This window comes from Zootoca vivipara, chromosome 1, assembly GCF_965207765.1.
Source record: "Zootoca vivipara chromosome 1, rZooViv2.hap1.1, whole genome shotgun sequence".
Classification (NCBI taxonomy): domain Eukaryota; kingdom Metazoa; phylum Chordata; class Lepidosauria; order Squamata; family Lacertidae; genus Zootoca; species Zootoca vivipara.
The window spans coordinates 58,054,854-58,176,749 of NC_142582.1; the positions used below are offsets into that span (position 1 = coordinate 58,054,854).

General features: G+C 42.5%; 3 protein-coding genes and 1 non-coding gene across 9 annotated transcripts in view; 1 reads left to right on the forward strand and 3 right to left on the reverse strand.

Moving 5' to 3' along the window:
- LOC118089537 (synaptotagmin-6-like) overlaps positions 1 to 4,440 on the reverse strand; it is a 12,604-nt gene extending 8,164 nt beyond the window's left edge. Inside the window, exons 1-4 of one of the 2 annotated variants that reach the window (XM_088665702.1) lie at positions 4,309 to 4,440; positions 2,694 to 2,860; positions 1,659 to 1,774; positions 18 to 413 (exon numbers count right to left, since the gene is read on the reverse strand). In XM_088665702.1, coding sequence (XP_088521828.1) covers positions 18 to 413; positions 1,659 to 1,774; positions 2,694 to 2,847 — 666 coding nt within the window. In that variant the 5' untranslated portion in view covers positions 2,848 to 2,860; positions 4,309 to 4,440. The remainder of the gene's footprint in view (positions 1 to 17; positions 414 to 1,658; positions 1,775 to 2,693; positions 2,861 to 4,308) is intronic. The other variant, XM_088665707.1, reaches the window with a different exon arrangement.
- A 5,812-nt stretch (positions 4,441 to 10,252) lies between these two features.
- On the reverse strand, positions 10,253 to 27,444 carry RNH1 (ribonuclease/angiogenin inhibitor 1). Of its 3 annotated transcripts, none has more exons than XM_088665717.1 (11): positions 27,375 to 27,444; positions 23,138 to 23,186; positions 19,973 to 20,072; positions 18,952 to 19,122; positions 17,375 to 17,545; positions 16,534 to 16,704; positions 15,585 to 15,755; positions 14,113 to 14,283; positions 12,286 to 12,456; positions 11,466 to 11,636; positions 10,253 to 10,893 (listed from the first exon to the last, which is right to left on the reverse strand). In XM_088665717.1, the coding sequence occupies exons 3-11, from the start codon at positions 20,056 to 20,058 to the stop codon at positions 10,806 to 10,808; spliced, it is 1,371 nt and encodes a 456-aa protein (XP_088521843.1). In that variant the 5' UTR covers positions 20,059 to 20,072; positions 23,138 to 23,186; positions 27,375 to 27,444; the 3' UTR covers positions 10,253 to 10,805. The 3 variants fall into 3 exon arrangements, with proteins under 3 accessions (XP_088521843.1, XP_088521838.1, XP_034978403.1); XM_088665712.1 differs by having other exon boundaries at positions 22,981 to 23,186; XM_035122512.3 differs by lacking the exon at positions 23,138 to 23,186.
- Positions 27,445 to 36,642: 9,198 nt separating this feature from the next.
- Positions 36,643 to 36,715, reverse strand: TRNAA-AGC (transfer RNA alanine (anticodon AGC)). Its single transcript has one exon. It is a non-coding gene; the product is annotated as a tRNA-Ala (tRNA).
- A 316-nt stretch (positions 36,716 to 37,031) lies between these two features.
- On the forward strand, positions 37,032 to 120,956 carry LOC118088609 (uncharacterized). Of its 3 annotated transcripts, none has more exons than XM_035122462.3 (15): positions 37,032 to 37,297; positions 95,223 to 95,524; positions 97,252 to 97,325; positions 98,126 to 98,211; positions 99,177 to 99,216; positions 100,309 to 100,389; positions 103,796 to 103,903; positions 105,913 to 106,022; positions 106,983 to 107,031; positions 109,034 to 109,154; positions 110,207 to 110,301; positions 110,839 to 110,904; positions 111,310 to 111,409; positions 113,873 to 114,025; positions 115,492 to 120,956. In XM_035122462.3, exons 3-15 carry the CDS (start codon positions 97,260 to 97,262, stop codon positions 117,177 to 117,179), a joined length of 2,763 nt encoding a protein of 920 aa, XP_034978353.3. In that variant the 5' UTR covers positions 37,032 to 37,297; positions 95,223 to 95,524; positions 97,252 to 97,259; the 3' UTR covers positions 117,180 to 120,956. The 3 variants fall into 3 exon arrangements, with proteins under 3 accessions (XP_034978353.3, XP_034978379.3, XP_034978370.3); XM_035122488.3 differs by lacking the exon at positions 37,032 to 37,297 and adding an exon at positions 37,319 to 37,442; XM_035122479.3 differs by lacking the exon at positions 37,032 to 37,297 and adding an exon at positions 37,899 to 38,107.
- The last annotated feature ends 940 nt before the right edge of the window (positions 120,957 to 121,896 follow it).

Sequence of the window (121,896 nt, forward strand, 5' to 3'; positions counted from 1 at the left end):
CCCACTATCGCTCTCACCTGTAACTTGATGCTGCTCCTTGTCAGTTCGGCCTCCTGCAGGGTACAAGTAAACTGATCCCCAAAGTCTGGGCTGCTGGAGTTCTTTGCCACGTGGGTCTGCCATTCGTGGACAATATACTGGAGATCAGGAGACTGGGAGGGGGCCCCGCTCAGCAGCCTAACCTTGACAAAGGTGTTGGTGCACCCTTGGGTGGGTAGGCCCAGGGCTCCTGTGACGGTCAAGAGGAGCTCCAGCTGCTCTTTGTTGTAGAGAAGTGAGAACTTCAGTTTGCCTGGATACTCATCAGAAACAACTGCGTCACTACTCATGTTGCCCATTTCGTGGCTATTTTCTGAAGCTGTTGGCGAAAAGCAGATCCCAAGTTTCTTGAGCTCCTTTTGGATTCTTTGGATCTGGACAAAATGAGAAAGGTGTGCTCTTAAAGGTGACTGACTTCTGAGTAAACAAACATTGGGTTGAACTGTTATAGGCGTATTTATTTATTCATAAAAAAATACTTGTATACCACCATTTTAAAAGGATCAAATGGTGGTTTACAACAACACAATTAAAAAACACAGATCACTAGCTATTACAGAAAATATTTTTCTTAATTGTCTGTATAGGCCTGGCAGCATAGAAAAGTCTTCGGCAAATGTTTGAAGGTTAATGCAGAAGATGCCTACTAAATCTGTATTCGACAGGGCTGGGCCAATGAAAGGCTCAGTTTCATGTGGATGTCCATGGAGTTTCACCAGCTTGTGGGACAACCAGTGGCACTCCTATAGATGTTCACAGTGATCAAGCAGGGAAAGAAGTGTTTAGGCAGTCCCTAAGGTATCTTGAACCTAAGATAAATTAATACAAAGACCCGGAACCTGGCTCAGTAGTGGATGGGCAGCCACTGCAGATGTTATAACGGTGGTGTCACATGTCGACAGCCATGTGTCCCCATCAGCAGTCTGGCCGCCACTTTCTGCAGCAGCTGGAGCTCCCAAAGAACAGACACCCATAGAGCACATTGCAGTAAACCAGCCCCAGTGCATGAACTACAGTGGCCAGGCTATTCCTCTCCAGGAAAGGCTGTAGCTGACCAACCACACTTTGGCTTCTAGTGACAGGAATGTACCCAGGAGTACCTAAGCTTACATAACTGCACTTCCAGAGGAAGTGCGACCCTGTCCAGAATGGGTAACTTGCCTACCTCCCAGACATGGGAGCCACCCTCTCAAAGAGCTTCCGTTTTTCCAGGATTCAAACAGTTTATTGGCCCCCATCTAATCCAGCACTGCATTCAGACACCAGACCAGAGCTTGCATAACCACTCCTGATTCAAATGTTATGGAGAAGTAGAGCTGCGTGTCATCAGCATACCACTGACACTTAGCTCCAGGACTCCTAACGAGTGTTCCCAATAGCTTCATATAGATGTTAAATTAATTATATAGGTTCAGTTGATTAAAATAACATAAAACCCAAAAACCCATTGAAAAGAGTTGCAAAACTCTTCAAGGATTGGAGGGTGGGGTTCTGATGTTACCAACACCAGCCAATCACTGCTATGCACAGCTGCACAATGGCACAACCAATTAACCCCAAACTCAATCCCAGGCAGGGAATTCCACGTCTGGTTGCAACCGGGAAATTAGTATACTTGCCTTGACCTCATGAAAATACTCTCGAGCGATGCCGAGAAGAGGTGTTTGCAATCTTTCCCCCTCGAAGGCATGCTCTTCTGGTATCCTTCTCTGGACTTCATTGGCAAATTTTCTTTCTGCAAGAACAAACATAGCTGAGAAGACAATTGAGAGACAAGTGGGACCATACATGAATATAAGAAGGGAAGGAGCAAATATTTTTCAAAAAGGATCTTTGATAGGTTGGAGCAGGAATAGTTGATATCCATTGGCCCTGGTTGGGTAGAAGGCAGAAAGGGCAATAAGCAGAGCTAGGGTCAATGATAGGCAGAGCCAACTAATACCAGTTTCATCCCCACCCTCCTCCCTTCTGAGTTATGTAGCACTGAGACTAAGAAGGAGGCTGAATTGGAGGTACGAAAGCAGGTAGGTGCGGGCTGGCTAAGAACTGACCAAGGTTGGTGGGCAGTGTCCCATTCTCCTGGATGGACCAGCCTCTGCTTGATTGGAGGAACCCATAGAAACTTTTCATTACAAAGTAATGAGGTCATAAGGAAATGATACCTCCTACCAAGTTTTGCATCAGAGTACCGTACAATAAAATGAAAAGCTGCTCACATAGGTATCATGCAGCACCTGAGCCACATGTTTGTCATCATGCACCTAGATATAATGCCCTCTTTGTGTTTTCATGCACCTGTGCAACTTCCATGCTTGCAATTCCCCCCATTCAGATCAATGGAGGGAGAGGGGATGTGGAAAGGGGATCCACTCACAGAGCTATGCCTCCATTAACATGAATGGGGAAACTCTTCTAGAGAACAGTTGCACCTCTTGCATTGCCTTCAGTTCTTTCCTAGTTAGGCTGCAAGTGTTCCTGACAAGAGTAAGAAGCAAGCCCAGGAGAGCGAGGCTTATTCAAGTCACACTCCAACAAGCTTTGTCTCTTTGTGATAGGTCATCGTGATTTTCCGCCTAATTTGGCTTAGTCCTTGATATAATTGTTCAACCCAAAGGAACACTTGCTTCTTATCCATAATGTTCTCTGTAACGTACCTTCCCAAAATCTGCTGGATTTCCGGCATCTGCTCAGTTGGCAGGTCAGAATGATTAATGCCACCAGCAGCAGGAGAACAGACAGTGCCAACATGCCATATTTCCAGATATCGGGGAAGGGCAGCTGAAGTAGGCTGGGCTTTGGTTGGGTCATAGCTCACTCCCTGCTGGAAACAAAACGGATGCCCTTCAAAACTACTAGCAGTCACATCATGTTCAATCTGTACCATGGAAATGGAAAAACATGGAGCAATGTCCTCCAGTTGTTGGTCTCCCAATCCTCATCATTCCTGGTCAGTATGGCCAATGCACATCTGGAGGGTACCACATTGGTAATCCCTGGCCTGAAACCAGGTTGGCAAGCCTGCAGTCCAGATCCAGCCAGGCAATGGATTTGATGTTGCTCCCAACTCCCTACTTTCCCCCCACTGAAGGCTGGTCTCTACCATGAATGGAGAACCACAGCTTTGTACTAGGGAGGAAAATCCCCTGTCCCTAGATTAGAAATCACCCATCACTCAGAAGAGAGGTTTCAACTTTTAAATACATAAAAAGCCAAATCAAATGGGGAAATGTTGCAAAATGCCTGAATATGTATCTGCAGGTGAAATAACGCCATATCTACATGGCCAGAATTTTGTTTTCAATGAGGCTTATTGCCTTTTCCTTCAAGCTGCATTCCCAAGCTATCCAGCTTGTGAAGGCCAGGCCGGTGACCTGTATGAGCCTTATATTGTCCACTGGAACCTCTATGTTATGGGGCCATCTTTTTAGCAGCTCACTTATTGATAAAAATAAGCAGTGCAGATAAATACAGTTCTTCAAGCCAACATGCAGACATGTCATCACTGCGAAAGCAGAGTTTAGACAAGATCCAAAGAAGCCAACAAAGGTGAACAGTGACGGGGAAAAGGGGGTTGCCTGAGTCACAGTCCTGAATTATGGGATCTGCTTGGCTTGAGCACAGAGTGCCCAGACCAGAAATATACAGTGGGAGGAAGCAGCTCAGCAATTGTACTGTGCAAAATATTAACAGGTGTTGTTTTCAAAATATTTTACGCACATATATTTAACCATTATTTTCCAGAGATCCAGAGAACTTTAAAAACCAAAACAAAGATGAGTCCGTCATGCCTTGTTATTCATGCTTACTTGACTCTCCCTGTTGTGGCTTCTGCTGCTGCTATATAATTTGGGGGGGGAGGGATCTCAGGTATGCTGATTCAGTACACCCAATTCCCAGAAGCTATGCTGCTTAGCCCATGTGAAGGGATGGGCAATCTGCAGATTTGCCAGATGCAGACAATCTCAGACGGTGCACAGGATGTTCAGTCATTGTTAGATGAGGAACTCAGGAGGAGATGCTAATGCTGGTGAGGGGCAGCCACATGCCACACCGTGCCTCCTCTTTGCAAGCACCTCTTTCCACAATTCTGATTGTCCTCTAGAGTAGAAAGGCATATTCCATGTTATCATCTCAAGTCCCAATAGGAATCCATGGGAGAGCCAGCCTGTTTATGATTATCCTACAAGTGTCTCAAGCTCCTGCCACGCTGTAAACCTCCACCTGCCACAACACGCCCGCCCGCCCACGAGCCACAATTTTGAATCGTACCTTTTCAGACGCCTGCTTGAGAAGGGAGATCCTGGTGCTTGCTGCAAAAAAGTAGCGTAGGACTTCCAGTGCAGAAAGAACTGGCACGCTTCACCAGAAAAACGAGTTCTGCCTCATACAGCAAGAAAACTGGGATACAACTGATCTGGATTCATTCTGCAGAGCTGAAAAATAAGATCTTTATCTCCTTTTCCTAGAACAAAGTGCATTTGCCCATTTGCCCAGATCTCTTTTAAGGTTCAGGATCAGCATCTGGGGCTGCTTTCAGATGACACCAAATCTATTAGCCACCTTCTTGCTAAACATGGAGCATCTGCACTCCCCTGATTTATGTTCCCCCAAAGCATTTTGTACTTGGCCAACACGGAACCAACTTCCTAGAGCTATTGCACAGTAGATTTTAATAGGTGTGCTCAGTCACCATGAAACCAGCACATGTTTAGGGCAAGAGTAACTAACCTGGGATGGCTTTGTGTTTCCCTAAACGTAAGTTTGCTCCAGAATTCTGATTAGAAATATAGAATTCCTTGGAAATTTGGATGCAAGTGTCCTAACAGAGGCCAAATGGGCAATGTGTGCTCAGAGAGCCATGCGCACACCATCATTTCTATAGGTAAGAGAGTTTTTCAGCATAGCTAGATTGAATTGCTATAGTCCCACTTTCCAGGATGCAACAGAATATTATTAAGTTCCATTCTCCCATATCTAACTTAGCTCTCTACACACTGGACCAAAGTGTATCAGAAGGAATCTTTCACACATGCAAAGTCTGCAGCTGCACTGATGGGCATGTGCTTGTTTTAGGCCTTCTGAATTCAGAAATACTTGCAGAATGTTATGGCAAATTATCACAAATGCCAGAATTCGGATGCTATTAATGCTGGCATGGTGTGCCAACTGCACCTCTTTTTAGACTAGCAAGGAAAATGAAGAAAAATTCAGCCGACATTTTTAAAAAGCAGGTGCTCTAGTTTGCTTATTATATTCCAGTATTGTGTCTATCCACATAGAGTTCCCTGTTGCACAGCATCTTCTGCAGCATAGCTGATCCCTTATAAAGTAGACTGCCAGTTCCAGTCACTCACCTGTTAAAAAGCCAACTGATATTTTGCAGAGGGTTTGGCACAAGAGCAAAGGAAAAAAAATTCAAATAGAATGGAACAATAGAAATAGCATGTAAAGAGGGCTTGCAAAGTACAGCAGTATTTTGTAGCCCTAAGTAGGGGGAAAGGTATTCCCATATAAACCAAGAGGGCACCCCAGATTTCTCCTGCAACAGAGGGATCCGGGGTGCATGGGCTTCCTGGCCATACCAAGAACAGTGCAACAGCTGGGCTCATGTGGGAGGGCAGCCCTTGAATTCTGAAACACATCACATTGTCTAGCTTACTAACCTCAGGTGTAGTGGAGGATGCTACGTTGTCACCAGTTTTGAATAAGTTTCAATTGCTAGTCCAATCACCTTCAGAATGTGAAATGGGGATGCCATCCTGACCTTTGCCTCAGAAGGCAAAATGCTTCTCGTCAGCCCTCTAGTTACCACAATTACACATCTTCTGAGATGCTCAAGGAAGCATATGTTGTTCCCCACTCAGCTCGGTTTATCCTCACAACCACCCTGTGAAGTAGGTTAGTCTGACTGGCCCAATGTCACCCAGTAAGCTTCATGGCAGAGCAGGGATTTGAACCCGGTTTCCCACATTGTAGTCCCATACTTTTAACCACTGCACCACACTGACTCTTACCCATCTAAGGCATTTGCTAGAGGAAAACTACACATCATTAGAGGTGTTCCCTTCACTTACATGTGATCACCTCATGCTCGACCGCAAAAATGTGTGGCACTGGGAAATAACTAAATAATTCAATTCATACCTGGAAATGGCAGGAAAGAGCTTGAGAGTCCCTTGCGGCTCATGAGAAGACCTTCCCCAGAGCCCAAAGAGGACATCAGTGAGGGTGGGGAAGAGACTGGAGGCATGGCAGGACTCTGTTTAGGCTGCTCAGCCTCCCCGCCTAACAGCTGGTGTGTCTGGCAGCGCAGCAGTAGCAGCCATTTCCCAAGCGTCCTCCAGCCAGAAGCAGAGCTTCACTTCTTCTTGTGGATATTTTTGGATACAGTATTTTTGGTATGGATCAAAGAGAAAGTGGTAGAAAGGGCATTTAAAGGGTGACCCCCACTTTACACAATTTCGCTTATGCACTCAGGGGCCCTGAACACAACCCCCACATACATGGGGGACACACACATCTGTATTTAATCTGCTTGGGAAATTTGCTTGCCCATTTGCTATGAGTTTGGGGATACGTCTTAAGGTATCATTACCAAATTTTGCGCAATGTTTCCTCATATCAAGGAACAGGCTTTCATCTATGTTTGAATATACAACTGGATGCCATTTTGAATCAAGATGGTGCACTGAACCTTTCAAAACTGCACTGATTTAAACCACCAATTGCAACACTTAACTGATTTGGGAATTTTGAGCTACGCCGGGTACAAGACTCCTATTGGAGAATAAGTATGATGCAGAGTAATCCTTGTTGTGCTACATTGCATTGCACTATATAGGCAGCAGGTGGCACTGTGGTCTAAACCACTGAGCCTCTTGGGCTTGCCGATTGGAAGGTCAGCAGTTCGAATCCCTGTGATGGAGTGAGCTCCCGTTGTTCTGTCCCAGCTCCTGCCAACCTAGTAGTTCGAAAGCACACCAGTGCAAGTACAGTCATACCTCGGTTTAAGTACGCTTCGGTTTGAGTACTTTAAGTACTCCACGGACCCGTCTGGAACGGATTAATCCACTTTCCATTACTTTCAATGGGAAAGTTTGCTTGAGGTTAAGTACGCTTCAGGTTAAGTACAGATTTCTGGAACCAATTAAGTACTTAACCCGAGGTACCACTGTAGATAAATAGGTACTGCTGTGGCGGGAAGGTAAACGCTCTGGCTTCCATCACAGTGTCCTGTTACACAGAAGTGGTTTAGTCATGCTGGCCACATGACCCAGAAAGCTGTCTGTGGACAAACGCTGGCTCCCTTGGCCTGAAAGTGAGATGAGCACCACAACCCCATAGTCTCCTTTGACTGGTTTTAACCATCCAGGGATCCTTTACCTTTACCTTTTTTACCTATATAGGCAGCCAAGTCAACTAGCACTCCCTATTATTCTGGAGTGGACTTAGTGAAATTATTCCCTCATTATCAATTGTAACCACAAAGGCAAATGAGTAAGGAGCAGCCTTCCCATCAGGTTATTCTGCACTACTGAACACAAAGCTCCTATGCCTTCAGGCTGGCCATATCCCAGAACAAATACTGAGCACAAGAAGATTCCTGCCAGGAATGCCAAAAGACATTTCAAGGGTCAGAGAACAAGGTGTGTGGGGCCAGAGCATTCCTTTGTCATGGAAGCCTAGCCTGTATTGAGAGGAGGAGTGCTGGCACTTGTCCCCTTGTTGAGACTACGGCAGCATGAGAGCATTGAAAGCTTTGATACCACGTCATCTAACTTCCCAGCAAACAAATCAGAATGAATGCTCAACAAAAAGGCTGCATGGAGGAACCCTAAGTCTCAAACATATTGTGGAGCCCAGCCTAGACATAACATGGTTGCATGTATCCAGGCCAGTTTGCTTTTACCAGAGGAAAAAATGACCCAGACAGTCTGCAGATGTAGCAACCTAGCTTCCTACCCATGTTAAAACCACCAAAGACTTGCCAGAACTCAAGATCCTGTTTGGAAGTGTTGCAATAATATTTGAACTGTGTTTGCTTGTTTACTCTTTGTGGACATCCAAGAAAGTTTTAAACAACCTGTTTTTCCTTGGATTTATGTGTTTTAGTATGATAGCCTGTGTTATGTTCTGGGTGTAACACAGGCTTCAGGTAAAAGTTTACAGATGTCTTACCGGTAGTTATATATCACACTTCCATTAAAGATAAATTCTCATGGTAGTATATAGCTAGGGTGGCTGTGTTTCCACTTTACAGAGCAGGGTCCCTCTCTTTAAAGAGCTGTATGGTCTAGATCAGCATGAAAGATAAAGTACCCTAAGAAAAGAGTGTTGCTGCCTGTCCAGACACAGTCTTCCCCACTATGATGAGATGCATTGCCATACATTCACAAACACACACACACACATGAGAACATATGCAAGTCTATGTACTCTTATGGACTGCCCTCCAAAAGTGGCCATCCCATTTACACTAGCAAAGCAAATCACCAGGCAGAATATGAAACATTTCAGCAGAAATAAACAAAACAGCTGGAAGCAAACATTAAACAGAATTTCAGAAGCCAAGGTTATACAGAGGCTTTAAACAAAGCAGCTAATGGCATGGGGAAATGTAACCATTGGTTTCCATCTTGATTCTGGGCATGAAGTTTTAAGGTGTCATACCGACACCTAGTGGTTGGTTCCAGTTATCCACAAAAGGTAGCTCAGTCAGACAAAAAACCAAACATTAGCACCTCTTCACATTCTATTATCCGTTGGAAGCTGAATTAAAACAATGAGTGCTTCCAGGCATGTGTTCATTATAGGATCAGTGCCGCACATGCTAGCCCGTATCACTCCATTTCACCTACCCATTTAATGCAGATTTACCCTTTCCAGGGAAAATCTGATGGTGTGTTAGGGGTGGGGGTGGGAGGGAGTTGCTGGCAATGCCTCTTTTTGCAAATTAACCCCTCATCCAGAAAAACGGGATCATTTTGCCTGACTCCAAACAGAGCATAATTTTCTCCTGAAAACCTACAATGCTCACCCATACTGCAAAAAAAAGGAAATGATGCAAATTTCTGAAGATTATGTAGGGGAGATGCACTTCCTGAGTAAATATTTTAAGATTATTAGAACCGCACATATCTACTCCAACATCCTACCAACAGACCAGGATAAACTGGGGGGGGGGGGCATACCTCAGTGTTAGAGCATCTGTGTTGCGTGCAAGAAGGTCCCAGATTCAACTTCCGTCGCCTCTAGTAGGGCTGGGAATGTCCCACCTGAGACCCTGTAGAGCTGGGCTGCCAGTCAGAACAGGCAATGCTGAGTTAGATGGACTAATGGCCTGACACTATTTAAGGCAGCTTCCTATATTCCTTTGATCTAAGACCTTGCTGTTATATTCCTCCTTGCCAGCAATGGAGCTGCTCCAGTCCTCTGGGGTAGCAGAGCCATCCTTTTTCTTCCTCATCATTGTTCTCCCCCCCTTGAGATGCTTCTCCACTTTGTCCACCTTGCTATATGGAGTCTTGCCTTTCCAGGCCCTTCCCCACTCATAGACTCTCTGCAAAGGAGAGCAAAATCTCACTGAGTGATTAATTTTTCTTCTTCTCCTCCAGAGCCTCAGGCTTGGCTCCTTTTTTTGCTCCTGTCCAGCCCAAGGCTTTGAAGAGCACATGGTGAAGTGGTTAGAGTGCTGAGCTGAGAGCAGGGTTCGAATCCCCCTATCAGTTATGAAGCCCACTGGGTGACCTTGGACTTGTCACCATGATTCAGCCTAACCCACTCACAAGGTTATGGTAAGGATAAAATTGGGACAAGGAAGAATGCTGTAGGCTGCATAGGAATTAAGGCACATTAACCATTTATTCAGGTGAACTGTCATCTTTAGTATCTCAAGACAGTTACTGAACAATGAGAATGAACAACACCCAGAGCACCAACCTTCATGTAAACCTAGTATTACCTTAGTACAAGTCCAGCTACACTAAGGATATATCACGATTAATTACAATCAGCCAAGAAGAAGAAAAATGGTATACCACTGGTGTTGTGCATAGGCAATATTTTCTTTTTAATTTGGCTGTGTATATGGGCTTTAAATGTTACTTCAGGTCTGAGCTTCTGAATATCCAAAGGGACCAAGATGTGAGCTTTTGGTGTTCTTCACCATCAAAACCATAAAGCCATAAACCAAAACCATAAATCAGAAAGATAGTCTCTTTGCAATCAAACTTTATTTTATATTCCTACAGGGCTAGATTTGTTGATCAAGATACAAAAAATTCACTCCTTGCATTATTAGCAGAAAATATTAATATCAGAGATACTTAAGGGGAGGGGCAATGTTGCATCCTAATTTTTTGCAATTAAAAAATGGGCATTATTCCCCAATTTGTCTAAAAGTCTCCAATATAGTTCTTCCCAAGGGAAGAGTTTCAAGTCATCTGCAAGTAACCATTATTGCTTTATGGCAGCTGGCAGGAGACATATTCTACTTTGTGCTGATCTTAGTATTTTCCAAGAGGCAGAAAACCCACCAGCATATGCATGCTGGACTCAGCAGATAATTCCAGAACTTTCCCCATGCTGCCTCACCACTGAGGTACCAACACATTCCTAAGCTTTGAATGTGGTTTCTAGGCATATCACAGCTCCATGAAATCTGGAATCATAAAAGTCCATCATCATATGGTCTGGTGACTTGGTTTACAAAAAGAATCCCGACAGAAGAAAAGGCAGTCGAAGTGGTCACGGCAATGTTGCACCACTCATGTAACAACTTTAAATCCAGGCTTTGATTCTTCCAGGGCCTTCAGTTCATTATCCACATCAGTAGTCCAGTAAGTGTCATACAAACTGCAAGAGAATTCAGATGAGAGTTCAGACATTAATAGTACTAAGAAGTCATGCAAAGCAGGTAACCTCCCTTATCTGTAAGAAAGCAGCAGCACACACAACACTCTATTTCCCCAAGGTGAAAGGGCTTCCGATTGTTAACTTCCATTTTCACAGAGACAAGTAGTCTGGCTACTATGCCTGCCACCAATGGAAGTAAACCTTCCTTCAATAATAAAACTAGACAGAGGCTGTTCCTGATGAACAGACCCATGTTTCCAAATAAGGAAGTCTAGGATCCGTATTTTAGTTCAGGGGTACAGAACCTGTGTGCTTCCAGGTGTTGCTGAACTGCTCCATCTCCCATTAGCCCCAGACAGCGCAGCCAATGTAAGGGGTTGTAGTTATGGATGTCGGAGGAATCGACTGAAAATGGGTCATCATGCAGGTTTCATTCCATCTGCTCTTGTTAGGGGTTCAGATGCCGTTTTAATTGGGGCGCACTTATAGACTTTGCAATCAGACCCACATCTCTGAAACGCCTCCCTCAACCTCATCCCCAATGCCTATCACAGCACGAAAGAGTCACTTACATCAGGTACTTCAGGTTACAGTTGGGACTTCTCACTGCTTCGCAGAGCTTACGCACACCCTCGTCTCCTATATGGCTGTAGCTTACATCCAGTTCTTGTAGGGAGGGTTTTCCAACGATGACTTCGGCAAGCTTATCGCAGCAAACCTCTGTGAGTTCCGATTGTCCCAGCCTAAGAAGAAGGGCAGAATAAGCACCAGACATATCCACAAGGGAGGAATATCCTTGAAAATGTCTCCTCTGCTGAACCCACAAGCACAAACAAATTTCACACTGCTGCCTTTCAAGCAGGCATTTAGCTAATGCGAAGAGGAACAAGTCTCGGCCTAGGAAAAAAGTATTTCACCCTTTAGTTTGCCCAAGTGTTCCAGCATTAAAACGTGTTACAAACTGGTAAATTTATTTTTATTAATTGTAAAACTTGTAATTGGGTATTTCACTTCACATGCCCCTCTTTTCAAGTATGGCAGGCAGTCACCATAGAGGAAACACAGCCACGGAAGAGATCTGCTGCCAAGCCTTAAGGCAGGGTTCCTCAACCTCGGCCCTCCAGATGTTTTAAGACTACAATTCCCATCATCCCTGACCACTGGTTCTGCTAGCTAGGGATCATGGGAGTTGTAGGCCAAAAAACATCTGGAGGGCCGATGTTGAGGAAGCCTGCCTTAAGGCAAAACAAAGAGGCACCGGAATGCCAAACAGGGCAGCCCCCTCCCTTCCATATTTACAGCACTGACACAAGAGTTCTAAGCTCAGTAACGTTTTAGAAAAACCTTAACACATTGTTTTCAAGAGAGCAACAAATGTCTAAGGCGACTTACCAGAGGGATTGCAGGTTACAGCTGGGGCTCAGAACTCCTTCACAGAGATCAGTCACCCCTGCATCACACAGATTATTTCCACCGATATGCAGCTCTTTCAAAGTCCCGTTCACGCTGAGAGCAGAGCCAAGGCTCTTGCAACAGGCTGAAGTCAAACCACATTCTCTTAGCCTATGGTAGACAAATAAGAATATCTCTGACAAGCCTGACAACTCTGCAGTGCAATAGGCCATCTAGGGTTACTTTTCCTTTCTGTGGAGTCAATCCTATCTGACCAAACCAATATGAGAAACAGACTCAATACACATCCATTATAACTTTTGAAAATGGTGTCTCTTAAGACAACTTGTAACCATAAGCAGATGGTAGATCAACATCAGGCAGATCGCTCCAACAGAGAAATTAACTGACTGACTGAAGAAGGCAGGAGGATGGGCTGACAATTTTAGAATGGAATTATTTATAGTGTTACCTCGGTTTAAGTACACAATTGGTTCCAGGGAGCTATTCGCTCCCCGAAAAGTACTTAAACGGAGCGGTGATTGCACGTGTGTGTGAAGCGCTAATAGAGTGCTTCTGTGCATGTGTGTGCTGCGCAGATCACTTCTGTGCATGCACGCGCCGCAGAACCCAGAAGTAAACACTTCCGGGTCCACGGAGTACTCAAACCAAAAGTATTCAAACCGCAGTGGACTTAAACCGAGGCATGACTGTAGTTCCTTCTCCTTTGGTAATGGAGCAGATTCTTCAACAGGGCCACCCCTGACTTATGGCTCCCTCTGAAGGGACACTAAGCTAAATCAGCTGGGAATTATATCAAGCAGTCTTGGATCTAAAAGACAAGGCACAAGGGCAGCCCCATATAGACAGCATTGCAAGAGTCAAGTCTTGAGGTTACCAACTTTTATTAAAAATATTTGTTTATATATATTTTAAAACTCATGCATCAGTTCTCCATGGTGGTTCTTCAGCAGGGGCTATATTTTGAATTGAACAAAAGGCTGAAGGGTCAGCAACATTTGCCCCACTCAATTGCTCCCACATGGGCCTAGATGACAAATCACTTTCTCCTCCTCTTAGGAAGAGCCCAACTTTTCATATGTATCATTCACTTATTATACCCGTATGGCACAAGTTAAGCCTTCTCACACCTGACATCCTCCAGCTGTTTCAGACTACAACTCCCACCATCCTGACCTTTGGTCCTGCTGGCTGGGGCTGGTGGGAGTTGCAAGTCCAAGAAGTGGAGGGCCAGAGGTGAGAGTTGGCTGGCCAAGGTCGTAAACTGTGTGGTGTGGGAGATGCTGTCCTGTCAGACTGCTGACCAGCAGTGAGGAGTCTGGGAGCAGGCAAAAGGCTATCCAATCCATCTGCTCAGGCATTTCCTAGCAGCCCAGATAACCTGGGCACTTTCCTTGCCTTGGGCTGACCTCGCAGGAGAACTCAAACAAACTTTGGCCAACTTGAAACACCTGACTCATAGACTTATTTGAAGACTGTTGTTGCTGCACTCACCCCCTTAGTAAAAGGAGTTTAATATTTTACAGGTTCCCCCTCCCCCTTCTCTATTTGGTTTTTGTCTGATGATTTTCTCATGAAAGACAGCTGTTATTGTTCACTGCAACTTGACTTGGTGGAGAAAAGTTGTATAAAGGGATCCTTATGATCAGAAGCTGCAATACTGTGTCATGTTGAAAATCCTCGGAACCGGACTGAGCCTCTTGATAAATATCCTCAACAGTCACAGGCCCATCCTGTTTACTCATGACTTCCCTGTTACACCTGCAAAAAAAGCCACAGCAGAAAAATAAGCCACCAGCTCCTTACCACAATGACTCAAGTTTAGATTTTGGGTCCTTCAGTCCTTGGCATAAGAACTCCATCCCTGCATCTTTTAGATCATTTCCGATCAGGCTCATCTCCTTGAGAGTCTCTTTGGTACCAATGACATTGGAGAGGTCCTTGCAGCCAGGAGCTGAGATATTGCATTCCCATAACCTGAAATAATAATCAAGTCACTGCCTTTAGTCACTGGCAAGATCTGAAGAGCGTGTTATAGAAACCTCAAGCTGTGTGTGCCATTTGAAACCTCTGGCGTCCACATGAGCATGGCCGTTTGCTGTATTAAGACAAATCCTCATACACAAGGTTTCCCTCCTGCATTAAGCAAGAGCAACAGACATCTCCAACCAAATGCATGTGCAGCCTACTATGGAAACCCCATGTCAGCCAAACAGACACATACCAGAAGCAAAGTCCATTTACCAATGTGTCTAAGCCTGAAAGGTCCAATAACTCCTTAGGGCAGGGGTGGCTAACCTGCCGTCCAGCTACTGTTGGACTTCAATGGCCATCAGTCCCAGCCAGGACGGTCACTGGTCAGGGTTGTGGTCCAACAATATTGGAGAGCCACAGGCTCCCTGCCCTTGATTATGTCAATAACTGTGTGTGTGATTTGGATATATGACCCTTATTCACACATTTTCTCCCCTGGAAAATTCACCAGTGAAGGAAGCAGCCAATGCTGCACATGCAGAGTTCCACTGATGCAACAGGTAATACCTGTCCTCCAACCCTCTAGAACAGATTTTGAGTGTTTGCAGAAGGCTGCAGAGGAGGTAAGTTCTGTTGCACAAGTCTACTGCACTAGCAAGAACAGCAACACTGGATATGAAACATTTAGAGTTCCATCTGCAAAACTTGTTTGGCAAACATTTACTTGAAGTCCTAGGAATGCACATTGGTGAAAAAAAAATCATTTAGGATAGAACCTTTACCATTGATTCTCATTCGCACTGCAAAAGATTTAAAAAACATGTTTTCCAGGGCTGGGAAATGTACAGGCTTGTAGGAATGAAGTTTACAAGACTGAATTCTGCACATTTTGTAACATGAGAAGCTTTCAGGATCAGACATGTAGTTAAACAGACTTGGCTCATACAACATACAATTCAGTATCCACCAGCACAACACAACCCACTATATAGTGCATTGCAAAAGGGTACGTATTTAGAAAAAAGTAGAAAAGGAGTTAAAAAAATTACAAGGGGCTTATAAAGATATTACCAAAAAGGTACATGGGAAAATATTTGAATTACACAGAAATTATTTAAATGGCATAGGAATTCTTTAAAAGGTGCATAGTAAAAAGACACATTAACACTCATATAAGGACACCAAAATACTGCAACCGCAGTGACACTATTTGAAAACCAAGAAAGATTAGAGAGAGAAAATAGCCCACTCTTGTGACAGCCTACAGTTGACAAGCTACACCTGCTCTAGATAAAGCCACTTACCACAGCTTGCGTATTTTGCAGTTGGGATTCAAGGCCCCCTGGCACAAGAGGGCTACACCTGCGTTACCAATCTTGTTCTCCCCTATGCAGAGCTCAGTCAAGGATGGCTTTGAACTTAGCACAGCGCTGAGGTCCCGACAGCTGGCAGGTGTGATGTCACAGCTCTCCAGTCTGCAGCAAAACAAGAAGCCAAACCACCAATTACGTTCTGTGAGCAACCCTGCCCACAGCTGCCACACACTAGCAGATGCACACAATATTTCAATTTTGCCAAAAATGCAGTTTTGTTGGCCAGTGGTGAAACTCCTTAGAGCAGGCATCCCCAAACTGCATCCTGCATCCTGCAGTCAATCAGAAGCCATGGAAGCCGAGCTGGACGTCCAGCTTCTGAGGCAAAGTTTGCAAACTAGAACACCTACTTCCGGGTTTGCAGCGTTCGAGTTCCAAGTTGTTCGTGAACTAAGCTGTTCAAAAACCAAGGTACAATTGTAACATGCCACACACACTGCCAAGACTTCTGCTTTAAGAGTCACGATTAGAGAGGTTGCAGGAAGCAGCCATTGTTACACCCCACCCAAACCAATCTCTCCCCCCATGTTACCCAGGTGCCAGCTGAGCAGTTACAGAGAGGGGGCTGCTCCTTCTGTGATTGTTGCTTCAAAGCCCTCCAAATGCATTGTGGGGGGGGAGCTCCCATTGAAGCTGCCTTCACTCGGCAGATAACCAGACTTTTCTTCTTAACTCCGAAGGCTTCCCATCTCTGGCAAAAAATGCAGGAAGCACTGACAGAACCAAAGAGGAGAGCGCTTCCAGAGCAGCCATGGAAGGTGCAGAAGAGACCATGGCTGTTGGTGAAGGATTTGTGGCAGGTGCAGTGAAGCGGGTGCAGCCTAAGCAAGAGGGGCTGAGCCTGGGGAGAGAGCCAGGGGTTGGAAATAAGAGGCCTTACTGCAGCGATTGCAGGTTACAGTTGTCGTCCAGCACACCCTGGCAAAGCTGCTTCACTGCGGCATCCCCTAGTTTGTTGTTGCTCAGGTTGAGTTCCTTCAGAGATGGCTTGGTGCGCAGGGCAGAGCTGAGAGCCTCCACGTTCTCTGCTGAGAGCTCACAGTACTCCAGCCTATAGAGGAACAGAAAGAACCCCCCCAAAAAATAGATAAGGAGGCGGCTCAACCAGTCTGGCATGTTCAAGCAGAAACTTCCTCCTTCTGAACACACATCTGGACCAGCCCTCCCCAACCTGGTGCCTCCAGAAGTTTTGGGGAGCTCCGTTGTCCATCATTCCCACCCAGTATGGTCAATAACCAGGGATGATGGGACCTGTAGTCCAAAAAGCAACTGGAGACTCCCAGGTTGGGGAAAGCTGATCTAGACACAATGATTGCTCATGGAATTGTTTTATTGCATAGTTTATATTTTAATGTTTGTGTTATTAGTTTTTATACCTGTTGATTAAGAAGCTTATTTTGGCATTAAGCAGTATATTAATTATTATTAATAGTAATTTTTTTCACCCATACCCACTCTCATCTCTCTCTCTCTCAAGGATATTATCAGAAAGTGTGTGTAAATCTGAGAAAAGACACTGTACAAAACACACTTTGTATGACTTTTTACAAGCAATTGGGGGTGGGGGTGAATTGCCATCAGCCTCAGCTGTTTTCATCCAACTCCTTGAGGGTAACCCACAACCATAGCAAGAAGCATCTGAGTTTGAAAAGAGATACTTTCTAACTTGAGAAATCTTCTCAGCCAAGAGATCTTTGCTAACGAATCTCGTAGTCACTTACTGAAGCTTCTCCAGCTGGCAGTTGGAATCCAAAAGTCCCTGGCACAATATCTTAACTCCAGCTGTGCCCAAACTGTTGTCCCCCAGGTGAAGCTCAGTCAGGGATGGCTTGCTGCTGAGCACAGCACGGAGACTCTCGCAGCAGCCTTTGGTGAGGTTGCAGTTCTGCAGCCTGGAAGAACAAGGCAGAGTTAAGTCAGCCTCATTAGAACTCCATATTTACTTTTACCTTGACGCCTAGGTAATTAAAATATTATTTGAAATATACTGTACAATTCTGTGCTTGCATAAGACTATATTCTGAGCTTACATCTATAAAATCTCTGCAATGATACTGATGTCCATGGGGAACCAAATATTAATTAACGCTGCTGTCTTTTGAGTAGGCAAAGGCCATGTATGTCCTTTAAGAGTTATCTCAAGGGCACAAAGACAGACAAAGCTTCGTCCACCACAGCTCTTTTGTGCTATAGCCCCTCTGCCCCCCTTGATTTTTGCACAGTGTGTTTCAACAGTACCAGCCCAGCAGGTATGTAGAAAAAATGCTGCCTAGCAAGCCATACCACTTAACTGAGTTTTCAAGAGGAAAAACAGAGGAGCCAACCCTCTGCACTCCTCTTCTCAGTCATGTAACTAGAGACACCATCCCCTCCACAGTGATATTTTCTATATATTCAAGCCATGTGTTGCAACTGCAAACCATGGTAGGAGAAAACAGCCTACAAGATCAGAGACTGCACTGCACTAGTGCAGCCCAGACTGACTGGGGTCATTTAAGTCATGAAGCCATAAAGGCAAATGATCAGGAAGGCCGTAATTGCCATTTGAAGAGCGGCAACTCCAGCCACATTTTACTAGAAGCCACTTTCCAGACTGCTCTCTGGGGTGCTGGCGCTAAAACCGAAGCACATTGTTTCAGTTGCCAGATGAGCTAATGAACACAAAGCGCTCTTGACACTTGATGTGTTCTTTGATCTGGTCTTGGCCAGGGAGGGTGGGGTATAAATAAAATTGATTATTATTATTATTATTATTAGGACAGATCCTGAAGCTGAGGCTCCAATACTTCCTTGTCCCATATGAAGCCAATAAGCACATGTGAGCATTGGAAGGCGTGACAGCTGGAAGAACTCAGCATCTAACCCCAAATAGGCAGACAGGCAGACAGGAGCCCAAGTCCTGCAACCTAACCTACTGGATCACTGTGAAGGTGAATCAAGGTGTGGCAGCCTTTTAAGAGCATGCAAAACAGCACCACTACTTCTGGGCAATGTTGGGGAAACAGCATACAGCCTAAGCAAATGGTTTGATTATAGGTGAGCAGAGGTCCCTCAGTCCAGCTGCTCCAGGAAAAGCCCATACGGTAGTAACTTGATGGGAAGAATATAAGAACCAGAGCACAGTTCAACAATAGCAAAAATCAGATTGATAGTTTACTATAAGCCCGAAAGGATTTATGAGCCACTTGCTTAGCCAGAAGGGAATTTATCACCGACAACCTTGCTACTGTGGACATTTCCATCTGTGGAGACCTTCGGCTAATGAAACTTAAGCCAACACAGATTGTAGGGGATTTACCATAGTTTCTGAAGGTTACAGTTTGGACTCAGCAATCCTTTGCACAGCAACTCTACAGCAGCATCTCCCAGTTCATTGTTGTTCAATTTCAGTTCAGCCAATGTTTGCTTTGTGCTCAGAAAGGCGCAGAGATCTTTACAATGACTAGCTGATAGACTACAGTCATCCAACCTGAGAATGAAAGGGAAGAGGATTCAGGTGTTAGCTCTAACAAACCAGCTGAGAGAAACATTTCTCCTCTACAGAATTCTTTTTTTCCTTCCAACCTGATTTGGAAGACTTCCAGAATATTTGAACAACAAGAGGTGAAATCCAACATTGTCTATCAGCAAAATGGAACCCTTATTATAGCAGATTCCCCATATACCCTTAAGCAGTGCTTTTTTTGTTTGTTTAGGGGTACTCTCATTTTGACTCAAGAAAATCACCATTTTATAGTTCAAATTGGGAAAAATAAATACAGTAAACGGACAAAAGTACAAAGATTCACAAAATGTTTAGCGGTATGCGTACCTCTGCGTCCCGCCCCCCCCCCGAAAAAAGCACTGCCCTTAAGCCTCCCATACACTCACAAACTAAATCCGCAACAATAAAATAATTCAACAAGCAATATGATATTCAAATGAAACAAGAGCAGACAAAAACGACTGCTGGTTTGAAACAATTAAGTTAGACTTTGCTTTCATTCGCATGCAGCACTATGCTAAACCATGGCTTACAGGAACAAGCCAAAATCATATCTGACTTGTTCCTTCCCATCTGTGTACTGCTGCTGCCACAGTGAACTTGGGCTTGTCTCTCCCAGACAACCATGAGCTGTTAACCAAGAACAAAACTTGGTAACTGATAAATGACAATGTGAAATCTGGTTGTGAGGAGCATCTCTAGGTATTTTGGGGGTCAGGACAATGTTTTCAAGCAAGAATTACACCAGCTCAAGTTCCATCAGAATGGAGCCCTTGCAGTTGTGAGACTTTAGGCGCACCTTAACACACATGGGTTTCGCTGACATTTTACTTACCTGATGGTTTTGTACTGGCTCAGGGTTGGAAGAAGTTCCTTCCAGCTGGACCCACTGAGCTCTTTGGATTGGATGTCGAGGTCCATTTTTGATGCAACAGCTGGAGAGAAGGGGGAGAGAAAGGCGTTATTTCCTTACAACAAGGGTCAGGGGGGAGGCTATTGTTCCCATTCAAACTACAGCATTTTTGTTTGCTTGTCTATAGCAGGAGAAGCCATGATGATGAACTCCAACTCCCACCAGCCTCTGCCACCAAAAATGATGAGTGCTGGCAACCCAACAGTAGCTGGAGGCCTCACTGCTGGCTATCCCTGGTCTACAGCATTTGCAGCTATCTCAGTTGCAAGCAAGAATTTCTCAAAAGACTCTTGCACTTGCTCAAGAACTGTGGCCGGTTGCAACTTAACCCAAAGAGCTGATGCAACAGCCCGAAAGCACACACATGAATCATGCAACGCTTTTGTCTCTCTGCCGACAGCTGGTCTTAACCACATTTACTAGAAGTGGAACCTCTGAAGGGCAATGTTTCAACATTTGTAAACTTTAGCCCCATTCTGAAGGTGACTACATTCCTGATCTGCACAGCCTATATTTGTAGCGAATATGCGAGTTTAGAGAGGGGCCTTTGTTAAATGGAGCTGGCCCTACGTGTACTCTGCAACTCCGGTATTTGGTACAGTGGTACCTTGGTTTACGAACTTAATCCGTTTCGGAAGTCCATTCTTAAACAAAAGCGTTCGTAAACCAAGGCATGTTTTCCCATAGCAGCGGGGGACTCAATTTACAAATGGAACACACTCAAGAGGAAGTGGAACATGTTCTGCTTCCAAGGCAAAGTTCACAAACCACAACACCTACTTCCGGGCAGTGGCGTAGCATGGGTTGTCAGCACCCGGGGCAAGGCGAGTAATTTGCGCCCCCTAACCCGTGGATTTTAGCACTCGAGTCTCTTCCACTAGATTAGTTAAAGAAACCCTTATCCCCCCAAGCACATGTATTGTTTGTTATGAAAATACTGGTGTAATTAAAGTAAAATGCATCTAAATACAAGTTTATTTTCAAACACTTTATTGAGTGCGAACATGCATTACACATTCTCCACATTTTCAGCAGGTCTATGAATACAAATCTACAAACCTAGCATGGGCCATGCTATTATATGTCTTCTCACAACCATCGTAAACGACAAAAAATATCAAGAACAAAAACTAAACATCAAAATGGAACCATACCCTGGAGATGATCCAAGACTGGGCTAGATGGGCTAAAATTAATCCAAAGTAATCCAAACAGGCATGGGGGGGGGGGTTGGTTTATCACGAAGGACATCACAAGCGCTACCCAATAGGTTGCTCCTCCATCTCATTGTCCATGTCTTGGAGTCGGGGGGGGGGGGGGAAGAGACACATTTTCCCAGCAATGCCCACACAATAGATGCGCTTCTTTGGGGAATGACAGCTAGACCTCCCACAATGCATGAGGAAAATGCTACATGTTTCTTTATGAGCAGAGCTGCCAACTTTTTGTTTTACGTAACACGGCACGTTGGTGCTTCCGAGCATATGCAGAGGGCGCCCGTCCCCAAGGTGTTCATATTTCGAAAGAAAAGTGCCATTTGGACAGGCGCCAAGAAGCAATGATCTGAGCGTGTGGACAGATGTGTTGGATTTGTACTGGAGAGGCGCGTTTTCCAGATCCCCAATGTGGGGGGGGGGAATGATGCCCACTGGGTGGCCTTGGGCAAAGGCACTCTTTCTTATCTGAACCTAGGGTTGCCATATTTCAAAAAAGTAAAAAACCAGGACACACTGACGCTGTTCTGAATGCTTAAGATGACCAGCTCCTTGGAGAAAGGGCGGTGGGTGAATGATGTCAAACATAAACAAGAGAAGCAGCTTTGTTTAGCATCTGGTTGGCAGCCGAAGAAACAAATAATCTGGATAGAGACATCTGGGCCAGATGATCTGGGGTGGGTGGGTTTGGCTATGAAGGAGGGGGGCAGACACCAAGATACCCCAGAGGTGCAGAAGGAAGGGGACCAGGGCAAAGGGGCTAGATTTACGGCAGCTAACAAAGACCCTGCTCAGAAAGTGGTTTCCCCTGAATCCTAACGTGCGGTGGGGATTGCTAGCTCCAAATCTCCCTCTGGGCATCTTCCCTCCGCACAACTGGCGTGTGAATTCCTCCATGGAGCCTCGCGCGCTCCCAGCAAGCAGCTGCAACCTCCGCCCCCAAACCTATTCATTTGTGCACGCGTTTCCCAGCTCAGCTGCTAACGCCATTTGCAGGGGGCTGAGCTTCGGGAGGAGGGATGAAGAGGAGCGCATTCCTCGTGCCTCGCCAGGCCTCCCCCTCGAAACCTGGACGGCAGGCGCTCGGCCAGCCCTTCCCTCCCTCCCGTTGAGCCGTGATGGTACAACCCTCTCTCCACCTCCACCCCCATGTATTTTTCCATTACGCCATATGGGCCTCTTTTGTTTCCTTGCAGAAGGCAGCCAGATCAAGCCTCCGCTGCTGGAAAATAACCCTGTCACGCCCCACCCCACGGGCCGGGGTGCGACTCCAGGTTTCTTGCTGGGGTGACTGTTGAGAGCGTGGGAGAGGGAAAAGGGGGTGGGAAGCTCCACAGCACTGCAGTGAGAGAGAGTGAGCCAGGCAGGGGCAGAGAGCTGCGAGTGCGAGCGAGCGCCCCCCCCCAGATGTTGCGCCCGGTGCGGCTGGCCCCCCTGGCACCCCCCACGCTATGCCACTGCTTCCGGGTTTGCAGCATTCTTAATCCAAATTGTTCATAAACTAAACTGTTCTTAAACCAAGGGACCATTGTACTGTTAATCTGGGCTGTGCTAGGCCTGCAAGCACCAGCAACTACACTGGGTTTAACACACACAGCACAGCAGCCACAATGGATCAAATCGGATATGCCATTTATATGGTAATTCATGATCTACATCTTATGTAGCTCTGCCCGTATGAGCAATAAAATGAATACAAAAGACGGAAAATCCCACCTTCTGTTCCAATTCTCAATAGATATAAAAGGTGTATTGAGAACCATACTGTGATGTCTGTTGGTTCATTCTGAAAGTGTTTTTTTTTTCAGAGTGAGTGTGTTTTCTTCTTCTTTCCTTTCCTGATACTTGCTCTGCTTCATGTTCTTTCTCTCACCTGGTGGGCATAAGATCCTGGCCTGCTGTAAGTATGACTCCCTATATTCCTTGGGAGGGATGGAGTTAAAAAAAAGAAAAAAAAACTTCATGAGATCTTCTCATAAACCTCCCACATCACACTTGGCTTGGTCCCAAGGTTAGGCCAGGATTTCTGATATCACTTTGCAAAGCGATATAACTATTCTATCATTCTCTCCAAGGGGTACACTTACAATCAGCTTAATACCATCCAAACCACTCCCCTGAATTCCAGGCACTTGGTACCCTTGGGGTTCCCCCCCCTTTTGAAATTACCAAGTGAAATTTGATATAAGGTTAATCAGTGTTTTTTATATATAGAAAAAAGGTGCTGGTACTCACAATGAAGTTGTTACAGTAAGTGCCACACTTTTAGCCGTTTGGGGGGAAATGGTGCTGGGACTATGTACCTTTCAGTACCTCCATGGGAAAAAAAGCACTGAGCTTAATTATTCTGGGTTGAAGTGCTGTTACGAGACATTTCTGAAAGCTGATTCACCAGTGAGCTGGCAGAGAAAGCACATTTCATAAGCTCCTGAAAACCCAACCCAAATGCCCAACCTAATGATTGGATCTTCACAATATCTTTCCCTGGAAACAACACATAAACAGACTCTCTGAATACATGTCAAGCAGGTCACCTGGTATTAATATTGCTGTGCCTCAGAACCTAGAAACATTAAACAGTTTTAACGAAGCACTCTCCCATGTGCAACTCTCTCTCACCTCCCTTTTCATAGTACAAAGCAGACACTGGATACTGCAGCCAGGAATGGAAGTAGGACAGGTGACCAAATGGTGCTTAACCCTTTCCATACCCTGTCATTTGTCCACTCAAAATTACTTTCCACCAGCTTTGGATAGAAAAACAGCTAGGAAAGATATGTGGTGTGGAGCCTATATCTTTCTCCCAAATGGGCATGGGATGATTTTGAGTGGAAATAGCAGAAGGAGACAGGGTTACCTACCTACGACACTTTTTCTGTGCCTGATCACAGATTCTGAAACTGTCTGGGGGCAAAAAAAAAATCTAAGTAATACCGTAGTTCACAAATTATCTTCCTGGTTTGGTCATCAAAGGGCATCCATTCATAGATACAGGGTTCATTCATAGGTATAGGTATATATAGATGATATAGTTGATATAAATATAGATATAGGTATAAGATATAGAGATATAGATATTGGTGTATCTCAACCTGTGCTGAAAACTCTTTTACTCTATTAAGCACAATAATTAGAATATTCTTTTTGTAGGCTTACAAACTGGACAGAAAGACTCTCAAGTCTTGGGGAGGTATTTGGCCATGATATTCACTTCCAAGTAGTTCCACTAAAAAAGCTTGAGTAACCAGTTAACTACTGACCAGCTTTAAAGTAACAGACCACATTGTCAGCAGGTTGCTGGGCATATCAAAGAAGGAAGTGTTCCCTAGAGACCCCCAACTGTGCGCATACAATGCTTCCAGCTTGCAAATTCCAATAATGTCACTAGAAATGGACAGTTCCTTCCATTCATAGAGCTGCAAGGGACCAGGGGGTCATCTAGTCCAACCCCCTGCAATGCAGGAATCTTCCACCCAACATGGGGCTCAAACCCACGGCCCTGAGGTTCAGAGCCTCAGGTTCTACTGACTGAGCTTTCAAGTCACATCATATCCTCCCACTTTGCACAGCTGAACTTTTGCCTCTCTCCAGGTAACTTTGTACCTCAATTTGTAGACTTTGTTGTTTCATCTGTCAAAACATGGCAATGTGTATAAAGCTCTGCTGGCTTCAGCTAGAAAAGGGAAAGGGAACAGATCTGCAGATTCGCAGAACTCGGGGCACAGATTCAATGCTTCTTCAATGTTACCGTTTTATTGCCTTCTGGAGGGACACTCTTGCACTATAGCATGATGAAAGCATGCGCTCACACATGGAGCATTTGAGGTGTGCAAAGTAGCAGGATTTCAGGAAGAAGCACCAGTTGAAAATGAAGCAGTATGCCTACCCAGAAATCTCAGCAGGCACAAACCATAATGAAAATGGGGTCATGTATCATCAGCCCTATACATGATGCATAATGAATGCACAATAAAAAGGACACCTGAAGCCTATTGTCTTTTCTACCCCCTATTGCGATGGCTGGAAGAGACCACTAGTTTCTAGACACCAGCTATTTACAGATGAACACACCCATCTGGATAATTAGGCATCTAGGGATTTTCCATCCTTGCAACTCTATTCCCTTTCCTGTTTACATCTTGCATGCAAATACAACATATGCAATGCCTGCCAACTCCCAGTCGTTAAGAAGGAAAATGTACCACGTTGATAGGCTTCACTCAAAGGAAGCTGCTGGTTTTTGACAGCCATTATTTTACAATGGCACAAATGATGGTCCTTCACCTGTACCATGGATGGGCAATGTGTGGGTATCCTTCTCTTTGGCTGCTGGCTACCTCCCACCATCCTTAACCATTGGCAATGCTGATTGGGACTGATGGGAATTGGCATCTGGGGAGCCATAGGTTCCTCATCTCTAACTTATACTACAAAGAGCTGGATTATATGGTCATATCTAATATGATACAATCATAGAGGTTTATCATATAATTGTAGAGTTGGGAGGGACCATGAGGGTCATCTAGTCCAATCTCCTGCAATGCAGGAATCTTTTTGCCCAATGTGGGGCTCGAACCCATGACCCTGAGATTAAGAGTTGCCAGAGACCTACTTGTGAAAGCCATCGGCTAATACTTTATGCCTCTCAACTGAACAGTCAAGAGCCCCAGCTTGCGGGGTGGGGAGAGAAGCCAAAGCAAGCATTGGGAGGATGGTTGTAAATTGCCTAGTAGTTGTGAGTTGTTTTTATCTAGATGCCATGAACAATTAAAAGGAAATTCAGCGAGTTTGATTCCTGTGTTAGAGCATGAGCAACAGCTGACAATAGGCAATGCGGGGGAATGCCAACCACATGCTTTTCAAAACTGAAGAGCACTGCAAAACACACAAAAACCCAAGCACAAAACAGCCTGATGCCAGCAGTTGAGCTAAGCTAGCTAATGAAACATAAAATGCTGTTCACAGAGAAAACTGACAACAGTCTTTTGGAACCATATAAGTACCAGATTCATAGAGCTTGGGCAAGGGCCTTGCAAAGCCACCGAGCCTAGCCCTCTGCTCTATGCAGAAAACCCAGAGCGGGAGCATCCCCAAACAGATCTGGGAGTCTGGCCTCTGCGTGAAAGAGACAGACCCGGTCTTCCCTCAGACCAGCCTTTGCTAACCTGGTGCCCTCTGCATCATGTTACTGGAATACAGCTCCTTTCAGCCCCAGCCAGGCTAGCTCACCTAACCAAGACCTGACATCCTCCAACTTCAGCTCCTCAGCTCTGTCCACAGGTTTCCATGACAATTTCCAAACACACAGATCACTGCTGCCATTTTTCCTCGCAAAGGATGAGAGCGGAAAAGCAACAAAACCCATCTATTTCTTACTGTATTGATACTTTGAAATGCCACCTTTGCAAATTGGGGGGGGGGGAGATCTTCCATATAGCTACCCAAGTGTGAGTTCTTCCAGCACAAAGCTTCTAAAATACGTATTATATATTAGTTACAGGTAGGTAGCCGTGTTGGTCTGAGTCGAAGCAAAATAAAAAAATTCCTTCAGTAGCACCTTAAAGACCAACTAAGTTTATATTTTGGTATGAGCTTTCGTGTGCATGCACACTTCTTCAGTATTATATATTGTTATTAAGAAACTGAGCCACCGCTGCACACTTTTTATGTCCTAGTAAAGGGGCAGAACTTCCGGGGAAATTAGCTGACGGCTCATTAAAGTCATGCAATTTTAAATCGGGGTGGGCGGCTACTACAGCATATAAATGACAGTGAATTGAGTTTATTTCACAGAAGCCCGAGAGCTAGGAACCATTTTTCCAGCCCCGATCGGTCACTTTCTGCAGTGTCAGGCTCAACAAGGAAGAGGCTGGAGTGCCCCCCCTTTCCTTGCGATACAAACGCGTCAGAAGCGGGTTAATTAAAAACAGGAGCTCAAAACCAGCCTTGCTTTCCAACCCCGCTGCCTAAACTAGAAATCTATTTTTGCGCGCATCTCAGGCACCTATGATACCCGGTTTTTAAAAAACCAAAAACCAAAACACACACAACCCGACCACGCAGTACTTGTTGGCCAACCCTAACAGCTTGAAAAGACTGCGCTTACTTACCCGATCTTCGGCCTGCGCGGAGAACCAACCCAAAAAAAAACAGCTCTGCTGAAGCCGAACGCCAGCGCCGCCGCCCGAAACGCAATAAATAGCTTCTCTGCCGACCCGCCCTTAATGGGAAGCGCTGGAACTAATCTGCCTAGCCGCGCCTCCTTCTGAACGGCAAAGGGAGAGGTTGGACTACGGGGATCGCTCGCCTACGGAGCCGGCTGCAGTAGGTAATTAGATGGGCTCTGTTTTCCCCGAAACCAAGACGGAGCCGATTCTGTTTGGGCAAGCTCGACTTCCAGGTCGCCACGTGAGGCTTTCCCAGGCGCGCGGTGACGCATCAGTCTCCCCTTGGGATTGAGTCACCGCAGCAGCCGGGGTTGTAAATTAAAGGCACAGGCGGAAGGGAGTCCTGCTGGTTTTCTACGAGTCCCCTTGTTTTTACAATACCAGAGGTGCGAACGCCTTTGCTAAGAAGATCTGGGATAGCACTTTTGCTCTGACTTGCCCAGAGTCTGTAAATCTACCTCTCGATTAGGTTGTCAATGAATGTCACATCCTTGCTTTCGACTAGTAGTGTGACATTCAAGAGGTGCGGATTCCCCAATGTCTGCATTGCCACACTGGGAGAAGAAGTTGTGCCTGTTGGCTGTCTGGACACCCCCCCAGAGCAAAAAGCAGGAATCCTATCCTAGGTTGCCAAATTGCCAAAATTCAAAACTTATAAATTTGTCACACACACCCTGAATTATTATTTTTTTAAAAAAGAAGTCCAAGCAAACAAGGTTCATGTTTTAAGAACATGATGCTGGAAGGCTGACCTTTTCACAATTTTCTCCACAGGTTACTTTTGAAAGCGTGTCTTTATGCTTTTCTGCAAACAGCTGAACGTGCGCAATAAGCAAACTTTTGCCCACCATCTTTCACCCACAACACTGCAATATATCCCATCTGTACAAAATAGGTCCAGTGATAAGCTTCTGCACTGAGGAGGAGGGGGCCATGCTGTACACCAGTGTGGTGTAGTGGTTAACAGCGGCGGACTCGTAATCTAGTGAACCCGGTTTGCTTCCCCGCTCCTCCACATGCAGCTGCTGGGTGACCTTGGGCTAGTCACACTTCTCTGAAGTCTCTCAGCCCCACTCACCTCACAGGGTGTCTGTTGTGGGGGAGGAAGGGAAAGGAGATTGTTAGCTGCTTTGAGACTCCTTCGGGTAGTGATAAAGTGGGATATCAAATCCAAACTAACTGGCTAGGGGTGATTGATAGCTTATCCTAGTACTGTATACACACTGGAAGGATGCCTCTTTGAACTTAGCAGACCTTACTCCTAAGTAAACATGGATAGGATCAGGCTGCAAGTGTGCCCTGGAGATGCTCCCACAGAGGAATAGTACACAGAGCAGAGGAGCATGGCAGCCAAAACATTTTAATGAACACATACAACTAAATAAGTTTTTCAAAATGGGAAGATGCTACTGTGCTGAGAAAGCATTGCTGCTGTTCACCATTTCTGAAAAATAACTAGAAGTGTACTCTTGCCCAGAAGAGGTATAGCAGGGTGTGTTTAGGTGATTTATTTTCCCACCCAATATATGGCATAATGCCAAAGACAATTTCCAGGAGTACCTCAGATAAGCACAATTCATGTTATGAGGCAAATAATGTTATGTTCATACTTGATACTTAAAGTCCTAGATTAGAAGCATCTCTCCTCTTCCATAGCAACAAAAATATAACAACAGAAAAAAATTAACAATTTGCTACCCATTTATGACATTCAAAATCTAGAACCTGAGGTGGCTGCCTCACACTGATAAATGGGAGAGACTGCCCCAGCAACTGCCATCCCTTGTCTCCATGGGCATCCACACGTGTAGGTAAAAATAAGCTTTTCTTGTTTGTCCACAAACCTACAAAAAGATGGCGACAGAGCTGATGTAGGCCATGGAACACTGATAATTGTCTATCTTCTCCTTCTGCCTATGTAATCAATTTCACACCTAGCCCAAGGCTGCCAGGTCTTTTCATACAAGCCTCTTTCAGAAATTCTGAGTTAATCAAGGGCCCTACACTTTGTCCCCCTTTGGAAGCACCTAGCTTTTTACCAGAGGTTTCTTCCAGTTGAATTTGTTTCTGGCTATTCACAAATCCCATATTCTGCCCTGGCGTATCCTCCCACAGCCTTGGACGGCTCCCCTGTCCATACCCGTACAACAGTGTGGGGACCTTCATTAATCTTAAGTAATTCTGGACATCCTTTTAAAAGACAACTGCCTATGAAGGAAATTCCAGAGTTTCCTCTTTTCGTAAACGCCTCCAGCAAAGACTACTTTGTTCTCTGATTTCACAAGTTCTAGTTCCTCCTACAACCGCCTGACCTAGAGAGAAGCAAAGGGCTGTTCTTCAGCTTTGCAGTGTGAAACAGGTACTGGGTGGAATTCAGTGTTGCATTATGTTGAACAAACTGTCTGCTCAACCTTCTTTGGAAGTGTGAAACGGGAGTCGGCTAAAGCAGGGGTCAGCAAACTTTTTCAGCAGGGGGCCAGTCCACTGTCCCTCAGACCTTATGGGGGGGCGGACTATATTTTGAAAAAAATATATGAATGAATTCCTATGCCCCACAAATAACCCAGAGATGCATTTTAAATAAAAGGACACATTCTATTCATTTAAAAACATGCTGATTCCTGGACCGTCCGCGGGCCGGATTTAGAAGGTGATTGGGCCGCATCCGGCCCCACGGGCCTTAGTTTGGGAACCCCTGGGCTAGAGCATAGGAATGGAGGAATGGGAGTTGTGAGACTTGGCGCGCCTCCACACTTCCACTTGTCCTGCCACTTTCCTCCGGGAAACCCCACTGTTTACTGCCAAATTGGAACAAACATCAATCGGTTTTTCTATAGATTGACATGTGTTCCGATTCAGCAGTAAGCAGCGGGTTTTCCTGGAGGAAGCAACGGGGCAAATGGGAAACCTCTCAGACCTGTGTTTCCTAGGCACAGAATAAGCTTACCATGGATAAGCAAACTAAGGCCCAGGGGCCGGATCCGGCCCAATTGCCTTCCAAATCTGGCCCATGGACGGTCCAGGAATCAGTGTGTTTTTACATAAGTAGAAAGTAGTGTCCTTTTATTTAAAATGCATATCTGGGTTATTTGTGGGGCATAGGAATTCGTTCTCCCCCCCAAAAAATATAGTCTAGCCCCCCACAAGGTCTGAGGGACAGTGGAACGGCCCCCTGCTGAAAAAGTTTGCTGACCCCTGCTCTAGTCTCTCAGCAAAAAACAAAACAAACAAAACAAAACTGAGCAGAATTGTGCCTGTACCTTTTGCCTCCTAGCTCTGGTTCTACATATTCTAGAAACTTGCTCATTTTAAATGATAACTGGGGATCTGGAGATTATGTTTCACCAGGGGAGGAGAAACTGCCACATTTGTGGGATACCTGTTGGCCTCCAGTAATGCAGGCTGTGCACCTCAGCTCTGAAACATCAACATATTTATGTACATAACACCGAGACTTATGAACTTTGGCCAGTTTCTTGACAAAAGACATTGCATCGTAGCACTGACGGTAAACTTCTTGCTGCAGTGTATGTAGACTCACAAGGCTTTGACTGATGAAGTCATCCCAACCCATTCAAAAGTCTTATGATTTTAACAGCATGATTATTCAAACCTTCTAAATTGGAGGACTTGATTTTAGATACGAAACTTCTTGCTTCTGTGTGCCAGTACTATATCGATTTTAGCGTGGCTGTACCTATGCACACTGAGAATAAGTCCCATGGAATTGACTTGCACCAAGAAGTCTGTTATTGAGCAACCTGAAGCTCTTTATGGCAGGGAGTGGGTGGGTGTTATTCTGCTTGCATCTTGCTCCTCCTTTGTCTTGGGCTGTAGCAGCCACCCTCATCATTCTGCCCGGACACTGAGGTCCAGCTCCGAGGGCCTTCTGGCAGTTCCCTCATTGTGAGACGTAAAGTTAGAGGGAATTAGACAGAAGACCTTCTCAGTAGCTGCACCCATTCTGTGGAATGCCCTCCTCTCAGATGTCAAAGAGTGGTGGCAGACTGGAAACAATTCCAAGGGCCACCTGAAGAAGCCTAGGGGCCACATTCAGACCTCAGGTTTCCATCCTTGCCATAGGCACCTGGTCAGCCACTGTGGGGAATAGGATGTTGGCTTAGCAGGGCTCTACTTTAACCCTTTGGAATAAATGGGGCTTTGGCTCTTACTTTTTTTTCTAGACTGGGGCAATTGCTTTTGAAAACTGTCCTGGCAAGTCTGCTAAGTAGTGGGGTTCAACTCTTTTAAATAAACAAAGCAGGCAAATGTTCCCTGTGTCCTGCATCACTGCGGACACTATTTGGGTATGAGGTGGTGCCCTTAAGAAACATTAGGAAGCTGCCTTTAATCGACTCAGACCATTGATCCATCTTGCTCAATATTGTCCACACTGACTGGCAGCCACTCTCCAGGGCTTCGGACAGGGTTCTCTCCCAGCCCTACTTACCAGATGCTGGGGATTGACCTTCTACAACCGTGGTTCCCAACATGGAGCACACGCCCCAGAAGGGGCAATTTGATTTTTAAGGGGGGCAATTCGAGAATGTGATAGACCAAGTTAATGGCCTTTTAGGCTTCCTCCACGTGAATAGTTTACTTTTTTAATAATAAGAATTATATGTCGCGGGGGCGGGGAGGGGATCAGGATTTTAGGTGGGGCGTGGCCAAAAAAAGGGTTGAGAGCATAGCTGCCAAGTTTTCCCTTTTCTCGCGAGGAAGCCTATTCAGCATAAGGGAAAATCCCTTAAAAAAAGGGATAACTTGGCAGCTATGGTTGAGAACCACTGTTCTACAAGCAAAGCAGATGCTCTCCACCCCACAGAACTTGCGCCCCCCCTTCTCCTTCTCTAATGGATGACTCATCCACCCCAATACATTTCTCCAGCCTCATCATGAGCTGGCACTGGAAAATAGTACACCATCCCCGACTGTTGCAGGCGGCTTGCTGACCGCGCCCCTCTTGCATTTACTACCGAAACTCGTAAGTGCTTGAGGTTAACAACCGAACAGAGAGCCTTTCTTTTTTGCACAAAGAAGCGCCATCGCGTCCTTTGCCCTCAGATCGACTCTCTGCGCGCCTCCCCTACCGCCGCCTCTCCAAGCCGGCCGCCGAAAACTTTAAGCAACCCCCGTTTGCCCGGCCTGCCATACTTACTGCGCGGATCTGCCTTGGCAAGGAAGCTGCTGGGAAACGTCAGCCGTATACTTCCTACTCCCCGCCTGCTGGTATCCGCGCAACCGCCAGAGTTTGGGCTCCGCGCGCTTCCGCATTGCCAAATCGCAAGGAAGCGCCTTGGATTGGGCGTGTAAACTTGTTTGGTTTTCTAACGGATGTATGCCCCCGATCCTTCCTTCCTACACGTGTTGGGGGGGGGGCAAGATCAGCAAGAGACACGCAGGAAGGATGGCTAGTGTGTATGAACAAGTACTGTATATTTATTTCTTTAAAAGAAGCGGGGGTTAAGAAATGTATGTGGGAAAGTAAAGGGACTGGAAGCCGCGGAGCTCAGCCCGCTGTTAGGTATTTATTGCACTTATACCCGACCACTTTCTCGAGGGGGCGCACATGGTTCTCTCCTTGCTCATTTAAACCCCGCAACAACCCTGCGAGGTAGGTTAGGCTGCGAGGCTGTGATTGGCCCAAGGTCACCCAGTGTGAACGTCGTGGCCGATGGGGGCTTTGAACCCTGGTCTCCCCCAGTGGTTTTCCCGGTCCGACAGTCTAACCACTACAGCACACTGTTTCCGTGCGGTCACTGATGCGCCCTGATTCCGAGTACTGAAGCAATGTCACCCCTTTGCAGACGCTTGTGCTACCTACCGACAGCCCTGGAAAGGCATGGCGCATGCGCACAAGCTGCTGCTGGAATGTTGTAAAACTGCCGCAAGGTGGCAGCGTGCAGCTTTCTCCGGCCCGCCCCTTGCGTGGCCCGCACTGACACAACGGAGGGTTTTCTCTACCCTTCCAGTCACGCGCCAGGCTTAGTGACTGCTCTACGGCAACTCTGATTGGTTGGAACGGCAGCGATTCAAAATGTGATTGGCTGCTGGTAGGAAAGGGAGAGTGTTAGACTGTTTATTTGGAATTCTTCGCTGAAGACTGCAGTTTCCTCATGCGGGCGTCTGGAACGCGCAGCTACCAGCAGCCTTTCCTCCTCGGCATCCAGTTTCCTATTCAAAAGAACAACACCACCTTCCTGTCATCCAGCCGCTCTGCAGCAGGTGCTGTCCTGACAGTGAAAGCGGATTTTTGCATAATATGTCTAATAAGCAGCAGCAGGGTGCCAAGACTTATATAAAATATTTGGCGGAGCAGGAAAGCCCCGCCCCACGTAATCAATCGCATGATGCGGGACACACATACCATTTGAAGGGCAATGCCCATCAATTTAGGGCCACCCCAAAATATGTTGGGGGGGGACAAAGCCCCCTCACCCCCTAGGAGTTGGCTCTTGTGAGCAGCAATTGTAGGGGGGTTGTGTTTTATTCATTCATTTGTTGACCCAAGGAACTCCAAGGACATGGCTTTGTCCAATTTATCCTCCCCATAACACTGAGAGACAATTGCCAGTTCAAGTCTTCTCAGTGAACTTCTGGGCTGAAAACAGACTAAGGCCCTGGGCCTCTGGAGTCCTACTAACCAACAAGACAGCACATACATGGAATCTAAGCCTGTGGGAAGGGCATGTATGGTTTTTTAATTTTGGTTACAGTGCCTAGCAATTTTAGGCATAACAAAGACAACTATTGAAATGGGTGACTGAGCCTTCAAGTTAACTGGTCCCAAGCTGTTAAGGGCTTTATATGAATACTACTGAATATGGCTCGGTAATAAATCAGCAGCTTGTCCAGGTGTAACCTTTGAAATGGAAATCCTGCTAAGGTTTTGCTTCACCTTGAAACAGCAACTGATGGTCTGTATTGTTTTTCTGGAAGAGTTATGATGATCTCTATTAAGGGAATAGCAATTCATTTATTCCAGCATTTCTTCTGATTTATCAAGATTCAAGAGAGCTATCTGATTTGTGTTGTAAAATGTTACCAAATAAGCAGTGTGTTCTGAGTTGTTATATGGGTTGGTGTCTCTAGGAAGATATTGCCATCAAATTCAGCTTTGACATATTTAGCAAATGAGCAAGGAAAACAAACAGGAACCCAATGCCAGAAAAAACACAAAGCTCTAGACACATACCATCAGCTCCTGAAGGAACCATCAAAAAGCCTGCGAGAGACAGTGGAGCATCTCTTTTCCCATCTTCCCTGGAGCTCTGTCTTTCCTGAGGGAAGGGGAAAGTGAGGGAGCCCAGGCAAGGGAGTTCTTCTCATCAGCTCCCAGCTGGCCTGAAAAGACTCTGTCCCTCTACATTTTATCTAATGTATCTGTTTTAGCATTTTAAAATGGTAAATCGGCTTGTGTGCCCTGGGAGAAAGGTACAAATCCAGTAAAAATATATATATTAGCTGACCAATGGAAAAAGAAATGCTGTAACAGGTCTGGGAACTTGCCTATGATTTCTGAGAACTTATCAAGGAAGTTAGAACTTCACCTAGCTAGGCCAATAATAATAATAATAAAATTTATTTATACTCCGCCCTCCCCAGCCAAGACCGGGCTCAGGGCGGCTAACATCAGGTATAAAAACAATTGATTAAAAAACAACTTAAAAACAGGATTAAAATGCAACTTAAAATGCAGCCTCATTTCAGTGGAAGCCCAGATCAAAAACTATTTGGGGGGAGAAAACGTCAAATCTTCACCAAGGCCAACTATCCAGACTGGTCCTATGTGGGCCAGAAAAAAGCCAGGGAAGTCCCCAAATAGGGGTTCCATCACAGAAGGAAAAGGAAAAGGGGGGATCAGTCTGATTCCAAGCCAAAGTCCAGGTGGAACAACTGTGTCTTATAGGCCCTGTGGAAAGAAATCAGATCCCGCAGGGTCCTGGTCTCATGAGACAGAGCATTCCACCAGGCCGGAGCCAGTGTTGAAAAGGCCCTGGCCCTGGTTGAGGCTAATCTGACTTCCTTAGGGCCTGGGACCTCTAGAGTTCTCCTATGCATTGCTGCATACTAATTTAAATGCTCACACACATATCCACACCAGGGATAACTCCAAGGAGTAGTAAGAGGCAGCAGGCTGCAGGCACACACACCTTCTACTCCACCCAAATATTTATACAACTCTATTTGCTGCTAGTTATTAGCCACAGTAAAATAATAATAAATTGTCCAGTAGCACCTTAGAGACCAACAGGGCTACCTACCTGAATCTAGCCACAGTAAGTTAAAGTTCTACATAGGATGGATAAAATCTTTGATCTGTAGGTCCTGCCCTGCCAGCACACGAGCGCTGCCCGGTGGCGGCAAGCTTCAGGGGATGGCAGCCTCCTCAACACTGAGAAGGGCTCGGCCCCCTACCTTACCCCTTACCCCTCCTATAGTTTGCACCCCATGTTTCAGGCCAAGGTAGAGCAGCAAAGGTTCCCCCCCCCCAGGTACGCACACCACACCATGTCAAGCGAAACGTTGTCCAGCAGAGGGCGCACAAGATACCCCGGACCAGCGTGATGTTTGAGGTTGCTTCTGGATAGCTCGTGACCAAAGCTTCGTGATTGGCTAATTCGAAATATTCCTATGAGGAAGAAATAATGAGTTTCGGACTATATATTTTGGCAGGTGAAGGATTACATATGTCACGGAGGTATTCATTTTTATATTTAAATGCAGGGCGTTATAATTGACTGATGATCTTAGAATTGCATTTTAAGATTTAATAACTTTCTGCAACTGAGCATAACGTGCAATGCTTGCTAACTGGATTTATTAAACAACATACATTTGAAGCACAGTGGCGCCAGTTCTGTATTTGTAAACTATGAGGCGGAAGTCTGATGAAATAATATTATATGCACTGGGATTAATAGAACTAGTCACGAAGTCTAGATTTATTTTATTTTATTTCCAAGGAAGTAAACTGCTTGCAGAGCATTTTTTGTTTGTTTTTCCTTTGAATTTTCCACAACGAAGGAAAATAATAACCAGCTGTAACATACAACAAGAACAAGACTAGCATGAACAATAGCAGTCCCTTCGATCTCTCAATAGAAGGCTTTTCCCTACAACTGTAGGTTTGACCATTGATACAGGATTGTGAGAGGGGCTGCAACAATAATTGAGTACTGTAGAGAGGAAGAGACAGGAAAAATGTAATTGGAGAATGCGGGCATCGATCCCGCTACCTCTCGCATGCTAAGCGAGCGCTCTACCATTTGAGCTAATTCCCCCGCACGCTACAAATTCTCCTTTCAGCCATTATAGATTATTACTCAACAGTGAGCGTTTTAGCCGACTTGTTCTTGCGGGAAATGCACTTCCTCGCCAAACTTAAGCCTAGTTAAAACAAACAAAAAGCAGAGATAAGTAAGTTCTGTCACCCAGCAAGGAGAAGCCACGCGGGGCTGGCGGGGTGGGGCTGGGGAGAAGGAACGGTCTGTGGGGAAAGGACTACATTTCCCATGAAACCTCACAGCGCGCATGCGTGACGTTTTCCTTTAGATCGCGCGCGCAGGTTCTAGGCGCCGACCGCGAGTTCCTTCAGTCAGAGAGAGAGAGAGAGAGAGAGAGAGACGGGGGCGCGTGCGCGCGTGCGTGTGTGAAGCAGCTGCTTCGCATTGTGCGAGGCAGAGACTGTTTGTGCTGTCGCGCGCGCGCACACACAGAGAGAGAGAGAGAGAGAGAGAGAGAGAGAGAGAGAGCGTCGGCAGCAGCAGCATCCTCGGCCAGAGGAGGATGAAGAGCGTGGCGAAGGAGGAGGAACGGATTCCAGCAGCCGGTTCGGCGCGCGTCCACCGCCCCACCGCTCTGAGGTAAGAAGAGGGGAGCCGGCGCCGCTCGCTCGCTTGTTCGGGAGCGAGCGAGGGAGATGTTGTTGGGTCCTCCTGCCGCTGCCGTCCCTCGCAGAGAGGGGCGCGGGGAGCCGCCGTCCCGCGGGCTCCGAAAGAAGGCGACGGGGTTTGTGTGTGTTGTGTGTGTTCACCGCTACGAAGGGCGGGCTGTGCGGGGATGAGGGCAGGAGGCGTGTGCGCTATGTCTGTCGAGGGGAGAAAGGACTTAGCGGGATAAATGCATTATCGTGTGTATGGAAGCGGGAGGGGGGTGGTCTTGGTTGACAGGCGAGGGGAGGACTGCGCGGGGCCGACTGCTCCCTTCCCTGCGCCTGTATGTGCTATAGGGTGAAAAGGGGGTGTCATATATAATAGTGAACGGTTCTCGTGTTTTAGTTGTGCCAGGCGACCAGAGCGTGTGTTTACGTGTGTGTGTGGTTGTTGTTGGGTGGGGGTGTGGAGTCGGGTGCACGCGAGGCTAGGAGGGTGTGCGCTTTCATAGTGGGAGGATGGAATTTGTGTTATCTGGATGTTGGCGGACTTGGGGAAGAGGGTGTGTTGTGCTATTGTGCATGTGGAGCGCAGTCCTGGGGCTTGGAGAGCTTTTGTGGGATTGTGGGTAGGTCTCATCTGGCTTGGGCTGTGGAGAGTGGGAAAAGCCGGGATTGTTGGGGGTAAAGTAGAAGGAATATAAGTTCATTGTATTATTGTCCCGGGAGGCTATGAATGGACGAAAGGCAGATGATGTTCAGGGACGAACTGTTCTTTTCTTAAGTATATGCTTGTGACATGGTATGTATGTGTATGTATTTATCTTTGTATTATTCTTTGTGTAATGTATGATATGTATGTATGAGTATGTTTCATCTTTTGTATTATCTCTTGTGCAATGTATGGTATGTATGTACGTATGGTATGTATGTACGTGTATGTATTATCTTTTGTGCAATAAAATGTAAAATAAATAAATAAATAAAAATTATATGCTTGTGACTACACACAGCATGAGCGAGGAGGAGACAGCTAGAAGGATCTATAGTTTTCCCCGTCGAGTTGTGACCTTTTCTGTGCTGTAGTTGGCACATCTAGAAGGGGTTGTACTGAATTGATTAAATTCTTATTACAGGAATGATTTGTCAGGGGTAGATAAGAAAGCAGAAGTATAATCTGCTAATTTTCCCTTGGAGGGAAGGCATGGATTGGGTTTTCAGAGCATAAGAAAAAAGAGACTGCATTCTCTTCTCTAAACACCCAGAAAATAATACGTAATGACAGTTCCCCTCAAATGTGCAGGGTTCCATGTAAAGGACATTGCTACAGCCATAGGTGAATTGTTATTTGTTACCTTTTTGCAAAGACCAGCAAACAGCAGTGGGTAATCAAACCCTCCTGCTATGTGAGAGGGCTTGGTTCAGGTGTTTGTCTCTGTGCCAGAAAAGTCCAAGCCAGTATGAATACATACATTCAAGCAGTGGAAACTTTAAAATGGCTCATTGTCTATTCCGATGCTTAGTGGGGCTTTCATTTCTTCCTTTGACTAATAGCAGGCTCTGGCTTTAGTTGAGACATTGCTAAGTAATGGAACCTACATTATACAGTTCTTTTTTCTGTGGTTGGAATAGTTGCATAGAAAAACTGTTCACAAATAAAGGTACTTATCCACTGAAAACCATTTTAATACAAGGCACTGTTGCAGTATGGTCAAATAATTAAGAATTGTATAAACCAGGGTGGGCAAAGCTTGTAAATTGGAGGGGAAACACATTGAGGACATTTAAGAGAACATTTGTGTTGAGGACATCCCACATACTTTATTGTGACTGAAGTCTTTTTGATACATTATTGCTTTAATAGTGGAATAAGCATTGGAGGTAATGATATGGAATATTTGAGGTCATGAACCAAGGGTTATTTATTAATGAAATCCTTAAAAACATGGAGTGCAATACACAGTAAATAGGATCGGTACCAAATACTCTGGCATAATCCAGTTAATTTTGGTTGTGCGGATCTGTGGGACTAGTTAAGTGTGAATATCTTGCATTGATTTCACACATTTTGAGACTTACTTTGTATGGGGGGGTCTTAAAAGTTTTGAGTGTGTGAAGCAGTCCACATGAATACATCTAGCTGTGTGCATTTGTACACATTAATTATGAGATCATCAAACATATTTCCTTTCATAACAACATTGCTTTGGGGCTGTGCACTTATTTACCCCAAGCAACTGGATTTTGGTTGGCATTTGTAGAGGCAATTCTCATTAGCCCAAAGTCTACTACATGTTGCTGAGTGTTCTGCTTTGTTTGTTTTCTTACCTTGCGTTTTGATAATGGATTCTGCATTTAATCATTTCCCCAACTTCTGAAGTAGTCATCCCTGCTGCGCAAAGTATTCTTGGCAATTGGTTTTGAAAAATTGTGCAGGCTTCATTCCATTAACATCCTAGCAATTTTTTTGTTCCCTTTTATCTTCCCTGCCTTGTTCATGTGGAATACCTTATAGATTTATGTGCATATGTTTTTCTTCGGATGCACCAGTGCATTTCCTATATCATTTTACTTTTATTATGCATGGTGATAACTATACCTGGGTAATGTTTCTCTGATGTTTTCAAATCACAAAAAATAGCTTTATGTTTAATGAAGGAACTCTTTGAACTCTAAGTAGCCATGAGCACTTTGGATCCATTTTGCTTGGACAATATTGGATTAAGAGGCATTATGTAATTACTGCATAATATGTGTGTTTTCTGTCACTAGGAGTTCTGAAGTCAAAACCAGTTACATGAATTACTGTAAATGATGAACTGTAAATGTGGCAGGGGACTTTGAAGGGATTAGCTTACTCTTATCATGCTGTTGCCTCTGTACGTACGGTATATGTCAACTCCTCTGCCTTTGGACTTGCAGCGTCCTTTTGCATTATGTGATGCAGCTTTATAACCTCTGTTATATGCTTGTTTATATAGAAATGCTGCTTTCTGTAGAAGGAAATGAAATTGGAGGAAAGCAATAATCATTTTGATGTCATAACATTCCTGGTAGACCACTGTCTCGATTGGTTTTACTGTTGGAGACAAGCTGCTTGTTTGTAGAAGTGGCCTTTTACATCACAGCATGTGCACATACATGAGTTAGAACATGGATTATTCTGCACAGAGTCCAATCTCTGGACTTCTTTCACAGGTAGGAGTAATGATAAAAGTGCTCTGCTACCCTATTGCTAGTCTCTGTTGTTCAAAAATGAATGAATTAGGCTCCTAATCATTAGCAGCTTAGTTAAGAAAAGTGGTCCCAAAGAATGAGGGATTTGAAATGGTTGTGGTGAGGTATCTTGCTGGATCAGCAAATGCTGGTGAAAGCTTATTATCTCATTAGGCTACTAGAAGTTTTATTAAAAGGCATTGTCTTACATGTTCGTATGAGTTTTGTGTTCATTTTATAGGTCATGGTTATCTTTTTAGGATCCTTCCAAATGAAGGCTTAATACTGCAAACAGGGCAGGTTGTTAGCAACTACCCACCCCCCCAAAAAACACATCAGATTTCCCATTGGAAGGGTAAATTGGACTAAACTGTGGGGGGGATACAGGTTGACATTTGGGTGACAGTAACATTATGTGGATGCTGTAACAATTTTCATGCATGAGGAGTGTCATATCTGAGATTCTTGGGAACCTTGGGTAAAGGTGCACTCAGTGGGGGGTTTTAATCTCGAAAAGGAAAGCTATGCCAGCCAAGAATACTCATGCTGCTTCCGAATGCTCTTGGTGCACTGTGCACAGGGCACAACTGCCCCATTTTTGCCACCTGAGGTGAAACAGGAAGTTGCTGCCACCTCCCCACTGAAGCTAGGGTGCTGCTGTTGCCTCTCCTTGCTTTGATGGTGGCGGGAGGTGCCTATAGAACTTCAGTGCTGCTGTGGGTGCCTCCGACCCTCTCCTGTTGCTGGAGCAACAGCAAGAGCTCACCACTGCTTCTCCTCACTTCTCTGCCAATGGCAGTGTGTGAGCTCAGTGGCAGGCAGGCACAGCTGTGGGAACTGCTACCTCTGGACTCTGTTGGGATCCTGCCGCCTGAGGCAATTACCTCAGTGTGGCTAATGGTGATGCCGGCTCTGGCTGTGCATAATGAGAATAGCAGAGCTCTTGCAATGGTGGACCCTTTGTGGCCTTGTGTTTCTGACAAATATATGACATTGCAGCTTCCTAGAACTGTCTTTGCTTGGTTTCTGCATCCAAAGTGGTACAGAAGCCAGTATATTAGCTTCTTGCTGCTCATTGATAGAGGCTTCTTTAGATGAGAAAATTTCAGAGATGTGGAAGATTCCTTGCCCTCTAATTGTATGGGGTGCAATTGTATTTTTCCCTGATGATCCCTGGCAATAGTAATAATAATCATGGGTCCGTGATATATTCAACTTATGCATACTCAAAGTTAGACCCATTGGGTTGTATCCAAAGTACTGCTATTGAGAACGTTAGGCCAGCACAATAATTTCTCCTTATGTGACAGGATGTTCTCTCCATCCCTTTCCCCTCACCCTACAAAATCTGTTCTGAGGATTTCCTAACTCCCCAGAACAGATTGGGGATTGTGTGGGGCATGTGGTGAGGAAATCCTGGTGCTATTCCTTGTGCTAACACAATCATTTAGATGAATACTGTACCACGTATTGCAATAAATGGATTTCACCCATATATATATATATATATATATATATATATATATATATATATATATATATATATCACAGTATCGTGGGAGGCAGTTCAGACCAGAAACAAAGTTATTAAAAGAACAATCAGCACTGCTCCACAGAAATCTGTATTACTAGTGTTACAAGTACCTGTTAGACAGTGACTCTGGCATCACTGGGGATGAGCAGGACACTTTCCACTGTTCCAAGCCCAGCACTGCTTGAAATTTTGTTTTAGTTCAGTAAAGGTTGAACACTATTTTTGTGATTTCTTTGCTGTGTGTAATGTTTTATCTGTACTGTATAGGCATTAAATTGGATTGTGAGATGAGATTTCTTGCCAGTTACATATTTCTAAAGTTTACTTATTCCTAAAAGTGTACTAATAGATTTGGGCAGCATGTCTATTTTGTTTCCTTTGTTTCTGCCCTGGTTTTATAACATATTTAAAACTACCCAGAAAAATGAGTACAGTAATAAGGATATGAGTATAGTTAACACTATTCCAGCAAATATCAGCATGAAGTGCTAAATCTGTACAACAGTTTTTTGTTGTTTTAAAAATGTCTGCTAATTTTATTAATGGCACTGTAGTCTGAATGATACAAGACTTATTTCCAGGATGAAGTTAATACTTGGACTCAAAGTGAAATTATCTGCCTGCTTGTGGTCTGGTGTTAATACCTAGAGGATAACCGAGAGCTCTTTTCTGTGAAGGAATGTGTGAAACCTGAGTTCGGGTATAAGTGTTAGCTTTGAAAAATTGCTGGCATTGAATTTATTGAATTATGAATCCACAGTTCAGTTGACAATTATTTTTAGTAATGAAAATGAGGGGTTTTTTGGAGTTTAAGAAATAAAGAAATTAAATACATGAGTGTATTTTGCATGACTAGCAGATATTTAAGGGAAATGGCTTTAAGAAAATAAGCATTGAGAGAATGCCTGACTTGGATTTATTGTGAATGTCCTTATGAATCCAATATACTATGAAATTTTGAATTGCATAAATATATAGGGCAATTAGCTAGATTTTCCCCATAATAAATGGGTGTTAGTGTAACACACAGCACAACTACACATCTTCCCTCTGCACATTTGTAATTGCTAGTCTTTTGTGGCAATTTGCCTATTCCAAAGGAGTTAGAAAATGTAAAATTTTAAAAGCATCATCTCAGTACTGGAAATAAAAGCGGAGCATTCTTCTCTTTGTCAGAATAATTTGATTTAGAATTTTATTCTAGCCCTTTTGCAAACCATTAATAGCTTTCACTCAAAGCAAATACTTAGTCTTGACAAGGATGTACACATGAACCAGCAGGACCCTCCACTGTTGAGCAGATTAATTCCTTTTAGTGCAGCACAGAATTTCCCTGTTTTGGAAGTTACTTGGCTTTAATCCAGGGAAATTCTCCTTGAAGCATGTGGTATCCATTGCAAGAGGCCCAAAGGATATATAAATCCCAGATGGAATTATCGTCTATACAAAATTTCTTCAGACAAAACAAAGGAATATAGTCTTGATTGTGGTTCTGGATGGACAGAACCCAACCTTATTTTTCAAGCCAGTTTTCCTTGATGTTAACAGCATCATTTAATGCAGATCTAGCTACTGCCAAATATACTCCTGTATAATGTACTGCTCAGTCTAGCTCCCCTCTAGGCTGTTTCTGCCCTGTTGTTCAAAAAGGAAAACTGGTCATCTCTCCCCCCCACCACCCAGTTTTCCTCTCTTTATATATTAAAAATTAATCATCTATTCCTTAGAAAATCAGGAGACAAGAGGGACAAAGCCAACTCTACACATATATTTCAGTCAACTACTAAACTAATGGGAAATATGGCCTGCTTTCCAACTGCTGAAGCTCTCTCACTGGATCTAACTACTGCTGTAGTTTGGTATTTCAATTTAGAGCTTGACATGTGGGAATTCTTGAACATTTCCAGTTCTAAAGTACATCAGACTAGAAACTTGTTAAGATCATAGCTCCGGAGCTTGTTATACAAATGTCATGTTCATAGAGCTTCAGGGATAAAGCCAACATGCTGTTCACAGATCATTAGGAAAATTTTTTTGACTCTTTCATTGTGCTAGATAGATGTTGCTCCCACTCCGTTGGGTGAATTCTGTAGCTAGTATGATGAAAAAATACTATATAATTCTGTAATTGAGTTATGATTGGACTGGGACTTGGTGCATGAACTCAAGCCACTTCAAGCCCTCTAAGATATAGGCTCTAATGGGAGAGGATGGTGAAGATTGAGGTTGTACTGTGTAATGGATATCAACATCATCTGCTATGCACAGGACTTTTTTCAGTTGTGTGGATCTGTGAACTTCTGAATCTGCCTCCATTGATCTGAAGTTATACAAATTCCTTCTTGTTTGTACACTTTTTATTTTTTATTATTTATTAAATTCGTATATCTGAAAATCACAGAACAGAAAAATACAGAATGCGAATACAAAATACATAGTAAAACAAAACCCCCAATAACCCCTCTGTGAATATCAGTATACATTCTGATAGCATTTTTTATTTTGATTTTACTGAAATTAGGAAAGTAACAGATGGCCACAGAGTTGTGCCTGGATGGCTTAACCTCTTCCTTCTATGTAGGAGGTTTAGTTTAGTTTTACTTATGCTGAATAATAACATGCACAACAGTGCCTGCAATTTCTTAACTTTTCTGAAGGCATGTAATTAAATGTCTTATATTTTCCCCTTGAAACCAGATGTTTTGGAGGAATTAAAACTGCTGCAATAGTTTTCGAGACTTCAATATGAATATAGCCTGCCTGCTTTCATCTTTCCACATTCATTATTTTGGTTTTTTTAGTGACTAGAAGTTAGTAACACTGTCCTTTTGGCTATCTAAGCTTGCTGTGTAAATTCTCAATATAGACTTGGGAGGTCATAAACTATGACTTGCCAAACTACTATGGTGTATGTGGAGTGCAGACAACAGTGAATAACATTTAGCTTTCTGTTCATTCAGTCCTACATGCTTGCAGTGCGTAAGTGCTTCAGGATGAATAGTTTTTGAGCTGGTTTGTCTGAGAAAGTTAGGTTCTTGAGTGTAAGGTGGTTGGAGGTATTGGAGGTGGTTTATGTAACAAAGTTATTAGTTGCACCTAAATCATCATCATCATCATCACTTTTAATTTGTATACCGCCTTTCTATCATACAATACTCAAAGCGGTTTACAAGCTGAAGAAACAGAATCTCATGAAATACAAAACAACATTATAACTATCTAATGCAATACAAAAATATGATAATAAAACATAGCTTTAAAATAAGCAATCACATGTTGCATGTTTCATACTAGAGAGGGCTATAGGAAGTGGAAATATTTGGCTACATATCTGATAAAAATAGTTGCAGGAACTGCTACAGCTACATGAACTGCAGCTCTGGAGATATTTTAACTTCTCTAAATTTAGCTAGTTCCTCATTTCTTATTTTTATATAATATCTGGCTCTTTTAAACTCCTTTCCGTAGAGTCTCTTTGCTGAATGAAAGGTCACCCACTGACTTAACAGTGCAAAAGGATTAAATTACAAAATCTCATGACAGGGCACTCTTCATTCTCACAGAATTTAGAGATTCAGGATTGAGGCCAAGCTTGCCAACTGAATTTTCTACAACTAAAGCTGTGTTTTTGATGCAGTCTAAGTTACTGGAACATTTGTGTGTTCAACCAAATTAATTCTTAATAGAGGCTCATCCAGAGGATGGCTGGAGCCAAATCTTTTCTGCTTGCTTTTTCTTAGCATGCATGAGAGAGGAGTTGCCTGAATTCTGAAAAATAATCCCACACTGTTTTCCCTATTAATACACTTTTTATTGAAATGTTCTTCTGATCAGTGCTGCACTTGAAAGTTGGCTGATTTATCTGATCTCTCCCTTCAGAATAAAAGTGTCATAGAACAGAATCTGGCTTAGGCGGGCCTAATGATGTTGGTTTTTAACATCTATTTATTAATTTTGACCCCTTTCCTCTTCCAAGCATACATAGTATGCATTTAAAGGAATCATCCTGACAAATCCGCATGTAGCATTGGGGAACTATTTCTACAAAGTCATTCAATGAGCTTTGCTGCTGAAATGCCCCCAAGTCAAATACCCTAGGTGCTGGACCTCTGTGATTCTATGAGCCACACAGAGCATATGTAACTTTAGTGCAGCAATGGGAAACCTGTCACTCTCCAAATGAAGACAGGCTACAACTTCAACCATCCCTGGCTATTGGCTATGTAACCTGTTGCTGGTGAGAGCTGCAGTTCAACAACATCTGGAGGGTCATGAAATAGCCACCCCTGTATATTAAGACCATTCCTGCCTGAGAAGGTGATTGGTAGCATATTTCAGAGTTACTTTTAAATGGCATTCTATTGAAATCTGGGAAGCACTGTATATCTGGCAGTGGCAGTCATTGTTGCCTTTCCCACTGTGATTCCTCATCTGCTGCAGTAGGGAGAAAGGTTGTGAGATTTATTCTCTTGGTGCTAAAGAACAGTCAAAACTACAACCATGATAACATAAATTACACAATGCAGTACTTAGGCCTTCATATTACTTAGGTTTTATAAACGTGCAAATATGAGGTACCGTACTTAATCATGCAGCAGAGTAATTCCTAGGCTACTTTCACAGAAAATATTGGCAAAGCACATTAAGTACTCATGCATAAATTATCCAGGCATAATTATTTCATCTCTGTACTGCTCACGCACAGAAGAGTGAATACAAATGAAGAAAGAGAAAAGTGTATATATCCATTTGAACAGTGCTTTTCTTCAGTTATCACCATTGGAGATAAAGGGAAGAAGTGGCTTCAGTTCCAAGAGCATCTTTGTGAATGGTATCTTAATCTTAAAGTGGTGTGCATAGAGATTTGTTTGGGTGATTGCCAATAAAAGTGCACATAAATAAAAGAATTGCAAGTAATCTGAGAACAAATGAATATTAGAGTAAGAGAGATCAGTGTCAGTGGCGAACCTTGGGGTCTCAAATTTCAGCGGTACCCTGTGCGACACCAACATTTGGCCCCCTGAACCTTCCATTCTGCATCATAGTTGCGGTGCTCCTGAGGCTCTGTGCTCAGTGCGACTGAACCAGCTGCTCTCCCCCAAAACTGTCTCTGTCAGTATTATCGTATCAGATTCATGGGGTTGGAATTCCAAGTTCTCATTTTGAAAAGTAGCATATTTGCTGTTGTATCATTGTCCTCTGTTAGCTAAAAGAACACATGTACTGCCTCAATTTCATTCGGGATTAGAGATATGTATATGTACTTTTAGCATCTTTTAAAAAGCTGTGTGTCTTATAGAGGTCTTTGGCAATAATATTTAATACCTTTGCAAAAAACGTATTGAGCAGACTTCCTTCAATGATAATGACATGAGTTTTTTTTAAGAGTCTTATAGAATATATAAAACAGAATTCTCTCTGCATAAATAACATGTGATACTTTCTCCAGGTGACAAATTTTTGCTACATTATGTGTAAATATTAACCTCTCCCTAGTTCAATCACTGTTAGCCTCGTGTACTGTGAATGGAAGATTACAGGAGCAGATGTTAAAATCTAGAGGATTTTAATTCAAATTCTAAGAAGTTAAAAAGTTAGCTGATGTTTTGGGGGAGGATCAGCTATACAGTGAATTAGTAGAAAGTAAGTTCCCTTCTACTGAAGGGAATATTGTTAGAAAGTAGTATAGGGGAGAAAGAGTTTATGTGGCGGAGAGAGCTAGAATATACTGCAGTTATTAAACAGTTAATGCAAATCTTTTATTAAAATCCCACCAAAATAACTTCATGATTTTCAGTACCTTTCTTTCAAGCCTGAACCATCTCAGCAGGATTCACCTGTGATGTTTTATAACTGCATCACCTGTGATGCTTGGATTGTGCTTTTGATGATGGCAAGGAAATGATGTCTTTTCAACCAGCATCTATTTTATTTAGGTTGATTCACTTCCTAGTTCCCATTATGAGGGCCTATTCCGTTGCAGCAGAGACACTGCTTCCTCTGAAGTTAGATGTCAACACTGTGTTATATTCAACAAAGTAGTCCTATTAGTGCAAGGCCTGTGCAATGGACTTCCTCTCCCTCTGTCTTCCCCAACATTTGCTCAGATTGCAGGGTTGCATGGAGAGCAGAAAAGGAGAAGTCCCATTGCTTAGATAGGTGTATTTTCACTTACAGGACAAGCTTTCATGTCACCAAATGTGTTTGAAACTGCAAACCTATACCTAGTTTCCTGGGTGTTCTAAATAAATATGTATAGGATTATACAGTGGTACCTCAGGATACAGATGCTTCAGGTTACAGATGCTTCAGGTTACAGACTCCACTAACCCAGAAATACAGTAGTACCTCGGGTTAAGAACTTTGCTTCAGGATGAGAACAGAAATCGTGCGGCAGCGGCATGGTGGTAGTGGGAGGCCCCATTAGCTAAAGTGGTGCCTCGTGTTAAGAACAGTTTCAGGTTAAGAACTAATTAAGTTCTTAACCTGAGGTACCACTGTACTGCAACTTCTTTATGTAGCACCATCTAAGATGAGTACAAAAGACCTAGTGAGGTCAATGAAATATTAACACAATGCATTCATTTTGTGGCTTAGAGAGGTAACCTGATGGACTGTTCATTAATCTTCCATTCTTGATAATCACTTGGTTTTAAAAATTGGTATTCTTGTACCAGACCATCATGTTACCATAGATTCTGACCTCTGTATGCTGGTATGAAGCAGAATCTCCAAACACAGCCCAGGAGAAGGGGCTGGACCAAAGTCTTCATCCAGATAACAGGATTAAAGGAAATAAAAGGTTGAAAGTAGAATAATGGAGTTGTATATAAAAGGGAAGGTGATAAAGTTGCACGTCAGAAACAAAACAGATGGGGGTCCTGCACAGCATTAGCTGCTGTGGAATTGATACAAATGAGGAAAAGGTGAAGAACCACTATGCTCACCTTGGTTGGCATTTCTTGTGGCAAGGAGATTGGGCTTTAATCTTTTACAGTTCAATGAAATAGAGAAGTGGGGGGGGCAGGGAAGCAACACATTCCTAATACAATAATCAAACTCCTACAGTGTAGTGGCTGACATTGGGGATAGAGGGAGAAATTAGCATTATGTCTACAATCACAATTCCTCAGGTGGAAGGAGTGTTTGGGGGGGGGCAGCATGATGGAGACAACTGTGTTAGTGCCATGCATTATCTTGAAATAGTTTGAATTGTGCCAATGGATGCCAGGCACTTAGAGCAGATGCTGCCTAAGAACATATTCCCAGTATCACCCCTGATATTAAACTGTAGAGTGGTGCTATTCTGTGCTCTTAGTAGAACACATTGTGCCATTTGGGGTTGCAATTTATTTATTTTTCCCAGCTGTCCATTAAAGGCAAATTCCTGCAATATATGTGGATGTGTTAGGAAGGGGACACCATCAAACTATAGTTTCATGTATGAGCTTTGTTTTCAGATTTGCTAGTGATGCACAGAGAATCTTCAAGCATTGCAGCTGGTTCTCCAGGTGTACCGTGTATCGGTAGTTTCAGTTTTAGCAATACCTTTTCTGTTTGTGCCATTTGTTAATGTTAACATCATTAAAGCTATTGGCTGAATTATATGGGAGGCAGAGGAAATATTAGCAACATTTTATTTCCCTTGGTGGTCACTTTCACTTTTTCTTCAACATAATTGGAAATACTGTATGGTCTTTTGGGGACAAAGGAGAAATTTGCACTCAGCTGCATAGTTAGTATTGTTTTAATGCACCTATTTCCAAAATATGGAATGTTTCCACCATTAAGCTTAACATCAACAGAGAGATATTCATTTCACTGACACTAAAGCAAATTGGATTTCTGCAGAAAAAGAAACAATTTGCCACTGAAGTGGATTTGTAATCCTATTATTTTCATGTTCACTGTGTGTATATGTGTCTGACTTATTCTTAATAAAGTGATTATTCTCACTTCAGAATGTGCAGTTACTTAAGTTTGCACTTAAGTCTTACATACTGTAGTAGCTTGTGGCTTTCCATACTCCTCCTAATCCACGAGAGAGTGACACATTCATGATGTCTACAATATATAAAAATTTTATTGTGGGTGGGTGTGTAGTGTATCTCTGTTGAAAGAATTGGAATAGAATAAGGTTTTCATGTAAACTTTTTTGCGGTAGATCCTGAGAAGTGTCAGAGGAATGAGTGGGCAGAGGGTGACTTTCTCATTCTTGCTAAGCTTTTTGAAAAATCTGTCCTGAGGGCCAGGGAACTTTCCTGAATAAGGCAGGATGACTGAGGATCATGGAAAAATATCCAGAGGCAGCTTTAGTGAGAAGGCCTCAATTTTTCTTGATGTAGCCAAGAAGTAGTAGTAGGGGGCATAACCCTTCCATAGGGTTCTAGCACTTATATAAGAATTGAAATAACCTGACTATTCTTATGCAGCTTTCCTCTGAAGCTTTTCAGTTGCTTCCATAACCATGTTTGTCATGTGATAATTACTACTTTCATGTAATTGACTGGGTTGTATCCAACAGTCAATTTGTTTGCACAAGGACTTTCACCTGTGCAACAGAACTTCCCCAACTTCTCTTCCCCACATGTGCCTCCCAGATTTGTTCTGTGGTTTTCCCCAACCCTTCTGAGCAGATTTGGATGGTGGCATGTGGGGAGAGGGTAAGTTCTGATGCGCAAGCAGAAGTCCTTGTGTGAGCGGGGCAACTTTGCTGGATACACCTGTTTGCGGGGTTAGAAACTGATATATAAAAGCTAGGAGCTAAATGGCACGTTCAACCTAGGTTATGGGCACCACAGTGGAATGTCTAGGCACACTTTTTATAACAAGAATACAAAGCTAAAAATGAATGAACTGCAGCTAAAAACTTATGTTCATTTTTCACATGATCTAGTCCTCATCTGAAGGCTGCAAAAAACAAAGCCATGCTTCCCCTGCATGCCCCATTAATATTCTTATGAGGGTCCCTCAAACAGCTGCCTTTCTGTAAAGCCAGCTTAGAGGCAGAACCTATCAGCTTGCCTGATGCTGCAGTGATTTCTTGGAAGTCAAGCAGGCAGGAATTTCTCCTCCCATGCCCTCAACATCAGCAGTGGCAGTTTTAATTTGAAATCTTAGGTGCAGTACTGCACCCAGAGCTCAGAAATTGCTCATGCTAATGAAATTCCCAGTCGCAAAATGTGCCTAGAACAATAGGAGTTTCGAATGCTGCCTGTTTGTATATAATGGGTCTTGTGATTGTAACAACCCTACCATTAGGCATGGTGACATAACTTCCTCAGGCAGCTGCTTTTGAATGTCATAAAAAGGCAGCAAGTGGATAAATTATTTAATTTGTTTTATTTTTACTGCTAGTGAGGGGGAGATATGATTATCGGATCTTCTGCTTAAAATGCCAAAATAACTTGGCTGGCCACGGGTGCACCTGACTTGTAGTGGCAATATGTCTTGGTTCTGGGCCTGGCCACAACTGGTCATGTACATTTTAGTTTACAGACTTGTGCTTTCTCAGGTTGGCTTTTGCATGTTCCAGCATACAGTGAATGCAAAAGTGTTGGTTCACTTGCATGTTTGCTTACTTTGCATGTTGTAACACATGAATGAATCCTGAAGTAGGCTGCTTTTCTATACACATTTACCAGGAAGTAAGCCCCATTGAACTTACTGGAGTTTAATTCTGAGTTAACATTTGTAGGATTGGACTAAAGCAAATGTGCAGATTGTGAACATTTTTATTATGAGGATATTTGCATCGATTCAGACATTTGTAAATGTACCGTAGCAATCTTGTAGTTGTGGTGGGGCTGGACATACACTTTGCTTCCCATATGATATTACAAGTACCCCTACTTCAATTTATTGTTTAGTAACACAGAAATCAGAGGTATGCAAGTAATGAGGGTACATGTGTGTGTCTCATCTTTCCTGCTACATTGTGTTGTGTTGTGGAGTGGAGTGCACACATGGAAATTTGCCATTCACCCATATGTATAGGATTGCTGTATTTAAAATGTTTGAAATGGCCCTACATTCCCTCTACTAAACTGATTTGCCACTTGAAACAGCTTTGTCACTATTTCTTAACACAGTGTAACACTTTGAAGTGTCTCTTTATCTTTCATTTGATCAGGGGCGTCTTAAGCGTATCTGGTGCTGTGGTGCACGGATCCCTCCGCCGCCCCCATGTTTCCCTCTGGGTGGGCAGCAGCTGGAGGGCGGGCAGGACGGAGGCTGGGGGCATAGCATGGCATAGTGGAGGCGGGCAAGGGCTGCGCTGCCAGCGGAGCTGGAGGGTAAACTTTACATCCCCTCCCTGCCGCATGGCCTGGCCCCCACCGGCTAGGTGACGCGCACAGTCATGCTCTCCCTTCCTCTGCATTTGCAAGCAACACCTGCGGCGCTTCGGCTCTGGGGGACTGGCAGCGGCGGCAGCGCTTGCTCGATTGGCTCGGGGAAGCGGGCAGGCAGAGGAAGCTCCTTGGCTCCGGAGAGCAGCTGGGCAGCAGAGGCAGTGAGGTCCGGCGGGTCCTCCTGCACGCCCGGAGCGCCATAGAGCAGCCGCGACGTGGGAGCTGCAGGCGGAGGCGCCAGGTACTGCCCGCCGAACTCGCAGGCAGGCAGGCGACAACAGCCCCGGTGGGTGCAGGGTGGCCTCTCTGGGAGCCTTTTGGCTTTTGTGAAGGTGGCGGCCTCCTCCACACCGTAGGGTAGCGGCAGGCGCAGGCTGTACGTGGCGGGGCGCCACTGCAGTTCCCTCCCGTGGACCTCGAGCTGAGCCTGGGTGGCCGAGCTGAGGCAGGGCAGCTCCACCGTCACCACAAACTCGCAAACAGGGAAAGGGGAGACCACCGGCAAAGCCATGCAGCTCCCCCACTTGCTGGGGCACCCCTGAGAGGCGGGCGCCCTGGCGCAATGCGGCAGTAGTCCCAATAGGAAAGACGGGGCTGCATTTGATAAATGTGTCTTAGCATGCACCAAATAGTTTTTTTCTTGCTTCTTAGCCTCCTGGTTACACTTTTGTGGTTTTGTATACTTTTGAACAGGATGTAGCAACTGAGCTTTATGCAGCATCGGATGAAGCCTAGAAATATCCACAAATAGAACATACTTTTGCAAGCAAAATGTGCAGTGAATAAAGAAGTAAAGTGAAACACATGTTGCAGTTGCTTTGTTTGGAGGTAGCTGGAAATGGTTGCTCCTCGAATGACTGAAAAGTTTGAATCTCATTGCACTTGGAGTGCAATTTCTGTTAATTACTGGAAATCCTTGTCCCAGTTCTACTGAAGCTAGTGGCAAACAGTGTTGAAGTTGGTTACTAGTTGCCTGTTCCTTGTTTCTACAATACAGTGGTACCTCGGTTTATGAACACAATTGGTTCCGGAAGTCTGTTCATAAACTGAAGCGTTCATAAACTGAAGCAAACTTTCCCATTGAAAGTAATGGAAAGTGGATTAATCTGTTCCAGACGGTCCACGGAGTACTTAAACTGAAGCGTTCATAAACTGAAGCAAACTTTCCCATTGAAAGTAATGGAAAGTGGATTAATCCATTCCAGACAGGTCCGCGGAGTACTCAACCTGAAGCGTACTTAACCCGAAGCATGGGTGTAATTGGTTCTGGAAGTCTGTTCATAAACTGAAGCGTTCATAAACTGAAGCGAACTTTCCCATTGAAAGTAATGGTAAGTGAATTAATCCGTTCCAGGTGGGTCCGCAATGTTCGTAAACTGAAAATTCATAAACTGAGGTGTTCATAAACTGAGGTTCCACTGTAGTTTGAAACACAGTTCAATCTGAAAACATTAAAAAAGAATTAAAGTTTGCATGTCCCTAAACCCCAGCATCATATTTGGCTGAGGTCCGCAATAGAATTTTTTTTGCAATAAAAGCTATTGCAATTGTGCAATGCTGTAAGACAACTTCGTATTCATTTTAGCACTATGCTCAGCTTATTAACAAATTGTATGCTGCACCAGTGAACTTGTGAAAGACAGAAGATCCATTCAATTTTCTGTATTTGAAGTGAATCGCTTCATGTTGTAGGGATGAAGAAAAAGGTTCTCATTGACTCCAATTTATGCAGCCTGGTTCTTTAATGTTTTATGGAAAAGAAATTCCATACAGCGTGGGATACTTCTAATCCTGTATTAATGTTCCCTAAAGCTAGATGATGATGATTAAGTGAAGCAATATTTCTTGTAAACCTGGTTTGGCTAGAAATGGTGTAGGGCACTGAAGTTTGTTTTGTTGCAATTTCTTATGAAGAGTAGGAGCAGGGTGTGTCTGTTCTCTCTCAGTTCTAAATGTGGTTCAGTATTCTGTGTCAATCTTGATGTGCTAAGCTTGGGGTTTGTTCTAAGAGCTGAACCAGCAGGAGTCTGAAAACAGTCTGAAGCAACACTCCCGGCCAGGTAAGCCCCAAAGAGCGGGGAAGAACACATTTGGGAGTTATTTGAGGTGGATTTAAGAAAGCATCTATAATAGAAATAGTTCAGAATGCACAAGTACATATTTTTCCAGGTGTCAACAACATCAGCTTGAATTTATGTCCAAATTGCATCACTGTTTCATTCCTCCAGTAGCTTTCTTAAGCTACACGGCACAGATTGTTTAGTTGAAATGGCTCTATCAGCGTCAATAAAAAGAATAATTAGGTTTTTAAAAATTGGCTCTGTACACATTTCTGTTTTCCCAAGGTACTGCACCCAAAGTACTCTCAATGTTGCTTTGTAAAGCAGTGTTCATATGATGGCCACAATCCACATCTATCCTGTTGGTTCTGATGGAATGCTGCATTTTGATGCATCCCCCCCACCAGCATCAATCCATATTGAGAAAAAGATTGAGCTAGCTGTGTTTTAAGATATTAATTACACAGCCATACAGTAGATTGATCTACACTGAGCCCTGCAAGACTCATGGTTGCTCAGCTTGTCAATGGCTAAATTGCTTTACTTTAGTAGTTCTGGCAAGGTGTCCTCTAAAGTAGCTAGAGGTAATTGACGAGAATACTATGGGGACAGATGGGGGCTAGCTTGAAGAAATGCTGCAAAATGTAAAGTGTACAATAGCTCTTTAGATCATAGGCACATTTTATGGTGGTGGAATGAAATCAAGCAAGTGGTAGGGTTGGTGAGGGGGATAAAGGTTTAATATTTGTCATCTGAGATTATAAACCTGCACTATTTACACTTAATTTACAGAGAGGGGAAATACCATAAAATAGCTAGAACACATAAACTCGAACATGGACTGCTTTGGATAGATGAAACATGGGTTGAACGGGAAACCTTGGCTATGGAGGAGAGGTTTTATATTTTTCCTTCGTAGCTGCCTTGTACCACTCACCTAGGAGTAAGCCACATTGAACTTGATGAGACTTACTCCTGAGTAAATATGAAAAATACTGTAAAAAAAGAGAAACAGCAGGATGAAACTTACATATATTAACTGATGCTTCTTATTAGCATGTCTTCAGTGTAACTTACTTACAACTTCAGACACAGATGTGTGTAGATACTGAAGGAAAAGATAGCTATGTGGCACTTGTGAATTCTGGCTGCTTTTTTGTCTTTCAGAAGATCTGCTAATGCTATTTGCAGTTTCTCTTTTGTACTGTACTACATTACTTAAAATCAAAGCTGTCCTGATAGTTGCATAGCTACAATTTTGCCACACATTCTTCATAGTGTGCCAGTCAGAAGGATCACCAAGACATCACTGAAAATTTGGTTGCTGTCAAGACAGGAGAATTCCTATGTGCACCAAGAGTTCGCTACTGTTGTCTTGGGGGAAAAATTAGATCATTCTCTTTAAGATCGCATTTAAATAATGATGCAGGTAAATTACATGATGCCTATTAGCCAGTCAAGTAGAGCCGTACCTCGTTTTGCAGCCGGGATCCGTTCCAGAGCCCCGGACGCTAGCCAAAAAGGATGCAGGGCAAAGCACCACGTCTGCGCACGCGCCCAAAGCAGTTTGCGCTTCTGCACATGCACAATTTAGTACTTTGTGCATGCGCGAGTGGCAAACCCAGAAGTAACCCGTTCCGGTACTTCTGGGTTTGCTGCGTACGTTCGCCGGAATGAACGCTAGACAAGGCAGACGTTCGTGGAGGTATTACTGCAATGGATGTACTGTATGCTTTCAGGACCACTTGTGAACAAAACTAAGTGGAAGGCAGGGATTTGGCTACTGCTGTGCTTTAGTCACCAGGATTTAACAGCTCAGCCTTGCACAGCTGCAGTGCTAAGTGAACCAAGCATGCTTTGTTCTGCATAAAGTGTTGTTAGCATCCAGTTATCTTAAAAACTAAGCTCCATGGAATTACCCAGTTATTCCCAAGAATGTGTGTATGTCACTGTATTTTAGGAGGCAGCTGAGGATGAAATTGCACCATTAACAAAAGCAACCAAAAATATTATATGAGAGACTTTGGGAACAAATGTCTCAATACCACGCTGGGATGCTAATATGAGAATAAATAGCTATTTCAGTGTCTCCCCCCCCCCCCCGCTGCCCAAAGGAACAATGGTCAATGTTGTCCTGTAATGATATTCCATAATTTATCTTTTCTTCACAGTAGTAATATTTTCTATAAAGGACAGAGACATCCATAGAAAGAGTTGCAAGATTCATGTTATGACAATGTTCTCGTGCCAAACACTTCATCAGTAGAGAGCAGGCATCCCCAAACTGCGGCCCTCCAGATGTTTCGGCCTACAACTCCCATGATCCCCAGCTAGCAGGACCAGTGGTCAGGGATGATGGGAATTGTAGTCCAAAACATCTGGAGGGCCGAAGTTTGGGGATGCCTGGTAGAGAGTATGTACTTGTTAAGGAAGGGGAATTCCTGCTCCGTCCTTTTGCATTCAACTGATGAAAAAGTAAAGAACATTAGGTCCTTCACTTGAAGTTATTCAGCATTTATTACCTTGCTTCTGTAGTGTTCTCCCTCACTCATGGCCAAATTAAACATTATGCAGAGTTCCATGTAACTTTCCCCTGGCATTTTTTTCTGGAGGCAGCAATCTGAAGGTGAGGAAGATAGATGCACTGGCTGTGGAGAGTCAATTATTTCCTTTGGAGAGTCAATTATTTCCTTTTTAAATATTGTTTTTCCTCCCCAGATTACCTTTCTGTTTTGTGGGATAGAAGATAGGTTCATACAAACTTTGTAGCAGGGAAGGGTGAAGAACCCTATACTCTTTCTCCACTCCCACTTGCAGCCTTTAACAGCTGCTTTTCATTTATTTAAAAATGTGGAAAATTACATATAATTCTCAATAAAAACATAGTTTAGTTCTTGCTAATTCTATGGACTGCTTTCCTGTTTGTTAAAGCTGTGTATATCTCATCAAAAATGGTATTAATAGGTTTCCATAACCTTTACCTTTGGGTTCCTTTACCTTTGTTTATGTTATATTTTCCCTGATGTAACCTAAAGGGAAAGACCTGTGTTTCTATCATTCAAGGTAAGTCCTCTGAAGCTGGAATCATGGCATTTTGCTTTATTTATTTATAGGAGTTTTTCTAAAGTGCTATTACAAAAATATGGTGATGTACAATATAAGCATTGCATATCCTTTGACCAATGAGGAGCAAACTACATGTGACCATTTAATTGTGTGATTGCCATTAATATCCAAGTTTCTCTTTTTAAAGTTTATACCGTAGTAGCAGCAGGATTTCAGAGAAGGAGAGAATGATTAAACTCTATAACTCTCCTCACACGGTCTCTACAAAAATGTCCTCTCTGAAGCTGCTATTTGCATTTAGAAGGATTAAGAAGCTGATGGAGGATTCCTTCCCTAGTCAAACAATAGCTTTTAATGGGTTTCACTTTAATATGTACATGTAAATTGCACTCATGCAATTAATGTAGCATTTAATTTAGCCCTCTAGTTGTATAGAGCCCTTCCTTGCATTAACATGTCTAGCATGAAACATTATTGTATATTCTGGATGTGTTGAAGCTCTTTAATTTAATGTCAAACATGGCAGACTAGATGCATCTGTCTAATAATGTGTTCAATCAGAGAATGAAAGACATGTAGAAAATCACCACAAATGTTTTCAGCTGCTTCCCTGTGGATATGGTCTCTCTATGACCTCTTGATGATTTCACATTCTTGAAGCAAAGACAAGGTTCACAACTGTCTATTTCTTCTTAGAAGCTCAATATCTCTTCAGCACTGACTGTTCTTGTTTTAAAACACAACTTCCCTCTTCCTACAGTTTCAATAAACTTCCACCATAGTGTGTTAGAGTCTTCATTATGGTTTAAAATTTACCAAAACCTGAATCCATGGTATCAAAATGTGACTGTGTGTCAGTTTGTTTGTGTGTCTATAAATCATTCAATCCAGTAAGTAACGGAATTGGTTCCTAATGTGAACATATGTTTTTGCCTTCAGGCTGCCCTTGCCATAACCTCATTGTGGCTTATCCTCCTTGAATATTGTCACACTATTGTGCACAGGGAAAGCATTTTTTTGTACTTTTCTAAGTTGCAGTATTAACTACAACAAATGGGTCATGGTAGGTTTCAAAAACACATTACAGAATATTTTGTATATTTGTAATAATTTCTTGCAAGATTACTTCAAGACAAAACACAGATTACAATTAAACTATTTTATTGAATTTCCTGTCTTGATTTTCATAGTGCAGTGATCCCAGAGCGAGTCACATAATAATAATTATAAAAATCATGTTATACCTAACTGTCATATCACATGAACAAAAATAAAATTCCCAACTGTTCCTCCAACAACACAACCAAGATTGGCTGCACTTCCCCACTACAAGTCTAAATAAATTGCTGAGTTTCTAATGGTGCCTAAAACCAAATAAAGTTAATGCGAGTTGTACTTGATGGGAAAGGGAATTCCAAACCCTGGGTGCTTCCACTGAGAAGCTCCCTCATCAGGTAAGTTTTACCCTTCCTTTCCTCCCTTTCGCAACCTCCAGATCTGCTTCTGAGGATCCCACTACCCTCAAATACATTTTGAAGGCACATTCTGTGTGTGTGTGTGCTGGGGGAGGAAAAGAAGGTAAAGTCCCATTGTAATATCAGATGTCTGACTTAGTCACACAGTGACACCTTTGGAGTTTACCATTATTATTTTTTACAGATTGCAGAGAAGCAAAATGCATTGCTATAATGCCAAGCTATTTTCCACTACTTGTTCTCAAAGAATAAAAGTTGCACTTTTGGTTTGAATATTTTTTTATTTGTATTAAAATGTTCACAATTATAATTTCCAACTCTGTCCTCCTCCTCTTTGCTTTAATGGTAGCTGATCTCTCTGGCGCAAAGGTTACTGCGACTGTTCATTTGAACAGTGTGGCTAGATATTTCCTTCATCAGTCTGATAATCCTCCAGTCGTAGGGGAATTTCTGGATGTTTATTAAAGTTGAAAAAGCAATTTGGGTTCTGGGACACATTGAACTACTTACGTTAATTAGAAATTCACAAGATGTGAATGAATCCTAAGTGCATACAGCAGGGTGTATGCTGTAATTGGTTACAGAACTGAAACTTTTCCCTCTAGAGTAGTCAGCACTTAAAAGCTCCACTCTTGTCTAATTTCTAGGAAAGAATTATCCACACTAATTTCTTATGTGTTTTGTATTTTGCACATTGCTTTTCGTTTGTGCATTCAAATCAAAGTTTGGTTACCATTATTTAGGCTCAAATATGATGCCATGTTGATAATGGAAAGCATTGTTGACATCATACACACAGCAAAGAGAAGAGGTTTCTCTTCCTTTTTAAGTAGATGGGCATTCATCATTTTTCTGTGTTCAGTCTCATTTGGTACTAAGCAGAGATAGAATTGAAGCATGGTGCCAGTGGAGCTGCTTTTTCTTTCTGTCTGAAAGGAGGCAAGAACAGCATAAAAACCATTAATGTTGGCAACATGCACAGACTATGCTGGTTATTTCAGCCTTTGGAAAGCTTTAGTGCAGAACTTGGGTTGTATACAGTTGTCAGGTTGGCCGAACTCCACCCACGGACTCTCCCACTTTAGGGGGAGTGAGTTATTTGCTAGTTCTTCCTTTCCCCTGCAGGATCCTGTCTCCCGAAAAGGTTGAGGGATCCTACATAACAGCATGGGAAGTGATGCTGGGAGTTGCAGTGTAAGGTGGACTTGGTACAAATTGCCTCCCTTCCATCTTTCAGTCTTGCCCTTGCTAGCTATAGGTGCTTTCTACAAGCAGAAGTAGTCTATTCATTTGTGGAAAGGGAAGTCTAGATCCATCTCCCTGTGTCTTCTTCATAAGATGGAATTCTCTCTGTGTAGTCAATGTCTAGATCTGGCCTGGAAACTTTGCACTACTTAGGTTTCTGAAAGCAATTATCCCAAGGAGAAGTCACAGGAATATAGTGTATGCCTCATATCTTCCTCATATGTATACCTCATATCTTCCTCTCTGCAGGCTTCTCATCTTGTGAGTCTTGTTGTTGTCTAGTAAAATTTAAGCTATTTAGCCTAATAATGGTTGATGCATATGTTCCTCCAGTTCTAAATAAACCTCATTCTAATAGTTGTTGGGGGCTATTCGAACAATATATTTATGATACTGAGAGCCAGCACTAAAAGACAGTCATATACTGTAGTTAGCTGGGCCTTAAAGCTAAAATAGGATAAAATTAAAAATGTGTTATATGCTATTAAGATAATTTTCAAGTTCCTTGCAGGTGTTTCAAAGACATCAACAGCCCCCTCAACAGATTCAAGGGAAATAATAGGCTTGATAGGGAATGTAGAAATTTTAAGAAACCACATACTTCCAATATAAAAAGGATAATCCTGATATGGCATCTGGTTCTTTTGTCCAGTTAGAGCAAACCTCTAAAGCCTTATTGAATAATAAGAAAAGAGAGGCTATGTTCGAATCATGGAGAATTTTTTTTCCTGCCCCAAAGAGTCATGATAACAAGAAATTTTGGCGTAGGGGCTTTGAAGTACTATTTCTGTCCCCCAGTTGTTATATTCCTTCTAAGCCACGGGTGTCAAACACAAGGCCCGGGGGCCAAATCCGGCCCGCCAGACCTCGTCATGTGGCCCGCCGAGCGCCACAGCCAGCGGGACCCAGCAACGGGACCTTGCTGCTGAAGCGCCGCGCCGACAAAGCGCCGACAAACAGCTGGGGCCGGGGGGGGGGGGTAGAAAGGCGGCTCACCTCCTCTTCCTCCTGCCACGGCTCAGCCTCATGAACGTGAGCTCAGCAGCGGCTCAGCCTCACGAACGTGCAACTCTGAGGCTTTATGCACTTCTCCTAAAACGGACACCCGCTGCCTCACACTGCACGGGAAACGCTTTTTGCCCCTGGGTCCCTTCGCGCTCCTTTCTGGCGCTGAATCAAGGCGGCGACCCCCCCCCCCTTCCCTTTCTTTCTTCCTCTCTCTCGTTCTTATTCTTTCTTTCCTTCTCCTTCCTTCCTTCTTTATTTCTGTCTTCTCTCCCTCTTTCTTTTTCTTTCCTTCTTTATTCCTTCTTTCCTACTCTTCTTTCTCTCACCTCTTTCCTTCCTCTCTCCCTCCTGCTCCCTCTTTTCTTTCTTTCTTTCTTCCTTACTTCCTTCCTTTCTTCCTTCCGTCCTTCCCATCTTTCTTCCTCTCCCTCATTCTTATTCTTTCTTTCCCTCTACTTCCTTCCTTTCTCCCTTTCCGTCTTCTCTCCCTCTTTCTTTTTCTTTCCTTCTTTATTCCCTTCCTTATTTCCTACTCTTCTTTCTCTCCCCTCTTTCCTTCCTTCCTTCCTCTCTCCCTCCCACTCCCTCTTTTCTTCCTTCCTTCCTTCCTTCCTTCCTTCCTCCCTCCCCTCCCCTCCCTCTCCCTCTCCTCAGAAACATAGGATGCTGCTTTATACTTCTGGCCCTTAAACCCTGGAACCAGGAGAGCAGCTCCAGTGAGTCAACCTCAGCCAGTCCCTTTGGTGAAGGGTGGTGGCTCACTGGCAGAACATCTGTCCTGCATGCAGAAGGACCCCAGCATCTCCAGGTACTAGTAGCTCTGCAAAGGTTCTGCATGAAACCCTAGTGAGCCTCCACCACCCAGTGCAGTTACCAAAAATCATTTTTCAATAAATTGTACAATAATTGTACATTTGAATATCTACTTGCCATTATTCTGACTATGTTTCTGCTTTCAGAGCTAGTGATTACTTACATTATTACAAAAAACAGTAATAATTAAATGCAGTGACAATAATTTATGATAATAAAGAGTGGACACATAGTCCTACAGATACAACCGGCCCTTTGAGGGTGACCAAACTGCTGATGCGGCCCCCGATGAATTTGAGTTTGACACCCCTGTTCTAAGCTATTAGAATAGCTTTATTTTCTTTTCACTGGCTAGGCAAATGGTAAAGTCAGATGAGATTGCTCCATTGTTAGAGGTGTTCAACAGTAGAACAGTATTGTCTGAATTGCTGTGCTGTTATTTCTCCCTTTCATACCTACCTAAGAAATAATGATCTAGGGAGTTATATTGTATGTTTTGTTTTTAAAAAAGCTATATTGACTTGATAGACTGGGAAGTAGAATTTAGCACCTCTGCTCCAAAATTATACTCCTATTTAATTCTTCACCTTAGCAGTAGGTGTAACAAGTGGTTGTGGGGCTGGATAAGAAGGGACCATAACATGTTTCAATAGCATCTGAAGGTGAATGATTTTCATTACATCAGCTGTGCAATGACTGCCCTTTAAACTCTGTCATGCCATCTTAATTTCATAAGCAGAACATTGTTCAAAGGAGCATTACTGCATGCAGACAAGCTTAATGATCTGCATAGGCTAAAAACTGAACCCATTTCCTGAGTTAAAAATCAAAATGCTTATTACATTTAGGAGACAATTAAAGGTTTCCAGCAGAACATATGCTTTTCTTCAAGGAAATATATATATTAAAATCAGAAAGTGGGCATTACTGTACTTGGATATTATTCCTTGCTGGTTTATATGTTCCCACCCCTTTTACCTTAATCATATTACTTTAGGAAGAATAGTTTCACTCTCAGGAGTCTTTTCCATTTGTATAAATGGAATATAAAGATTCCACATTATGTTGGGAAGATCCTGCATGTGTTTATCTGGAGAGAAGATGCCTTGCTGCCAGAGCAGCTTTCCAGCGTTTTGCTTTGTAGTTATCTTGTATCTGAAATAGTGTATATGTTGTTGTTCAAAACTATTTCTGTTCCACCTTTATATCAATAAGACACCCAAGATGGCAAAAACAAAAACCCATGCACAATCAATAGATCCCTCATAAAATTAGCAATAAACCCCAAGCATAAAAAGCCAAAGACATAACAGCAAAATTATTTAAAAGTAAAAAAGGTAGCTGCAGATTGATTATATATGCAAGTGCAACAAGTAGCAGGTCGCTAAAGTAACACACTCAAATTGCCTTTTGGAATAATATTATTTTCTCTCCACCAGAACGTGAGTAGAGAGGAAAACAAAACAAATGGGTCTTCCAAGGCAAAGAATTTTGAATCCTAGGGTCAATTGCTCAGCGAGTTCATTCCTGTGTGGTCATCTGACCCCTCTTAGAGGGCCAAGAAACATGCAGCAAGGCCTCTTATAATGATCTGAGTGATTGGCAAGCTCTAATTTGGGGTCCTTCAGATATCCTAGGCCCAAACCATTTAGGACTTAAAAGGCTTGCACGTAGTTACATTCATGTTCTTTTAAAATAAGACCTGCTTAGGCCAAAACCTTTCTTTCACTATAGCCAGGAAGATGGTTAAACTGAGGCATGTTCTCCATAGCTGAGGCATGTTCTCCATAGCATGACAGCTGGAAGGTTTTAAGTACAGTGGTACCTTGACTTATGAATGCCTCGACTTCCGAAGTCTGCTAACCTGGAAGTATTTTCACCGCGCGTGCGTTCTGCCAAAATTTGCAACTGTGTAGCTTTAAATAGGAAAAGCAAGTGTTTCCTACTGTGCATATAAACAAAATGAAGAATAAGACATTGCTATTTTGGAACGATCTTTTTGGAATTCCTTCCAATCCCTTTTGTTATTACGCTGTGGTCACTTGGCATGCACTTTATCTACTAGATCACCTCTATCCACATGCTTACACTTTCAAATGAGTTACAGTGGTACCTTGGTTTGCAACCGCTTTGGATTACAACCGTTTTGAATTGCAACCATGGAAATGCATGTCCCTTTTTTGGGATTACAACCCATTATTTGGGATTACCAAAAAAAAATATTACAATTTTTTTGGGAGGCCCCATTGGCGAAAGCGTGCCGTGGGTTACAACCTGTTTTGGTTTACAACCGGACCTCCGGAACGGATTATGGTTGTAAACCAAGGTACCACTGTATGTCTAATCCTTTTGAGTTTTTGAGCAATAGTAATTCTTCATCATTGGGACGCTGGTGGCTCTGTGGTCTAAACCACAGAGCCTAGGGCTTGCTGATCGGAAGGTCATCGGTTTGAATCCCCGTGACGGGGTGAGCTCCTGTTGCTCAGTCCCAACTCCTGCCAACCTTGCAGTTCGAAAGCACGTCAAAGTGCAAGTAGATAAATAGGTACTGCTCCAGTGGGAAGGTAAATGGCGTTTCTGTGCACTGCTCTGGTTTCGCCAGAAGCGGCTTATTCATGCTGGCCACATCACCTGGAAGCTTTCTGTGGACAAACGCTGACTCCCTTGCCCAGTAAAGCGAGATGAGTACCGCAACCCCAGAGTCGTTCGCGACTGGACTTAACTGTCAGGGGTCCTTTACCTTTTTTAATTCTTCATCAGCAAAGCTTGTTCTTCTATATTCTTGGTAATTTCACCTTCAATAATGCTATCCATCGGTTTTCTTACAACAGGGATTTAACTAACCAGGCTGTAATTTCCAGAATCACTTTTTAAGAATTAGTGTTAGATTAGCCACTTTCTGGTCCTCGGGTAAGGAGGCTGGTCTTTTCAGTTATGGAATGCCTTCCTCAGGGAGGCTCACCTGGCTCCTGTACTGGCTCAGATTTATTTTGGCTCCAGGCAACACTCTTTTTGTTCCCATGGTTTAAAAAATATTTCTGTAGCTTTTAAATTAAATCTTGCTTTTTATGTTTTATTCTCTGCTCTTCGTTTTTGGTCTCAATTTGGGGCTTGTTTCAGTCAGAGTTTAGTTTAGTTTAGATCTGTGTCAATTGTTTTGTATTACTCTTTTTATTGTTGCCTTTTAGCTGCTTTGTTTTTATTCTGTAATGCTCCTGGAGAACCTTTGTTATAAGGCAGCCTCTAAATATAAAAAATAAACAATGCTTTATAGGCATAGTGCCAAGAAATGTGTAGACTTCTCAGCAGTGGCAATAGTTTGTCTGATAAGACCCACATGCTATTTCTTTTCAAAGCTCTTGCTTCCATGTACATTCTTGGATTTCTATCAACCTACTATAGCTTTTCTGTAAAGTACTCCTATGAAATACTAGTGATGGCTCTTTCAGTCAAAGCAGCTTCATAAGAGTCCAAAATAGTTACAGGAATAAACCTTTTTATGAGACTGCTTAAAAGCAAAATGCACACATTGAACACATTACATTTTCATTTTCAAGGGGCAAAGAAGACTGTGTTTTTAAAAAAATGACACAACATGAAAGCTGACTTTTCCACAGTCTCTTTCATTTTAGCTGCAAGTTCTTTTCATCAAAATGTAAAACCTCTTGTCTGAAACTTTATCACCACCAGACTGCCGAAAGTCAGGGGCAATTGATGTTGTAATTAGGGTTTTAAAAATGTTGTTGTGGAACACTGACATGTACAGTGAGGTCACTTGTATTTCTGAAGTCTGGTGTCTGGATATCTCCTTTTTGCATGAAGCAACTCTAGCAAAATTGCTTGGTCTTCATGTAACATATATTTATAGATTGTATATAAGTGAACATCAATCTATTAATGAGAATATTGTCACTGCAGCTGATTGATTGTTGTTGCCTTTAGTGCTGATGAATTATTCTTTTTCCTTGTAATGCAACATAGATCACTGGGAGATTGTATAACCTGTCTTACACATGTTATAGTGTGTGAGAAAAGGGATATACTATGTTCAGTGCATGGTGATTTGGGTTGTTTAATCATGCCTTGCAGTGTACGGCAAAATAAAAATATTCAGAATAAAACTGCAATAGCTATAATGAAAACACAAAATCTGCACAAAATTACTAATACTATCAGTCACAAATAAAATTTTATAATCACATTGTCCAGCAGTTAACCCGGAAAAGTCTTGCAGAACAAGTCATACCGTGGGTTACAGCTGCTTCAGGATGCGTCTATTCGGGTTGCGCCCTGTGCCAAACTCGGAAGTACCGGAACGGGTTACTTCCGGGTTTCGGCATGCATGCATGCGCAGGAGCGCTAAACCGCACTTTGCGCATACACAGGTGCGCTGAGCTGCGTCCCGCGCATGCGCATACATGGCTTGCGGGCGTGCCTTCTGCACAGATCATGTTCGCCACCCGAGCGTCCACTGTATTATGTTTTTTTCTAAATTCAGGGCCTATCAGAAGAGCTCTCCTCTTTGTGTTGGACCCAGGCAGTGTTAAACTTCAGTAGATTTTTCTGCAATACTTCAAATAAAATTTACCAGTCTGGTTTATGTATAATACAACAGATGACAAATTGAAGGTGAGAATCAGCACCTCAGATTGTGCACAGAAGCAAACCAGTGACCCCTGTAGTTGCCTCCAATATTAATTGAATATGCTTCCACTCCCTATACCAAGTTTGTCAGGCCATGAACTATAGCCAAGATTTTGCTATTGTTTTATTGCTTGTGTTTGTCTGAAGGAGACAAACTATGAGTCTAGGTTTGGATAATGCTAAGTCAGACCATGACTTAGCAGCAGGACTATTAGAGGAATGCAGCTGCTCACTTGTATGAAGCCATGGTCTGGCTTAGTGTTTTGAGCAAACTGGGTCTTTAAGTGGCTTTAGGCAAACCTCCGCCACTTAATCTTAACCCTCATCTGTGGTGCAAGGAAAATCATATTGATCCACCTTTATAATATTGTAAATGTTACTGAGAAAATGTTATGAACTGTTTTAAAATTTCTAATAAAAATGGTATTTTAATACTAAACAATGACTACATTGTTACTCACTGCCTCCTGCACCATCCTGTAGATATGGGATGATAAATAGAATCTGACTCTCTATGTAGTAGGAGATATGGGAAGGGCCCTTATTTGAGAATGTGTTTTTCCAGTCACCAGGTACAAAGCCTAGTCTTCCAGTATGTTTTAGTGCTCTGCCTGGACCTCATGGCTTTAAGATGAGCTGCAGCTTAAATAGGGAAGATACCATGTTCACCTGCAAATATTATTGCTAATATGTATTTTTCCTAAAAAACAATACTTGTGGTTTTGTTGTGCTAACGGTGCTTGATCCCTTAAGGCTGTACATTTGAAAGGAGGAACCAGTTTGCATATGACAGCCTAATAAGAACGTAGCTTACCGGTATTAGGATTCTGAGTCATCACTGAAGTAGCATGGAAAGCCAGAATGAATTGATGTCTTATTTATTTTTATTTTCAATAATGTATATCCTGCTCTTCCTCCCCAAGGAGATCAGAGTAGTAAAACAGTAAAAGTAATATAAAATGTAAACAAATGATAGAAAACAGTGAAACTTGGACAATCTCAAGAAACAAGGAAGGCTCCAGAGTCTGATTAAAAACAACAATTTGAACAGCCCTCCTGAGCGTAAACAGTGAAGGAGACATGCATCACAAGCCTTTTAAGCTGATCTAAATAGTTTAAATGTTTATAGGAAGGAAGCAAAAAGAAAAATTATTTGCAGGTAATTGCATTAATTTAATCTTGGACATTAATCCTAGGAACAGGATCCTGAGAGTGGGAGAAAAGGAACACATAATGATTCCAATAAAATGCCTTCATTGGTTGTTTAGCAAAAGCTTTCAAATAACAAAGACTGGGGGCTGAGTTCTGTTAGGGTTTGTAACAGCAACCCCATTTTTATTTATTTATTTTTAAAATACTCCCCTTTTGAGGCATCTTTATATTGCACCATATTGCGGAAGAGGAAAATAAACCACCTATCCTTTTCTTGACACCCAAAACTTCCCATTCCTCTCTATGCACATGGGAGTGTGTTCTAAGTGTATTGTAGCATACAACATGGTAAGAAGAGGTACTTCTCTGTGGCTCAGGGCTCTGGTTGTATATGCAGAGATCCTGGAGAGGATAAGAGATGAGTGTGTTGCCTTTCTCCTGAAGACACAATGCTGTGGATATATTTTAGTATTGCTTTCAGCAAGGTATGTAAACACTGGTGACAGCTCTTGTTCTTTCATTATGCCAGTGTATGCTACTCCTTTAAATATAAATATATGAATAATTTTTTATAGTTCCCTAGTGGTGCAACAATAAAATTGCTAATACTGGACATTTGCAATGCAAAGCACAGGCCAGTATGGTTTCAAATTGGATGGGGGACTGTGTGTTGAGATTGCTGCATTTCAGAGGGTTGGACTAGATGACCATCGGGATCCCTTCTAAATCTACAATTCTGTGATCCCATCAGTACATCTTTCTGTATAAATATATAAAATACATTAAAGGGGGGAAAGAAAGACCCAGGTAACTGCTGACCGGTGAGCTTGACATTGATACCAGGAAAGGTCCTAGAATAGATAATCAAACAGCTGGAAAGATTTGGATGAATATGTTAGTTCTTGAGTTTTAGCCCATTTGCTGAAGAAGCTTTGTTCTCGCGAGCAGCTGGTTACTTGCTGAATCTTACTGAAGCAGCTGGGAGAGATTTCGTTTACAGGGCCTCCCCTTTTATTGTCTTCTCCATTTCCACTTCTTAGAATAGATGGGTGTCCTTTATTCCTACTATAGCAGCATATGGTACAGAGGGTGGAAGTATGAGGCATGCTTACCAGAAGTGAATGGTACTGTGTCCCCAGCTTAGAATTTTCTGGCAGTTTGTGCATTCAAAGGCATTCTTGTATGTGAGGCTAATACCTTTAGTCATGTTTTAGTGGGACAGACTGTGTCTTAGTGCTCTTTGGAATGTATATGGCCTCTATCATAAGTTTATGCATAATGGTTAATTGAAATTTCAACTTTATTTTCAAAAAGCTGTAAAAAAACATAACAGGTCCCGTGACAATGTAGCATTTTCTAATCCCATTTGTTTACTCAATTATTCTGGAGAAACCAGACAATGCTACTCCCATGTTTTCTCTGTTTTCCCGTGGTTTTCTCAAGTGCTCACTTACCTTGATTTTTGGGACTTTAAATATATTCAGGATTACAGTGCAGACTGGTGTCATTGTCTAACTTTCTACACTGGTGTGGCTGGTGACAGATACATGTATTTTGTATTGCGTGCTCCTTGGCCATGTTCTTTAAAGCAGTGTAGTCCCTTCTGCCATTGCATTTCCCATTTTAAAAAAAATGTCTTTGTGCAGATGCTCAAAAGTCTGACATCAGTGGGGGTGGGGGAACCTGTTAATGCATTAAAATGCAACAGTACAGGGCTACTGTAAGGGGGTGGGCTTACAGGGAACAGCCACCCCTCATCAACTCCAGTTCTTCAAACGGCTCTGACAACAGCGAAGGGGCAGGAGACAGGAAGGAGGAAATGAGCAGAGTGGGGCAGGGCTCAGGCAACACCCAAGAGCACTGCCTACAGCCCGTGATCCCAGCAAGGGAGGAGGGGCCAGCAGAGGTTTCTAGCGGGGGAAACACCAGAAGGGCATCCTTTCCAATTCACCCCGGAACTGAGGCGATCAGCAGCTTGCAAACGCAGGGGGAGGAGATTTGGGGTCCCCAAACTACTCTGCTGGAGGAGGAGCCGAAAAGCGCCATTGCGAGAATCTGATGATACTGAGTAGACATGCTTTCATGAAGCTCTTGCACTGTAAATAATATCCACAATAAAAGTCTTAAAGACAAGATGGTTTGGAGTGTTGTTGCTTGAGGGTAGCCAGCTACATCCCTCACAGCTACTTTTGTGCATGTAGCACTTTTCAGGTACCTAGAGGGTTGAGGATATTGCCCATCTGTGTGGAATAGGCCCATCAATACTGTGGCACCCACAGTTGTAGTTAAGACTGGCATTGTTAATGAAGATAATGGTGCTATAGTTAGCAATATGGAACGCACTTATAATTCTGTATCCAGCTGATTGCAGTAGAGCAGGACTATGTAATGCTAAAAGGCTCTAGTGTGACAAGACTGTGCATCTTAAAACTCAGGATTGCAATAGTGTGTTGCACTGTTGCTAATGTTTGATTTAACTTTTTCACTTTCAAGGTCATTTAAAACAGGCAGTCCTCTAATATTGGCAATGTATGCTTTTATATTTTAAATATCCTTGCTTGTTTCATGCTGCATGTACTTATTGCAGAACAACAATTAGGCTAACAGATGTTCCATGTATTGTCAGGTCATAATTAGTCCTACAGTTCACTGCAAGTTCAGAGCTCTAACACAGACCATTTCTTTTAATTATGTACTTCAAAGAAAGTCAATAGCAGTCATGTATTTTTACATTTTTATCCAGATAACTGTCTGTTCATATGCATTATTGCATTAATTGCCATGAATATAAAGAGATAGATAACCTCTCAGGTCGTGTATCCATAGCAGTGACCAGAGGAGGTATGACCACTGGGAGGAATGCAGAGAGAAGAAACACTGTGGTGCATCTGTGGCAGCAAAAAACAGATGCCTTCATCTGCCCCAGCTGCAAAAAAAAGTCTCTCCGTATCAGTCTCTACAGCCACAGCAGGCACTGTAACTCTTCAACAGTTTGACTACACCCCCCAAAGGTGCACTCCTCCATTGTCTGCTGAGACAGATGGATGCCAAAAGGGAACTTTACCCATGTTATTTTCACTTACAATCACCTTCTTGACTTGTTTGCAGTTCTTTTCTCCTGAGGTGCAGACTGTAGAATAAAATCTTATGTTTTAGAGACAGTCCTTAATTTAACCATTTATGACCTATTCCAGGCATAGGCAAAGTCGGCCCTCCAGATGTTTTGGGACTACAACTCACATCATCCCTAGCTAAGAGGACCAGTGGTCAGGGATGATGGGAGTTGTAGTCCCAAAACATCTGGTGGCCGAGTTTGCCTATCCCTGACCTATTCCACGTTGCTGGAGTTCTGTTCATATCATAGATGTTCCTCAATACTGTTACTGCTGCTGCAGCTACAACTACCACTACCATTCCAAAAAACTCATTTTTAAACAGCTGATCTAGTTAACTTTAGCTGGGGTTGAGGGTGGATGGTGCTTGCGGAAAACTGTAAGGGGTTACTAACCAACAATACATTCACTGTGTTGCTAAAATGGCTTCTAGCAGCATACCTCTCCACATTTTTGCTCTAAGGCTAGGGATTCCCTCCTCTCTCTCACACACACACCCTGTGTACCCTGTACTGTCCTCAGGTCTGCTCTGGAGGGTTGGGTTTAACCCCATAAAAGATTTTGGAGGTGCACAGTGGGAGAAGAGGAGTAGATTGTTCCATTGTGCAAGGAAAAAATCATTGCACTGATAGAACACTCTGCTTAATGCTGCATTGACTACAACCCCTTATGTGTGGACCTTTTCATGTTTCTTAGAGGTGCTGATCCTGACTGGCAGATACTGGGTGGGAACAAAAAACTTTTTGAGACCTAATAGGAACTCTCAGGGACGCGGGTGGCGCTGTGGGTTAACCACAGAGCCTGGGGCTTGCCGATCAGAAGGTCGGCGGTTCAAATCCCCGCAACAGGGTGAGCTCCCATTGCTTGGTCCCAGCTCCTGCCAACCTAGCAGTTCGAAAGCACCTCAAAGTGCAAGTAGATAAATAAATAGGTACCGCTCTGGTGGGAAGGTAAACGGCGTTTCCGTGCGCTGCTCTGGTTCGCAAGAAGCGGCTTAGTCATGCTGGCCACATGACCTGGAAGCTGTATGCCGGCTCCCTCAGCCAATAATGCAAGATGAGCGTCGCAACCCCAGAGTCGGTCACGACTGGACCTAATGGTAAGGGGTTCCTTTACCTTTACCTAGGAACTCTCAGAGAGAGGAGAGAGCATATGAATCCCAGACCCAAAGTTCTGCTTTCTCTCTCCAGGATGATCTGTGGACTGTATAGGGTTGCACTGTTAGTTATAGGTAGTAGGGAAAGCTGGGAGATGGCACAAAAGAATTGGTGAAAAGTGTTGATTTTGAGGAGGTATTTGAGCTTCAGTGTGGTTATACTAGTGAAGTGGCCACTGCATCCTATAGCTCCATGACTGTCATATCTTACCCCTTAAGTCTAACTGAAATGCCACATTGCCTTGTTTACCCCTCTCTGAATGATGGATGGTGGGTGGTGCCTGGAATTTTCTGAAATGTATGTATTTAACGTAAACGCTTCCCCATTGGCCAAGTAGCTTTCCGGGGGCTTTTTCATTTTGCTCTGATGTAGTTGCTGTAAGCCTTTTAAAGAATGGCAGACCTTTTGGTACCATGAATCCTGAAAGGATCTCACAGATGCAGTCCTCAAAAGGCTCATCTTTTTTTTGAAGCATCAGTGTAAACTCAAAAAAAGATTGTTATAATCTTCTGCAGCCCATGTACTGAGAACACCCCACTGTTAACAGAACAGACAGTTTGCCAGACCTTAACGATAGGTTACAAAAGAGAGAAGAAAAGAAAATGAGAACATCTGTTAAGCAGGCACAGTTTAGTGGGGTCAGATAATAACCAAAGCTCATCAAAAGGGCTGTATTATCAAGTTACCCGCCACTATGTCAGAATTTTAGACATTGGTCAGCATTGTAAACTATAAGGGGAAGAAAGAAGTGTATGTGTCTTGAGAACCTTGCTTGCAGTTGCTGAACTTCTCATGGGTTAAGACAGTGGTTTGCATCCAGTGTGTCGTGGCACCCTGGGGTGCCTTGAATGATGGTCAGTGGGGTGCCACGGACAACACTGGCCTCTGTCCCCCTTCCCTTCCCTCCCTCCTCTGATGCCCTCTCGCATCTCTGCCTCCCAAAGGCTTGCACAGCTGTTTGTTGCTGTGGCTCTGGCTACAAGCTCCCCAGGCAAATGGTGCATCTGGGGCTGGCCAGGGGGTGCTGGCTGACAGAAGCTGAGATGGCCTCGGAGTAAGCAAGTAAGCGGGTGAGGGTCCAGCCTGCCAGCCCTTGCTGTTGGGAAAGGACAGACAAGTGGGAGGCTGGGCAGGCAGGCAGGCAAGTGTTGCACTGGCTTTTCTTGTGCTTGCTGTGTGCAAGGTCTGCCTGGGAGCTGAGTGATGGTTCTCTCTCTCTCTCTCTCTCTCTCTCTCTCTCCCTCTCCCTCTCCCTCTCCCTCTCCCTCTCCCTCTCCCTCCCCTCCCCCTCCCCCTCCCCCTCTTTCACTTTCACTTTCTCTCTCTCTTTAAGAGGACTGTTTATTCCTGGATAACATACTCGTTGCTCTGCTTGCTATGTAGTAATAACAAAAAACCAACTGTTTATATTGTGCTTCCCTGTCCCAGCTATAGAATATAGCAAATGAGAGGAAATGAGAGAAGTACAACACCTGTGTTGAAGTATGTGCTAAAACACTGAGTATTCCTTTTAAAGAGAAGTTTGTTTGATCTGCCAGTGTAATATAGTGCCAGCACATGGGATTTTACTGTACAGGACAGACGGCTTGTATTGGCTCTACTGTCAGCTCTCATTTTCACACAGCTCAGAGACCATAAATAAAACAGACCCCCACTGGTTTTAACAGTTTCAGATGAGAGCGGTGTCTGCCCTGAGGCATTGAGATGCTTTGCATATTGGGTATTTGCAATGCTAGATCCTGCTGGGCAGAGGGAATTCCATTGATTCCATTTTAGTGTCTATCCTTTCATGCAACAGTAGAATGACTTCTGTGTTAATGGTTTGGCATTTATTTATTTCATAATTTGTTTATTTCATAAAATTTATATAGCACTTGACTGCTGAAAAAACCTCAGAACAGTTTGTAATCTTGTTATTTATTTATTTATAAACATAGTTATATACAACTGCAGGGGTCTCCAAACTAAGGCCCAGGGGCCGGATGCGGCCCAATCGCCTTCTAAATCCGGCCTGCGGAAGGTCCGGAAATCAGCATGTTTTTACATGAGTAGAATGTGTCCTTTTATTTAAAATGCGTCTCTGGGTTATTTGTGGGGCCTGCCTGGTGTTTTTACATGAGTAGAATGTGTCCTTTTATTTAAAATGCATCTCTAGGTTATTTGTGGGGCACAGGAATTCGTTCGTTTTTTTTCCAAAATATAGTCCGCCCCCCCCCAAGGTCTGAGGGACAGTGGACCGGCCCCCTGCTGAAAAAGTTTGCTGAACCCTGTACAACTGTATCGTAAAGATACATCACAGTGGTTTATAACAATATAAAAATATAAAACCAAATGATTAAATTATAAGACGTTAAAAACAAGTTAAAAGCAAAAAGAAATTAAAAGCTCACATTAATAGACCATTGACTTTTCCTTTAGGACAGAAAAATAATTTATTAGCCATTAAGAGTGTTGACCAGTCAGTTGATGGGAAATAAGTTGGTTTGGGGTGGAATTGGTGGAATTGTCTTTTAGGGTGTAAGTGGGTTTAAGAGGATTTGTCCATGTGTCTTTGGAAATATGTACATTAAGACAAGTATTTCTGGGAATCTGTTTATCCAAAACATTCTATATTATATGGGATCTTCTGTTAGCAGGACACCAAGTGTAGTAACAACATAGTCAGTTTTCAAAGTGTGTTGTTTATGGTGAGGGATCACTACCTGAAGCCCCTGATAAGAGCAAATGGCATGCTAGCTTCACTTATTCTGAGTGAAAATTGCTGGCAACACGGCCCCAAATGTGAGAAGAGCACTACAGGGTTGAAGGGGCTCAATTGTTGGGCAGTGGAGCCTAGAATGATGTAATGTAAGTCTTCATGTGAAGCAACCAGTGAAGTCATTGTGAAAGCCCTGTCTGTCTATGCTCCAGGCTTACTTTCTTCTGTGTGTATGCAGTTTTAATTCACTGCACTTTGCCCAGAACCGCTTAGAATCCCAATATGTACAGATAAAAAATTAAAAACAAGCTGTATTATTTTGTAATTGCTTCATAAAAATATTGAATGCTTTTACAAAAAACAATTTCCACAATTTACCTTAGGCTGTTTGAAGCACTTTGCTGCTGAGAACTGTGATCTGCACAAGCTGTGATGGCTTTTTATGGTTTTGGATATATTAGGCAAAGTGATGACATAGTGGAAAATCCATCCAGTATAAGTCAGAGCTAAAGTTCCCACAGGAAACTTAGAGAGGTTCTTGACTAACAGTAAGCAGTCTGTAGATTTGTATGTTTCTGCACATATGTATATACACATCTTGAAACTGCATAGTTACCTAGCTGGCCTCTTAGGTTTTGCAGGATTGTAGTGAAGGATGATAGAGACATGGGAGACTGTCCTTCTAAAATATTATCCATCCACCAAGTAGATGTGGACTTTTGCAAATAATTAACCTTGTACTGGTATTGGCTTATTTTACTAAACCATTGTTAACACTAACCGCAGTTTGTGCAGGTTTGCACATAAGAAACCAGGGTTAATTGAAAACAGAAGCAAATGCTTCCAGTTTTGCATCCACATTATAGGGGGGGGGCAGAATCAGAGGATGAGTCGGCTGCATGTTAGGTTAGCATTACACGCAAGTACAGGAAATGTTTCCTTTTATACAATGTTGACCAGGGCCAGCCCTACGGCCAGGCTGGGTGGCGCAGGGCGCCAGGGCACCCGCCCGCCAGGGGGACACTGCACAGCTGCACCCACCCGCCCGCTGCGGAGCTGCGCCCACCCACCCACTGCGGAGCTGCACCCCCGGCAGCTGTGCTGTGCGCTGCACCCGCCGGCCTGGCCGCGCAGCTCCGGCCGCCTGCCGCGCCGCAAAACGGGGCGGGGCGGGGGCGCCGGAGGGATCCGTCGCACCACGGCACCAGGACGCCAAATATACTTAAGACGGCCCTGATGTTGACAAAGATATTTTATTAGAATTGCTTTCATATACTATTTATATTGGAACAAGTGATACATAGTGAATGTGTATGTATAATTCAGAACTTAAACACTATTTTTCATCATTTGTGATATAGCCCCAAGAGTGATGCTTTCTTTTCGTTTCTGTTTTAAAGGCAAAGCTCAACCTACACCTGTTTCTAACCATTGACACTATTAATTCTTTTCCTTGCCTATCTTATCAATGCTTTTTTTTGTATAGATATACCAAATTTAGGGGGGAAAGAACAACTTTGGTTTGAAGTGTACTGCTGTTGCATTCAGCTATCACTGGCTCAGAGTGTTCATTCACTAGTATGTAGTAAAGTAGATTTCCACAACTAGAATTTACCGTATTTTTTGCTCCATAAGATGCACTTTTTTCCTCCTAAAAAGTAAGAGGAAATGTCTGTGCGTCTTATGGAGCAAATGCGTGGTCCCTGGAGCCGAATTGCCCAGGGGCCAAAGACAGATAGTCCTTTTTTTAAAAAAAAAGAAAAAAGAAAGAGCTAAAGACTAACAAGAGGGAAAGAGAGTGTTGAAAGGACCCGCTCAGCAGCTGATTGCAAGAGATGGGGGGGGGGAGAGATAAGGGAGCCAGCTCCCGGCCCGGCCCCGCCCAGGCCCCTTGCCCAGGCCTCAATTGTTGTCTGCAAAGAGAGGCTGCTTGTTTCCCCAGCAGCATGTGACTGGCTGATTAGATTATCTGTCTGGAAACTGTAGAAATGGGTCCCTTTCCTTTCCTAGAGAAGCTGCAGAACTGTGAGTTGAACCACATAAAACAGGATTTTTTCCCTTTGCAAGGTCAGCTCAACAACTTTGAGCTGATCCTCAAAAAATGGAGCTTTCCCCATTTGCAAAAAATGATGCACAACTGTGAGCTGACCCCCCCCCAAAGAAACGGGGCTTTTCCCATTTGCAAAAAAAAGCTGCACAACTTTGAGCTGATCCTCAAAAAAATGGAGCTTTCCCCCTTTGCAAAAGAAGCTTCCTCAAATATTTAGTTTTTTGGGGGGGGGCAAAGGCACCTAGGCCTCTAGGAGTTGGCTGCTATGCCTAGGACAATTCAAGAAAGCAAAATATATTTTTTCTTGTTTTCCTACTCTAAAAACTAGGTGCATCCTATGGTCAGGTGCATCCTATGGAGCGAAAAACACGGCACTTGCCTTATTCAGACTGCACAGCTAGTCACACATGTGTTTCAGTCACTGGACTTTTTGCCTTGCTAATATCATCTATCTTCTATGGTGGTTAGTACAGAGAGATTTTGTAGTTGTTGTGGATAGCTCCCGATCAGCTCAGTGTGGTACATTTACCAAACTAGTAAAAATGTTATTGACAAAATTAGTAGGTATGGAAGAGTAAATCATACATGAGGTGGTGTGTGGTAGTGTGCTCTGTTCCATTTTAAAAAATGGTTTCCCCATACCCCAAAAGTGCAAGAGAGGAGAACTTTGTGCTCTGCTCTTTTATCCATCTATAGGAAAACTGTTCCACAGTTGCTAATTTGAAAGGTCTCTAATATGTACTGCAAAGGTAAGGGTGATTTGACTGTGCAGATCTTACCACAGAAGCATTTAAATTAGCTTACTCTGTGTCAGGCACATTTGGTGACAAGTAAAGCAAATTATTCCTCTGAGATGCCAACAATGAACTAATCTCTCAGATGAGTTATCTGCATTCAGTGCCTGCTACTGTCTCTGTGTAGATTGTCAGTGCCTCATCCCTCCCCCCAATAATTAATTATAGAGTACATTGCTTCTGAGAATCACCAGTCTCTCTCCAGATGCCAAGGCACAAATCCAGCTATTATGCCAAAAGTGACACACTTTGATCGCCTTAGGGCAGCATTATTGTAGAGAATTGCTAAGGGTAATAGTAGCTCATTAACACCTGGCGTGGGTTTCACTTTCTGTTCCCCCCCCCCTCCATAAGGCAACAGGAAGTTTGTTTAGCTACTTCCTATATTAGAGAATCACAGAGAGTCATCAAATATGATTACTCACCCACTTCTGTTGCCTGCTATTTTCCCTATATTTTTAGAGCCCAGTGATAGTCATATCTCTGGGCATTACTTCTACATGCCTTTAGTAACGGAGAATACAGTAGTCATGTATTTTTATGTTACCTAAACTTTTGTATTTGCCTTTCCAGCCAACCATGTGCTGCTGGGAAATGCTCTATATTTAGATACTATATTGCAGAGATGAAGAACCTGTTGCCCTCCAGATGTGGTTGGATGCAACTTCCATCATCCCTGGCTACAGGTCATTTTGACTGAAGCTGGTGAGAATTGGAGTCCAGCAACATCTGGAGGATTACAGGTTTCTCATCCCTGCTTTGTTGTGTGGTGGGTGTCATTGACTGCCAATTCATTTCTGGACCCAGTTCAAAGTGCTAGTACTTGATCAGGACTCAGACTCTTACCTTGGAGAATGCCTTCTTCTGTATCTGAGCAGCAGGGTCATCTGGAGCTACCTTTTAGCAAAAATTATTTAGCTTCCTCCCTCCTCTACCTCTGGAGGTTGGTAAAAAACATTGCTTTTTCACAAAGCCATTGGGAACTGCTGATAACTGATTGCTGTGCTTTTATGATCTGTCTAGAACACACGTCTTGGGTACTTCTGCTAATGTTTTAGTGTTGGATTGAGCGAGAAATGCTTAAAGCTTCCTGCCAAGTTTGCTTTCTGTTCTAAAATAATGTGGGTCTATTCTAATCCAAAATCAAACGAATGCAAATGGGAAATATGTTTTTCATTTATGTTTCTATTCCTATGCTCTCTTTCTGATTCCCTATAAAACATTGTACAACATACTGTAATCTGGCATTAAGTAAATGCAATCTGTTGTTTGTTCTTCTGATGTGTTTACAACTTAAATTCTTATTTGAATTACAGTAATCTACAGTAATCCAAATTACTATATGAAGAGGTGGCACAAAACACGCACACTCACATGTCCATCTTATTGCATGTTCTGATTTGGAATGGGGTCTGATAATCTGGCAAACTGATACTCAGCAGATCTTCCCTCATTGTTCTGTTCTAATCAAGGCTGGGTATTCTGTTAAAAAGTCAAAATTGTGCACCAAATTTTAAATGAAGACATTTATGTGGCCAGCATGACTAAGCTGCTTCTGGTGAACCGTAGCAGTGCACAGAAACGCCGTTTACCTTCCCGTTGTAGCGGTACCTATTTATCTACTTGCACTTGAACTGCTTTCGAACTGCTTTCGAACTGCTAGGTTGGCAGGAACTGGGACCGAACAACGGGAGCTCACCCCGTTGCGGGGATTCGAACCGCTGACCTTCTGATCGGCAAGCCCAAGAGGCTCTGTGTTTTAGACCACAGCGCCACCCGTGTCCCTGCACTCAGCTTGTACTTGCTTCCAAATGTGTTTTGAATTAGGGTGTATGTTCCATTGATTTCCATGGCACTTACTCTAGTGCAATGTGTTGAGCACAGTGATGCCAGGGCTAATTTTGCAGTAACACTAGAGCAATTTTCTTTATATTAAACATACTGTAGTATTTACAGTTCATTATGCTTCTTTACAGAAGAAATTGAAATGTGTTCTGTTCTTGTGGCTCATACAAGCTGTTTAGTAACACTATGCATCCTGAAAAGTCTGTTCTGCTTTCACTGGTACACTGAACCACAAAGTGCTACAAGATACTTGATCAGCTTCTCCTCTAAAAATACCATAAAAGGCTGCGTCCTTAGAAATTGGGCATGGGATTTTTCCCACCCACATTACTTCAGCATGATTCACTTGGCTGCTGAAACAGTTTCTGAGCTCTGGTGGTTGTCCCATTAACATTACTATAAGAATCTATGCTGGTTAATGTGTTTGGAAAGGGAGAAAGAGGGAAGAAGTGGTCATAGGGTAGTGAAATGACTTTTATAAAATCCAGCTTTAAAATGACTGTTTTTCTCCATCTAACCCCACCTTGGAATGAAAAGCTGCACCTCTTGGCAACAGTTCATAACACAAGACAATAGCTGAATTTAATCTCTACTGTGTGAAATATTAAAAATACCTTCCTTCTTGGAAAATGTAACCATTTTCATTTGAATATGATGCTCAAAGATCCCCTTTAACTGCCTTTTAATAGTAGTTAACATAAATCTGAATCCTTGTCTGGCTTTTTTCATCCTTTCACAGCTCACATGCCCTCAATATTGCAACAGTTAGTGTTAATCAACACACTTAAAATAGATACCTCTTGTCTTTTAAGAATGCCCCTTTGTCTTTGGACTCGGATCAAATGTTTATGATATGCTGTAAGAATCTGAAACTTGTCGCACAATACACATGCATTCTGTTTCTCTGTGTATGTCTAAATTAGGTTTAGTTTTGGAGGTAGTTCTTAGACATGAAGATTTTGCTGTAAGTGAAGTTTAACTGCAGAATTCCTTGGGGCAGGAGCGGGAGAAAACGCATGATAATACAATTTTTTTAAAAATGAATAATTGGAATATAGAAAACATTATTTCAACAGATGGTTTGAAATGCTGTTAGCAGATCCAAGGGTGCTGCCACACAAGGCATCCGGTATGGAATTGCCTTGCTTTTATCACTCACAGTTTGCAGAGTCTCCACATGGTGTCATCATCCACTTCTAATCATCCCATGTTTTCCCAGTACTTCTATCTTTTTTATTTTTATTATCACAGAAAGTCTTACGTCTTCCAGTCTTCTCAATCACCACAACTTGGCATGCCATACACTATAACCTTAGTGGTAGGCATAATTTTATAACATGGTTTAATCTTTCTCTCAAATAACATCCCAAGCACTTACCTGGATAAATCTCTTTTTCACGTATTAAATTGTTAGTAAAATGCTTCTTAAATAAGAGTGCTGTAGTTATATAATGTTATAATATAATGCCAATTTAAAAAATAGAAAACAATCATTCTGGTTTGCCACTATTTTAGAAATATGCTCTTTCACCTATAAAAATCTACACTTTCAGTCCAAAACAAACTTTAAATATGTTTCTTGACATTTCCTGGGTAGTAATGGGCAATCATGCTTAAATGAGGACAATAATTTATATTTATTTTTTTAGAGATCATTTGGATTCTCTGCTCCCCATGACTGCTTAGAGGCCTTTCTGATCCCTAGTAGCTATTTCATGCCCACTGATCATATTGGGATGAACATAAATGAAAGGTGCAATATGTCCCTTAGTGTGGAAAATCCACTGCAAATCTGCTGGTAGTTCAGTGGAAGAACAGTGATTTAATCACACTAGGAGCCACCCATCTGGGAGCAGCCCAGGATAGCTTGGCTTATGATACAGAACATGTTTGTCTAACGATCATTTTATTTTCCTTAGCATTCACATGAATCAATGTGTGTAATTTGATACTGTCACCGGATGTGGAGTAAGCATAAAAAAGGGAACAGGGAAGGGAAAGGGCAGACTAGGTTTATGACTTATAGCAAAACTGCTATGCACATTTCAAATGGAAAGAGGAATGCCTCACAGTTTCTTGTCTGGTGGGAAATCTTGCCATGTTCTTCAATGGATAATTGTATTTAATTTTTTGTTTATTTAAAATTATGAGCTTTTGGCACTCGAAGCAGTTTACAACAATAATGAAAACTACGCAGCAGTCACTGCAAAAATAGAATACAGTTAAAATAATCTTAATTAAAATTGAGAAAGCAGCTAGACAAGATCATGTATGCCACAGGTTACTATAGCCTCCTCTTGGGCTGTATTGCTTCATTGTGCATTGAAAGCTGCCGATCCGCACTGTATAATTAAGCATTCAGTCATTGGTTTGACTGAATGAGACAGAGGTAGCAGTAGCAATGTAGGTGATGTAATCAACTTCTGTTGATAAAAGTGTGAAAAACTTTATATTTTGGAAGAGTGAGAAGAACGCAATTAAGGACCAGAGACCTTTACATGTGAACTAGCAGAAATTGGTCCTCTTGCAGCTTAACTGTTCCAAATGTATCACTTCATGTATCTGATGAAATGAACCGTAGTCCACAAAAGCTCATGCTGTGATAAATTTGATATTCTTTAAGGTGCCACAAATCTTTTTGTTATACAGCATTAGTTGTCATCCATCTAAAAAACATGTAAGCTTGGCCCCTTAACTTTCCTATATAACACGTCTGCTTTCTTGTGTCTCCCTCTTCAAATGGTGAACATAAAATAGCTTCTGCTTTTACCTTGTGTTGGTTGCAAAGGAGGGTTGTGCCACAGAGTGCTCTAGCTAGGCCTCATAGAGTTAAGTTGGAAGGGACCACGAGGGTCATGTAGTACAACCCCCTGCAGGAATCTTATGCCCAAAGTGGGAATCAAACCCATGGCCCTGAGATTACAACTGAGCTATCCCAGCTGAGTCACTTCCATATGATCTGCTGAGCATTTATTCTGATGTGTGTATGTGTGTGTCATACAATGACCACAGTTTGAGCATTTGTTCTGATTTGTATGTGAGGAGGTTGTGTGTCAAGACCCCAAGACCCCCCCCCCGGGTAATGTACACAGTATATTAGGTTAATGGGTATATGGTTATTGGGCAAAATTTATTGGTTACAGAATGTGAGTAGTATTGGCTTAGGCATTGGAAAATGAACAGATTGTATCTGACTCCTTCCCGCCGTGCAGGGAGTCCTGTAAAGGTAAACCACCAATAGGGGGAGCCCCCCGATGCGGCTCTCCCATGGTTCCCTATGGGGTCGTGGCATGGCCCTGGCCCCTCCACGGACTTTGGACAAGATCCACACCCCCAGATTCCTTTATCGGAATACCCTTCAACATGGAGGGGCAGGTGATGGCCACACTTCCCCTCCCCCAACAGAGTCATACCAGTGCCTAACGGGCAAACCTTACAAGTTGTGATGATTGCTACGAGGTAGGTAAAAACCAAATGGCCAGTGCCAATTTGCCAGATGGAAAAAATTCCTACCAGGCCCCTCAACGGCGACAAACCACAGTCCACAGCAAGGCCAAAGCTGAAAAACCTGAAGGGGGGGGGGCGAGGGCGGGACATCCAAAGACGTGAGCCGGCTCGCGCCGGTGATTAAATGCAACCGGCCACGCCCCCCAGCCAACTGGATGGGCAGTGACGTAGCCAGATCCCCCCAATGACACAGGACATTCTTCACGTCCGGATGCCAGCGGGCGGCCATGTGGTCAGACTGCAACCCCACCCTGCTTGGAAGCGGAGCGGATTTGTACAACATCACATCAAGCAATTGTTATGTAACACTTCCCAATGCATTTTCCTATTGCTTTTCTTACTGCAAAAAGTCCAGGTGGTTGTGCAAGAGTGCCAAATCCACTTCAGTAGCGCAATCTGAATTTGCTTGTATGAGATTGAATCTCACCTGTGACATAGCAGCGGTCTGCAAGTGGCATAGGTTTGCAAGTTGCTGTAGGTAGACAGGTGTGGATGAAAGGAGATGGATATGCTCTTTATACAACAGCTGATTCAGGTACCTATTCCCCCCCCCCCCCCGCAGCCATAATATCTGTGTTGGAGGGCAGTTTGTATCAGGTCAGTGGAGGTGGTGGTCAGAGTTGGTCAGAGTTGATCAGGGGGTGGTCAGAGTTGATTTCTGCTCCTTGCCCTGCAACCCCAGTCAAAATTTCACTGGTTGCTTTTGAGATAAATATGTTGGGCATTCTGTTCTTGGATATTACTACTTTTGTGTACTGGAGCACTCTCATTCTTCCTGCTTAATTTTATGAATATAAATAGGCTTATCAACAAGCCTTTTAAGTTGAGATATTAATAATAATAATAATAATAATAATAATAATAATAATAATAATAATACCCCGATCATATGGCTGGGCTTCCCCAACCACTCTGGGCGGCTTCCAACAATATTTCTCTGTCTGCATCTGTATTGAAATTGTTCTAACAATGTTTTATTGTTTTATTGTTCTATTGCTTCTTTGCTGCCCTGAGCTCCTTTGTGAGGAAGGGTGAGATATACATGTAATAAATATATAAAAAAAAGTAGTAGTTGTACAAGTAACAGATTGTGGGTAGCGGATGTGGGTGCTAACATCTTATAAAAAATTAAATAGTAAATTAAATAGTAAATGAACAAAAATAAATGATCTCAGACTCCATTCATTTGGTATAGACTTGCTCTCTACCCTTTCCTATTACATTCTAGTTTTTATTCTTATGTTATTTGCTGTCAAACTATGAGCCCTGTTCTTATCAGTCTGTGGTTATTTTACAGGAAATAGTTGTACATCAAACAGAAAAGAAAACCAAACTTAATAATTCAGCTACTCTGCCTCCATATTAACTGCTTGTGTGCTTAATATTATGTACTGTTCCATTAAAGCTCACTCTTTCCTAAGAAAGCTGACTTGATGCATATTTGTTATTGGATGGTTATTGACTATGGTGGTTGTTGTTTTCTAATAATGGGTTGCCTTTTGTAGCAGAGGAACTTGCAGGCACAGATCCTGCTGCTCTGCAGCATGGTTGTAGCTGTCTCAAAGATATACAGTGGACACTTGGGTTGCGAACGTGATCTGTGCGGGGGCGCATTCGCAACCCGCAGCATTCGCAACCCTCAGCGGCGCGTCTGCACACACGCGGGTTGCAATTTGGCACTTCTGTGCATGTGCAAAGCGCGATTTAGCAGAATCCTGAAAATAGCAGAATTCCCCTGCATCTGTCTCCAGCCCATGGCAACTGAAGGAGCTCTTTAGGTGACAGGCAGTATGCTATTTTGACACCCTTAGTTCCTGGAAGCTGGCAACAATGTGAATAAACCAAATAGGAAATCTTATTTCATGTCAGAGAACTACAAATGTAGCCCAGGTGATTGACTGTGCCCTTGGAAATGCCTCTGTGGGCAGTCTGTTCCAAAATGCTTAAAAAGTAGGCAAGGAGAAGAGCCCTCTTCCCTTCCCTGGTATCTCCCCAGCCCCCTAACAGACAGCTAACTTCAGACATATGTCTTCAGCTAGAAAAAGCACCTTGATTATTAATTGTTGAGGTTTTTCTAGGCAAAGTGAAGGCGGGGGGGGGAGAGACCCTCTCGGATCCATGACTTATTTCCTCCCCCCCCCCCCGGAGTGATTGGGGTTTAATGGTGCTGTCTTGCTAGTTAAAGAAAAGTGCCCCGTATGTTCTGCTCTTCAAAATGTGTAAAGGGATAAGAGATTTGTATGCTGAGTACTGTACATGTAGGTATGGTTAATAAATTATATATGATATATAATTTATTAATAAAACATAGATATAATTTATTGTAAATAAAATATGACCATACCATTTATCGTTTAGATAGCAATATCTGAATATCCTGCAATTTTATAAACATGGAATACTTCTTATTATATGCGAATTATTTGGAGTGTGTTAGATTGTGGATATATAAAAGGTTAAATATTTTCATTCCAAATGAATTAGTGTACAGTAGCTGTTACTTGTTTCATACTCATCACTAATACGTTTTATACATTTGGTCTTCTCTCACACACACTTGTTCTAATCTAACTCTTTTTCTTCAATATATATGTAGTATACAGTGATTAATCTGATGCAAAAGCTATGAGAGAATGTGTTTGTGATCCATAAAATATTTCTTGTCTTCCACCCTTACCAAAGATTCTTCCATGGCATTCTATGACTGATGCTGTTTGTATGGATAAGTGTGCCTTGCTTTGTGTGGCTGAATTTCTTTCTGATACCAGAACTCTGATTATTATCCAGTTCTTATGAATATGAGTTACAAAATTCTCAGGGTAAGAAATAATGAAATAAAAATCACTCCATTTTTTATGGTTGTGTTACACATTTAGGGCTATCATGCATATTATACTTATGCGGTGTGTCAATTTTGTGGTTCTTTCTAAGAAATCAATTGAGTCCCGGCCACCTTTTATCCATAATGTGATACAGTATGTCTGTGAACCAGTAGCAGGAAACACAGACCCCAGGCAGCTAATGGAAGGAGGGGTTTTAACGGCTTTTTACCCAGATTTTTAGGGGGTGGTGAATTGTGCCTTGATGATCAGTCTAGACTGGATGTGCATAGCAGGGAAAGTACAGCTACCAAATAAATTTATTATTATAATAAAAAAAACTGATGAGTTGACATGGGTTACGGCAGAGAGAGAATCATGCTATGCATCACTGATGTTGCAGACAATATCCAAAACTACTAATCCATGTTTTGTCAAGCAGAATATGCCAATGAAAGGCAATATTGCATTTTAGCAAGTTGAAAATGTGGTATTTGTCTTTGCAGAGACGGTTGAAATCTCTCTCTCTCTCTCTCTCTCTCTCTCTCTCTCTCTCTCTCACACACACACACACACACCCTCTAACAGCAGAGATGCTAAAGGATGTTTGCCAGCAAGATTCAGTTCAAAACTGCAACCAGATACAGGATCCAAAAAACTCCTTAAACTCATAGAACAAAAAAGAAGAGAAATAGACTCCCTAGAAATTAACAAAACAATGATCAGTATTCTATACTCCAAACAACGCTTCTATGAATACGGAGGGAAAAACTCCAGACTACTAGCAAATAGATGTAGGAAACGAACACTCAAAACAAAAATACACTGCATCACCAAAAAGGACGGCAACACAACATTCTCCCCCAAAGAAATAACTTCAGAATTCGCAGAATTCTACTCCAACCTATACACTTCCCGCAATCCACCTGAGAAGGAAATCCAAAAATTCCTAGCAGGACTGACCATGCCTAACTTAACAGATGAGGAACAGGAATTCATGGACAGCCCTATCACCCCGGAGGAAATAGACACGGTCCTGAAAAACTTGAAACCACATAAAGCCCCGGGCCCAGATGGCTTCACTGCAGAATTCTATAAAAAATTCAAAGAACCCCTGATGCCCTACATGACACGCCTATTTAACGACATCATGAAAGGGGGGCCCATCCCCAAAACATGGAACCACTCCAAAATAGTATCCATCCCAAAACCACTGAAGGACAATCTCAAAGTCGAATCATACCGCCCGATTTCACTAATAAACCAAGACTACAAAATATTCACAACAATCCTGGCCAATCGCCTAAAAACTTTCTTAGGTAAGTTAATAGCCCCAGATCAGACCGGCTTTGTCCCTGGTCGCAATATCACAGACCCCATCAGGAAACTACTGAACCTAATTGAACACAGCAAGGCAACTAAGCTCCCATTGACAATTATGTCCTTAGACATCCTCAAAGCTTTTGATTGCTTAGAGTGGAAATACCTATTAGCAGTACTAACCAACATGAAATTTGGCCCCAACTTCCTACAAACCCTCAAACAAATATACTCCCAAGCCTCGGCAAAATGCAGAATTAATAGTATGGACTCGAATACCATAGCAATCCAAAGAGGCACAAAGCAAGGATGCCCACTATCTCCCTTCCTATTCATTCTGGCTCTAGAGCCCCTAGCAATCCGAATTCGAGCGTCCACAGACATCAAGGGAGTGGAAATAAAAGGCAGAACATACAAACTAGGGCTCTTTGCAGACGACCTAATGGTCACAACATCAGACCCCCTAAACACAGCAATCTCCCTAACCAGAGAACTCAACACATTTGCAACGGTGTCAGGCCTGCAAGTAAACTTTGCAAAATCAGAAGCCATGTGCTTCAACACTCCCCCTCACACCCAGAAAGAACTCACTAATATCACCAAGATAAAACTCTGTCATACCAAGTTCAGATACCTAGGAGTACAAATAACCAAAAACCTCAACAAATTATACCTACATAACTATAAACCCCTGTGGCAGCAAATAAACAGAGACCTAAAGAGATGGAGCAATATGAACTTCACCCTCTCAGATAAAATGGCCATGATCAAAATGATCACTCTCCCAAAATTAACCTACTTATTCCAAACCCTCCCAATCTGGATCCCCCCATCCCAACTTCGCAGATGGCAGAAAAAACTACACTCTTTTATCTTCTCGCATAAAAAACCAAGAATAAGCACCAAATACCTGCACCTTCCCACCTCACAAGGAGGATGGGGAATTCCTAACATAGAAACATATTATAGAGCCAACCAAATACGACATATAATCCCATATATACTGGAAGACGAAACAAAACAATGGATACACTTAGAAAGGGACACGATTGACAGTATCTGCACCACAGCATACCCACTCCTCCCAAACAAACTAAGGAAGATTCCCACAACACTTAATAGGTACACACAAACCATGTTCAAAGCATGGAAAACAGAAACAGACAAACTATCCCCAACCTCATCCCCACTAATCCCCCTGGCTTACCACCCGCTATTCCACCATGCAGCACAAAACCTTCAGACAAAAACCTGGCAGACCAAAGGCTTATATCGCCTAATAGACTTTTATAAAAATAGCCAGCCTATGACAACACAAGAAATACAGGACAAACTAGAAGACATTCAAATATCCTGGTTAGCACAACACCAACTACACGCCCTCTTAAACAATCCAGTAGTAAAATCAACAGCAACCAGGCCCCTAACAACCTTTGAAAACCTCCTCCTAACGACAAAGGGACACAGCAAAGGGATGGTATCTGCAATATATAAAATATTGCTCCAAAACCCCATAAACCCCCTAGACACAATCAAAAAACAATGGGAAGATGACATAAGCTATGAAATCAACCCCACCCAATGGACCAAAATGTGGTCTAAACCCCCCTTTAAATCCATATCAGCAAAAAGGAAAGAACTCACTCTGAAAATCATCTACAGGTGGTACCTAACACCACGGAAACTAGCGATAATACGCCCAGGAACCTCATCAAAATGCTGGAGAGGATGCACCTCAACAGGCACATATTTCCACATGTGGTGGGAGTGCCCCAAAATCCAACTATTCTGGAAAACAACCATAAGAGAAATAGGTAAAATAACCCAACAAACATTAGAACTCACCCCAGAATTGGCCTTGCTTAACATCTTCCAGGACAATAACGCGCACCTACACCACAAAGAACTCACAACCCACTTACTCTCAGCAACCAGAAGCACCATAACCAGACACTGGAAAGACCTATCAGGAATAAGCATGGACCATTGGTACCAAACAGTATGGGAAACAGCCCTACTAGAAAAATTAACCAATAAGTTGAAACTGACACGGGGACAAATAGAAGAAGATGGCTTCACCCCAGTATGGTTCCCCTTTATCACATACACAGCCCAACAAGACAACGACAAAAACCCACCAACAGCATACGAATCAATATGGTTAACCTGACCCACAACACTCACCCCCCTGCTTACAAACAAAACAAAGACCACCACAGCTAACCACAAAGGAACAACCATATCCTAGGCCAACCCCAGCATCTCTCACCATCAAAGGAAAACAAGCGAACAACAGAGAATCTATGCAAGCATCGCTGACAAGAAAAAGCCCACCCCATCCCTCCCTCCTTCCCTCCCTCTACCTACTACCCTTCCCCTCCCCTCACCAATGTCTCAACAAACGAAACTGAGCTGTAAAAATGTTAAGAGAGACATTGCTCTTATCTTTGTAAACCAAGAAAACCCTTAATAAAAACAATTTAAAAAAAAACTGCAACCAGATCATATTCTGACCAATTTTATTTATGTATGATCAAGTTGATAGAGCAGTGATGGCGAACCTATGACACGCGTGTCAGACGTGACACGCAGAGCCCTCACTGCTGGCACGCGCCCCATCAGCCCATTCGCGCTGTTGTTTCTTTCCCCCCGTTTGTTATCCCGCTCCTCCTCACGCTACATCTAGTCTCCGCTGTTAAAACCCGGATCCTTTGTTGTTGTTGCTGCTGCTGGTAGCCAGAGATTGGTTTTTAACCCTTTCTGTGCTGTTTTTTCTGGCTCTTTGGCAGACAATGATTGGGTGTAACAGTGTTTGTTTTTTAACCCGTTCTGTGCTGGGTTGTGTTTTTTTTTAGCTTTGGCAGACTATGTCAGCTGCGTGTTAGTTCCAGTGAAGGTATTATTCATCATTCACCTCCAAAACTTTGGTCAGCAGCTCCCCCCAAAAAGCTCAACAACTCTGGGCACTTTGTGATAAATAAGGGTTTTTTGGTTTGGTTAGGTTAAATAATTAGTTTTTGGTTTATTAAATACAGTTATATATTACAATTATACATTTTTGTTATTTAAACAATAAATATCGCGAAATTATGGTTTTTTTTTCTCGAAGTGACACACCACCTGAGTTATGCTCGGTTTTTTGGCGAATTTTGACACACCAAGCTCAAAAGGTTGCCCATCACTGTGATAGAGGTTGGTTTCAGTAATGAAAAGGACAAAGTCCTGTTTGGCTGTGTAGCTCACTGTAGTTACTTTGAAAAAGGCATATATATTTTTAACCAACTTCACAGAATAGTGGGAAGAATAAAAGGTGGTTATTAGACCACATTGTTGAACCCCATCACAGTCAGCCCCAGCCTGTATTGCCAATGGTTCAAGCTGATGAGAGTTTTCGTCCAACATCATCTGGAGGACCACAGGTTCCCAATTCCTATTATAACTGGTCCTCAGCCTTTAGGTTAGGTGAAAAAGAAAAACCATGTGCCTCGGATACAATCACAAATATAGGCCAAGCAGAAAGAGCATCAGTGGAAGTTAGCAGGCCAGCAGACCTCATGCAGTATGTGTGTTCAGTCAGGGCACGATGACAGCTAATTTTCTCAGTGCTTCCTGCTGTGAAGAACAGCTCAAGGACTCTCTTGAGCTTCTATTCTCAAGGGTTTGGCTTCAGACAGTCTCAGAACCTCATTATCCCTGAGTCTTTTATTTAAATACCATTATTGAATAATTGATAACCAGTAAGTGTAGAAAGCATCTCTTCCAATGTTGAATGTCCCACAGAAAAGGGGGGGGGGAGAAGCCATCCCTTCCTTTCATTTAGAAAACAAAACCAAAAACATCTTAGAAAATATTTGCAGAATTTGAGTTGTTACTTATGAACATCAGAAAAAAATCCAACTGTTAATGTTAATTGACACACCTCTGGGGCATTATGTAAAGTGAATTTAAAGCATAAAACCCCATGGACACAGCGGATTGCAGAGATCTGCGGCCTTCTACAAAAGTCATTGCAGAGTTTTAAGATACACTAATTGTAATATTGAACTGTGCCTGATGAATTTTTCCATAATTAGAAATCACTTCCATCTTAAATGCAACATACAGGTTATGGGACTTTTAAGAAGAGGGTTATTGTTTTGTTATCAGTCAGAACCAGTAAGATTTCCCCCTTCTGGCCATGAAATACTAGGTTATGTGTTGTGGCTGCTTAATGTTTAAAACAGAGTGCAGGGATACGTAGTTAGCAACTATCTGCAACCAAGTTCTATGAGAGATTAACAAGATATTACAGCACTGGCCTAGCTTGCATATGACACAAAGCCACAGTTTAAGAAACCACGAATCAAACCTGAATTGGCCACAGATGCTTTTCTTCTTGATTTCAGGGGTGTTTAAAGGAATTACTTTAATCAGGTTTAATGGCAAACATGAAAATAAAATGCACAAGAGAGTGGTTGGCAGTTTTGGAACAAGACATATGTGTGTGTGTGTACAAAACACTTACAAAGGCACAGTTGCAAGTATTTGATCCTATATGGAACATAAGAATGTTTAATTTGTTTGTAAAATCTGTGAGAGGGGCTTAAGAAATATTTGCATGCGTCAAAGATTTTTCTTCAGTTTGTCTACTTTTTCTGGTGTGGTCTGTTGTTTCTTTAGCTTCCATCATCTGGCAGATGAGTTCTAGGCTAAAGCAAAACAAATGTTTGTCTTAATTATCCTTTGCAAGATCTAAAAATAGCAGATGAAGAATTGCTGTAGAAGTCTTGGAAGAAAACGTTGACACTGAAGAGTTTAGTTTCTATTTAAAGTAGTTTGTCTCCGCTAGTATCACACCTACTTATTAACATCTTGTTTCTTCATTTTAAACTAAAGCAAAGTATACTTCTAACATGCAGAAGCAACACTAAGCTGTCCATCAAGTCTATAGAAAGTAGGAGTTGGGAGTACAACCTGTCCTATCAAGTCTTTACTGCTCATTACAAAAATACCCTCCCACTTATTTTCTGTCAACTCCTTTTGCTGATACGACTAATCCAACAGTATACAGTATTTTAAACTTTTATCTAGGTTGGTGGGAATGGGAGGTCACAGACCCAGAGGTTAACTGGCCTGATGCAAAGCCATAGGGTATATCTTTATAACACTAAGCAGAACAGGTTTCAGGCCAATGTGAAATCAAAGTAGCTGCCGTCATTCTGTTACATTTTCTATCAGGCTAGGGAGGTGCCAGATTAACCCTGAAGACGTATCTTGAGCACCACTCTTATTTAGCACAGAGATCACAGGAAATCTCATCATTTCCACAGTAAGCACTATAACTACTTCATTGTTTAACTGCACAAATAGGTTTGACCATTGCATTGTGCTGTTTTACAAGTGATGAGTCAGGGATGCTGGGTCAGGTCACTAAGACCGAGTGAATGCCCGGATTACTGTACAGGTAGTGAATCATCCTGCTGAGAGCATGCTTTGAGTGGATGGGGTCATGAGTGGAACAGAGTTATTCCATATGTGCTCTTCATTCTAACAGTTGAAAAATTGTCAAAAGTTGAAAAATTGTCAATTTCAAGCTGAAATGTCACTTTGTGACAAAATGGCACCAGTTTCATGGCGAAAAAACAAATAGGAATGTGCTCTGAGTCAGAGGCATAGCTAGGAGAGGCCACCACACTGTGGCATGTGGCATGTGGGAGTGACACGGTGGCTCGGGCGCCTGCAGGCTCGCAGTGTAGGGCTTGTGTCTGCCTGCCACCTCTCCCTCAGCTGCCCTACAGCTGAGGGGGAGGCAGCAGCAAGGCTCTCCACAGTGCACCCTGCCCCAACTTGCCCCACCCAATGGGAGGCTTGCCCCGCCCCCATGGGCAGCTCACCATGGGGTGTGCACTGCCCTGGGCTGCTAGCTACGCCACTGCTCTAAGTGATTCCCAACTGCTGTAAAAATAGAATGATCATGTAGAAGGTAAAGGTAAAGGGACCCCTGACCATTAGGTCCAGTCATGACCGACTCTGGGGTTGTGGCGCTCATCTCGCATTATTGGCCGAGGGAGCCGGCGTACAGCTTCCAGGTCATGTGGGCAGCATGACAAAGCCGCTTCTGTCGAACCAGATCAGTGCACGGAAACGGCGTTTACCTTCCCACTGTAGTGGTACCTATTTATCTACTTGCACTTTGACGTGCTTTTGAACTGCTAGGTTGGCAGGAGCTGGGACTGAACAATGGCAGCTCACCCCATTGCGGGGATTTGAACTGCCGACCTTCTGATCAGCAAGCCCTAGGCTCTGTGGTTTAACCCACAGCGCCACCCGCGTCCCAGAATGATCATGTAAATTACAGCAAAATGGTATGAGGGCCTAACGTAGTTCCATGCTGTTAGTGAGTGTGGTGATACGATTTAAAATGCTCATAGCTGCCAAGTTATCCCTTTTTTTAAGGGATTTTCCCTTATGCTGAATAGGCTTCCTCGTGAGAAAAGGGAAAACTTGGCAGCTATGAAAATGCTAGTGGTGTGCGAGGACGGGCAGCTGAATGCTGAATACGCCCCTTTCAACTGCTTTTCTCCAGTTGGATTTGCTTTCAGTACTGGAGGCCACTCTTGAGAGAAGTGTGGGTGAGTTTAGTACATCTTGCCTGATCTCCCACTTTTTGTATTCCAAATTGTACCTCCATTCCTTGCTTTGCACTTCCTTGGATGGAGGAATCTCTCAGTTTCACATTTTTCTGATCTTTAGATCTCCAAATTTCTGCATTCATTTGTGATTTTCTTTTCTTTCAAAAAGTCCTCATGAAATGTGAACAGAACTGAATTTCCCTCTCTTCTATCCCAGCTAGCAGCTGATATGCTTTTAGAGACACTGATCTACCACCATTGCATGTAATTTTGATTGTTGTCATATTCGGTAGCTCTGTCTCATTGCTCCCTCTTCTCTAATCAAATTGGATAAAAAGAATCAGTTTAACAACTGGTGTTGTGATGAACATTCTATGCTAGGGTGCTGTGCTGTGTGCTACTTCTTTACTTTCTTACTTAGCTTTTTCCAGAAATCTAGAAATCCAACTCAATCTGTCCCATTAAAGAATGCTAATATCTTGTTTCTGCTGACATGAGCAAAGCCTTACTGGGAGGCAGGCAGGGTTTTTTTGATGAGTTTTATGGGTATCTGATGCATAGCATTTCCTTGAAGCCTCAGTAACCTGAAGATACTGGTGCTTAACACAACTGATTTTGAGAGCCAGTCGGCCATGTCAGAAAATGAAAGGCTGATTAAAATCAGATGTTGCATTTAAACTGAGCTCCCTTACATAAGCAAATTGTCGACAAATGACATCATGCTACCACAGAAATACTAACTCCTGTGCTTCATACTCTCTCACCCTTTCTCTCTCTTCTCTCTCTCTCTCTCTCTCTCTCTCTCTCATTCATTTTAAAAACTGAATCATTAGTGCCTTGTAAAGTGACAGCAAAATTCCACCCCTAAAAAAAAATGCAGTACAGCAAGAACAACTATTTACTGTTTAGAATTTTTTTTTTGCTAGCTCAGCAAAAAGTATAACTGGTATCACAAAATACACAATGTTGTTAGATTGGACTAAATCAGAGGTACCCAAAGTTATGGTATGTAATATCTAAAGCATACAGTGTTTTTTGCAGAAGGAATAGTTTGCCTCTGTGAACTTCTACACATATCATCTTTTACAAATTCAGCCCCTTCCTGAAATCCCTTAATTGGTGGCTTCCCACTGACAAACCCAGGCTTGAGATTTGTCTACCCCAAACACATCATTAGGAATAAATGAAGGAGAAACCTCATGGTTATTCTAGAGTGAGACAAGCCACGAGTGCAGGTTCACACATAATGCTAAGCTAGACAATGGTTTAGATAGCACAGTGGCCCTGATTTTTGCTCTGGGATTTTACATATCTGCTCCCTTACTCTAAGTAATATGAGAACTCAGTTTGTGATGAAAGCATTTCAATTCGGGGGGGGGGGGGGTCGTAGCTTTTGAGGCTTAAAAAGTTATATTTCTTTTTTAATTCCCCCCCCCAGTCAATCCAGTGGAAGAAGGAGATCATCTGCATAAAAAGGAAAAGCAGTATTTCTTTCAACCTGACCAATGATCATCAGTTGTGTAGAAAAAAGCAGAAAGGTTTTCACTGACTATGGAATTTGGTGGGCAAGGCTGAGAGAGACCATGCTAAGGACTGCCTGAAAGTGCCAGCTGCGGACAGAAGAGGCGGATGCAAAGTGGCGCATTGAGCATTTGGAATGTTTTCTGTCAGGTAGCATCAAGGAGGGAGAGGCCACCCCAGCCTCAAAACGTGCAGCGTGAGACATAAGGACCATCTCAGGTAAGGCCTGCCATGTTTCATTTGCAGCATTCACTTGTTTCATTTCCTGTGAATGCTTATGTGGATTTAGTGCTTTTGACAGAGCAAAATAAATACTGAGGCTAAATAAAGGGTTGCCACAAGAAAGAAAGAAAGAAAGAAAGAAAGAAAGAAAGAAAGAAAGAAAGAAAGAAAGAAAGAAAGAAAGAAAGAAAGAAAGAAAGACTCAAAAGGCTGAGACGTCTGCTATTCCTGGACTTTTTCAGTGCAGGTGGAATTTCATGATGAAAGAGACCCAAGTTTTTGCTGCTCTACATTTTTTCACCCAATTTGCATGTCTTTTTCTGCTGGGGAGCTCTACTCCAGGAGGCTCAAAACCAGTTCTGAAACACCTCCATGTTCTGTGATCAGCTGTCATCCTTCACAATCCTGGCAGCATTTGTACCACACAGAGTTGGCCACCATTTCATAATGTTCTGCTTAATCTATTCCATGGATCAGGTTAGTTGGAAGAACTTACTCCTGATGTTAGCTATCCATTCTTTCCAACCACATAACTAAATTTATTGTACGTATGGGAGTGTACCTGTCATGAGCTCTACGGAGACCTCTTGGCATGACTAATCAGAAAGAGAGAAGACATGGGATAAGAGGGGCAAGGTTGTTGTTTGGGAGGGGCCCGAGTAGTCTTATCAGAAGACCCCCCCACCCCAGTGGTGCAATTCCAACAGAAGATGGAGGCGCATCCACTACCCTCCCTCATGAACTTGCGTGTTAGTATCTGGTTGCCATTAAATTCCTGTAAGGTGCACAGGGGATTTCATAAATGCAGAATAGATGCTAAAATATATCTTCAGTACCACCCACCCATTCAGGGACATTTTTCTTGCTCTAGGTATCCCAAGACTAGAAGTAACCCATGCAAAATGAAAAATAGCCAAAAGAAATGGCTTAGGGCTAAATTTTAGTTGAGAGAGGTGTTCAGCACTCTCCATTCTTCTTTATTTTTATTTGCCCTTCAAGCCCGACCTCTGCTTTATGGAAATTTGGTGTGGCCTGTATTCTAACACAGTGGTTGTGCTGTCATCTCATACAGTTAGACTGGTATAAGTGAACGACAGGGTAAATTAACTCTGGTTTTTATCTTGAACAATTCTGGACTGGTAGCTTTCTGTCTCTATTTAGAAAGCATTATCAACATGTTTGATTAGGAGAGTGTTGCATTCCCCTTGTCAACACAAGTATGAGTCACAGTTTCAAGTCACCCCTTGTTGTTTTATTGCTTTTGTAGTTGCTTTGTTTATCTTATTTTTTGCTATGTTTATTTTATACTGTTGTAAGTGGACTTGAGCTGGCATATTATTAGATATAATGGAATATAATTTTCATTGTAAATCAATAATACTATACTGTATATTCCTATCTGTAGAAAATTTGATAAATGTGATTGAAAACCTGGAAAGATTTTGAAGATGCTTCTTCTTGCAATAATTATCTTTAGTTGCCTGTCCTTTTCTTGTTGGTGGTGATTCCCCCCTCCTAAAAGTTTGAGTTGTGCAATATGAACTCTGTATATATTTTATTGGAATTTTGCAGCTTAAGCCTGTTTTTAGCTTTAGGATAGGGTTTGTGGCTTTTAGTTGTAAGTGAAGCCTTTTTCTATTAGCACATTTTTGCCCCCTCCCCAAACCCTCCCTGCTATGACTGCTGCTTATAATGTCATTGTTCGCCTTTTCTTTTTCTTACAGCCTTTGACATGAAGAAAGATATAGATGCCTTAATAGCAGAGGAAAGGGCAGAAATCATTGCTAAGTATGAGAAGGTAAGAACCTTGCTTTCCCCCCACTTAATATGCTACCAACCAAAGATTTCTTTTGGCTTAACTGTCTGCAGAACACAGGAACTTGTAATAAGTCAAGCAGATTCAGAAAATAGCAATATGGGATATTCAATTTTCTCTTGATCAATGCCATCCGTCTTCAAATCATCCTTATTATTTGGTTTTTCATACATTTTGGAGGGATGAAGGGACCATGGGGTCCTAGCAAGTGAGGGATTAATTGGCCCCAGTATATTGACTATATATTACACAGCTTGTTTTTTCTGTGTGCCCTCTGGTTCTGCAGCCAGACAGGTATTTTCCCAACATTCTGCAGAAAGCAGAAACTTCAGTAAAGGGTTCAGGGTCTCAAAACACAATGATAAGGAAAGCTATAAGTGCTACATTTTCATTTCCCATCCTTGGTCCTTCTTGTCCATAATGTAATCTTTTAAATGGTCCCCTCCAGTTTCATGCTGAGCCACAGGCAAAGAAGAACGGTGATACTGCAGTCACTGCAGAAGTGAGGTACTTGCAACCAAAAACAACATATTTGTGCCCAGTGCATATCATAGGCAAGACAGCTGTCATTGTACAAATATTAGTTCATACCCACCCATCACTTTGCTGACCTGCTTTACGCTTAACAGCTTATAAAAGACACAGAATCAACCCATGGCTAGTCTTGGATGAGTAAAAATGACGTAATAAAAGATGACATCATAAAGTTTCTCCACTTCTTCTCAAAATGATATCATCTGTTAGTCAACCTAGTGTAAACTATTGTGCAACCTTCTTTACAGGGAAGGCAGGAAGGAGCTCAGATTGATCCGTGGGAAGATGCTGACTTCACTCTCTACAAAGTCACTGACAGATTTGGGTTTTTGCAGTAAGTTCTCCTTTTTTTGTCCTCTTCATTTTCCTGAAACTAGCACTGAAGGCCGCAGTTGCATCCCTTTCACTGTCATGGTTGGGTCCTCCACCACTGTACCTCAGCCAAGTGCCTTTACTAGTACTTTTGTCCACTTGTGCAAGTCAGAAGCAGAGAAGGAATTACTTTCTGTTGCTTATGAAAACTCCTGCCATGATAAGGCACAGCTAAGCTATGAGAGGGCTTGATTCTTGGAAATCAATATTTGTGTTTCCTATTTACGGACAGATTATATACTTAGGATGTAAACAGTTTCTGAAAAGCATGGAAATGCAACAATGTTTCAGCTTTCTACAGCTGCCCTTTAGAGGGATTCAGGTGTTCAGACGGGGTAGCATTTTAACCCCTCTTTTTTGCCACCTCTATTATGGTGGTTTATGCAAATTTATAGCTTTTTGTTTTATGTATTGTATCCATCTGTGAACAGGAGCCCAAAGGAGATCTCCCTTCTGACACTGTTTCCACATTTTCTGGGGCCAGACATCATTGATCAAATGTGAAATAAAGAAATGATCAAGTTAATAAGAACCTCCTTAGCCAAGTAGTAGATCAGTAAGCTGCTATGGGTAACCTCCACCTAATACATCAGTATAAAAATTTTCACTTGCACAGTGGAACTTCCTCCCTTCTTCACTCATACACACCCTGTGCCCTCTCCAAATCTGCTGTGGAGGGTTGGGGGAGCCCCTATAACAGAACTGGGGACAGTAAAGGGAGAGAAGAGCAGTGAAATGTTCCATTGCACAAACAGAAATCCTTGCACTGGTGGAACGAGTCACTTAGTACTACTTTGGATACAATCCTGTGTCCTGTCCGCCCCATCATTTGAAGCATACCATCAGACCTCCTTTCTGTACAGGATCACTTTGCTTGTACACTTCTTGCATTATGCATTGGTTCATTTAGAATTTTTCATCTTTCAGTGAGCATGAGCTACCAACCCACAGTGCTCTGGAGGAGAAGGTAGGAAATGGGAGCTTTTCTTTCTCTGGAGTAATTGTGGGGAGGTGGCAGCTGCTGCTGCTGTGTTTGTTTTTCAGTAGCAAGTGATGAAAGAGACTGCAATTATTAACATAAGAATCTTAGCTCTCTGGATAAATAATAATAGCTCTTCATCCCAACTTAAACACGCTTGTTTGGAAGCAAGTCCTGCTGATTTCAATTAGACTTCCAGATGACTGTGTTTAGGCCTTTGCTATGAAGATAATGGAACTTCATCACAAGGAAGGTTTGATTATATTTCCTCTGTATATTCTAAAATGCAGCACCAAAGCTTCACAAAGCTTCACATGCAAAACTGGGAGGCTGCTTGCTGCAGCTTAGCTTGACCTGGGGAAGAATGGTCAGCTGCTGAATTCTTGTAAATTTTGCTGGCAATAATTAGAAGGATGGTTGGGCATTATGGATAAATTAGAGATGAGAAAATGTGGCACTGTCATCAGGTCTGCAAACCTAATTGATTGAGGGAGTCTAAGCACGTCACTCTGTATTATTCCTGTCATTTTTAGGGTCAAGTCCATCATCCATAAAGTCATTCAGTATCTTGCTTGTGGGTCATATGTGCTGTTGCAGTTGAATGAAAGAGCATTTGCCATGCTCAGAGTAGGTTTATGCAAACCTAGCTGTACAGCTGTACAGCATTGTGTTAAGCCATGTACAGTTTGGATGAGGTTCAAGATAATAACACAAGGAATAGCACAGGAGTGGCTAACCTCAAGCTCCCATCCTTTTCAGCCAACATGGCCAATAGTCAAGGATGATGGGAATTGTAGTCCAGTAATATCTGGAGAACTAATGGTTTTCTGCCCCTAAAGTAGCATATGAGCTAACATTTTATTTGGAACATTCTACTTTCTAGCATAAGGAATGAATGCAGCTGGGGAAATTTCTTTCTTGCCTGTTTAAAGCTAAAATATTTAAAGCTAATGTCTTGCATGTACCATATGACTATACTGTATTCTGATGGCTTGGATATCTAGCTCTCCCTCCCTCCTTTCTTGCTCACACAAATTGGAAATAAACCCTCTAAACTACACTTTCAAAATTCTGTTCCAGCAAAAACTTCAGGAGATTGAACGAGTGGACAAATGGCTGAAGATGTTAAGAAAATGGGGAAAATACAGAAACAGTGAAAAGGTGAGGAATTGTGAAACATTTTAGTAGCTTTGTAATTATTCTAGTCTTTACTTTAAGAAAATGGAAGACTGAGAGTGTACTGTGTCCTTTCTTTTCACAATTGTGGTGCTGAAAACTGAGTAGCCCATTGAAGGCTTTGTTTCTGTCCTCTGGCCACTTTCAGCTATGTGATTGAGAAATGTGTGTAAATTTTTCAAGAAGATTGTTTTGGCCTGTGATTACAGCAGTAATTTATCCCAGTTGCCGAGTCTTACTGTTCAGTAACATTCTGTGGTGAATAATGCTCTGTCATACTCAGACTAAAGAATAAGAATAAGCAAAAGGAGACTCCCAAATTGAATTGGCATTTATTAGCAAATTTGGCATCGTGGAATTAGGACTCTGCACATTCTGGGAATGGCTAGCTCACTACAGAAAGAAGCATACTAGAGCCAACAGAGCAATTATGGAATGGTGGAGTGTTCATATTGTGTCATTCACTCTACATATGAAATCTCAAATGCTTAGTGCCACAACTGTCCCATTGTAATTAGTGTTCGGTTGCATTTTAATAATTGTCTTTACTGTGTTTTTAGCTTGTTCTATTTTATATGTGTAATAATAATAATAATAATTTATTATTTATACCCCGCCCATCTGGCTGGGTTTCCCCAGCCACTCTGGGCGGCTTCCAACAGAAATATTAAAATACACAAATTTCTTAAAGATTAAAAGCTTCCCTAAACAGGGCTGCCTTCAGATGTCCTCTAAAAGTCTGGTAGTTGGTTTTCTTTTTGACATCTGGTGGGAGGGCGCTCCACAGGGCGGGTGCCACTACCGAGAAGGCCCTCTGCCTGGTTCCCTGTAACTTGGCTTCTTGCAGCGAGGGAACCGCCAGAAGGCCCTCGGAACTGGACCTCAGTGTCCGGGCAGAGCGATGGAGGTGAAGACGCTCCTTCAGGTATACTGGACCGAGGCCATTTAGGGCTTTAAAGGTCAGCACCAACACTTTGAATTGTGCTCGGAAGCGTACTGGGAGCCAATGCAGGTCTTTCAAGACCAGTGTTATGTGATCTCGGCAGCTGCTCCCAGTCACCAGTCTAGCTGCTGCATTCTGGATTAATTGTAGTTTCCGGGTCACCTTCAAAGGTAGCCCCACATAGAGCGCATTGCAGTAGTCCAAGCGAGAGATAACTAGAGCATGCACCACTCTGGCGAGATAGTCCACGGGCAGGTAGGGTTTCAGCCTGCATACCAGAGTCCCCTTGAGACTCAGACTAGGGAAAAAGCAGGATATAAATATAATAATAATTTTAAAAATGGATCATTCAGTCAACTGTGCCCAAGGCTTAAAAAAGTCCACCAGCCTTAAAGCATCTTATCATGCTGGAAAAGGAGCCCAAATATCAGTGCTCCTAGTCAGAGTTGTTCAACAACATGTATTTTGCACTAGTTTTGCTTGAATTACAGGTTTCGGAGAAAAAGATTGGGGGGGGGGGAGGCCTGGAATATTATCAGTGGCATTTGGCAAACAGTTATTTGCAGAGTTGGTTATACTATAATTTTAAGAATGTATGGCCCCTAATCCAAATGAAGGAAAGTTAAAATGCTTTTTCTCTAAGTTAGCACTTTTGTGCAAGAAGTAGGTGAGCAGCTCTGGAATATCATGTAAAATTATTCGACTCCCAAATATTGGTTTGTTTAAAGTTGTCTTCTACATTTTCACCAAATGACCTCAAAGCATTATCAACAATAAAATAGCAATAAAAATACAGATTAAAAAACATATAAAAACATAATAAAACATCCAGAGCAAATCCTTTCAGTTGCCTTTGGAAATCCTTCCTTATTTCAAAACGTTAAGAGTTAGAGAAAAACACTAAGGGAAAGAGGGAATTGCTTTCTCAGGGTGGATTATTGTTTCCTAAAACAGTTTGTTTCAAAGTGAAATGGCTGCCCTTCTGTGATGAGTGATTCTCAGGGCACTGAGGCATTTTACAACTTTGATTTTAAGTGGATGAGAACTTCAGCTAGATAAACTAGAGGCAGTTTAAAAAAATTCCTTCAGTAGCACCTTAAAGACCAACTAAGTTTATATTTTGGTATGAGCTTTCGTGTGCATGCACACTTCTTCAGGGTATCTGAAGAAGTGTGCATGCACACGAAAGCTCATACCAAAATATAAACTTAGTTGGTCTTTAAGGTGCTACTGAAGGAATTTTTTTATTTTGCTTCGACTCAGACCAACACGGCTACCTACCTGTAACTAGAGGCAGTTTGTTCATTATAATTTTATCTTGTTGGGCACTTGCTCCCTGCAATGCTCTGAAATGAAATATTGGCAGAGAAGTAGTGCTGAAAGCTATTTACTCTACATGCTGTTGGGTTTGCACTAATTAAAAATCTAACTTTTAGAACCATAGCAAAAATATGTTCCTTTCTCTGTAGATTTCTTAATTGTACAAGAAAATGCAGTTACCACCGAATTTAACTAGCCTGGGATGGCCTGGAATTCTGGGTATCATATAATTTTTTGTACTGCCATTGTACCCTGATTTAATGATCTACAGTACTGGTATTTATTGTGGCTTAATATTTCCTCTGTTCCTCCCCCCCAAAAAATACCTTTCATTTTCTTTATCTCATTGAATCAGTACATTCCAGTCCAGTTACGAATACTGTAGCATTAAGATATCACACTGTATAAACATGGAATTTTGCAGTGAGCATGGAATATGGTACTCTAAAAATCTCTCTGTTTGAAAAATATATAGTTTTTATGGCTACACAAATAAGCATGTTAATATGTGAACAAGTTCTGGTGAAATCATAGAAGCTGGATGGTGTGGAATGGGAGAATAGGATTTCTACTGAGCAGTTGGTAAAGACTGCCTTGCATAGCTCCTTCCTCTTTTTCCTGTTCAGAATTAAAAATAATTATGTGAAAGGAGGTAATTGTATGATTCTATACATGTCTCAAAGTGCTTCTGTTCCTCATGCAGAATTTGTGTTACGTTGCTGCTACATTTAATGTGTGTGTGTGTGTCTGTGTGTGTGTGCATTTGTGTATTCAGGTGCTTTATTAAAACAATCTTGATTCTACAAAGTATATAAGTGAAACCTAATGCACTGGTGGTAGTCATAACAGCACCCATTTATTTCTATGACTGTACTGCAGAGTCTTTCCCACGGCTGGTCTATAAGAAAGAGTGAATGCAGGGCCGTCTTAAGTATACTTGGCGCAGTGGGACTTCCTCCCCTCTGCTTCCCCCAACGGATATCTGACTGGGACATTTCGTTGCAGAATGACTAGATACTTCTGTATAAGCACTGCCAACCTGCTACAAGTTTTGTTACATTTGAGACACACACACCTCTCTCAGCAGTTTGTGCTAATTTACTTTTCTTTTCTTTTAAAACCGTGTAGATGTTTCGCAGAGTTTATAAAGGGATTCCCCTCCAGGTGCGAGGCCAAGTCTGGTCACTCCTGCTGGATATTGAAAACATTAAGATGGAGAATGAAGGAAAGTATGAGGTAAGTCATATTTGGTTTCATACAGGGTCCACAAATAATTCTCTGTAGAACCCTCTTCATCTTTTCCTGGAGTCCTCAGAAATGTTTGATGTGTAATGTTTAATAATTCAGACAGTTTCTTTCCTCAGAACATAGGAAGGAGGAGGACGCTTTGTGAGAATCTGTCAGTTTCTTATTTTGCTGAGCCATTGAGTCCCATAAACAATGTTTTGTCAGCCTATCCATGGAACTTGGAAATATGGACATAAGACTCCAGTTGGTTACAAAAGAGCATAACAAATTCAGTTCTTTCAAAACATCCAGATAGTTGCAGAGTATAAAGTAATTACATGCTGCCTATGAACACATGACTGGCGTGTCACCGATCCCAACATTTCCCAGTAACTACTTCCACTAACTAAAACAGCTGTACTTCTGAAGCATGGTTATCAAGAGAATTATCTCAACTATTGCCTTTGCATCCTGTTCAGGGCATGTTCCCACCTAGCCATGTCACACAGCAAGTGATTAGAATAAACAAAAGTCACAAGCAGTTTAACTAAGCTCCTGAGGGGTCTGCAATAAACAAGAGACTCACTGTATAATAGGCTTTTCATGGACATAAATCCCGGAAATCGGCTCTTCATAATCCTCCTCATCCTTCGTGCCACCTGAGGCCAGAAATTAGCTCTTCGTGATCTCAAAGAAAGTCGGAGCCAGATTTTCATAAGGGAATGTGAAAGGATTGATTTCCAATAAAATCTATGGGCCTTTGTCATCCAAACTTGCTACTAGAAACAAAGATTCATGCTTGCTTTGGCTACAGCTTCATATCCAAATCCAGCACGCATTCATCTATGCAAAATACATTCCATATGCCCCTCTAAATTGGAGTTTATGTGTCTGACCAAAGTGTGTGCACACACTCTTCCTTCTCTGTCAGCAATCCATTTTGCCAACTCAGGACTATTTCCTTCAGTACGGTTTTTCACAAAAGGCATCTATGTGTTGCTTCCATCAGTGAAAGTGTAATGCATTATCCATGTGCTTCTTTGAGGGCTGACACAGAAGGTTGTGTTGAAAATCAGGAGTGCCTGGCATGCAAGTAGACTGGCTTATATAGAATATGATGAACTTCCCAGCATGTTCCCTTAAGTAAAAATAATAACATAAGTGACCTGCAATTTGAAAAAAGACTGGGAAGATTTATGGGGTGGGACTTTTGTGGGATATGGCAAAAAGTTACATCAAGACAGTTAGCCTAAGAGATAACTGTAAATGTGTTATCCCACATTTCCTCCAAAGAGGCCAAGGTTCTCCCCTTTCCCATTTTATCCTCACAAACACCTTGTGAGGTTGGTTTGCTTGAGAAATAGTGACGGGTCCAAAACCACCCAGTTAAATTAATAGTTGAGTGGAGATTTTAACCCTGTTCCTAGTCAAACTCTCTAATCCAGCATTCAGGATTCTGATCCAGCTCTCCAAGCATTTTTTTCTAACTCTCCCAAGACCCCACAAGATATTATTGGTGGCATTTGGGGAAAAAGCAGGGAAATAAAGTAGACACACTAGAGCCCCAGCACCCTAGTAAGGATGCAAATTGATTCCTCCCTGGCCAAACATTTGCTGAGAGCCAAGGAGATGATTAACGCCCTCCTTCAACTGATCACACAGATTGGCTGTGTGCTATTTATAGGTTCACTCTCATGTATGTGAGAGTGTGGGCTGGCTACACCTGCAACTGGTATGGAGCCCCCAGAGGGTTACCCAAGGGTGAAGATGGTCCTCTGGCCAAAAAAGTTATCCACACACACTCTAACAGTTAGTTAAACCACATACATAAGTAGATTTTACTTACCAGTATGGTAACACCTTTCATCTACTGCTATATTATTCCAAATTATGTGCATCAACTTCAGTTAGTGTTTTCTGTTGTCTATGTTGTTAAACCACCCAAAAGCAGAGGTTCAGATTCCTCTAGATACTTCAAAATATTTTTTTGATGTTTTAACCCATCTTCCTTCATGCAGAAAATGAAAGAACAAGCCAAGAGTTTCTCATCAGAAATCAAGCAGATAGATCTTGATGTCAATCGCACCTTTCGAAACCACATCATGTTCCGGGATCGCTATGGAGTAAAGTGAGTTTCTCATGGATCTTCCCTCCTTTTTTAAATATATATTATCTGTGATCCTTTGTCCAGCTGCTTCACCTGCTTAATTAAAACTTCCAGTTTCCAGTTCCTGGAAAATGTCAAGGAAGAGTGTAACACATAATGAACAGAGATCATGTAAGTCTCCAGGGAGATGATTATGTAACAGTAATTAAGAAAAAATTTTACATTTAGATTCCAAGAAAATTTAAGCAAAGGAAAGAAATGGTAGCAAATAAATATTGCCCCATGAAAGACTACTGAAGAACCAGACATCACCCCATTGCTTTCAGAGGGAGGGTTGGCACACCTTTTCTCATTCCAAATCTATTCTCCATTCTTCCCTCTTCCTAAACATGCTTAGGATGTTCAGTTCCAGCCTTCAATGGATAAGGTGGAAGGCAAGAACTGGCAGACTACAGAATCATCTTGATGTTGTTTAGAGATAATGTTTGACAGGAGGACAGAAACTCCTTCTTGCTAGCAAACCGTGAGAATATTGCAGCTGTTTGTGTGTTCATTGGATTCCACAACCCATTTATTAATTACTGTAATTAAATTTATCTACTGCCCTTCATCCAAAGATCAAGGGCACTTCACAGTATAAAAGCACAAGAATACACACCATAGTAAAAACAAAAACAATACTCCCCACCTAGTTTAAAAGGCCATATATTCCTGGGAGAAGAGTTATGTTTTTGCCTGGTGAAGTTGTCAGGCGAGCTTCCTTTGGGAGATCATTCTCCATATGGAGAGATACACTGCACATGTTACCATTGTGCAGTGTGCCAGTGCTACTGCTTAGTTTCTCATATGGTTACAATATCCTTCTTCTAAAGCACTTCAAATAATGAGCACCATAACTGGTTAAAAAAATATTCCAAAAAAGGGCAGACCCCACCACTCTTTGTTGTTTTTACTCATCCTTTTTTCTGTTTTCTTTAATAGGCAACAAGCCTTATTTCATGTCCTGTCAGCCTACTCAGTTTACAACACGGTAAGATGTTAAGAGATTCAGCTGGAAACTGAAAAGTGTTATTTTAGTTCTTATATGGAAATAATGTTTTGTTTAGCTTAGAATAAGAGTTTCGTTTCTATGCTGGCAAAACATACTGCCAGTTTAGTAGTGTGGTCTCCTTTAAAGCCACCTCCAGATTGTCACCATTTCCCAGGTTTTAGGTTGCACACTTAAAGTGGATTTGGTGCTCTTGCACAAGAAATGAATGTACAAAAAGTATTGAGTGGCATAGAAAAATGATGGGAAAGTGCACTGAAAATTGTGGGATAACAGCGGGGTCAGATGATGTCACATTCCTCCACACAAACAAATCTGGATGAATGCTCAATAAACAGTGACAATGTATAGCCTCCACACAAATTTGGTAGAAGCAAATGGGGAGGAATGCAAAATGAGATTATCTAAGAGTCCAGGGTCATTAAATACAGAAAAAAGTACTTGATTCAATGTATATCGTTTTCTTGGATGGTATGTTTATAAAATTTCATTCATATCTTTAGCTCCAGGTGCTGCTAGAAACATTCGTGATGCTGGAAGCAAAAAAACAAAACAAAACAAACCATTGTTGGGGGTGGGGTGGGGTTGTTCATGAAATTGGAAATTCTGCAGATCACGACCATGCTGTGATAGCTCTGTTTTTGTGCAAAGAAAGACGCAGTCACATATTTGGGCCTTGCTAAGAGTCGGACACGACTAAACGACTAAACAACAACAACAATCATATTTTCTGAATAGCTTTTCTGTGACTCTGACCTACTATTTGAATGGAAGATATTGGTCAATTCTCTTTGTGACTTCTTTTGCTGCATTCAGTGGCAGATTCACAGCTGAAGACTCCAATTTGTTACAGTCAGTTAAGTCACTTCCAGCCACAGGGCAGAGAAGAGAGAATATGCTTAAATTAGCTACAGAATCTACTGTTTCCATGAGCATGGGGAGACTCACCCCCCCCCTTTAACAGAAGATGCTTATCCTATTCTTTGAATTGGCTATCCAGCAAGAATTTAAAGTGACATGTGTGCAGTGTTTCTGTTTCATGCAGTGCTGCCTATAACGGCTGTGATATTATCTGAATTCACTTATTGCAAAAGTAAGGAATTACTTTTATTACTCTGCAAATGCCAAGGCAGATAAAAGTCCATCATTATTATGTTTATATTGCAGAGAGCAGGACTGTAACTGGGAAAGAGTGAGTTACACCAGCCAAGTGTTACATGCATTTTGCTGGGTAGAGGTATAGCGTATGACAACCTTGAAGCTTAGTTCATTGTGGCATATTGGGGGTTTTATTGGAGGAGACAGAGGGGTGCTGTGCAATTGATTAAGGGCTGGAGTGAGTGAAGTGAGCCAAGGAAAGAATGGAGGATTTCAGTGGTGAATGGGGATGTTTTTGGGTGCCCGGTCTACACATAGGCAGATGGCAGGTCTACCCATTGAGAAACAATGGGAGGGGTAGATCTAACATGCAAGCTTTTCAGAGACTAGGTCTACTCAGAGCCAGTGTGGTGTAGTGGTTAAGAGCTGTAGACTCGTAATCTCGGGAACTGGGTTCCTGCCTCCGCTCCTCCACATGCAGCTGCTGGGTGACCTTGGGCTAGTCACACTTCTCTGAAGTCTCTTAGCCCCACTCACCTCACAGAGTGTTTGTTGTAGGGGAGGAAGGGAAAGGAGAATGTTAGCCGCTTTGAGACTCCTTCAGGTAGTGATAAAGCGGGATATCAAACCCAAACTCTTCTTCTTCTGCTGCTGCTGCCCAGTCACCAGATCTGCCAGAAGGGCCTGCTGCCCCAGAGAAATTCCTGCAGACTCCCATGTCCAAGGATTACTACCGTAGTCACTCCCTTGCCTGAATAGTTTGGATAAAACTTGTGTCCCATTCAATGTACTTATGGGAAAGTTGCCTTTTGTTCTTGTGTGTGATGTCAACTCTCCTGTAAAGCCGATCTTGTGTAATGTGTGTCTGCATCTTTGGATCTTTCAGGAAGTGAGCTACTGCCAAGGAATGAGTCAGATTGCAGCTATCCTGCTGATGTACTTAAACGAAGAGGATGCCTTTTGGGCACTGGCACAGCTACTTACCAATCAGAGGCACGCAATGCATGGTAAGGTTCAGCTGAAAACACTCTTACTCTTCCCTGCCATCTTTGCAATATTTTGTTTATTTCCTTTATTATAAACATTGTGCCTTCCTTCAATCATATTCCTAGGGCTCTTTACAATAGGTTCTGATTTGCTGGACTTGGGAATTAGGCTCTCGTCACTTTCTTTTTTTCGCACACCTCTCTCATTACCAATATATGCACTTACTACTGGTGTGCAGAGAAGTCTCTTAATGAAACGATGGTAGGCCCTTGTACATTTTGTAACTTTGAAATATTGTGATACCTAGGTACCTACAGGACTCTGCTTTAAATATGTAGCAAAATACAATTCTGAACTTCAACTATTCAAATACATCCAGAAAATGTTGGTCTGTTTGAAACTTGGCCACATTTAAGCTCCTTTATCATGCTGAAGCTTTGGGAAGGAGCAGAGAAGAATAATCTCTGTGCAGACTGTATTTTATTGAAAAAGGGAGGGTCATTTGTATAATCCTGTAAGTAACAGGAGATTAAAGTTTGAGAGGTCGCTTTGACCAGCGCCTTGATCCCTTGGCTTGTAAAGTGGACCAAGAGAGTCCTCAGGCTCTCCTTAAAAAAACTTGGGTTTAAAGGAATCGGCTGCATTTTAGTGATATTAGAAGTTTGTAATGCCATGTTGCATTCTACTGTTGTAACTATCAGTAACCCCATCAGGGATGAACAAGGCCTGACCCAAAGAATCTCAAATCAGTGTCTTATGAGCAGTCTTGGCTAAGTACAAAGTGTTTTTTTGGAGAATAAAAATTACTCAACCTTTTGGGTGTTCTGGTTTGCCACAGCATCCATGGGCAGAGTTCCAGAACTTGTCCAAATATGAAACTGTAAAACACTTTTGTGGACAAAACACTGGTGTTTATATGCACATGTGACATTCACCTTGCTTGGAACTGCTGGTATTTGGGCATTTTAGGAAATGAAGGTCCCCATTATTGCACCCGGATCAGATGTTGTGCTGCTCTTTTTCTATCTGATTCCCCCTGACTCTGTGCTTTTCCTCCCTTTTTCCTTCCAAGGATTTTTCATTCCTGGATTCCCAAAGCTACAGAGATTCCAAGCCCATCATGAGGCAATCTTAAGTAAACTCTTTCCGAAGCTGAAGAAGCACATGGTAAAAATTTCTGTGGTTAAGTGAAAATTTGTGCTCTCTCGCTGTGTGTGTGTGTGTGTGTGTGTGTGTGGTTATTTGTATACCCTACTCTTTCTCCTAATGGGGCCCAGGGTAACAACCATCTAAATTTAGAGCTATCAAAGTATCACCTTCAGTTCACATCTTCACAAGCACATTTTTCATCATGCACCACTTCCTTTTTAAACCTTTATTGGTCCTGTTAATGGAGAATGTGTCATTTATCTCAACAATTTATTCTGCAATTATGGCTGAACAGAATGAGGAACTTTTAAAAATCTGGATAATTTTATAGGAAAGCCAGAAGCAGGCAGCACTTTCAAGGTGAGAGTGATTTAGCCACTGACAAGACATTGCTATCAAATTCAAACATAACTACATGGTTATTGTGCCATTTAACATTTATGGGGAAATACAAGAATTTTTCAAGAATGCCAGTTTTCAGAGTTAAAATAAATATTGTTTGCAACCCTCTAACTTGTCTGCTCAGTGAACGTTCTCATTTGCACTCTCCCTTAGGACAAGGAGCAGATGTCTACAGGGATTTATACAACGAAGTGGTTCCTCCAGTGCTTCATTGACCGGGTATGGGTCTTGAGGATTGAGGTGTTCAATGTGCTTATGACTTCAGTGTCCTTTTTCCTTGCAGCATATAATTTGTGCCTGATGAAAATTAATATTGTATTCTGCTTGTATTTTCATTAATTGGGATAAAGATCTAAATTAATATGGGACTGGTAAGCAAAAAGTCCTGTTATGCATAGGATTCTCAGTTGGACTAATTTGCTCTTTAGCGTTAAAGTGCCCAAATGGGAATCACATCTGTCTGAATTTACTTGCTGGAAAGATAATAAATACCTAAGTACAAATAGACTTGACTCTGGCTTGAAGATATGTATTGATTTGATAAAGGGCATTTTGCTACTGTGGCTGTGCATTGTGGTTTATGTGCAAATGTATAACTTCTAAATCTTCTAATATTATAAACAGACCCCATTTACTTTAACTCTGCGGCTATGGGATATCTACATTCTGGAAGGAGAGAGGGTTCTGACAGCCATGGCCTACACTATCCTCAAGTTGCATAAAAGTAAGTTGTTTCTCTTGACTGTTCAGTCTGAATGGTGTTAAGAACCTGGGAATGTAACTTTATAAAAAGAGAGCCAATCTTTATGGGCGAGAATCCTGCAGTTTCCCAAAATATTTTGCGCTCCTTTCATTGGCTCAAATATAAAAAAATGGCAGTTCTTGGACTTCCTATTGCATTTGTTCATGTTTAAATGGTTAGCCTGTTTACTAAATGGGTATTGTGATAAGTTGCTCATCTGCATCATGGGCTCTGTTAGCGTGCACTTCCACACCAACTCTTGAAGTGCCATTTCATGATGCATCTTCTAGGCCTTCCTTGAAGCCACAGTGAATGCAAGTAGGAAAACAAATGACCTAATTCAACTCTTTCTGAGCCTGCAGGAAAGCTCTTCATTTCACTATCCAGTGACTCAAGCTGGATCTGTTAACCAAATATTTACCAACACTACAAAGCGGAATGCATTGTATGTCAGATGAACTCAAAACAAGACGAAACCACAATTCTTTTCTTACATATGTTCCATAAAATCTTATATACTGTTACAGAACTTACTTTAAAGGGGGTAGTACTGGCTTCTTTGGCTGCTCTGCTGCATATTAATCCAACTATTAGAGCATTGACCGAGTGCCAAGTGTACCCGGAAGTCCCTTATATTACTCCCATGTAGTGACTTTCTCTGTAAGCCATCAAATGGAGATATATAAACTATACAGCCAGCTAGATCTGCAGGAGTCCAATGTGCAGTCTTAGTGTTCTCTTCTCCCATCCATTCCTATGCCACTGCGGATATTTAATCATTTGCTGTTGTGGGGAGAAACTCATCTGATTGATGCAGTGAGTCATTGAAAAAAAGGGGGAACACACACACACACATATACATACATACATACATACATACATACATACATACATACATACATACATATCTATATATTAAGATGAAAATAATACTGGAATACAGATAAAATATGAAATGTGAAAGGAAGTGTTGTGAGGGTGATGGAAGTCTATTACTATTATTATTTTGTAAAATAGTGTTTATTGTATTGAAATATTATACTTCTCTTTATTCTTTTACTGTCTACTTTTCTTCGCATTGTATATAACAGGTGAGCACTGCCACCCCTATGAGGAGTCCTCATAGATTGCCTTGTGAATGCATTCTGTATCTGCTGCACTAAGGAATAAACTGGAATACCCATATATCTGTGTGAAAACTGTCTGAGTGAACCACAGTTTGGGTGGAGTTCACTTGCGTCTAGACAGTCAATAAAGGTTACCAGATGGCTTTAGCTAGCTGCTACTTTGTGCAAGGAGAAAAACAGCCTTAAGTCTAGCATCTTGAACATGTTCAAGGGTTAAAAGCAAATTGTGTGCAGAAAACTAAATGTCTGTCCTGAATTTTAAAGGAGACACAATGTAATTTGGTATTAAGTGGTTTCTTTTCTTCTAGGACTTATTTTTCTTTTCTTTGTTAGAGCATGTGCATGTGGGGGGGGAAGGGAAGGGCAATATTGAAATGCTTTTCTGACAAATTCCAGAGGAGGTAGTCGTTTTAGTTTGTTAACACACACACACACAAACAAACAAACAAAATAGTCTGATGGCACTCTAACGACCATTGGACTTACTGTAATGCATTGTTAGAAGTTTTTGTAAGTGGTATTCACTTGGTAGTCCACAACCCAGCCTGTTGGTCATCCAAAGAAAGCTATTTGTTCAGAAGTGAAATCCTCAGGACAAGAATATGTGGGCAGTGTGAGCGAGATGGTCAGAATAAATGCATTGCACTGTTATAATGTAGTCATTGTTTATATGTAGTATTTCTGTGTATGTATTAAAGCAATGTATATGCCAAAAATTCATTTACATTGGCCCCAAAGGTTGAATGAAAAGGAACAGATTTCTGCATGCAAATTATGACTGACATTAGATATGTAAATACAGGTGCTTTTCCATGAAGTTATTCTGAACACATAGAATTTAATTCCTGAGGATTGTGCATTTTTATGGCCAAACAACATTGTCAGAAGCTGATCTGATGCAAACAGTACCAAGTCATAGAGTGCAGCTTTACTCCCCCTAGAGGTGTTATGCTGACTCTGCGTCTGAACCGTTCTGCATAGGGCTGCAGACAGCAGTGTGCCAGACATTGCTTTATTCAAGCAAGAGGTTCTGATTAATCTAAATACCACAATGATGAAGTTATGCAACGCTATAAATTTTCACCAGGCTAGATCTAAGGGCATTAATTAGAGACAGAGAAAGCTGTAAGTATAGAAGGCATGTAATAAAGGCATACGAAGAGGAAAGTATCAATGAATCATACTTATTGCAAATTTTACCTTTTTATTGTCTGCACTGATAGTTGTTATTTTCTTAAGATCAGCACTATTCAGTGGAAACTATATGTCTGAACTCTCATGGTATCTTTCTTGTGCTGCATTTTCTGCTGCCTGCCAGAGCGCTTGTTGAAAATGACCCTAGAGGACCTAAGGGAATTCCTGCAAGAAAAAATTGCTGGCTCCTTGCATTTTGAAGACGATATTGTAATTGAGCAATTGCAAGCGTCCATGGCTGAACTGCGCAAAATGAAATGTGACCTGCCACCCCCAGGTAAGCAGAATATGTGTAATGTTTTTATGATCTGCTATGAACACTCCCTTTACCTCCCCATCTCTCTCTCTGAGCAGAATTCAATGGGAGTAGCATCCAATTCCAGTTAGAAGCTAGATGGGGAACTATTAGCACAAACACAAAGCCCTTTCAAAAGCCAAGACTGGAGAAGCAGGGTCTGGGGAAGTGTTGCTGTACTCCATTAGAGTTCACTTGCCACCATTGGGAAGCCCCTCTCCTCTCTTGAAGTGGGACTGAGAGGCATGCATCTGATGTTGGGGCAAAGACCAAGCTGGCCGAGTTTGTCTTGGGTGTGATGTTGGAGGAACCCAGAACTGTGGTTTTGTGTGACTTCAACATCCAAGATTATGTTGCCTCAAGTCCGGCTCAGGAATTCATGGGCCTCCATGGCCTGTCTCAAATGGTAATGGTCATTGGTCCAACACACCCATGATTTAGTCTTTGCTCCGTGTGGGGAAGGGGTGGTATTTGACCTTATCTGTTGACAGTGGGACACTACAAACCATGCACTACATCAAAAGGGTGTGGTGCTGTGGTGGCATGCAATTAGGGGTGTATATATGAGTTCTATGGTCCATGGGGTCACGAAGAGTCGGACACGACTAAACGACTAAACAACAACAAATATGAGTTCTCATGGAACTCGTATATACTCCCCTAGGAGTATATACTCACACTAGGAACTGTGGTTCTAGAAGAAGCCCAGGAGTTCTAAATAGAGTGCTTGGTGTCAGCAATTCCTAGCCTTTGGGGGGAAGCTCTGTCAGGTTATATATACAGTATGAACATGAACATGATCCAGCAGGACTCTTCCTAAGGTCCATCTAATAGCCCAGTATCCAGCAGCCAACTATCTGCCTCTAGGAAGCTCTGAAGCAGAGCATGGAGGCAATTGCCCTCATCTGCAACTGAGTCTATTGATTGGATGACCCTTAGCTCTAGTATTATGAGAGGGAGAGAATTTTATCTCTCCATTTCCTCCACCTCATGCATCATTTTATAAACCTCAATCATGTCCCTCCCTTTAGTCATATTTTCCTCCCTAAACTAAATATCTCCAGATCTCTTGAGTTGTTCCTCACAGGAAATGTGCTACAAAATATGGCATTGTGTGTGTGTGTGTATAAGACATTCTCACGTATTTCACTGAAAATACCCTCTGAGCCCCACTTGGGCTGCTTGTATATGTGCATGAATGTTAATGCAGGATTTAAAAAAAGAAAGATACCCATTTAAAATCAGACGGTGAGAGCTGTAAATATCACCATGACTTTTTTTTGGGGGGGGGAATATATATGGATTAGGTGCACTAGACTGACAGACTGTTGTTCCTTTCCTGACCACTCACTAAATTGGGCTACAGAAAGTTTGGGTTCCTTTCAGCTACCTTTCATTGTTGCACTTTGATTCAAAATAAGAAACTAATGTGTGGCCTTTTGTTACAGCAAAATCTGAAGAATTTCCCAAGAAACCTCTGGGGCTGGAGCGCTCTCTCAATCCGGTGTCAGTGAAGCCTAATGTTGCAGCTAACGGCCAGAAAAAGGCGGCCGGGGACCTCAACCATGACAAAGATGTTGTAATGCAACCTTCTCCAGATAAAAGTCCTACTCACTTGAACGAAACAATAGTTAATTCAAATAAGGCACTGCATGAGAGAGCCTCTGCTCCACAACGCAATGGACCACCCATCCAAGCTGAACCAGCTGATGTGCACCAAAATCCATTCCAGAATCATCATCAGCCAAGCCAAAAGTTTGAAATGGAAGAGAAACAAGTAGGAGAAAATGCCAATGAAATCCCATTGGAGGGTGGTCCTATAGTGCTGGATGATATTGAGGTCATTGGAGAAAGTCAGGATGTGGTGATGGTCTGTAATGTGGCTGAATCATTGGATTGCAGTGGCGTAGAGAGGTGTAGTTTGCAGGAAAATAACCCCTGTCTTTTTATAGATGATATAGACCATGCTGCTCCCCAGCTGCTTCAAGGTGAGACAGATGGATTGCCAATGGACAACTCTCTCTGGGAGGAGTCTCACTTGCAGAGCCAGACCTTAGAAGCAGACCTGTCTATCACCCTCAATAGTACAGAGACAGTATTGGAGTCAGAGATATTCTGCCAAGTGCCATTGCTTCCATCTCTTGAAGAGAAAATAACCTCAGAGTTGGCATCATCTGTGTGTAATGATGCAGCTCTTCAAGATGGAAGCATCACCTGCTCCTCTGAGGATTTATTATCTGAAGATGTTGTGCTGCTTCCAGATCACCTGTACCAGCCTCCAAGTCCAGACTTGTCTTCTATGACAGAACATAGCCAGTCCACAACATGTGACTTGTCAGAAAGCACAGCTGCTCCATGTCCGACCAAAGCACTTGCTGCTCTTCTTCTCCCATTTCAGGATGGACAACGGCGACCTTCTAATGCATCTCAGTATGATAACCTGTCTGAAGGTGACAATGGAGACGAGAAATCTCCTGTACAGGTTCCCGGTTCTAAGAAACTGGCAGTTTTAATACCACAGACTGAGCTCTGTGCTCCTGTGTTAAAGTGTACAGTGCCCAAGTCTGCATCAGTTGGGGAGCTAGAAAATCTGCAGAGACAAAGTTGGGAAACGGTAGATTTGATGCAACAGCCCAACGAATATGGCCAGCCCATTTCATTTGCGGTGCTGTATCCTCACAAGAACCACCCTGGTGGGGGCAGTGTGCCAATCTTATCTGAGCTGGACTCTGAGATGCAGTTGCTGTCAGAAGGCTTCCAAGCCCGGCCCACTTCATCCCCGGTGTTGCAGGAGCAGCACAGCCCCTTCAGAATAGTAAAGACTACCACCCCGCTTCACTTGGCTCATGCTACTGAGCAAGACTTCTCAAGCAAAAAGCAAGTGGCTCTGCCCTTGCCAGAAGCCAGCTGCCACGATGCAGGTGATGCTGACACACTTCCTCCTGTAGCTATGGAAACTCTGGGTGGGGATGCCAGTGACTGTGATCAGAAGTCATGGAACACTTTGAGTGGTTCACCTGCCCTTCAAAGGCCAAAGCCAAAAATCCCACCCAAGGTTTTCAAAACTCATTCAGATAACAATTTCTATCCCGGCTGCCCTCCCATGGTGCAAATGTCTAAGTCAGTCACATTCTAGTAGAGCTGAGAATGAGGAGATTAAGGTTTCACAGCGCTTATTCATGAGGGGTTTGGAATGAGAAAACACAGCCTAAGGAGGCATCTGCATTGCCAGTCATGCTGTACCCCAATAATTCAGGATGGAGCTTAGAATACAGGCCAGTAGGCAATGCCTGTAGATGGATTCTTTACAAATTTGGGTTCTCCTCTTCAGACAGCTCCCAAAGTGCTTTCGAATCTGGCTTTTCATCTCCTCTTTCACACCTGAGTAGATGTCTAACAGATTTAACCTAACAAAACCATTTGACACTTTTTCTTCCCAAACCCTTACAGCTGAAAATTTAAGGTGAGCATTAGAACACCAGGGAGGTGGAATGAATCATTTAAGGAAGCAGGCGGACCACTCAGCTGTAGGTTTGGGCCAGTAGCACATCTTTTCATTAGCAATAGTGGTGCGGCTCTTCTGTTTCAGTCTAGCAGCCAATGTAGTCCTGTAAATTAAGCGGTGGATGATTCATGTCAGGAAAGTTAGCTTTTACAGCATCTATGCAATATCCAGCACACATTGTTCATGTGTGTGTTCTCTTGCAGTGAAACCAGGCGACTCAGCATGCCTGTTCTTTAGCTCCCTCACTTGTTTGCACTGATAAGGATTCTCAAAGATTAGTAAAACATTTCATGCAGAGGAATGCTTTTCTGTTCAGTTGAACTGTGTGATGTGCTGCACATAGAGAGCAAGGGTATTTTCTGAAAGAAGCCAAGGTGGTGGGCTAGATTCCATGCAGCTCACCAGGGATGGGTTCATGCCCTTGGACCACTTGCATCACCAAGAGGGGTGACTGTGGCAGACAGAAGAACTGTCGGAGGCCTGTCTACCCACCTCTCCCTCTGTATTTTTCCTGTGCAGATTCTGGAAGTGAGCTGGCTCACAACCATGCAAGTGACTCAAAAAAAGCTTCTGTAAAGAGGGGCTGTGCACTTGGCAAACCACAAGAGTCCCATGGAATTGACACTAAGGATACCATTTCCAGCCTAGCCTTGTGGAAAGCATGTTGGAGATGATAGGAAAGTCATCACAATTCTTGTGAATGTTTACACAGACATAAGCCCACTGAGTTCATTGGAGCTTACTGCTAAGTAGGTGTGCATGGGATTGCAGCCTTTACTTTCCTAGATCCTTGATGCCATTCTTTGCCCATTTGTCTGTCAACAAAATGCAAAGTGGCCAAGACAGAAAACATAGCTTTAGAAGATAGCCTTTCCTAGGAATATGAGGTGTGCTTTAAGAATGCATATAGTCCTAAAAACTATAGCTTTAGAAGGGAGCTTTCCTAAGGCTTGGTTCTTCAAATACAAGCTTATACTTCACGCCCAACCTTCTTTCCAGAGCTGTTGTCCATCAGTATTTGTCCCCAGCCGTTTCAATGGATTGTTTAGTTTCCATTCCTGGGGCCAATAAATGCCTCCTTAAACAGATGTCTGGTTTGAAGTGAAGGACTGGATAGTGCACAGTTCCTTGTTTGAATGGTCTATTGCTTTTTAATATTTTTATCTAGAAGAGAGGGAGCAAAGTAAGCAGTCTACAGCTTTCAATCCTAACTTCCCTTTGCTAACTACAAGGAGAGGTTACTTGTTTAGCCCTGGGAGCCAGGAATTCTTCTAATGTCACAGTAGCTTTGATTTTTGATTTTAGGGGCTTGTATAACTTCTTGTCTGCCTCTTCCTTTGGTGAGCTGGGGAAGAGGGAATAATAATCCTTAATTCTTACCTCATGGGGTGGTGTGAGGCCTAATGATTAGTTAGTTCTTGCAGTGTTCTTGAAGGAAGAGAAGAATGGCGGTGGAGGAAGACAAAGATTGTGCTTGTGTGGAATTTTACATTTTACTTCCCTAACTGCTGCACAATTGTTGAAAAATGTTTGTGTATATCAATCGTTCCAGGATTGTATTTCAAGGGTAATGACTGATAAGTCTTTATTTTGCTCATTGGCTTCTAGAACAGAAAGAAAAGTGTTGAAAAACTATTAATATCTAGGTTAGATTTCCCTCAACGTGCACAAGACTCCTGTTTGCTGTAGTTGGAGCAAAGGTTAGTAGGAAAAAGATGGGATCCTGTTTAGTCAAATATGTGTTCATTCTACCAGCCTGATCTTCCAATTTCTGTGTCATTTTTTTATTTGTACCTCCGTTTTCAGCCAAACAAGGTACGATCAGAATTAAGGTCATCATGCAATACATTAGTTTTAAAGGTGCTTATCCAGAAATATTTCACAGCTGTCAAATGCACATCCCAGTTAGCACCTACATGCCTTGAACTTGTGACGCACATTTTCCACAAAAAGAATTGCTAATGGACAATATATGCTCTAGCTAATTGCAGTAGGACATCCCAGGGCCCTGCTGAACTTTAGAGCACTGCACCCTAGTGGAAACAGCAGGTGTTGCATCAATTTTATATTTGGCTACCAGACAACCAGAGAGCAGGACTGTGGCCCAATTAATGTTTAAGATTATTTTTCAAAAATTATTATTAATGCATGCCACACTCTTCCTTGTACAACTCCTGGCTTCAAAATGTTCATCTGTTTCCTGGGCCACAGGTATCTGAGCAGTGCTATAACGTGTGGTCTCAAAATCAGCTGTTTAATTTCTGGAGAACTATATGGTCCAGTAATAGACTGGTACGATGACAAGCCACGGTGCCTATCTGTGTGCATGTCCTTTCTCAAGCAGCAGAACCAAGTTGGCTGTTGTTTTGTTGTCCTAGCTTTTTTTGTGCCCCTGTCTACTGCAGACTCCCAAAGAACTGCACAGGAAACAAGGGACACTTTGAAACAAAATGAACTGTAACAGAGCAGGCTCTGGACCAAATATACTCTATGAACTAATCACTTTCCTCCAGCCTATTGGCTTTCCAGCTGTTTCTTTTGGAGCCTTTCCTTTTCTCTTGATTCATACTGGGGCATTCATGATCCTTCTGCCCCCCCCCCCCTCATAAGCCCGTGGCAATGAGCTGCTTCTCTTAAGGGCTTCCTTAAGACTCTTGGGTTGCTTTTTGCCTTTATATTGATTGCATATGCTAATCAGACTGTTTGCATCTTCAGAAGAAAAAAAGAATTGCAATGCATGTATGACATTAAACTGACCTTGCAGGAGAGCTCTAACACTTTCAACTTTTCCTTACAATGGGAGGGAGTACAAATGTGAGTTAAGGGTAAAGGAGTTCTAAAAATGACAGTATCATGGCCTGATTTGCTGTGAACCAAGGAGGACAAGTCATTTTTCTCCATGCAATTAATCGAAAGATGCAGGATTCTTTGCTGGGCTACTTTCCTTGAAACACAGCAAAATCCAAGAAATATCTAGAGTTTTACTTAATCAGTGTGCTTCTTAAAAGGGGCAAATCCCCAAAGAGGAGCAGACTTTGTATCACCTTCTCAAGGCATGACACTTCTCAAGCCAATAACTTGAGCAACCCACAGATAATTGCAAGGGGGGGACCTCTGTGAGGAGTTGCAGCAGACATTAACCATGTGTAAGGTTACTAGGAAAGTGTATAAATCAACTCTGGTCCTACCCAAAGTTAGGTAGATACCTAGAGGATAAGGCAGGCTATCCACCCATCTTGTTTATGCTTTAGAGGTGTAACTGTCTTATTTACATTAGAAATGTAAAATGTAACTTTACATATAGGAGTTGATCACAGTGCATATTGTACTTTGAAAAGGCATTCAGATAATAACAGTTGTGCAGGTATTAGTAAAACCTGGATGAAATAGTAATTAATGTTAGATGTATTTAAAATGTAAGATATCCCTAGGCAGTACAGCCACCCAGGTAAAAACTGATAAACAATCCCTACCCAGTAGGGTCTCTAGTATTCATATGCATAGCTGCCAAGTTATCCCTTTTTTAAAGGGATTTTCCCTTATGCTGAATAGGCTTCCTCGCGAGAAAAGGGAAAACTTGGCAGCTATGTTCATATGTGCAACATTCCCTGTGTGCAGCATTCTCATGTTAAAACCCAGGTGGAAGCATTCTCTATCTGCAGTTATTGCCTAAATCTCTTTGTTGAGGGACATGCAAACATTCTTCTCTGCCAGTGGCTTGTTCCAGTTCTAGTTTGGAAGCTGCTGTTTCAAATTGGAACAGTAGAAAGGAGGGCACGGTACTTTGTTTCCCTTGCTGATTTACTACCCCCCCCCCCCGAAATTCCCTCTAATCCGACCAACCACTCTCACAGAAATGGCACGGGGACCAAAGCAAATGTGAGAGTGACAAGGGACATAAGAGAGCTTACCTTGGTGCGCACGCCTGAAATTCTCCACCCTAAATGTTAGTTCAATGTCACGTGCAGATAGGAAACCAATTTGATTCTGCTTTAACAGCACAATTAAATTTCCTGATGAAAGACCTTTGAGACATTATGGAAGTGGACCAGAATGCTAAAGAGTTCAGCTGGGATGCCTGCAGCAAAAAGAGAGGATTAGGTAATGCAGGAGTATAAAACAGACTCCAAACAGGATGCAAGAGGGACTAGTACAGTGCATCTTACGTGGAAAGGTAAGAGAGAGTATTTAACCGAGATAGTAGTTTTTCATCACACAATCTCTTTTTTTTTCAGGTTCTCTCAGCTGGAGAGGACTAGTGAGGAGTTAGAAAAAGAGCAACTTTTTGTCCAGTATTCTAGCAATATTAGGGATGCCCTTGTACAAACTAGATTGCCATATGCAGAAA

Bases quoted from the DNA above. Each gene is read 5' to 3' on its own strand.
- RNH1 (XM_035122512.3), bottom strand. From the start codon at position 20,058: ATGGACCTCGACATCCAATCCAAAGAGCTCAGTGGGTCCAGCTGGAAG. The intron at 12,457-14,112 runs GTAAGGAGCTGG...TGTCTACCATAG, and splicing joins TCTAAACTTGAGTCATTGTG to GCTAAGAGAATGTGGTTTGA. The intron at 11,637-12,285 runs GTAAGTCGCCTT...CCTTCTTCTTAG, and splicing joins TGTAACCTGCAATCCCTCTG to GCTGGGACAATCGGAACTCA.
- LOC118088609 (XM_035122462.3), top strand. From the start codon at position 97,260: ATGAAGAAAGATATAGATGCCTTAATAGCAGAGGAAAGGGCAGAAATC. The intron at 97,326-98,125 runs GTAAGAACCTTG...CCTTCTTTACAG, and splicing joins TCATTGCTAAGTATGAGAAG to GGAAGGCAGGAAGGAGCTCA. The intron at 114,026-115,491 runs GTAAGCAGAATA...CTTTTGTTACAG, and splicing joins ATGTGACCTGCCACCCCCAG to CAAAATCTGAAGAATTTCCC.